General features: G+C 40.4%; 1 protein-coding gene across 11 annotated transcripts; it reads left to right on the forward strand.

The window, feature by feature from the left end:
- Positions 1-5,761: 5,761 nt before the first annotated feature.
- Positions 5,762-117,345, forward strand: ARHGAP12 (Rho GTPase activating protein 12). 11 transcript variants are annotated; one of them, XM_082385390.1, is made up of 20 exons: positions 5,762-5,944; positions 23,185-23,223; positions 24,853-25,607; positions 69,919-70,182; positions 75,937-76,077; positions 77,156-77,236; positions 83,475-83,600; positions 86,877-86,951; positions 87,281-87,295; positions 93,889-93,950; positions 98,024-98,105; positions 103,875-103,976; positions 106,481-106,579; positions 109,357-109,459; positions 111,011-111,127; positions 112,918-113,016; positions 114,339-114,416; positions 114,516-114,650; positions 114,880-114,982; positions 115,821-117,345. In XM_082385390.1, exons 3-20 carry the CDS (start codon positions 24,930-24,932, stop codon positions 115,993-115,995), a joined length of 2,535 nt encoding a protein of 844 aa, XP_082241516.1. In that variant the 5' UTR covers positions 5,762-5,944; positions 23,185-23,223; positions 24,853-24,929; the 3' UTR covers positions 115,996-117,345. The 11 variants fall into 11 exon arrangements, with proteins under 11 accessions (XP_082241516.1, XP_082241521.1, XP_082241520.1 ...); XM_082385395.1 differs by lacking the exon at positions 83,475-83,600; XM_082385393.1 differs by lacking the exon at positions 87,281-87,295 and having other exon boundaries at positions 5,763-5,944.
- Positions 117,346-144,179: the final 26,834 nt, after the last annotated feature.

Consider the following 144,179-nt stretch of genomic DNA (forward strand, 5'->3'; position numbering starts at 1 on the left):
TTGGAATCCTTCTAATTTCAATGGCACAACATATTACCAATGGCCTGTTATATTTGTTTTTGTCTTTTTTTTTTTTTGGCTGTCCCACACGGCTTGAGAGATCCCAGTTCCCCGACCAGGAACTGAACCCAGGAGTGAAAGCCCAGAATCCTAACCACTAGGCCACCAGGGAACTCCCAGGCCTGTTATATTTCTAAACTGTTCCTGGTTAGGAAAACAACCAAATGTATCAGCCAGAATCCTATCAGGAAAAGGTCCAGCTAAATGAATTTAATGGAAGCAGATTCAACATGGAACTATTTCTAGAGATGGGGGCAGGGATAAGGGAACTGATAAGCGGGTGGTGAGGCCTGCAGACATTAGTACAGCCAGGAGCCCTTCCTGGGCCTGGGACTCTAGGTGGAGGAGGAAAGACCAGTGTTCCAGAGCCTGGAGAGAACAGGAACCATGACAGAAAGGCTTCCTAAGGGAACTGCATTTGTGGAGGTGAGCAGCTACCTTTCCAGCAGAACCTTCCAGGCAGGGAGTAGAGAGGAATGAATACCCTGACCTTTCTCTCTTTCCACCCTCTATCCTGTGTCAGTGCCTTCCAGCCAAGAGCCACGGGGCAAGGGAGCCTGGTTGTGATGCAATTCCAAGGGATTAGCCTCCAGGACATAAAGCAGGACAGAGAAGGGTGGAGAATGCATCTGGGGATGGTGGTTGGGATGGAGAATAACCAGCCTATTGAACTCAGAATTTTGGATCAAGTAAAAGTTTTGTGCATGAACTCTGTTCCACCTTAGCGCTAACTCACCATTTTTTTTTTTTTTTCTTATTTTTTGGTTCTCAGCTATTTGGATAGTCTATATTGCCAAGATATCTGATTTGTAGTTGATCTGACTTACAGTTTTGTAGTCATATCATCACATTTGGATTGATGCTGGGAAACAAAACGGTTATACTTTATGTAGCAATAAAGATGACAATGTGCATTTTAATATTCTAATATTTTTAATATAATTCTGACTGCACAAAAACATTAATTTCTTTTTCTTGATATTTCTTTTTAAAAAATTTCTATTTTATATTGGAGTAAGTTGATTTAGAATGTTGTGTTAGGGCTTCCCTGGTGGCGCAGTGGTTAAGAATCCGCCTGCCAATGCAGGGGACACGGGTTCGAGCCCTGGTCTGGGAAGATCCCACATGCCGCGGAGCAACTAAGCCCGTGCGCCACAACTACTGAGCCTGCGCTCTAGAGCCCGAGAGCCACAACTACTGAGCCTGCGTGCTGCAACTACTGAAACCCGCGTGCCTAGAGCCCATGCTCTGCAACGAGAAGCCACCGCAGTGAGAAGCCCGCGCACCGCAACGAAGAGTAGCCCCCGCTCGCCGCAACTAGAGAAAGCCCGCTCGCAGCAACTAAGACCCAACGCAGCCACAAATAAATTAAAAAAAAAAAAAAAAAGAATGTTGTGTTAGTTTCAGGTGTACAGCAAAGTGATTCAGTTATACATATACCTATATTGATTCTTTTTCAGATTCTTTTCCCATATAGGTTATTCCAGAGTATTGGTAGAGTTCCCTATGCTATATAGTAGGTCCTCAAACAAATATCATAGACGATTATAAGGGTGAATTGGAAGTACAAAGGCTGCAAGCAATGCAAATGTCACAGGCTCAACTAAAAGTGGCCAAGGCCCCTGCTATTGTGGGGCTGGAGGGCACATCCAGGATCTTCAGGAAAATACGATTGTGATGGCCAGCTCCACGCGCACATATGTTTTGAAAATCCCACAAAATCAAGTATGTATTTGAGCTTAGGGCTGCTCAGTTTTATTTGAAAATGAAAGAGAGGTTATTCTTTCCAGCTCCCAGAATTTCGCTAGTGGGATTAACCTCCAGCTGCCTGCAGGCTGGATTCAGCACCCTGGATGAATTGCCTTCTTTCCTATCTCACTTCCTCACTGCCAATACTGGTGCTTGCATCACCTCCCAAATAATCTTGCACTTTAATCTCTGCCTCTAGGTCAGCTTCTGGAGGAGCCCAAATTAAGAAAGAGGTATACTTTCATCTCCTGCGTAAATCTGTAAAGGTGTGTCTTCCACGACTTTATAACAAATTATTCTTTTACTAAGAGTTGAAAAACCTCTACAGAACTTCAGTTTTATCATTTACTGACCACCTGCCAAATGTCAGGTGGCACCAAAAGGGCTAGGTGTTTTATCTCATTTAATCCTCCCAGCTGCCCTGATATACCAATCATATGGAGTTTAGTAAAGTGATTTGTTTGGGTATTTTATCTACTGTACCAAATTACATAAATTTACATAAAGTTTTATCTGCAAATTTACTTATCACCAGTTACTTGCTAGAACCACCAGTACAATGTTGACTGGAAGTGGTGAAAGCAGATATCCTTCCCTCATTCCCAAAGTTAGGGAAGTAGTTTTAGTTTTAAGTCAAGAAATATTGGGACTTCCCTGGTGGCGCAGTGGTTAAGAATCTGCCTGCCAATTCAGGGGACACAGGTTTGAGCCCTGGTCCGGGAAGATCCCACATGCCACGGAGCAACTAAGCCCGCTACTTAGTACTACTGAAGCCCGTGCACCTAGAGCCCGTGCTCCCCAACAAGAGAAGCCACTGCAATGAGAAGCCTGTGCACCACAACGAAGAGTAGCCCCTGCTCGCCACAACTAGAGAAAGCCCGCACACAGCAATGAAGACCCAACGCAGCCAAAAAAAAAAAAGAAATATTTCTATCTTAGCTATGTTTCATATTGAAACATTGCACTACTGTCTAGCTGTGGCAAATATTAAAGGTTGTTCATGCATTTAAAGTGGCTTAAATAATGATTTTTTTTTAAGTTTCCATGGAGTTAAACTTTCTTTTTTTAACTTTCTTTTTTCATCTCTGTGACCTGTGGGAACAGGAGGCAGTTGACATTACAAAGTGGGTGAGTGAACAGATACACACAGAAACACGTGCCTTCGGTGTTTTTTCTCGACCTTAATTAGGAGATGAACAAATGGTCCATACAATTCTAATTTTATTGTTTAAGACAGAGGGTCCAAGTCGTTAAAACTTAAGGCCCCACTTTAAGAAAAATAAAGCACTCTTGAAAATGTACCCATATTTGATACGATGCATACTAAGCCTCAAACTGAATATAGTGACTGGATCTTAAATTATTATAGTAAAGAACAGATATTTGAACTTAATGAAAATAACTCAATTTTTAAAAAAGTTTACCTGGTACGTGTAATAATTTACCTGATATTCTTATTCTAACCAGGTAAACTTTGATAAAATAGATGAAGCCTGAATGTTTTAATAACAAAGATACTGGAAAATTTTTAAATTAAACATTTTAATTTGTTTGAATAGATAAATCCTTCTCACGGTTTGAATATCAAAAAGTTTAAATATGAATACAGTGAAAAGTCCTACCTATGCCTTCCATCCACAGATTTCTCATACCTCAACAGTTCCTTTGTCTCAGTTTAATGCATATACAAGCCAATACATTATTCTGTTCCATTTTTCTGCTTTTTTCATTGAACAAAAAAATCTTGGAGAGCTTAATATTAAAACATATTAACAGCTACATAGTGTTCAAATGGATGGATATATCATAATTCAACTAGTGTCTTGTTGATGGATATATTTAGGTTGTTCCCAATCATTTGCTACTCTCAGTGAAGGATAAGGAGTACCTTATCATTTCTCATGTGTGGAACTACATCTGTGGGCTAGATCCCTAGAAGTGAAACTGGAGGTTCAGAGTAGGCGTGCATTTGTAATTTTGATAGATGCTGCCAAATTCCTGTTTCTCTATATTTTAGCCGAAGTAGTGATGCCAGATATAATTTTATGCTTTTTTTCATTTCATTCAGAAATGCACAGTGAAAAGTGGGTTACCTATTAAAGAATAAGGAAGCAAGACAAGTTTATGTGGCAATTAACAGAGTACATTTTCACTCAAAGATACATTCAACAGAAATTTATTGTGCATCTACCGCAGGCCAAGTGCTTTTAGGCTTTTGGACACACGTATCTAAACAAATCAAACTCAAACCTCTGCCTTTGTGGAGCTTACATCTTGGAACTCTAGGCTACTTCTTAAGAAGCGAGTTAAATGTCAATATCCTGAAAATGATCCGTTGCGATCCTGAGCATTGGCGCCAGACATACACTACCAGTGTGATTTAAAAACTAACTAGAGGCAATGTTGCATACGATTTCATAGCTTTCCATCAGGTCCTTTTAAACAACACACTTGGGCGAGAGCTCGTTTTATCTGACTCCATCTGCTGTTGGTAGTGATCGGCATGCTGTGGGCATTGTGGTAGCATCTGAGATTAGGTTGTGAAATAGGAAGCGGGGTTACAGGCAGATCAGCAAGGATGTGCAAACTGTTTAGTTCTATCTTTAGCTGAAACCAAGGGTGCCCAACTCAGGCTTGGGGCGTAGGGAAGATAAGGTTATCAGCACCTTCCCATCAGGGCACAGTTTCCTTGCTGTCTGTCCCTGTTTTGGTTCTACAAAGAGATCACAAGGGATTTTATGGAAAACAGTGTCAGAATCATACAGCAGCAATACTGTGTCTGCTGAACAAGGGCGTGGAAAAGGTTACTTGTTAGAAACTGAGGGAGACAGAAAAGACCATTGATGCCAAGGAAAGGGGGTATCGAGTGTATTGGCAGAGATAGTATGGTCTCAGGCTTATGTATCTTTTCTTTCTAAAAGGAGAATATCGTTCAACTTTAGACCCCCATTAGATCCAGATCCAATGGCATCTTCAAGCATGAGGTGAAGAATAGAAAAGAGCCAGTTCCAGAGAGTGGCTCTTGAATCACAGCCTGGCCTTTTTTCTGGTATTATTAAAATTTCATCCCAGCCATAATAGATACGATCAACAACTGGTTACTAATGAATGGTTTCTGCAGTCCTAATACACATCAGTTAGTTTTCTCAGTCGGTGAATCTTAGAGTTTAGAAGGAGACTTCGGACTTGTCAACATGCTCCTTTGACAGCTGAAGCGAGAAGGGTGAAGTGACAATGGCAGAAGCCAGGTCTCTCTCGATTCTCAGGCCAGCACAACTCCCGCCCCCGGATCCCCACGGGAAACCTTTTCACGCCTCTGACTTCCGGAGTCTGTGCTGCCATCCTGCAAGCGCTGCAAGCTGGGGTGACTTCGGGCAATGACACCGTGGCCCCCCCGGGGCCTGCACACTGCAGGCCGGTGGACGGCGGGGCGCGGGGTGAGCGGTCAGGCCGCCCTGGCGCCGCCCGCCCGCCCGCGGAGTGTGCGCTATGGCCCCGCACTCTGCCCGGGTGGTCCTGGCGAAGGACAGCTTCGCAAGGACCGGGTCAGGGATCAGGGCCTCCAGAGTTGCGTTCCGTCCCGCTGAGGTCGCGTGCGGACTTTTCCCGAGCCTCCCCGCGGGATTTCCGGGCGCGGGAACGGCTGACCGACGCCGGCAGCGCTCCCAGCGGGCCGAGGAACGGGGCAGCCCCTCCTTCCCTGGGCCCCGCTTCCGCCACGCCGCGCTCGGGCCGTCTCCCGTGCGCCCGTCCCACGTTTTCCCCACGAGCGCTTCCTCGGCGTCTCCCACTACGTGTTTACAAGGCGCCGCCGCCCCCTCCGCCGGCAGCTCCGCGCGCCCGCCGCGCCCCTCCCTCGGCCTCCCCTCCCCCTCCCGGCTCCGCGCCGCCGGTCCGTCACGTGGCCGAGCCCCGCCCCCGTCACGTGTCCCCGCCCCGCCCCGCCCCCGCGCCGGCGCGCTCCGACGTGCCCTGGAACTCTGTCTCCCGGGGAGGGCAGCTTGCGGGGACGCGCCGGCCGCGGCCGCCGCCGAGTGAGCGCCCTTCGGGCTCGCCTGGGTGCCCCGCCGCCGCCGCCGTCGCCGCCGAGCCGGGCCAGGAGGGAGCCGCCCCCCGCGAGGCCGCCGGGCCCTCGGTGAGGGGGGGGGGGCGGGCCGCGGGCGGAGGGCAGGTCGGGGAGGCGCTGCACAAAGGCGCCCGGGGCCGGGGCTGCGGGGACGGGGGAGGCGTGTGCGGGCGCGCAGTGGCGCCGGGGTGCGAGAGGTGCGGCCATGGGCGCGGCCGGCGGGGTCGGGGTGCGGGGCGGGCGCGGGGCCGGGGGCCGCTGCCGGCCGGTCGGCTGACGGGGGCGAAGGCGTTTAAATGGCTGGAAGTTGCGGCTCCTCTGCCCCCTGGGTGTCCTGACTTCCTGTGAGAGGGCAGTGATCGCCGCCCCGCCCCGCCCCCAGGAAGGAGGGTGTTGGGTTGTGTGTGTGTGTGCGTGTGCGTGTGCGTGTGCGTGTGTAAAAGGCCGGCGGTGCCGCCCTCCTTCCTGGCCTCCCGCCGCCGCCGTGCCCGCTCCGCCAGCGCTGCGGGGGCTGCAACCTCCCTCCCCCGGGAGCCGACCGGGGCCTCCCCTCGAGGGCTGTTGACCTCAGCGCTGGGCACGCGGGGCCCTGCAGCCCTCAGAGGTGCCCCGCCCCTGCTCGGTGGGCTCTTGCTCCTTTCCAGCCCTTCTGCGAGGAATCTCCTCCGGGTCCTTGAGTTTAAAGAATGCTGTGCACTGTCCTCGGGGGTGGTGGGTTGTCTTCTAAGCATGACTGCCTTTGACGTGTTGCGGCTGAACGTACCGTAGACCCTTTGAGACGAAAAGGCCACAGGGTCATCAGCCCTGAGAAGGGCACGGCCTCCTGGCGTTCTCGAGGCGTGTGATGTTTTCCTTCTGACTGCAGCCGCAGTTTTCAATGCACTTGCGAAGGCGAAAACAAAAATGTTCAGAGCGTGGCTTTATGAAAGTTCTGATGTCTTTCCAAGTAGAGTGTGTGTTGTCGGTAGAGCCTGTAAACACTCGTGTTGCCTTATGGTTAATCATGACGCGAGGAGGTAGACTTTATTGAGCAATTACGCACATGCTCCTAAGGGGAGGTGACGTAGAGAGGAACGAGCTTTTAATGAGGAGTCGCTCGGGTTCAGATTCTGCCCCCCGCGTCTAAAGGCGAGACCTTGGAAGACCCTTCAGTGTTACAGTGAAAGGTGGTTAAAACAAGTGTCCAGCTCCTAGCCACGCCTCTTTCCCGCTTAAACGCTGGGAAACGGAGGCCTGCAGGTGTATGTTGGTCCATATCCAGTGTTCTTTCCTGATCCGCAGGAGGGTGCGTTACAGGATGGGGCATCTTTGTCTATCTTTTGGTCCCAGTAGACAGTCTGGCTGCTGGTTCCAGTATTTTCTCTTTCTTTTTCTCTCTGTTTTAAAAATGCCTTGGAAATGTTTCACAGCAGGTATTTGGGAGCCCAGAGTAGTGAGCCGGGCTCTGAAGACTTGACCCTGAGTGGGGCACCCCGAAGAGCCAGAGAAGCTGGGCATGTAGGTGTGACCCGTGGTTGCAGGTAGTAGCTCTGCTGCTCAGGGGGGGCTCTCTCTCTGGGGAAAAATGAGTTAAATACAGTCTAATGTACCAGATTACGTGTGCATGCCCCAGTACTGGCTGATAGGTTTCTATTTATACTTGATCAACGACAGACGTTGGAGAAGATTGCTAACTCATTGATTCTTTTTTAAAATTAATTAATTAATTAAGTTTTGGCTGCGTTGGGTCTTCATTGCTGCACGTGGGCTTTCTCTAGTTGCGGCGAGCGGGGACTACTCTTCGTTGCGGTGCGCGGGCTTCTCATTGTGGTGGCTTCTCTTGCTGTGGAGCTCGGGCTTTAGGCGCTCGGGCTTCAGTAGTTGCAGCACACAGGCTCAGTAGTTGTGGCTCGCGAGCTCTAGAACGCAGGCTCAGTAGTTGTGCCGCATGGGCTTAGTTGCTCTGCGGCATGTGGGCTCTTCCAAGACCAGGGCTCGAACCGGTGTCCCCTGCATTGGCAGGCGGATTCTTAACCCCTGCACCACCAGGGAAGTCCCTCATTGATTCTTAATATGATGCCCTTTATAGAATAGTTGTCCATATATAGTCAATATTTTATATACCTTTAGATTTTTCAAATTACTGCACTAGTTGTTGTGAGGCACAAGTGAAAATATGTAAACGCTGCAGAAAAACAGCGTATTATTTGTAGTCAGTCATTTGGCTTTTCTTTCATTAATTAGAAAGTATCTGCTGAGTGGTTTTTTTAATAGGTTGACAGAAAATGGGTTTTACGAATGTAAGTTCTTTAAGTAATGCAGTTGACATTTCTGAGCACAAAAGGATAATAAACAGTTTAAATTAATTCAAACAGTGAATGTGGTGATGTGTAAAATTACTAAGTGGTAGTACTGATTTTTGTTTATCTGAGAAAATTGGTACTAGGAAAAAGCAGCTAAAGGTAAATCTGCCTAAAATGGGCATTACAGTTTTATAATAGTGGGAGAGAAAAGTGAAATTAAACGTTTATTTTATCTTATACTTAACAGTTTTAGTCGTAATTGCAAATACGCGCTGCTTTGTAGAATGAATCAGATGTGAGGGCAGGATGGTACCACACAGCATCATTGTGCTTCAAATCATGCTTTTCAAGTCATTCTCTTTTGAGGAACCCATTGGGCCACTATCTTTGTGTTTTCTTCAATTGTTGACTGTTCTAATTGTGCCACATCCTCATCTGTGGATGGCTTTGCAGTGATTCAGCCATTTTCTTATTTTATTGACTCAATATTTTGCAGTTTCAGTTTGCAGTTGAGCGGCTTTTCATTTGAACTGAACTGCCGGACACTGATGTCTCTAAGCGCCCTTCCCCTGTTGACAATCTAGTCCTTCTCAGATTTCTCTGTGCACGGGAATTACCTGAACTTCTCACGAGCCCCAGGTGATACCGATGCTGCCCGGACTTCAGACTGCTGCTGTCCAGTAGAAATGTAATGCCAGCCACCTGTGTAATTCTCAAGTTTTTAGTACTCACAAGATAGGTAGAGTTAAAAAGAAACCATGAAATAAATTTCATTATCATTTTTGTCTACAAGACGTCTTCAAAATCCCGTATGTATTTGACACTTGCAGCACGTCTCAGTTTCGATTAGCCATACTTCACATGCTCAGTAACCACGTTTGCCTACTGTGTTGAACAGCACGGTTCTGGAGTCTAGAATCCAGATCAGTGCTGTTCTAAGTGTGTGTGCAGATTGGCCCTATCAGCAACCCTTGGGAACTTGTTAGAAATGTACATTTTAGGGCCCCCCCCCCTCCGCAAACCTACTCTCATTAGAATATCTGGAGTTTCAGTAACTTGCAGCATATGACTACAAAATGTGTATGTGATGTTTTGGATGGGATCCCAGAACAGAAAAAGTTCATTAGGGAAAAACTAAGGAATATGGACATTATTAGGTATCAGTATTTGTTCATTGAATAGGACGAATGTACCATACTAATGTAAGATGTTTGTAGTAGGGGAAACGGTGTACAGGGTATATGGGAACTCTGTTGTATCTTTGCAGTAATTCTGTAAATCTAAAGCTCATCTAAAAGAGTGTTTTTTTTTTAAAGAAGCTCTCCAGGTGATGCTGTCTTTCACTAAAAGTGAGAAGCAGTGATCTAGATCGCTAATATGACCTGCCTGCAGTTTGGGTGGGCAGGATGGAGGCTACTGTTAGGTCTCGTAGGGTAATAATGGTATTTTTTTTTTTTTGGGGGGGGCCACGCCTCATGGCTTCGGGGATCCTAGTTCCCTGATCAGGGATCGAACCTAGGCCCCCTGCAGTGGAAGCTCAGAGTCCTAACCACCGGACCTCCAGGGAATTCCCAATAATAGTATTTTTGTAATAAGAGCCAAAACTTACAAAACACTTAGCATGTGCTAGGGATTATACCAAGTACTTTACACATATTTACTCATTTAACTCTCCCAATATGTGATATGTACCATTAGTTAGCTCCTTTTTTACAAATGGAAAAAATACTGAGGCTCAGAGAGGTTAGGTGACTTGTCTTAGGTCACACAGCTAGCAAGAGGCAGAAACAGGGACGTTTGAGGAGGGACTAATTTAAAAGCACTCAGTTCATTTGTGAGTGTTTTCCTTCTCTACAAGTTTTGCTTCTCTGAGTAAACATTGATTAATGTGGATGTTCTGTATCATGCCTTGTAGTTTACAAAGTACTGTGTTCTCTTTCCATTTTCACAAGGATCTTTTGAGGTTTGTGTTGTCTCTTTTGTTTTACAGATAGTTCAGGTGCTGAGGGCCTGAGAGCTAATACATGGCAAATCCTGATTTAAATTTCAGTCCTCCGACCCTGAGTTCTCTGTTCCTTTACCACAGGAGAATTCAGAATACATTTAGAAGTTAGAGTGATATCTTTAAAGTTAGTTGAAAATTACCTGTATTTTGCTGTATATTACTGGTTTGTTTAAAAAATAATCAGTTTTGAGTTAAAATATACATACAGTAAAATAAAACACTCAACAATAAAATGGGGTGAACTGCGGGTACATACAAAGACATGAATGAATCTCAGAAGCAATGTTCTAGGTGAAACAAGCCAGACATGAAAGGCTACATACTGTATGTATATATGCTTTTGTCTCCATTTGGCTTCCTTGAGTAAGCTGTGATTAATGTGATGCTTTTTATCACGCTTTATAATTTACTAAGTACTTTTTCATGTTTTCTCTACCCATTTTCACAGGGATCTTCTGAAGTTTGTATTGTTTCCTGTTTTACAGATGAGTGTATCACAGTTAGTTTAGGCGTTCACCAGTTGCTAGGCCTCTGGGTCATTTCCAATTTCTGGCTGTTATGAATAAAGCTGTTATGGATGTTCATGTAAGGCCTTTTCAAGGATTTATGGTTTCATTTTTCTTGGGTAAATACCTAGAAGAGGAATTGTGAGATCATATGTTAAATGTATGTTTAACTTTATAAGAAATTGCCCAAATGCTTTCCAGAGTAGCTGCACCACTCTGCATTACCACCAGCAGTGAATGAGAATTCCAGTTGCTGGTATCCTTACCCTACAAAATATCCTTTGTATGTATGTAAAGCCATTCTAAATATATATAAAGTTGCTCTGCGGCATGTGGGATCTTCCCCGACCAGGGCTCGAACTCGTGTCCCCTGCATAAAGCCATTGCATTACAAGGGTTTTGTCTTAACAGCTTTATTGAGGTATAATTGCTGTAAAATAAACTGGACCTATTTTAAGTGCGTAGTTTGATGAGTTTGGACATATGAATAGCTATGCCTCTAAAATCATCACCATTATCAGGATAGCAAACATATTCATCACTCACCTCCCAATTTCTTTGAGCCCAAAGGTAATTTGTTGCCCTTGTTCCCTGGTAACTATTGATCTGCTTTCTGTCACTATGTATTACTTTGCATTTTCTCGAATTTTATGTAGTTGGAATCATACAGTACGCACTCTTTCTTGTCTGGATTTTTTTCACTCAGCAAAATTTTTTTTTTAACATCTTTATTGGAGTATAATTGCTTTACAATGGTGTGTTAGTTTCTGCTTTATAACAAAGTGAATCAGCTATACATATACATATATCCCCATATCTCCTCCCTCTTGCGTCTCCCTCCCACCCTCCCTATTGCACCCCTCCAGGTGGTCACAGAGCACCGATCTGATCTCCCTGTGCTATGCAGCTGCCTCTCACTAGCTATCTATTTTACATTTGGTAGTGTATATATGTCCGTGCCACTCTCTCACTTCGTCCCAGCTTACCCTTCCCCCTCCCCATGTCAAGTCCATCTTCTACATCTGCGTCTCTACTCCTGTCCTGCCCCTAGATTCTTCATAACCATTTTTTTCCTTTTTTTTAGATTCCATATATATGTGTTAGCATACGGTATTTGTTTTTCTCTTTCTGACTTACTTCCACTCAGTTATTTTGAGATTCATCCAGTTTGTTGTGTATATCAGTAGTTCTTTTTATTGCTGAGTGATATCCTATTGTGTGGATATTACACAATTAGTTTATCCGGTCGCCTGTTCGTGGACATTGGATTGTTTCCAATTAGGGACTATTACAAATAAAGCCACTGTGAACATTCACATACAGGTCTTTGTGGGGACATGTGTTTTCATTTTCTTTGGTGACTACCTAGGAGTAGAATCCCTGGGTCATATGGTAGATGTATATTATCAAGCTTTCAAGAATCTGCCCAACTTTTCCCAAAGTGGTTGTACCATTTTAAATCCCCACCAGCAGTATTTGAGAGTTCTGGTTGCTCCACAGTCTCAGAAATACTGGTATCGTCAGTCTTTTAATTTTAGTCATTCTAGTAGATGTGTGGTGTTATTTCTTTGTGTTTTTAATTTGCATTTCCCTAACAACTAAAGATGTTGAGCATCTTTTCATGGGCTTATTTACCATCTATAGATCTTCCTTGGGTATGAACACTTGTCCGTTCCTATCTTTTTGCCCTTTTTAATTGGGTCATTTGTCTTCTTAATGGCTTGTACAGTTATTATATATTCTAGATATGAGTTCTTTGTTGGACATAAGTTTGTATCTGAGACATTTGTGTGTTTTCATGAGAGATATTGGTCTGTAGTTTTTCTTTTTTATAACGTCTTTGTCTGGTTTTGGTTTGAGAATAATGCTGGCTTCATAGAATGAGTTGGGATGTTTTCCCTCCGTTTCAATTTTCTTTAAGAGGTTTGTAGAATTGGTATTATCTTCCTTACATTTTGTAAAATTCACCAGTGGAGCCATCTTGGCCAGCAGTTTTCTTTGTGGGAAGATTTTTAAAGACGGATTCAATTTATTTAATAAATATAGGACTATTTAGGTTATCTGTTTCTTCTTAAGCAAGCTTTGGTAATTTGCCAAAGGAATTTATCTGGTTCACTAAGTTGTTGAACTTACCAGCATAAAGCTGTTCATAATGTTCTCTTACCTTCCTTTCAGTGTCTTTAGGATATGTAGTTATATCTCCTGTCTCATTCCCGATACTGGTAATTTGTGTTTCTTCTCTTTCGTTCTTGATCACTTTGGCGAGAGGATTGTCAGTGTTACTGATCCTTTTGAAGAACCACCTTCTGGTTTCATTGATTCCCTCTAACATTTTCTGTCTTCTCTTTTACAGCTTTCTGCTCTGACCTTTATCATGTCTTTTTTTCTGCTTGCTTTGGGTTTAACTCTCTTTATCTAGTTTCTTAGAATGCAAGTTTACATCACTGATTTGAGACCTTTTTCTTTTCCAATTATGGGCATTTAGTATATAAATTTTCTCTAAGCACTACTATAGCTGCATCCCGCAAATTTTGAACTGTCACCTTTTCGTTTTCATCCGGTTCAAATTTCCTGTTTGATTTCTTCTTTGACCTCTGAGGTATTTAGAAGTATGTTGTTTAAATTCCAACAACAAATTTGTGGGTTTTAAGATATCTTTTTATTAATTTATAATGTAATTCAATTGTCAGAGAACATTCTTCATATTATTTCAGTCTTTTTAGATTTATTGAGATTTGTTTCATGGCCCAGAATATAATCAACAAAAAATGTATGCTTAGGGACTTCCCTGGTGGTCCAGTGGTTAAGACTCCATGCTCCCAATGCAGGGGGCATGGGTTCGATCCCTGGTCCGGGAATGAAGATCCCACATGCCACACGGCGTGGCCAAAAAAAAAGAAAACAAAAAAGAGAGAGAAAGAGAGAAAATGTATGTTTCTAAGAAACTACTGAACTGCCTGCCTGTACCATTTAGCGTTCCCACTAGCACTGAATGTGTGTCCAGTTGTTGGTATCCTGGTCAGCACTTGATATTGTCTTTGTTTTTTAAAAATAACTTTATTATAGTTGCTGGGTAGTGATATCTTGTTTTGGTTTTAGTTTGCATTATAGGATATTTAACGGTTTGTAAAATAATTTAAATGGAATAAAACTTAATAGTCATGGAATTTTGTGGGTTTTTTTTTTTTTCCCCCAGTAGAGGACAGAAACCTCTAAGGGATTGGTAGCAGTAGTAGTTCATCATTGTCTGTGTGCCACAGAAGTGCTACTTTTCAGTTTCCTAAAAGGTTGAATGTTTATTTGCCTTTTAATATTTACTTTGAAAGAGGATTTGTAAAAGCTATATGAGGATTTTAGTGATTTTTATGGTTTTGGGATAGACAGGTATAAGGTGATTTAAACTGCATTCTCCATTTTACATTTCCACCAGCGATGCATAAGAATTCCAGTTTCTCCACATTCTCACCAACACTTGTTATTTCTGTTGTTATTTTTACAGTAGCCACCCTAATGGGTATGGAGTGGTGTATCATTGTGTTTTTTTGTTTTGTTTTTATAAATTTATTTATTTTATTTTTGGCTGCTTTGGGTCTTCGTTGCTGCGTGCGGGCTTTCTCTAGTTGTGGCGAGCGGGGGCTACTCTTCGTTGCCGTGTGCGGGCTTCTCATTGCGGTGGCTTCTCTTGTTGTGGAGCACAGACTCTAGGCGCGCAGGCTTCAGTAGTTGTGGCACGTGGGCTCAGTAGTTGTGGCTCGCGGGCTCTAGAGCACAGACTCAGTAGTTGTGGCGCATGGACTAAGTTGCTCCAAGACATGTGGGATCTTCCTGGACGAGGGCTCGAACCTGTGTCCCCTGCATTGGCAGGTGGATTCTTATTTTTAAATTTATTTTATTTATTTATTTTTGGCTGTTGGGTCTTCGTTGTGGTGCACGGGCTTCTCATGTTGTGGAACACGGGCTCTAGGCGCGCGGGCTCAGTAGTTGTGGCATGCAGGCTCAGTAGTTGTGGCTTGTGGGCTCTAGAGCACAGGCTCAGTAGTTGTGGCACACGGGCTTAGTTACTCCGCGGCATGTGGGATCTTCCTGGACTAGGGCTCGAACCCGTGTCCCCTGCACTGGCAGGCGGATTCTTAACCCCTGGGCCACCAGGGAAGTCCCTGGCAGGCGGATGCTTAACCACTGCGCCACCAGGGAAGGCCCTATCATTGTGGTTTTGATTTGCATTTGATTTGCTTATTGGCCATTTGTGTATCTTCCTTGGAAAAATGTCTATTCAAGTCCTTTGCCTACCTGACTGTCCTTATCACAATTTAATTTGAAGTAGATTGGCATAATTTAAGCATTATAATGAGTACTTTTTTCTTTTTTTAAGTAAGTTGCTGATGTCTGACTAGAACTTTGCAGTGACCAGACCATAATAATCACTGTACTTGTAGCTGTATTTGTCTTTGTTTTGTGGACTATATGTTTTTTTAAAGCATGGGATTAGGTAAACATTTGAAAGTGGTTGAATGTAAATAGTCATCTCCGAGATTGAGACGGTAGTGTGTACAGTTTTAGAGGAATATCTGAATGGGTTGGGGTGGTGGTTAATGCTTGGGTAGCCAGTGGAGTTGTGAAGTGAATGGAGTTTCTCTTCTAAAGTGAATTGTTAGAGGATTGGAAATCCTATTAAACTTCTTAAAGACCAAGATTATGATTTTCTCCTTAATACGTAACAACTTGTATAATGATGTGGACTGAGAGCCTGGGCATGGGGTTGTTACAACAAGCAGGATGGGCGAGATGCCACAGAGGCAAGAGGAAAATTATGTGAACTGTAAATGTGTTAATTTCTTTCTTCTGGGTTTTTTTTTTTTAGCTGATTATTTTATTTTAGTTATTTGTTTTTTTGGCTGGGCCACACGGCTTGCAGGATCTCAGTTCCCTGACCAGGGACTGAACCCAGGCCCCGGCAGTGAAAGCTGGCAATCCGAACCAGTAGACCACCAGGGAAATCCCTTAGCTGATTATTTTAGAAAGTTCTTAGTGAGAAATTAAAATATGGGACTCAGGTGATGTGGATATAGGAGGAAGAATCCATTGACTCGAGTGCATGTAGCAGGGAGTAAAGAGCTGAAGAATGTAGAGGCTGAATGATGATCATAGAAGGCTGGTTTTAAAGGTTGATGTGGCGCTATTGTTGGTATAGGTAGCTTTTGATGACACAGAATATGAAGGAAAGGGAAGTTTAACCTATTGGTTCAAGAAGAAGTTCTTTTTGTTCCTCAGACTTTTTACTGATTATGCGTTTTTTACCTTTAGGCTATCTTCTTGGTATCCTGCATCATCACATTAAAACTCTTAGTGTGTGCAAATGAATCCGAGGGGTTTAAAAGCCAGTTTAATAGTCTTTGGTCTGAAGGACTTGATCAGGGCTGTTTTCCTAAAGTACTGAATTTGTGAAATTTTTTGGAATACAGTACGCTCCTCACTTTCTGCCCAGTGTCAGTTGGGTCAGTAGTTACATTTCCATATATAAGAAGAGATCATTTTAGGATGATTTTGAAGCTGTAACAACCGGTGATAATGGAGAACTCCTAATAACCTCTTAAATAATTGTAATTTGTATTTTGATGAGAAAAGCAGTGTGTAAAAGTAAAGAACAAAAGACATGTAATTTTGTTTAACTTATTTAAAGGTGGGACAGCATAATGTAAGATATGTTAATAGGAATATCAAATATGCATGATACCACTTTTAATTTGAGTTACGGTTTAAGGAGACAGTTGTCCGATGATAGGAAGCGTTTAAATCAAGTACGTAAAAACCAGGTGGGGAGAATGTGTCACTGCAGGCTCCAGGCTCACCTTGTGTATTTCCTGCCCCAGTCCCTGAATCAGTCATTTCTCCAGAGAGCCTCGGTTCCTTTATTCGGAGAGTATGGCAGTAGACACCAAATCGGGCTGCTCGGTGTGCTTCTTGCTGCCAGGGGGTCATTTTTACTGACAGCAAGGATCTGTGTATGGTGTACTGAGCAGTGTATAGACATATACCTGTAATACTTCTTCTTTTTTTTTTTAATATTTATTTATTTTATTTATGGCTGTGTTGGGTCTTCGTTTCTGTGCGAGGGCTTTCTTCAGTTGTGGCGAGCGGGGGCCACTCTTCATCGCGGTGCGCGGGCCTCTCACTGTCACGGCCTCTCTCGTTGCGGAGCACAGGCTCCAGATGCGCAGGCTCAGTAGTTGTGGCTCACGGGCCTAGTGTCTCCGCGGCATGTGGGATCTTCCCAGACCAGGGCTCGAACCCGTGTCCCCTGCATTGGCAGGCAGATTCTCAACCGCTGCGCCACCAGGGAAGCCCTGTAATACTTCTTTATGTAATCATCTGTATCTGTGGTAAGCTAAAAGTGAGTTCATATTTCTGTCTCCAAGTCTAATGTGTTATCCCAGGACCATTCTAGCCTTCTCCCTTTGCATGTCTATAAATTCATATTCCAACATTGGGAAACTTGGTGCCCACATCTGCATTCTGTGTACTTAATTCTTCAAATCCAGTGTGTATACATGTAGCAGTATCAGGATTTTTAATTTATACCCACATGGGAAATGTATTTTATGTGTTAGAACACAGTACTTATGTGCAGTTCCTTTATCTGTGTTCTTATAAACCTCACTTATTTCCAGAATGAGTGAGGTCAGCCTCTCCCTCCATCCCCTCTCCATTCAGTGAGGTCGTTCCATGTATGTGTAATACCGTTAGACTATCTTGTCACATCTGCTTTCCATCCTGGGATTCCCCCGACCTCCTAAATGATTGTTTAGAATTTGCAAACATTGAAGTTCATGCTTGTGTTGTAAAGATTAATGGGTTTTGACAAGGGCATAATGTCATGTGTCCACCATCGCAGTATCATACAAAATAGTTTATTGACCTAAAAGAATCCTCTGTGCTTCATCTATGGAATCCCCCCCACTTCGTCCTAACCCCAGCAATCACTGTCTCTATGGTTTTGACTTTTCCAGAATGTCATATAATATAATCATTCCGTATGTGGCTTTTTCAGGCTATGTTTTTTTCTTTCACTTAGCAAAATATATCTAAAATTCATTTCTGTCTTTTCGTAGCTCAATAGCTCTTTTCTTTTTATCACTGAATAGTATTGTAAGTCTGGCTGTCTCACAGTTTTATCCTTTCTCCTATTGAAGGACATCTTGGTTGCTTCCAGTTTTGTGCAGTTATTAAGCTGCTCTGAACATTTGCATGCAGGACTTTTTGTGGAAATAAGATTTCAACTCATTTGGGTAAATACCTAGGAGTGTGATTGCTAGATTGTATGGTTAAGACAACATTCAGCTTTGTATCAATAGAAACTGTTAAACTGTCTTCCAAAGTGGCTGAATCATTTTGCATCCCCATCAGCAGTGAATGAAAGTTCCTGTTGCTGTATACCCTCATCAGCATTTGGTGGTGGCAGTTTTTTTGGATTTTAGCCATTCTAATAGTTGTACAGTGGTATCTCATTGTTTTAATTTGCAATTCCCTAATGACATAATGTTGAGCATTTTTTCATGTGCTTATTTGTCACCTGCATATATTCTTTCATGATGTCTCTTTTCAGATCATTTTCCATTAAAGAATTTGGTTCTTTTGAGTTTTAAGAGTTCTTTCTATATTTTGGATAAAAGTCTTTCATCAGATTTGTATTTTACAAATATTTTCTCCTTGTTTGTGGTTTGTGTTTTCATTCTCTCAGCACTACCTTTCACAGAGCAGAAGTTTTTAATTTTAATAAAGTCCTATTTAATTTTTTCTTTCCTGGATTATGCATTTAGTTGTATATCTAAAGACTCACATTGTCAAACCCAAGGTCATATTTCTTCCTTTTTAAATTGGAATATTTTCTTCACTCTTGTAACAATCCAAGAAAAATTTCTTACGTCCACCTCATTTCTTTCTTTCTTTCTTAAAATAATTAATTAATTAATTAATTAATTAATTTTTGGCTGTGTTGGGTCTTCATTGCTGTGCACGGGCTTCCTCTAGTTGCAGTGAGCAGGGACTACTCTTCATTGCGGTGCTTGGGCTTCTCATTGCGGTGGCTTCTCTTGTTGCAAAGCATGGGCTCTAGAGTGCAGGTCAGTAGTTGTGGCACGTCGGTTCAGTAGTTGTGGCACGTGGGCTCAGTAGTTGTGGCTCGCGGGTTCTAGAGCGCAGACTCAGTAGTTGTGGCGCACAGGCTTAGTTCCTCTGTGGCATGTGGCATCTTCCTGGGCCAGGGATCAAACCTGTGTCCCCTGCATTAGCAGGCAGATTCTTAACCACTGCGCCACCAGGGAAGTCCCTACCTCATTTCTAAGAAAGACTTGATGGCACAAATCTTTCTGAAATACCCCATGCAAATATCATTTTTATTAAAATATGCTTGCTCTTCCAAGTACTTCTTTTGTTGTTTCCTCATTTTTGTTTCATATTTCAATCTGGTTTTGAATTTCCTTTACCAGTTTATGCTTGGCTGAGTTTTCTGCTGCTTTCCACTTACCTGATTATTTCCTGTATCCTTTCTGCTGTTCCTATTTTTGCTATTTCTTTATGACCAGAATAGTTTATAATAGCAAAGAGTATATTTTGCTTCTCTTCTTTAGGCCTAAAGATATATCTTACATTCTATACGTTTGTATTCTTAGAAAACAGGGATCATGCCTTAAGAAAAAAACCTTAGGTGCCCTATCATGGCCTATGATTTCTTGTTAAGTATACAATCTACAAAATTATTTCGTGGAATAATTTCTTATTGTGGAACTTATGCTGGAGTTGTTTTTAACTTTTTTGTTGTGCTCATTAAGTTTAATTGATTTCTTTAGTAGAGGGTTGTTTAAGGAGTGTTAATTTTAAACAAGTACTTTTAAAGCTACTGGAGGACTTGGTGTCAAGAATCGGTGCTTAAATTGTGGTATTTTTAAGTGGGTTAATACGTGTGTGAGGCTATATTAGCATTTTGTTGTTCATGGTGTTAGAATTGCTAAATATGTTGTACATGTATGTATCAGACTTAAATTGTAAGGTCATTAATTATGGATACATTTATCCCAGTCCTCTTAAGACTTTGTTGACTTGTTTACTTTTTGATGTACCTGGTAAGGATCTCATGCTGTGAGATGTAGTTGATTAAAGCAGATGTCCTGGGGGAGGAAGATAACATTTGCTGGCTGTGTAATTTGTGCTAGGAAAGAAAATGAGAAAAATTAGTAGACAGAAAGGAGGAGGCCATTAGGTATTAAAATAGCCTGGTAGAAATGAATCTGACTTTGGAGGGGGGGAAAGAAGTAAAAGCTGTAAAAAGTTGTGTGTCTCTGGGTGTGTCTGTTCTTGTTGAAGCTTGAGGAAGAGGACCACTGGTAAGAGGCTTTTCACGCCTCAAAGAAAAGCAGTGGTTGTTACCTAATAGTAGATGCGCAAAAACTCTATCCTGGTGGTTGGGTACTTGGGTACTTAGTTGTGCGTGTGTGATGAAAAAGGGTGGAGGAGTGTGGTGATAAGTATAGAATATATTTCAGTTGGAGGAGTGTTGTGCTCAGAGGGCGTTGTAGTTGAATAAGATTCTAACCGAAATACTTGAGAGGTTAAGATAGCAGGATAAACAGTGCTCAACCTAATCTAAAGAGAAGAATCCACAGTGGGGGGAGGGATAAATTAGGAGTTTGGGATTAACATACACACACTACTCTGTATAAAATAGAAAATCAAGGGACTTCCCTGGTGGCGCAGTGGTTAGGAATCCACCTGCCAATGCAGGGGACATGGGTTCAAGCCCTGGTCTGGGAAGATCCCACATGCTGTGGAGTAACTAAGCCCGTGCGCCACAACTACTGAGCCAGCTCTCTAGAGCTCGCGAGCCACAACTACTGAGTGTGCGTGACACAACTACTGAGCCCGTGCACCTAGAGCCCATACTCCGCAACAAGAGAAGCCACCGCAGTGAGAAGCCCGAGCACCGCAACGAAGAGGAGCATCCGCTCACCACAACTAGAGAAAGCCCGTGCGCAGCAATGGAAGACCCAACACAGCCAAAAAATAAATAAACAAAATAAAATTAAAATTAAAAATAAAAGAGATCACTCTTAATTAAAAAAAAAGATAATCAACAAGGACCTATTGTATAGTACAGGGAACTATATACTCAATATTATGTAATAACCTATAAGGGAAAAGAATCTGAAAAAGAATATATATATAGGGCTTCCCTGGTGGTGCAGTGGTTGAGAATCTGCCTGCCAATGCAGGGAACACGGGTTCGAGCCCTGGTCTGGGAAGATCCCACATGCCGCGGAGCAACTAGGCCCGTGAGCCACAACTACTGAGCCTGCGCTCTAGAGCCCACGAGCCACAACTACTGAGCCTGTGCGTCTGGAGCTTGTGCTCCGCAACAAGAGAGGCCGCGACAGTGAGAGACCCGCGCACTGCGATGAAGAGTGGCCCCCGCTCGCCGCAACTAGAGAAAGCCCACGCACAGAAACGAAAACCCAACACAGCCAAAAATAAATAAATAAATAAAATTTAAAAAAAAAAGAAAAAAAAATATATAACTGAAGTGCTGTGCTGTATAGCTGAAACTTACATGATATTGTAAATCAACTATACTTCAATAAAAAACTTAAAAAAAAAAAAAGAATCCACAGTTTGGGGAATAGACGAAGAAACAAACCAAAATTAAAACCACGAACAGGGCTTCCCTGGTGGCACAGTGGTTAAGAATCCGCCTGCCAATGCAGGGGACACGGGTTCGAGCCCTGGTCCGGGAAGATCCCACATGCCGTGGAACAACTAAGCCCGTGCGCCACAACTACTGAAGCCCACGCACCTAGAGCCCATGCTCTGCCACAAGAGAAGCCACCGCAATGAGAAGCCCGCGCACCGCAAAGAAGAGCAGCCCCCACTCGCCACAACTAGAGAAAGCCCGCGCGCAGCAACGAAAACCCAACGCAGCCAAAAATAAATAAATAAAATGAATAAATTTATAAAAAAAAAAACAAAACCCACAAACATTTGTTTTAATACAGCTTATGTTTTTAAATAAAAATAGGTAGCATATGTTATTCACATACATGCAGATAAATTTCCCTTAGATCCAAGTTTTTAGAGCTACCCCATAATTATTTTAATTTTATTTGAATCTGTAGTTTATAATAGGGCTTTTCTCTTCATATTTATTTTTTTCTCACTTTTCCTAGACCTTGGATTGTGATACATAATTCCTGCTGCGTGACTTTCTAGAAGTTTATTATTTCAGTCGTCTCGGGCTTCCCAGTTCGTCTCCCACCCCCATCCCCGTATTAACTAGAAACCTGTTCTCAGCTCCTGCTACCCCTGTGCTCACTCTTGCTCATGTCGTCTGCCTTGTAGCAACTGCCTGTTCTATCTGGATGTCTTTCGACTGCTTCTCCGTCTTTCTTGTCCTCCCACTTCTCATTTCCTTTACAGTACTGACAACTTTAGTTTGGGTGTCCCATGTTGAGCGTGGTGAAACTGATTTACCGTTTTCCCCGGCTGCTCTTCCTCCTTACCTCTGCAGTCGGTGGGGAAGGTGTGGTCATGGAGGGCGGCCGGGCGTGGACGCCTCTAGCCTGGGCTGCACCCCACCCCAGGGCCCCTCCCCTGCTACCAGGAAACCATGCGGTTTACTCCTTATTCTTCATACTTGCCTTTTCTCCATTCCTGCGGATCAGTGTCTGAGCCGCTGTGGTACACCTGAGCTCCTGTAGCCTTCTGTGTATTCCCTGACTTGTTTCAGTGTCTTCAAAGATGTTTCGTAAGTTATTTTATTACTTCCTGGAAAGTAAAAGAAAAAAACGTCACCTGAGGATAAGTATTTCAATGTGGAACTTTGAAAAGTTGTAGTGAATCCTTTTATGTAGGTAAAAGGATTAAAGTTCGTAGTGACTAATGCCCTGGTAATGCGTGAAAATAAAGGCTGATTGCTTTGAAGCTTAGAATTTCTATTTACTGTGTCGGGAAAGACCAGGCCGATTGGGCAGGGTCGGGGTAGATTTTGGATATGGTTAAGTTTTAGGTACCTGTTAGGACACTGAGTGGATTTGGTTGTTGTGTGTCAGTAGTCGCCTTTAATCTAGAAGAATCTCTCTCTTTCATTTTTCATGAAATTGAGTTTTTGAAGAGTTCAGGTATGTTTCTCATAGAATGTCTCACATTCTGGGTTTGTATTTTACTAACGATTTTACAAAAGTTGTTTCTCATGTTATTAGAAGTTTGAAAAGATATTTCTGTCAGGATAAAAACTAAGGGCGAAAATGAAGTTGAAACGATGTGGAAATGAAGTAGGAGGGGCAGTGGTAAAGTGTAGTTTGTTTGGAGGGCGGTGCTGGACACAGTCGTGATATGTAAAATTGTACTGTGTTCCTTACAGCTGTTGTAAAAAAAGTTATGCTTCTAAAACCACGAGCAACATTGCATTCTTAGCTTTCTTTAAGCAATCCTGGTTAAAGTTAATGAACTTTATTATTTTTTTTTCTATAGGTTTAAATGTAAGACTGGCTGTTTAGTTCTCCTTCTAAGGTAAGTTTTTTATTTTTATTATTTTTTTTGAAACAACATTACTGTATTAAATTAATTATTCAAGTAGGTTGTCTAGAAAGTAAATTTTAGTTGCTGAAATTGTATGCCTAACTAGTTATCACCTGGGCTTTGTCTGTTTCAGAGGATGTTGTCCCCAGGGGCGTGGTGGTTACTGCACATATAGTGTAAATAGTGTGCTGAGGAAAACTGGGAGGCTATGCGACCTTGTGGGAACATTTCTGGTACATCTCACTAGTCAGAGTTACTCTGGTTTGCCCGAGGATCCTGGAGTGCTGGGTTGAGCGTGTTTTCCTAGGCCTGCTGTAACAAAGTGCTACCAGCTGGGTGACCTAAAAACTACAGAAACTTATTCTCTCACTCTTCTGGAGCCAGAGGTCCTCTGTGCTCCCTCTGAAGGCTCTAGGGGAGAATCCTTCCTTGCCCATTCCAGTTTCTGGCGGTTGCTGGCATTCCTTGACTTGTAGCTGCTTCACTCCCCATTTCTGCCTCTGCCGGGTCTTATTCCCCTCTGTGTGTCTCCTCTCCTTGTCTCCAAGGATTTTGGGCCCACCCTAATCAATGTGAACTCATCTCAGATTGATTGCATCTGCCAAGACCCTAGTTCCAAGTACGGTCACATTCACAGGTCCTGTGTTAGGACTTAGACATACCTTTTTGGGGAACACAGTTCATCCCACAGTAGTTGGGACTCGACTTGAATTGTAGCAAAATCGAGATGCTGTGATCATTCTGAAGCTTGAATGCTGTGTTTTATGAGGTACTAAAATATTTGGAATTGTAAAAGTGAATCCTAGGTTTCTCAAGCCATTTTAGGGCTATTTCTAGTAGACTTTGCATGTGTGTGTGTGTGTGTGTGTGTGTGTGTGTGTGTGTGTGTAAAATTTACAAATAAAAAGACTGGTTATTTGCTGGGATTTGTGGGATTCAGCTTAACGAGGATGTGGTCATCCTGGGGTGGATGTAAGAGGAAACAAAAGTAAACTAGCAGTTTCTTTTCTCTCTGTGTATTTTGCCTAAAAGTAACAATGCTGCTTTTTAATCAGTTTATATTAGAAAATGAAACATATATTTGGATAACTTTTTTTTAAAGCTCACTAATGCACTTGATCATTTTAGAAAATAAAGAATGCAGGGTCAGTGAATGAAATTCAGGGTCATTAAAATTCAGCCTTAGCTTCAAAGAGGGTTTTTGATAAGGCATACAGTGAACCTAGAGCAATGCCTGGCCTTGGTAAATGCCTAATATGTATTAGTTATTGTTAGTGAGCCTTTCTAAGAAAGTGAAGGAGGTTTGAGGTAGTCATGAAAGGAAGGAAAGTTCTTCCCACCTCTTATTTTTGATAGTCGGACGTCTGGTTGGTTAGCGTATTTACCCTTCCAGTCACTGGTTCAGTTTTGGTCATAAACGACTGAAAAATGTAGATTACAATTAGAATGAGAGCGTTTGTAATGCAGGACCATACGTACAATATTAGACACATGTTTAATTTCTGGGTTTGAGATTTGAAGGTAATGTTCTTTATTCTGTGATGCTTGTGAATGAATATTAAAAATCCAGACTATGTTAACTTTTTTCTTCATTCTCTTCTTTCATTTAAATAAAAATAGCCGTATTGGTCCAACAAGCCACAGAGCCATAATGTGGCAAAGCATCCTTTTTGAGAGGTGAATATTACGGAACGAAGATGGCTGACAGAGGCGGGAAGATTGTTCCAGGGCAGGTGTGTATTGAAGTGGAGTATGATTACGAATACAAAGTGAAGGACAGAAAGGTCGTGATAAAGCAAGGGGAGCGGTACATCCTGGTGAAGAAGACCAACGATGACTGGTGGCAGGTCAAGCTGGACGAGAACTCCAAAGCATTTTATGTGCCTGCCCAGTACGTGAGGGAGGTCGGCCGCAGAGCCCTGATGCCGCCTGTGAAACAGGCAGCGGGGCTGCCGAATCATTCTGTGAAAACGACGCAGAGCCTCCACCTTCACAGGTCAACAGAAAATGTGAACAAATTGCCCGAGCTTTCAAGTTTTGGAAAGCCATCGCCGCCTGTTCAAGGAACAGGTCTTATTCGTGATGCCAATCAGAATTTTGGACCCAGTTATATTCCAGGTCAGACTGCCAACCTCAGCCTGGACCTGACCCATAATCATGGAAAGTTCAACAGTGACTCACATTCTCCCAAAGTTTCTGGGCAGAATAGGACACGGTTATTTGGTCCCTTTCCTGGTCCGGAGTTCTTGGACGTAGAGAAAGCTGGCTTCTCCCAGGAACAGTCTTGTGATTCAGCAGGAGAAGGCTCGGAACGGATACGTCAGGATTCGGAGTCCGGTGATGAGCTTAGCAGCAGCTCCACTGAGCAGACGAGGGTAAGACTGAAAGTGGGTGATGGAGCACTTGTGCCACCTTCATAACCATTTAATTATAGGTGTTACTATTGTTTTTAATTTACTTTATTGAAGTATAGTTGATTTACAGTGTTGGGTTAGTTTCTGGTGTGCAGCAAAGTGAATCAGTCATATATATATATATACACACACACCTTCTTATATTCTTTTCCATTACGGTTTATTATAGATACTGACTGTAGGCTCCCAGTGCTATACAGTAGGACCTTGTTGTTTATCCATTCTTAATTATAGGTTTTATTTTAATTAAAATCTTTGTAAGACTTAGGAATTGTTTGTTTTGCCTTATGTTTTCAGAGTACGTGGGTTTATCCCAACTGAGAGAGACAGAGAATATGTGAAATAACTTGTGGGATGATGGAGCTTCACTTTAGGGTTTCTCTGATTCTTCTTGTTCCTTTATAGGACTAGAACTTCCAGAAGTGTGGACACTTTTCTTCCCCCTCTCTATTGATTACCCATTATGTGGAAAGGATTTACTTAGTTTATCCAGGGATGATATTTCTTTTACTGGAAAAAGTATGTTTTCTAGCTGCACTCATTTTGATTTGTTTTCACTAAGTCTTCAGGCAATAATGGATATAAGAGGAAAAATGTCACAGGAATATTAACTACTAATACTAACTCTTGTTCTTTGAAACTTGTTTATTAACCTTGAATATTAAATATATATATATATATCAAGAGAGAGAATGCACACACCTTTATCTCTGTTCATGCACTTTTGTGTCTTAAGTGTCTTGCATTGAATATTAGCCTTGAAAAAATTTTGCATCTGTGGTTTGATATCCACCCCCCCCTTACCTAACTTTATTTTGAGATGACTTTGTGTCAGTTTGTCAAGTAAAGTGAACTAATTTTAAAAGCACATGCATGAAACTGAAACTTGAATGTGTTTAGAAAAGTTTAATTACTAGTGAATTTGATAAGTTTGGGCCTAAAGCTCTGTTGTAAGATTTATTCATCAAATTAAGTCAGTGAGGCTGCTCTTAAGGTGTGGTCTGATTGTAATGGAACTAGTATGTTCTTTTTCTTTTATAGGTTTTAATTTTTCCTGTGACATTTTGAATGGAGATAGGAAAAAGGGAAGGTTCTCTAGAAAAACTTCTGATGCTTCAGATCAAGGCAGTTACTGTCAGTTTATCATCATTCGTCTTAGTCTTTTCTTCAGTCCTTACGTGATACTTTGACGTAGAATATTTCTTTCATGTGTCCTGGAATTTTTCTGTGTGTGGCTCCTTGTGTATTAGTTGGACTTGGGGAAGACCTGTGTTTTCTCTTCCATGTGGCCATCACCACTGTTTCACACCTGAATTTACGCTTCATGTGTAGGTCCACTAGCAGCCCTGTGTTCTCTTCATTGTGCTCGTTTTAAATGCACTACGTGGAAGGTCGAGGCTCCTAACCTCTCCTGGACTGTTTGGAAATCCTGTTCTATTTCTCTAGCCAGACCTCGTCCTAGCTCTTCGTGGCAGCTGTTTCAAACCTTTTCCGTTTTATTCAGTTCTCTGGTTCACCTGCTTTTCCCTGCTATCTTAGCAGATAGTCTTGCCTCCTGTTTCACGGCAGAAGTGAAAACTGGGGTGGGAACTGCTTCTGCTTGGGGAGGATGTATGCACAGCAGTTAATCGAGCTGTCTTTAGATTTGAATCCGGGTCCATGTCACTTACCGGCTGAGTGATAATTGGGGCCAATTACTTAACTTCTGTGTGTCTCAGTTTCCTCCTCTTGACATGGGGATCACAAGTGGGTTCCTGTATACCTAGCACGCTTACAACTGTGCCTGGCACTTAAGCAAGTAGAGTAGGTATCTACTGCTGCTTAATAAATCACTCCCAGATCTCCTGGCTTAAAAGAGTAAACATTTATTATGTCACAGTTTCTGTGGGTCAGTCATTCAGAAGCAGCTTAGTTGGTGGTTTTAAAGGCTTAGGGTCTCTCACGGGGTTGGCGTCTTACGAAGGCTTGGCCGGGCCGGAGCAGCTGCCTCTAGGATGGTCACTCGCGTGGTGCTGTTTGGGCCTCTTTGCAGAAGCTTGAATGTTGTGACTAGCTTCCCCCGAGACACAGCCATCCAAGAGGGAACAGGGTGGACGCTGCGTTGTCCTTTACGCCCCGATGTTGGAAGTTGCACCCTGTCGTGTCTCAGCGATCACACAGCTCAGCCCTGCTCTGTGTGGAGGATACAGCGCAGAGTGTGAATATCCGGCTACGGGACATTGAGGGTCACCTCGGGGCGGGCTATCGCAGGACGCATTCAGCACACAGAGCTGCCATTACTGTTGTCGTCGTTTCTGTTACAGTTATTCCCGCCATGAAACCTACAGGTGCACCAGTGTCATGGGTGATCTCCCCCAGTACAGGCAGTGCAGGCGGGGCATCTTCTATCAACGAGCGGTCTCTTCATATTTGCTTTTCCCTCTTTCTCACAAACCTTTTGCTAAACATTGCGCAGCGTTGGGCTCATATGGCTTTAGACTCATTATTTACCAAGTTTTTTCCTTCAGGATGTACATTTGCTCATGTTTTCCTGTTTCAGTAAAGCTCTTCAGCAATACCTTCCCCTCCGAGTATCACCTTATCACTCTTTACTGGCAACTTCTGGAAAGAGTTGCACGTATTTGCTTCTTTGTGTTTGCTCACTTCCTGCTCATTCCTTAACCTGGTCTCATATGGCTTCACCACCCCACCTAAACAGCTTCTGCTAAAAGCTGCCCACGGTTTGTTTCATTGTTGATAAATGTACAGACAGTTAAAAAAAAGTTTTATACATAATCACGTCATGATTACAGTGAACAAGATTAATAATCAAAAGGCAACTTAAAATAATTTTTCATTGAGGCATAGCCTGTAATCACGTGTGTAAATTGTCCTGATCTTAAATGTGCGGCTTGATGGATTTGTGCTTAGGTACAGCCATGAGCCCCTTCCCACTCGGTATCTACACCCTCCCCGCCGTGTCTCTGCTAGGAGATTTTCATTCTTCTGACATGTTAGTACTGATCAGTCTCCTTTAATTAAACTTTCATTTTGAGATGATTGTAGCTTCGTAAGCAGTGGTAGGAAACCATAGTGAGGGGTCCCCTGGGCCCTCTGTCCATTTGCCTCCGTTGTAACGTCTTGCCAGACTGGACTGTAGTATCACAGTCAGGGTGTTGACGTTGGTACAGGCGAGGTGCTGGGCATTTCCATCAACACGGGGACCCCTTATGTTGCCCTCTGAATGGCCACACCCGCTCCCCTCCCACCCCCAACGCCGCTTAACCGCTCGCCACCACTAATCTGTTCTCCATTTTTATAATATTGTCATTTCAGGAATGTTATATAAATGGACTCACAGCCTATGTAACTTTCTGGGGTTGGCTTTTTAAAAAAAAATTTATTTATTTATTTATTTATTTGGCTGCGTCAGGTCTTTGTTACGGCACGCGGGATCTTTGTTGCAGTGTGCGGGCTCTTTGCGGCACGTGGGCTTCTCTCTAGTTGTGGCTCGCAAGCTCAGTAGTTGCGATGCATGGGCTCTCTAGTTGTGGCGCGTGGGCTCATTAGTTGTGGCGTGCGGGCTTAGTCGCCCTGCAGCATGTGGGATCTTAGTTCCCCAGCCAGGGATCGAACCTGCGTTGGAAGGTGGATTCTTAACCGCTGGACCACCAGGGAAGTCCCCGGGGTTGGCTTTTATCGTTCCACATAACTCTCTGGAGATTGATCTAGGGTGTTGCGTGTATCAGTGTTTGTTCTTTTTGTTGCTGACTAGTGTTCTATGGTACGGATGCACCGTACTTAAAAATAATTCACCCACTGAAGAATGTCTGAGTTTCCGGTTTTTGGCTATTGCAAACAAAGCCGCTACGCATAAACATTACTGCACAGGTCTCTGTGTGAACGTACCTTTTTTATTTCTGTGGCATAAATGCCCATGTGTATGATTGCTGTTTCACTTTTCAAGAAAATTAAACAGCAGTTACATGGCAGTTGCACGTTTAATTTTTCAAGAAACTGCCAAGCTGTTTTCCAGAGTGGCTGTACATTTGCATTTGTATCAGCAGTGCTTGTGGTCCAGGTTCTCTGCATGCTCACCAGCATTTGGTGTTGTCACTTTTTTATTTTAGCCATTCTGATAGGTGTGTAGTAATTGCTCCTGATTTTACTTTCCATTTCCCTAATGGCTAGTGATGTTGAACATCTTTTATGTGCTTATTTGCCATCAGTAGCTCCTTCTCATTGAAATGTCTCGTCAAGGCTTTTGCCCATTTTTAATTAGACTTTTGTACTGTTGAGTTTGGAGAGTTTCAAAATTATTTTATTTTATTTTTTTACTTTTTATTTTATTTTTTTAATCTTTATTGGAGTGTAATTGCTTTACAATGTTGTGTTAGTTTCTGCTGTACAACAAAACGAATCAGCTATATGTATACATATATCCCCATATCCCCTCCCTCTTGAGCCTCCCTCCCACCCCACCCTCCCTATCCCACCCCACTAGGTTGTCACAAAGCATCAAGCTGATGAGAGAGTCTTTTTTTAGTATAGTCTAGATACTAGTCTTTTGTCAGATATATAATTTGCAAATATTTTCTCCCAATGTCTTTTTGTCCTCTTAACAGTGTCTCTTGCAGAGCAAAAGTTTTTAATTTTGATAAAGTCCAATTTATTAATTTTCCCTTTTATGGATCAGGCTTTTGTGTCAAGTCTAAGAACTCACTATATCGCTCTATTAGTCAGGGTTCTCCAGGGAAACAAGCAGTAAGACGTGTGTGTGTGTGTGTTTGTGTGTATGGAGAGAGATTTATTTTAAGGAATTGGCTTATGTGGTTATACAAGTTGGCAAGTCCAACACCTGCAGGGTGGGATGGTAGGCCAGAGACCCAGGGGAGAGCCAGTGTTGAAGTTCAGATCTGAAGTTTGTCTGCTGGCAGAATTTATTCTTGCATGGGAGGTCAGTCTTCTGTTGTCTGTGGGCCTTCAACTGACTGGATGAGGCCACCCACTCTGTTGGGGGGGGGGCAACCTGATTTATTCAAAGTCCACCAGTTTAAATGTTAATTGCATCCAAAACACCCTCACAGAAACATCTGGAATAATGCTTCACCAAATATCTGGCCCAGCTGAGTTGACACACAAAATTAACCATCACAGTAGATTTAGATTCTAAATATTTCCCTCAAGTTGTTTTTTCCCCTAAAAGTTTATAGTTTTACATTTGAATCTGTGATCCATTTTGAGTTTAATTTTTGTATGAGGTTAAATCAAGGTTCATTTTTTTTGGCCTGTGGGTATCAGATTACTACAGTACTGTTTGTTGGAAAGCTATCTTTCCTCCAATAAATTGCTTTTACACTTTTGTCCAGAATCAGCTGGCCACACTTGTATGGGTCTGTTTCTGGGCCATCTCTTCTGTTTCACTCAGAGACATGTATGTCCCTCCTCTAATACCACACAGGCTTGATTACTCTAGCTATATAATAGTCTTGAAATTGAGTAGACTGATTCCTCCTACTTTCTTCTTTTTCCAAGATATTTTTGCTATTGTAGGCCGAAGAGGGGGAGAAGGTCTTTGCAGATATGATTAAGGTAAGGATTTTGAGATGAGGACATTATCCTGGACCCTACATGCAACCACAGATGTCCATAGAGAGGCAGAGAGGTACCACACAGAGGGAAGGTGTGAAGATGGAGCAGAGGGAGGTGTGAAGATGCCAGCTGGGATTCTAATAGGGATCATCTGTAGGTTGGTTTGGAGAGTAATGCCGTCTTAACAGTATTAACATTTCTTGCAGGCAGGTCTGGTAGTGCTGAATTCTCTCAGTTTTGTTTGTTCAGGAAAGTGCTTCACTTTGATGCATGATTTCTTTAGATACAGAGTTCTTGTTGGTGATTTTTTTCTTTCAACACTTGAAATATTTTACCCACTCTTTTCTTGTTTGCATGGTTTCCAGTGAGCAGTAACTCTTATTCTTGTTCTTAGTAGTTCAGTGTTTTTGCCTCTGGCTTCTTTCAAGATTTTCTCTTCATCTTTGGTTTTCTGCAGTTTGTGTGCGTTTTTTTGTATTTTGGTATTTGTGTAAGTTTTTGGTGTTTATCCTGCTTTCAGTTTGGGAAATTTCTGTTGACGTACCTTCAAGCTCATTGATTCTTTTCCCAGCTGTGTCCAGTCTACTGATCATCACATCAAAGGCATTTTCTCTTTTCTGTTGCAGTGTTTTAATTTGTGGCATTTCTTTTTGATTCTGTCTTAGATTTTCCATCCCTCTGCTTGCATTACTCATTTGTTCTTGTATGGTGCCTACTTTTTCCTTTACAGCCCTTAAAATATTAATAATAGTTATTTTAAATTCCGCCTGATAATTCCAACATCTGTGCCATATCTGAGTTTGATGCTACCTTTATCTCTTTAGATGGTTTTTTTTCTTGCCTTTTGCCATGCTTCGTAGTTTTTGTTGAGAGCCAGACATGTTTTATTGGGTAATAGGAATGGAAGTAAATAGGCCTCTAGTGTGCAGTGTTATGTTCAACGGGCTAGAAATTGGACTGTGTTTAAGGTTTGATGTAGTTGTAGGTACCAGACAGAGGCTTTAACTTCTTCAAGTACCCATGTTTTTGGCCTTCTCCGAGAGTTCCTCATTAGTGCCTGGCCCCCCAGTACATCTCCCTGCTGCCTACCTGGCCGGGACGGGGGGCGGCGACAATGCCTCATTCCTTGGCCCACATGCCCTCCACCGACATGCTGGTAAGAGGATGGCCTCCTTGCCGCTCGGCGGTGGTGCAGGTTCTGAATCTCCCGTAAGCGCCCTCTGTGTGTATGTACGTAGGTGGGAGGGGTCTTGTGACTGTCTGGCGGTGACCGCCCTGGTTGCTGCCTCCGTCTTCGCTGACACCACCCTGGCGGGGGTCTTGGGGTGCCTGTTACAGCCCTGCTTGCCGCCGCTGGTGGTCTGTGGGTGGAATCGGTGGTTTGTCCTGTGGCATTTGGCTGGACTAGAGCGGTAATATCCAAAACCTTTCAGTCTTGCTGGTCTTCCCCTTTTCTGGTTCTTCTGCTAGATGTAGAGCAGGGATTTGTTGGGGCTTTTTTGGTCTGTGCCTGTTGGTGTTTCTGGGTTGCTGACTTCCCTCTTTTTTTTTTTTTTTAATATTTATTATATTTTGGCTGCGCCTGTTTTTAGTTGCGGTGTGCAGACTTCTTAGTTGTGGCGTGTGGACTTCTTAGTTGCGGCGTGCAGACTTCTTAGTTGCGGCCTGTGGACTCTTAGTTGCAGCATGCATGCGGGATCTACTTCCCCGACCAGGGATCGAACTTGGGCCTCCTGCATTGGGAGTGCAGAGTCTTACCCACTGGACCACCAGGGAAGTCCCTGACTTCCCTCTTCAAACCTGAGGTGTATGAAGCCACAAGTAAACCCAGGGAATTCACCAGCATGTTGTTCATTGGGTCGTGAGGTCACAGTTGGTTTACCTTCTCTCTGCCTTTCAGAGTCGTCTTCTCTTTGTTTTATATATTATGTTTTTATTTATACCTGGTGTGAGGAATAGGGTAAAGTACATTTCGTCCTTTTTCCCAGAACTGGAAGTGATTGGTAAGTTTTTAATGGTAGTTTTTAAGTACTCATTGTCTTGACCTCCTAACAGTCTTGGTTAGAGGATGGCCTCTTTGCCACTTGGCAGTGGTGAACGTTCTCTGGGGGATCCTCTCATCACAAGCTTCCATCATGCCCTGTCCTTTTCCTTTGCTGTACTCATCACACTTATGATTGTTTTCTTTCTTCTCACTAGTCAGTCTGTGGTCTCCAAGGCCGAGCTATCTACCGTGTCTTGTTCATCTCTGTCTGTCCGGTGCCTAGCATAGTACCCTGGTGCATAGCAGATGTGCTAAATGCTTCTGTAATGATGACCAGTGTTTAGCCACAAATACATGGAAGGGGAGGCCTAGGTTAATGTCCCATCAAAGATGCATGTTTCTGCTTGAAAAACAGCCATCCAGCAGTGCTATGACCTTTGACACAGCATAGGCTTTATGAAGAATGTTATTAGAGAGGTGAAGTTGGGGGTAGAAAACTGTAATGTGATAGAGAGATTCCAAAATTTGAGTAAAAAAAAAATCATAAAATTCAGTCTCCCCCACCCCCCCTTAAATTGGATACATCATATGCAGGGTCTTCAACAGAGCAAGTTTTTATGTCATTTCAAAGTTTATACTAATGGTTGATACGAAGATGAAACTGAAAAATCAGTGTTAGTTCCGAGCTCCAAACCCTAGAACAGCCTTAAAAATTATATGCTTTGCTCCTGATGCCCTATTTTTCTCTCATGACCTCATTAATATTCCTTTAATATGTGTGTCTTACCAGCCTTGAGTATCAAGTTTCCTGGTTCCCTGTAGTTAGAAAGTGAGGTCTAAAGCTGGAAAGTCAAGATGGTAGACCTTCGTCTGTGAGGCTGACAGGATGCCAGAAGAAGTGATGACTTCAGGAAGAAGGCCAAAATACTGTAAAGCTGAGAATCATGTTATTTTAAAAATATAATATGAATGTTTATGATGACTATGAATCTAGAAATGTTTATGTTCTATACTAGCTTTTTTATGTTGGCAGATATATTTATAGAAAGACTTTCTTCATTGACAGTGCTAAACTAATGTATTTCTGGCATTTGCAATCTAATATTAAATTCATCTGGAAAATTTTTTATATGGAACAATTCATCAGCATTTCTAGGTGTTGTACACGAGGTTCACAAAATCAATTCTGTAATTTGTTATAGATTGAAGCTTTGTTTCTAATTGAAAAATATTTAAATATTTGTTTTTAGTCTTTATTCCCATATTATGTGGACTGTTAATACAGATGGTTATTGTATTTAAAAATACAGATTTTAATTATACAATCATACATATATCTGTGTATTTACAAAGTAAGAATCGTACCGTATGTGCAGTTTCACCATACGGAGTATTTTCAAAATATCTATTATGCAAACAGAATATTTATTAAACAAAGAAGAATGCTGAGAGGTGTAATTTTTCAGGCTAATTGGATTTTCTGGTTAATTCAGGATTAGGTATAAAAGGTTTCAGTGTTTGTTAGAGATTTTCCTAAATCTGTTTCCACAAAGATGGTGCTGAATGTGAAAACAGACGTAAATTAGCTTTGTATAGCGGCAGCTAATAATGTCCCCTTTCGTCCAAATCCTGGCTCGCTGTTGGTAGACCTTTTTGTGAAGCCCTCCCCTGCCCTGCTGCTGGGACCCGTGGAGTCATTACGTAGCTTCCTTAAAATTCTCTGAAATGCTGCTTTGTCACCTGCTCAGACTCGGCACAACTTCCTGTTTAATTTCTTTGTTGCTTAGAGCAGCTCCCAAATTAGGAATTTTAGGAGATTTGGGTGCTGATAGCTTATACTATATAATGGCTTGAATAAGTTTTAGTGAATTTGTCTGAAAACCTGATCTTCAACATTTATATCATGATTTTCTTTGGTAAAGTATGGATGAAGTTCAGTGTCTTATTTCAAAGCGGTTGGAATTGTCTCTTGAGTACTGGTATTGTTTATTTTACTTTTTTTGTTGTTGTTGTTGTCTTTTGTGATTTGCTCTCAAAGTATGTCTCTCTCTTTTTTTTCAATAAATTTATTTATTTGTTTATATTTATTTTTGGCTGCATTGGGTCTTCGTTGCTGCACCCGGGCTTTCTTTAGTTACGTCGAGCGGGGGTTACTCTTCCTTGTGGTGCGCAGGCTTCTCACTGCGGTGGCTTCTCTTGTTGCAGAACACGGGCTCTAGGTGCACGGGCTTCAGTAGTTGTAGCACAGGGCTCAGTAGTTGTGGCACGTGGGCTCAGTAGGTGTGGCTCGCGGGCTCTAGAGCGCAGGCTCAGTAGTTGTGGCGCACAGGCTTAGTTGCTCTGCGGCATGTGGGATCTTCCTGGATCAGGGCTCAAACCCGTGTCCCCTGCATTAGCAGCCGGATTCTTAACCATTGTGCCACCAGGGAAACCTTATTTTACTTTTTAAATTTAGGGCAATGTGGTGTCTGAACTTGAGTTAGGACAGATGTGGCTTTTAAGATTTGGGATCTGCTGCTGTGTAGCTGTATGTCCGTGGGCAAGTCCCCTAATCTCTGAGCCTCAGTTTTCTTACCTCTAAAAATGAACTGAGAATTGTTGTTATATTCAATGAAATACTGTGTGTGGAACTCCTTGTGTATCTGGCACAAAGGGAAGCCCCAAGCATGATACTAGTTCTATTCTCTCCAAGTCTTATAGTTGCTGGCAGTCTTAGAGATTAGAATGCCCAGACACAGTATGTTTAAGGGTTTCACTGCTCTTTCAGAACCCTTAGTTTTCTAAAACTTGATGTTTTAAGTTAGTATATATACTAAACATCACTAAAATCTTTCTTAGACCTTGAATCATAGGAGATGAACATTTTCAGTGGTTCCTGGATTTTTAAACAATTTTCAAAATTATTTTTAAATGTTTTTATAAAGTAGAAAGCTGTACCTTTACTTATTTGAGTGCGAAGGTGAACTTTGTATTCCTTTTGATAATAATTATTAGTAGAATTGGTGGTATATTTTTTTGCACAGAAACTGGAGTGATTAATATCTCTACCTAATTTCAGAAAGGCGATCTCATGGGTGGCAGATCTACTTAATCAAAGCAACTGGCAGGTATATTTAGTGGCTTTGCTTTAGAAGGCTGGCCAGCTAAATTACTGTCGGATTCTGGGTTTTCTATATCCCCCTGCCCAGAATGCATAATCTAGTATTAACAGTACTTGACTCTTGAAAAATTAGTTAAACAGTTGACTGTTTTGAGACAACCAAGATAGGTGTATCTGGTGACTTAATCTTTAGAAAATAAAAGGGAAAAAGCTGGTAAACTGCAACTGACATTACATTTAAGTAACTAAAATAAATAATAAATAAAAGACTCAATATAAGAATAGATGTACATGAAATCGAACATATTTATAGTAAGCCCTTAATAATCTCTGCCTGTGTTGAACAGGAAATGTATTAATGTGAAATCTGCAGGTGGAATAATAAAATAGTTTTTCTCTCTCCCCTCGTTAATCTTTTTTTTATTCTTTAAACTTACCTTAGCAAGTAGTAATTGATTGGCATTTTAGTCCCATTCCAGTTCTTGGACTGTCCTTTGCTTGAGCATATAAAGTACTAAAGGGGTGGTGGGAAGTAAAGAAAAGGGTTCTGATGATCTGCAGAAGTGGTCATCATCGCCACATATGGAGAGTTGTTTGTATTAAGATTGAATCTTATTTCAGTAATATTTTAATTCGTGACATCCCTGGGAGTGACGAGATCTGCAGTGCTTTTTTGGGTGGTTTTGTTAGTTTGACTTTTTCCTATATAATCAGCTGTAAATAAAGACAGCCATATTTAGGCAAACTTATGAAGTTTTTCAACTACAGTGTCCTTTAGCTTTCCTTTCTTTGTATTTTCCTCCTCTGAATAGCATTTGGGGAACTCCATGTTCTATTTCTGCTTTCTAGGATCATCTTCTTGTCAAGTCTTTCTACTAAATCAAAACAGGAAAGAATAAAGTTTTTTTGATTTTATTTGATTGACTACATACATATTTATAAAGTCACAGGATTTATATGAAAAATGCAGTTTGATGAAAAATGCAATCAGAATTTGGTGAAAAATGCAAACTCCTCTCTCAAGAAATGCACATTTACATCAAATTTTGCTCTAATTTCAAGGTATCCAGAAACCCAGGTTCTTAAAGTGAAAGTTTTGGGCAAAGTAATTATGGAGTGAAAATTGATGAATCCTCTTTAAGGAAATTTAGGCATAAATGTCTTAATTAGATGGAAATTTGGGAGAGGAGCTAGATCTGCTTGAGATGACATTTGGGTCAAACCTGAAGGCAAATTTAATTGAGATCTCTTAGGATGACTGCTCTTACTCTCTTCGGCATGCCTTCTATTCTCCATGAGAAGAACACCTTGTTCCAACTGCTGGCGGTCTTTTCTCAGAAACTCTTGATATTAGAAAGTAAATGCTTTATCATCTATCATTAACTTCCTTCTGGAATAAAGAGACTGCTTTAATTTAGCATCGATCTGTTTATCGGCTCCTTCCTCTTTGGTTGGTTGTGACCTTTCCGAGGACCTAGTGAAAGCCGTGGACCATCTTTTGAAGAAAATGCCTGCGTGTATATTCATGCGTCTGGTACCACTGGTTCACAGTCCACAGGAAACTCTTTACGTCCACCTCCCTTTCACCTTTTTCCTGACCCTTTTCTCGCCTTTGCCTTTTCTGAGACAAGTTGGTCTCTTCTTTACCTTTCTTATGAACTTTACCTGTCCTTCTGCCTCATGATCCTAGATGCACTTGGCTTTATTTTACCCTTTTCCGCTTTAATTCCTGTCTGTTAGTCAGAACTTAGTGGTAGAAACCCAACTGTGCCTAGTTTAGGCAAAAGGGAGTTTACTGGCTCATGTAACCAAACTAGAGGAAGGGTTTATTCATGTAGGCATTAGGGGTGATTGGAACTAAGGCCTTCTCACTGTCAGGATTCCTTTTATCCTTTCTCTCTTACCTCTGATTCCCCTTCCATGACTCTGTCATTCTTCCAAACAGACTTCTTCCACATGGCTGTAGACAAGTTGCTGGCAAGTGCTAGGGTCACATCCTTAGTTTTTCTATTAGAGCATCTATTTTTCCTCCCTTAGTTCTAATTCAGAAAATCTTGGAGAAAGAATTGGCTTGGCTTGGGTTATGCTTATGCTTATGACCAGGGACATGGTTGGACCATACCCAAACTGCGTAGTTGGAATTTGAGGAGAAGCAGTTCCCCCTCAGAAGTGGCAGACGTGCTGTTCCCAGAATAAGGGAGAGGTGCCAGGCAGGCATATAATAGTTGTCGACCATGTCTTCTTCTTCTGAGGTCTTCCCAGTTCACACCCATTCTGTGCCAGGTCAGTTGTCAAGTGCCATGAAGGCCAGGGGAAGAGCTGGCCAGGACAGAGTTATCAGACTGATTCTAGCTCAGCGTAGGAAGAGCAAAGTAATATTCCCTTTGTGCATGTCCTACTCTCTTCAGATTGTAGTCTTTAAAGCCAAAGATTGTATCCTACCCATTTCTGCCAGCAAACTTCTGACAACAAATAATATAGTAAAGAATCTGTATAGTGAAGGCAATACTGATTTTAAAAAAAGCAACTTAATATGCTTAACATGATATGTCTACAGTTGATAAGAGGTGAACTTGTGATGGTTAATTTTAAGAGTCAGCTTGGCTGGACCATGGTGTCCAGATACTTGGTCAAACATTATTCTGGATGTTTCTGTGAAGGTGTTTTTTGGATGAGATTAACATGTAAATTGGTGGACTTTGAGTAAAGCATGTTGTCCTCCATTATGTGGGTTGGCCTCATCCAATCGGTTGAAGGCCTTAATAGAACAGAGAATAGAACCTCCCCTTGGTAAGAAGGAATTCTGCCACCAGACCACCCTTGAGCTCGAACTGCTATGTTTCCCTTGGTCTCCAGCCTGCCAGACTGCTCTGTAGATTTTGGACTTGCCAAGCCTTCACCCTTGCATGAGCCAATTCCTTAAAGTAAATCTTTTTCTATGTCTGTCTATCTGTCTGTCTGTCTGTCTGCCTGTCTATACACATCTTCCTGTATCTGTTTCTCTGGAGAGCCCTAATATACAGGTTACAGCCGCTGACTGCGCCACGCTTTTATCATCACAGTCAGATCCAGAAGAAAGACCTGAAGTGCGTACGCGAAATCCTTTGCAGGGACAGCTCGAGCGCCTTAGCGTAATCAGGTCCTGTGCTCGTCTCCGGACCACTTCCTCTGGTAGGCGGGCTGAGCACTCGGATGCGTCAGCACTGTCTTGTTGCCAGCCCGTCACAAAGAAGGCGTGAGGTGCGCAGGGCAGTGTGATTGGCCGTACCATCAGAACCACATCCTTCGGGGGAGGGCAGATACCCGAAGAAAGGCCGGCGGTGGTGCTCGTACCTGAAAAGAGGGCCTGCTAGGCGGTCAAAGCAATGCATGTTCACATGGCACAAGTATTTGCTACACGTTGGAATATATCTATCTTTTGGAATATGGAATGAGTGTATTCTTTATGTTTTAGAATTCTTGGATACTGTGTGACATCAATTGCATATAAATTTCTTCACTTCTGTAGACCAGTTCTGATGGACTTTAATGCATGAATTTTCCAGTTTGTGATTTTAAGTCTTAGACATGTTTAAAGATTAAAGTCACAGTGTCAGTTGACTTGAGATACTGGAAATTTCTCTCTGTCTCTTTAGATGTATGTATGCATGCATGTATGTATGTGCGTTTGTATGTGCGTGTATGTGTGTATGAGTGTATGTATGTGCACACATGTGTGTACATATGTATGCGTGTATGAATGAGTATGTATGTGCACACATGTGTGTACATATGTATGCGTGTATGTATGTGTGTATGTGGGTATGTGTATGTATGTGTGTATGTGCGTATGCATGTGTGTGTATGTGTGGGTATGTATGTATACACACATACATAATTTTAGTATGATTGTAGTAGAGTAGCAGTAGAAAAAGATGGTTGGAAAGATGACATAATTTTAAGAGTCATTTAAAAATGTGTTCATTAAAAATGTTAAAATGTTCTGTGTTTTCACCCTGTTTTCTTAGTAGGAAAGAATTTGCTAATCTAGGTGACATATCAACAAAAACAACAGATGTGGAAACATTTTTGCATTTTTGTTGAGAAAAATCTCATCTGTATGCATAGAATATCTTTAGCAACTGCTTCAGTAAATGCCAGACAGATGGTTTAAACTCAGGATGACTCCTTGAACAATTTTATCACAACAATTATTTTGAAGCGTGTTATAACAACACTCGAGCTCACATTTCTGGAGAATCATGAATGTAACTTGGTACATTAAAGGGAGAGGGAAAGGGCTAGGCTTCTAAACCAGAGAAATTTGTGTCTCAGAGCCTTTCTACAAGATGCTTGACTTCTGAAGCCCTCTTTCTGTAACCTATGGTTGAATACTACCTGTCTGTTTTTCTGTCTCATAGAGAGGAATTCAGTAACTTAAAAGTGGTTGGAAGGTAGGTGAGTGACAACTTGGTTACAGAAGAGAAATAGAAAAATGAAGAACTAGAGGGGATTCATTAATATTAATATTACAGTGAGAGGCAGGATGACGGAAGGAACTAACCATGGTTAGTTGAGCACCTTTCCTGTGTCAGGCACTAGAATAGATGCTTCCGTGTGTGGCTGCCTCCCAGCTGCTTTGTAAGGCAGGTAGGGGTAACTTTCCTTTTACATTGAAGAAACTGGCGTATTCTCAGTTTATGAAGTCAGGGGAGTATTTATACCTTTAAAAATACTTAAAAATAATTATATCAAAATTCTGACCTTGTTTGATTTTTTTTTAATATTTATTTATTTGGTTGCACTGAGTCTTAGTTGTGGCAGGCGTGGGCTCCTTAGTTGCCGTACGTGGGCTCCTTAGTTGCAGCTCACAGGCTCCTTAGTTGCAGCTCACAGGCTCCTTAGTTGCGGCATGTGAACTCTTAGTTGCAGCATGCATGTGGGATCTAGTTCCCCAACCAGGGTTTGAACCCAGGCCCCCTGCATTGGGAGCATGGAGTCTTTAACCACTGGGCCACCAGGGAAGTCCCCTAACCTTGTTTGATTGAGTTGTGAGTTTAACCAGTTACTTTTTTAATGGAACACCAGTTTGACTTGAAAGAATGACTGACAGACTGCTTATTCATAGCAGGGCATTTGTTAGACATTTTCTCAAAAATGAACAAAGTAAGGCCATTGCTTTAAAAAAAAATTGATTTTTGTTGCAAATGATAAAAATCAAGCTTTCAAGTGAAAATTAGAATCTTGAAAACTTGTATCTGCCGCCGTGAGCTTATAGTTTTTCAACCTCGAGACTTTCCTGATGAAAGCAGTGGTGATGTTAAAGATTTTGTATTTGTTTTTTTGTTTTTGATACCGTGTAATGGAATGTTCCAACATTTGGAAAATAAGATAAGCCTAACTCAGTGAATTAATATTTTTCAAATGACCAATGCATGATGGATACAAGAGTCATTCAGAGGCAAGATAGACCAATGGATTTTAATGTGACAAAGTACAAATCGTTAATTGATGTGATTTTAGATTCCCCATTGCAACTAATCTTTAAGAAACTGCTACTCATTGAGTTTTGGAGGATGTTAAAGAATGTCCACAATTATCTGAAAAGCTTATTAAAATAATTCTCCTTTTATTGTCTGCATGTCTGTATAAGACCATTTTTTCTATATGTGCTTCAGCCAGAACAACATATTGCAAGAGGTTTAATGTGGAAGCAGGTGTGAGAATCCAGGTAATGAGGAGATTTGAAACTGCGAGACAGTGCTGTTTTCCTCACTGATGTTTTTGGGGGAGGCTATCATTATTTTTCTAAATACATATTCATATTAACGTGCAATAGGTTTATTATTTTTAAATAAATTTAACAAATAATTTAAAAATTTCCTAGTTTTAACTTCTAATGGTAAATATCAATAGATATGATATTGAACAGGAACAAAAGCTCTTTTGTATCCCAGGTAATTTTTTAAGAGGGTAAAGGGGCTCCGGGATCAAAAAGTTTGAGAATGCTATTTTGGTGAAAGGGTCTGCATTTAGCTAAGGGAAAGCAGTATCTGACTGAGGCCTCACAAGATTCTTCTCCTTAGAATCTAATGCCTTTATTTATAGGTTCAGGGTGTATGTTAGTGGTTTAGGGTTTGATGATGATAAAATTTTTTGGTAAAATGTTTTAAAATTTGGCCAGAGACATTTTGGCTGAACTCTATTTCAGTTAGAGAGATGAATTCTTTGTTAAAATCTAGTATCAGTTAATTTGGTAGACATATAGTCAGTGGTCTTTTTTTTTTTTTTAATTTAATTAATTTATTTTTGGCTGTGTTGGGTCTGTTGATGCGCACGGGCTTTCTTTAGTTGTGGCGAGCGGGGGCTACTCTTGATTGCGGTGTGTGGGCTTCTCATTGTGGTGACTTCTCTTGTTGTGGAGCACGGGCTCTAGGCACGCGGTCTTCATTAGTTGTGGCACGCAGGCTCAGTAGTTGTGGCTTGCGGGCTCTAGAGCACAGGCTCAATAGTTGTGGCGCACGGGCATAGTTGCTCTGTGGCATGTGGGACCTTCCTGGACCAGGGCTCGAACCCGTGTCCCCTGCATTGGCAGGCGGATTCTTAACCACTGCGCCACCAGGGAAGCCCATAGTCAGTGGTCTTTTAACAATACATAGAATTAAATTTAATTTTTTTGCTGTAAGCATATGTGCAGTGTTATGAACTATAGTAATATTAAAATGTTGGAAATTTCCTGCATTAGAAATTGTTCATACTTACATATAAAATTATATATAGTTTACATGAAGTCCCATCCCCACAGGGAGGGCACAGCAGGAGCACACTGAGTTTCAAGACCTGAAAACCCTGACCATGCAAAAATAGAAATGCCAAGAAGTGAAAGACGTGTGTCTCTAGTAAGGATGGAAAAGAGGAAGATTTCCCGCAGTCAGACCGTTTTAAATATTTTTTTGTGCTGAAGTTAGAAAATGGAAAGCTTATCAAAGGGGCTGGGTTGGGGGGAAGTCTGCCTTCTGAATCTGTTCTTCCTTAGGCAGAGTGAGAGACGGCTCAGTCAGTGCTGGGACTGTTTCTCAGTCCTTTCCTATAACATGAATTAACACCATTTCTCTTCTTTTATCTGTTTAGCTTGTTGAACTAAAATTTGAAGCACGTTCAGGCAAGGAGATAATTAATATGAGTCTTAGGGAGTAAATAAATAGGTAGCTTTTAATGCACTGAAACCTCAGTTTTTCTGGGGCATAGAAATTTTTGCCTAATTGAATATCCAGTATCTATGTTTCATTCAGCACCTATTAAAGGTTTTCTATGTGCTAGAAGAGATGCCACGTCTAGTCTGGTTTCTGCCTTTAAGGAGCTCATAGTTTAGTGTATTTCACTCTGCTCTCCAGAAATAGTAAAACTAGTGTATGAAAGATTATTGAACCTTCCTTCAAAGAATCAGACGTTTGTAGTCATCGTTATTATTACTCTTAGTTGTCTGTATAGTACATAGTATATTTGTTAGTTCATAGTGTCTCCAGGGCATACTCAGTGTTACTTCTGTAGGAAAAAAAATAATTGTACTGTCAGGTGTCATTTGGCTAATTCTGCTAAAGTGAAAATGTTGAAAAATTCCAGGTAACAGTTTTGGTTAGATAGGCTCTAATTACTATAATTTTTTTTTAATGTGTATGTTTACTTTTCTTTTTGTCTGATTAAAAAAAAATACATCTAAACCAAAACACTTGTTTCTCCTACTCTGTGATCTCTTTATCTCTGTGTTCATTATTCTGACATTCACTTAAAATCCTATGGATGTGGACTTACTTTGGTGACTCTACCCTCTGAATTTTACATATCATTCTTGGCCTCTTATTGAGAGCCCAGAGCATATGTCTGGCCTTCTTTATCTCTTTTTTTTTTAAATATAAATTTATTTATTTTTTTGGTTGCGTTGGGTCTTCGTTGCTGCATGCGGGCTTTCTCTAGTTGCAGCGAGCAGGGGCTACTCTTTGTTGCGGTGCGCGGGCTTGTCATTGCGGTGGCTTCTCTTGTTGCAGAGCACGGGCTCTAGGCACACGGGCTTCAGTAGTTGTGGCTTGCAGGCTCAGTAGTTGTGGCTCACAGGCTCTAGAGCGAGGGCTCAGTAGTTGTGGCTCATGGGCTCTAGAGCGCAGGCTCAGTGGCACACAGGCTTAGTTGCTCCGCAGCATGTGGGAATCTTCCTGGACCAGAGCTCGAACCCGTGTCCCCTGCGTTGGCAGGCGGATTCTTAACCACTGTGCCACCAGGGAAGTCCCATGGCCTTTTTTATCTTTTTGTCTAATAGCTTCTCCACAGATGAAGACCAGAGTTGTGTTAGTTAGAATCTCATAAGTACCCAAGCATGTAATCTAGTGGAAGGTTGTCAGTGGGGGGAGTTCAGCCTCCCTGTCTCTTTGGGAAACTAGTTGAGTTGGGGGCAGGTGTCCCATCCCTGGCTTTGGGAGAGCAGACAGGTGTGGCACCTGTAGGCAGAAATGTATGTGAAGGTCATTTAAAAGAAAAAATGGTGGGTGTGTCTTGGCAGTTATTTTATAGTTCCCAAGTGATTGTGATTTTTTTTGTTACTTCAGCATACTGAAGAGCCATGAAATGAATCTTGAGAATTCTCTTTTCACTTAAAATTACCTAGTGTCCCATATTTACAGGTGCTCAGTGACTTGGGGTATTGAATCAAGGAATCTGTTTCCTAGTGAAACACACTTCCGCACTGTTAATCATCCTGCTTTTATTTTGCATTGCACACTTAGCTGGAGAGCTGGCAGCATTTTGAGCTTGGAATTTTGGTAGTGTCGTGGTGAGGCAGCCGTACTTACCAAACCAAAAGTCACAACATTTGTTCTGATGAGCGTAAGTGAGAATGTACTTCTGGGGACGAGTGGGAGGTAGTATTTGAAATCTGAACTGCGTCAAATGGTTGCCATGCTCATGGAGAGGAGAGCATTATTTATTTAGGTAAGTATTTATTGCTTACTTTTGCGTGACAGGCATGATTTAGAAATTATAGACCAGTATTCTCAAATCTTTCACTGGAAGATAGGCAAAATGAAATTAAAGTGGAATAACTTAGCACTTAATATTTCTTGTTAGTGTTTTTCTGTGTGTAACTTTAGGGAGAGAGAATGTGCCAGTTGTTAAATTTGAAAATATTTTACACTGTGGTAATAAGAGTATTTATTAAACACAGCTGTAAGATATGATTACTGTCACTTGTACTTGGTAGGGACAGTATAGGTAGTGAGTAATAGCGTGGACTTTGAAATCAAACAGACCTAGTTTTAAATCTTGGTTCAACAACTCCCTTGTGAGGAGGGAGGAATCATGGGTGCTGAGGACATTAATGACATGAGAGAGTCAAGTGCCTCGAACAGAGTATATGCTTAGTAAATATTCATTGCTATGTAGTATTTTTTTTATTGCTAAAGTAAAATTTTATTTAAAAAAAGACAGTTCTAAACTCTGTGGGTTTCTATTTGAGACCGTTCAAAAGAGATTTTCTAACTTCCAAGGACACAAGCAAAAAGTTTTAAGAAATGCATAGTTGGCACATTGGGTTAGAATCAGTTTATCTGGGTGTGTGCTTTATGTATTTTGTATACTATATTGGGCCTCTTGTAACATACCTGTGGGCCCAGGGCATTTATTCCCGTTTCTCAGCCTATAGGGATAATGTTACTCTCTTAGGCAGGTTTTTTTTTTTTTACCATGACATTGGTCACTAGATTTATATATTATATTTGATAATCCTTTGTCAGTTTTAATGTCCTTATGGAAAGCTGACGTGATATAGTTTTGGGGGGAAAGCCTGTGATGTAAAGTCTGGGAAATACACTTTACTGCTTTGAGCCTTGCTTCTCATTCCTGAGTTGCAGAGCCTCTCAAGGGCAGGGATTTGTCTGTTACCTTTTTCTATCCTGTCGATCAGGATGTATTGAACATTTCTTGAATGAGTAAGTGAATGAAGGAGAGCATAAAAGCCTCTAGTTAAATCAAAAGACATTAAAGAGTATGACTTCTCAGTTCTGTTTCTTAATTAACATACGTGTTGTCAAACAGAAATCTTACTTTATTCACTGGCACAAGTCCTTTTCTTGTTTTTCCAATTTAGCCTATAATGTACTTCCAAAGAAGACATGAATTTTTGTGTGGTTTTACTTTTTATAGCTCATAACTAATAACTCTTTCTAAGAATTCAATATTATATTTATAACTTTCATAAAAGTTTCTCCCATTAATCAAGTATAGAGGCAGCACAGTATAAGAGAGGCAGAGAGTCAGGTTGGCTGGGTTCAAAGTTCAGATTGATCACTTTCTAGTTGTCCAAACCTGGACAAGTACCCAAACTTTTCTGGAACTGTTTCCCCATCTGTAAAATGGGACTAATAGTAGTACCTATGTCATAGGGTTTTTATGAAGATTAGTTGGATTTATATAAGTTCTTAGAATAGTGCCTGGTCCACAAATATACTGTTAAGTGTTTTCTATATTTATGTGTAGGTGTACTCTTACTACTTTGATCTCAAACATACCCATAGAGCTATATGTTTTTGACATTTTAATTAAAAATAGAAGAAAAATAGCACAAGCCTATTTTAATTATGTAGGAAATAAAGTTTACTTAGTAAGTGAATGGATGAATGTATAAGTCATAGAAGTATAATTATCTATCTGATCAAAATATTAAAGGTAGAACTTAATTACTAGGGTTATTTGATGTAGATAGTTACATGTGTATCTACATTTGGTTCTTTTCTATGAAGTGATGTCAGGCTCCGTTTTCTGGATAAGCATTTTTCTGAGACCATAAGTCAGGATATTTGAAGATAGAATCTGCAGTGTCTTCCCTGTGTTTCAGAGAGGTTTGGACACATCAAATGAAACAGTAGTTTTTTTCTTCTCTTCCAGTTGTAGCGAGATGCAGTTGACATACAGCGCTGTGTACGTTTCTGTACAGCATGATGATTTGACTTATACACATAATGAAGTGATGACCACAGTAGGTTTAGTGAACATCCATCACCTCATGTAGGTACAACATTAAAAAAAAGAAAACAAAAAGAGTTTGATGAGAACTCTTAGGACTCACTCTCTTAACTTTCATAGGTAACATACGGCAGCATTAATTATATTAACCATGCTGTTCATTGCATCCCTTGTACTTGTTTATCTTAGAGCTGGAAGTTTGTGCCTTTTGACCCCCTCCACCCGGTTCCCCCTCCCCTCACAGCACCCTCTTCCCGCCTCTGGTGACCACAAATCTGATCTCTTTTCCTGTGAGTTTGTTTTTTGGAGTATAATTGACCTACAACACTATGTTAGTTCCCGGTGCACAACATAGCGACTTGATATTTCTATACATTACAAAATGGTCACCACTAGGGGCTTCCCTGGTGGCGCAGTGGTTAAGAAGTCGCCTGCCAATGCAGGGGTCACAGGTTCGAGCCCTGGTCCGGGAAGATCCCACATGCCGCGGAGCAACTAAGCCCGTGCGCCACAACTACTGAGCCTGCGCGCCACAACTACTGAGCCCACGTGCTACAACTACTGAAGGCCGTGCTCCGCAACAAGAGAAGCCACTGCAGTGAGAAGCCCGCTCGCCGCAACTAGAGAAAGCCCGCATGCAGCAACGAAGACCCAACGCAGCCAAAAAAAAAAAAAAGTAATTAATTTAAAAAAAATGATCACCACTAAACAATAGTTTTTTTTTTTTAAATAAATTTATGTATTTATTTATTTATTTTTGGCTGTGTTGGGTCTTCGTTTCTGTGCGAGGGCTATCTCCAGTTGCGGCAAGCGGGGGCCACTCTTCATCGCGGTGCGCGGGCCTCTCACCATCACGGCCTCTCGTTGCGGAGCACAGGCTCCAGACGCGCAGGCTCAGCAGTTGTGGCTCACGGGCCCAGTCGCTCCGCGGCATGTGGGATCTTCCCGGACCAGGGCTCGAACCCGTGTCCCCTGCACTGGCAGGCAGATTCTCAACCACTGCGCCACCAGGGAAGCCCTAAACAATAGTTTTTTAATACCCACTGTGAACTATCGGCTCTAATAGAACTGTTAGATTTTTTTCATATATATTTGTTAAATATTTTAATCATTTTTTATTTAGAAAGGAAAACACTGATGGAAAAGAATAAAATAAAACAAAAACCATAACTTTAGATTTAATGGAATAATTAAATAATTCGCATTCACTAAATATTTGTTGAGCACCAGCTGTGTACCTTGTATCGTGCGAGGTTCTGGGGATTTGACAGTGAGCACAGAGCATATCTTTTAATAGAGCCCTACTTTATGAATGCATACAGGATATCTATGTAGAACAGTGGATCATTTCTGTTGCTTACCTATTATCTCCCATAAGAAAATTTTAATTGGACATTCCCTGACCGCCAGGGGTTGTTAAAAGTACCTGCAGAGAATTGCCGGAAACCTTGTAGAAGCGTGTAGGCGCCGTTACTGTAACTGTGGAGGAGCTGTGTAGGAGATTCTAGTACGGCTCTGGTAGTGCAGGTGGCGGCGATTTTAGTTAAGGAATACATTTGATATAAAAACTGCCAGCCTAGTGTCAGTCTCTTAGTCTATATTGGCTTTTTTTAAAACTGGAGCCGGACGTGAGCGTGTTAGGTGCTTTGTGGGGATGCAGGTAATTAGTAGGGTAAGGCAATGAACTACGTAATACAAGATCAGAGGTCAGAGGAGAGATACATGGGGAAGGATAAGTTAAATAAGTTAAATAATAAAGTTTAGCAAGAAAGCTAGAGATTCTGCACTTAATTTTTGTGACTATTTGACTTAGGCTAGGTCTAATAAAGTTATATTTTTTAAATAAAATTTTCCTTTTTTAAAGGAAACCACTGAAATTCTCTGTGATAAGTGTTTATTTCCGTAGTTAAGGAAGAGGAAATTTCTTATCTTTGAAATAGGTATTAAAACTAACATGTGAATTAAGAAAATCAGTTGAAACTCACTGTTAACATGGAAGTGACACTTGTATGTAGCTGAAGATTGCACTTTCTGTCCGTCCTTTCTGAGGTTTCTAGAGAAGGAGAATGTCAAGGTTGAAGGAATCTAAAGTTTGTAATTATTTGAAGTAATTACTTTGGAAGAATGCAGCACAATGCATATCCATCTAATTTTTGTGTGCTTGGTTTTAATAAAATCTAGCTTAACTTGAGGAGGGCATTTTCACAGGAGTTGGCAAACTTTCTCTGTAAAGAACCAGAGAGCAAATATTGTAGGTTTTGTGAGCTATGTGGTCTCAGTCACAAGTATTCAGTTCTGCCATTGTGGCATAAAGCAGCCAGAGACAGTGGGAACAAAGGAGCATGGCTGTGCTTCCGGCAAGCTTCATTTACACAAACAGGCAACAGGCTGCATTTGGACCGTATCTTGCCTGTCCCTTTACTATAAATAGGGAGATGCCGCAGTATTTTTTTTCCATTTTCATAGTTTTACCTTATTTTAAAAAGTATAAAATTCAGTAAAATACTCAAATACAAGACTGCAGAAACATTGCTATACAGAGAAATCTAAGGCTTCTGAAACAGAATTGTTGCCATTATTTGCTCAAAAAGTTCATCAGCTGGTATAAGACAGTTCAAATTTTATATATGAAAGGAAGCTTAGGAGTTTGATTTTGAAAATATGGAAGTGCAAGATGTTTAAAAGTTAAAAATTCTAAGCAAAAGGTCACAGCCTGCACCTATTATGATTACAGCTTCATTGGAGACATCAATAGGTTATACTTGAGTAGTTTTATGGAGGCTTTTTTTTTTTTTTCCTTTTTAATTCTAGTCTCTATTTTCCGTTTTTTTATAAAAGGAAGATAGATTTCTTCTTTGCCTTTTATATCTGTATTTTATAATTAAAATCTAACATTTTGTGCAGCTTATTAATGCATCACTTTTCTAGCCAGCAAAGTATGGTTTCAAAATTTTATCAGTTATCTGCAAAATATCTCCCTTGAGTATGTCAGGTTTTCCTTTACTTGATTTATTATGCTTACTGTAGAAAAGCATTGAGAAAGACCCATGTCATGTGGATGTTATTGCTAAATATTCAAGTAATGTAACATATACATAGAGATTAAAACTTTTTGTTTTTATAGAAAAACCATCTATTTTACGTTTTAGTTAAAGTAATTTTTCTCATTGACAGTTTTGTTACTATAATTTAAATGAGTTTATGGAGAAAAACAATCAGTTTATTCTTCACTTACAATAACTTAATCGCCAGCTGTTAAAGAACACGTGACATAATCAAGTGGGGAGGAATGTGACCTTTTTATCTTTTTAGCTACAGCTTTAAAGATTTAAATAGGAATTAATAAATCTCAGTGTTCCTATAAAAACTAAATATGCTGTAATTAGAAAAATGGTATGGATACTCTTAAAATAGTTACTTGCTCTGACACATACGTATCATAGATTTTATGTTAGTGCATTCACCAAAATAGAACGTGGAGCCTGAAAACTGTGATAACCAGACTTGTTCCTTCCTGTGGCCAGCCTTTTCTTCTCTTAAAAGGAACCAGGCGTCTCTATGCCACTTTCAGTATGTCTCATTCTGAAGAACAACAGTATCCCAAAAGGACAAACTAGGCAAGAAGTTAATAAAGAATTTAGGTCTCTGCCGCAGTTGTTCTCTAGAGACTTCTGAACCCTGAATGAAAACCTTTTTATTTCTCCTGTGAATGTTCAGATACCTGATAAAAAGGAACAAACATATAAATAACTGATTTGGGGGACTTCCCTGGTGGCCCAGTGGGTAAGGCTCTGCGCTTCCACTGCAGGGGGGGCACAGGTTTGATCCCTGGTCGGGGAGCTAAGATCCCACATGCCTTATGGCCAAAAAACCAAAGCATAAAACAGAAGCGATATTGTAACAAATTCAATAAAGACTTTAAAAATGGTCCACATCAAAAAAATCTTAAAAAAAAAAAAGCTGATTGGAAACAGAGGGAGCCACCGTGTCTCAAGTGAGCCTTGGAACAGGGTAGAGTAATTGTGAGTCTTAGATGAGGATTGGGGTTAATTTGACTTATGGGAAACATGTCTTTTGTATTTAGGAATCTTTTCTGAAAATTCTGAACTGAGAGCTAGCTGTGATGAAGAAGAGAGGTTGGAAGGGGCTCTAAAAGGAGACCAAGGATCTTGGAAAACAAACTGCAGCTTTGACTAGCTTAACTCTCCGTTGACCTGGAGTACATTTGTTAAGTGGATTTTGTTTCCTGCATGTTAAAATATAAGTAGAATGTTTTATATTTTTCTCCCTGGGAATGGGGCTATATGAGGAGGTCAAGAGGAGCAAAAACAAATTGCTTTTAAACTTATAGCTGCTGATTGATTTTCCCGCCTCTTTTGGATTAATGGTCTTCAGTGTGTGTAAGATGTTGGGAAGCGGAAAACATGTAAAGCATCAGTGTTATTTTTAGGTAATGACCTCTAAAGGTAATGGTAAGCCTTACTTAAGCAGTTTCAAGAGAAAAGGGCTCTGGGTATAAATCTATCAGTCAGGGTTCTCCAGAGAAACAGAACCCACAGGGTATATGTAGATAACATATCAGAGCATATTTATTACAGGAATCAGCCCATGCTGTTCGGGAGGCTGAGAAGTCCCACAGTCCGCTGTATGCGAGCTGGAGAACAGGAGAGCCAGTAGCGTAATTCAGTCCAAGTCAGACACCCTGAGACCTGGGGCGGGGTGGGGGGAGGGGTATGTCTCGTGGTCCAAGGCCCAAGAACCTGGAGAGCCATCATCCTGGGGCAGGAGCCGTGGATGTCTCATCTCAAGCTGAGAGTGAATTTGCTCTTCCTCTGCCTTTCTGTTTTGTTGAGGCCCTGAACTGCTGGATGATGCCCACCCCCACTGGTGAGGACAGTCTTCTTGACGCAGTCTGCTGATGCAAATGCTAATCTCTTCTGGAGACACCCTTACAGACACACCCAGAAGTAATGTTTTACTGTCTATCTGGGCATCCCCTTAGCCCAGTCAAATTGACACATCCAGTCAATCATCACAATACCCAAAGGAATTGAAAGCAGGAACTACAACAGATATTTGTATATCTATATTCATAGTATTATTCATGATAGCCAAAAGGTGGAAGCAACCCAAGTTCCATCAGCAGATGCATAGAAAAAATTTTGGGTGTACATACATACAATACGATGTTATTCAGCCTTAAAAAGAAGTAAATTCTGACATATGCTACAGCATGGGTGAATCTTGAGGATGTTATGATAACTGAAATAAGCCAGTTACAAAAGGACAAGTATTGTGTGATTCCACTTATATGAGGCACCTAGAGTAGTCAGATTCATAGAAACAGAAAGTGGAATGTTGGTTGCCACTGGCTGGGGTAGAGGGGGATGGAGAGTATTGTGTAATGGGTACAGAGTTTCAGTTTTGCAAGATGAAAAAAGTTCTGGAGATGGATGGTATTGATGGTTCTAAAGAAAGAAGGGCTGGGAATGATTACCCAATGTCTAGACAGGTCTCAGCTTGTGAAACTTTAAGATGAACGGCTCAAAGAGGTGCTAGACTTTTGATCACTGTCATTATAGAACAATCCCATTCTACCTACCCTGCTTTATCCATTAGCTACTTGGAGAACTTGCTAAAGGGAACGCTATTCTCATTGTGGCTTATTATGAGGATCATAATTCTAAGTTCAGTGACTACATTTTTGGCTTAGAATGAACCCAAAATATCGATGACCATGAACAAGCCCTTCCTCCTTGCCTGCTCTAGACTTTCTGGGTAAACTTGAAGTTTTGAGTATTGACATCCATGGATATCATAAATGTTCTTGCCTTTGTAGCTTAGGCTATAGAACTTCCTAAAGGTCATTCCAGAATTGTTTTGTGGGTTTAAAACTAATGGCCTTTTTTTTCCCACAAATTTTTAATCTTCAAAATAAATGTGCTCCTTGAAGAATAAATTAGAAAATACAGGACTTCCCTGGTGGCGCAGTGGTTAAGAATCCGCCTGCCAATGCAGGGGACACGGGTTCGAGCCCTGGTCTGGGAAGATCCCACATCCACGGAGCAACTAAGCCTGTGCACCACAACTACTGAGCCTGCGCTCTAGAGCCCACGAGCCACAACTACTGAGCCCGTGAGCCACAACTACTGAGCCCATGTGCCTAGAGCCCGTGCTCCACAACAAGAGAAGCCACTGCAATGAGACGCCCGCGCACCGCAGTGAAGAGTAGCCCCCGCTCGCAGCAAGTAGGGAAAGCCCGCGTGCAGCAACGAAGACCCAACACAGCCAAAAATAAATAAATAAATAAATTTTTAAAAAGAGAAAGAAAATACAGATAAACAAAAACAAAACAAAACCAGCCATAATTCCATGAAATAAATTGCAAAATCTTACGTAGTGTGTGTGTGTGTGTTGTTTTTTTAAAAATAAATTTATTTATTTATTTATTTTGTTTTTGGCTGTGTTGGGTCCTCGTTGCTGCGCGGGCTTTCTTTTAGTTGTGGTGAGCAGGGGCTACTCTTCTTCGTGGTCCGTGGGCTTCGCATTGCGGTGGCTTCTCTTGTTGCGGAGCACAGGCTCTCGGTGCGCAGGCTTCAGTAGCTGTGGCTCGCAGGCTCAGTAGCTGTGGCTTGCGGGCTCTAGAGCGCAGGCTCAGTAGTTGTGGTGCACGGACTTAGTTGCTCCACAGCATGTGAGATCTTCCCGGACCAGGGCTCGAACCCGTGACCCCTGCATTGGCAGGCGAATTCTTAACCATTGTGCCACCAGGGAAGCCCCTTACGTAGTGTTTTGATCTTCTTTCATGCATGTATGTATGTGTGTGAAAGTATACACATATTTTTATATGTATAGATTCATACTATATGTATTTTAATACGTATTTTGAATATTTTTTAAGGAATTCAGGGCTTAAGTATTTCTTGCTGGGCAATCGAAATGATGGTAAATCATCAATTTTTTATTCACTTTGTATACTTAGACCTTCTTTCAGTATAGCTTTAAGGAAGTAATGATTTAAAACATAACTAACACTCAGTTTGGAATTAATATAATAATAGATTATCCAAGGAGTTGTATTACAGTGTTCTCATGCAGACTTGTTAATGAATTAGGACATGTGGTAAGTTAGAAACCCATTTATTTAGTTGTATTATTCGAAATAACAATTTATAAATTACTTTCCTTAGATAATGAAAGTTTTTCAAAATATTTTATTTCCAGAATCTTATTTTTGAAAAGCAAAAAGGAATAGTCATTTGTCAGAAAATTAGAGGAAAGATAGTATGTCAGCCCTTTAAATGTATCCCATATTACTATGGATTAATTTTGTACCTTTTTGAAATTATTATATTTTTTGCTGTTGCCAGATGCCTCAGCTTCTAAGCTTAGATTTGTACATGTAGTACATGCTTTCAATAATTAAACACAGATGAATTATTTTTCCTTTGTAATTGTACCATAAACTTTTACCCTCTAGAAATTTCAGCAACAGGGTATTCTTTAGTCATCCCCTGGGTGCTGATCCTAGAGTTACCATTCAAGTTCCCAGGGAGGGAGATTTGTAACAATGAATGGCAGTGCACCAGGCCATTGCACTGTTGCTTCATCAGCATAAAATAGTAACTAAGTCTTGTTATCTCAGCATTATGTCCTGCTGAGGAATTTTGTTTGCTTAACTGACCAAGGACAAGCAACTCTGGATGAATACTTTTAACACAGATTAATAATGAGGTTTCATCAATAAATATTAGTATCTAGCCGCTATCCCCTTTACCTTTCTACTTTAAAACATACTCTGGACTGGGAAAGCAGTTACTGGGAAAACAGAAATCATCAGAGTCTGAGTCAGGGCTTGAGAAGGGATCTTCAGTTCTAGACTTTGAGAGCATATGATGATTAAGACGTGGTCTTGCTCTGAACTCTTCAGGGACCTACAGTTTACTGGGAGGCAGAAGAACAGCAAGTAATTACTGTGGGGTGTGCTGGGAACAGTTAGTACAGGTGAATACGAAGTGCTGCCAGTTGGCCCTATTTGATCTAGCGGCCACTGGCCAAGTGTGGTAATCGAACACTTTGAATGTGGCTAGTGAGGCTGAGGAACTGAATTTATTTTATTTATTTATGTATTTATTATTATTATTTTTTTTAGAAATTCACGTTCTTTTATTTATTTATTTATTTATTTATGACTGTGTTGAGTCTTCGTTTCTGTGCGAGGGCTTTCTCTAGTTGCGGCAAGTGGGGACCACTCTTCATCGCGGTGCGCGGGCCTCTCACCATCGCGGCCTCCCTTGTTGTGGAGCACAGGCTCCAGACACGCAGGCTCAGTAATTGTGGCTCACGGGCCCAGTTGCTCCGTGGCATGTGGGATCTTCCCAGACCAGGGCTCGAACCCGTGTCCCCTGCATTGGCAGGCAGATTCTCAACCACTGTGCCACCAGGGAAGCCCAATTTATTTTATTTTATTTCAGTTACTCCAAGTTAAAATTTTAAAACTCATACTTGATTCATTTATGGGAAAACTTTTAAGACTGTTTGGAATCATTTGAGTCTGTGAATCTAGTTTTCAACTGTAAATTTTACGAAATCTGTATACAGATCAAGTATTTTTGATGAAAGTTTAGGATCTGAATTGAGATATGCTATGAAATACATGCTGGATTTTGAGGACTTAGTCCAGAAAAAATAAAATATCTCAATAATTTTGATATTCATTATACAGTAAAATGCTAATATTTTGAATATTGGGTTGAATGAATATTAGAATTCATTTCACCTCTTTATTTTTACCTTTTTAATGTGGTCATTGGAAGATTTTAAACCACCTAGCTCATGTGATATTTGTGTTAGTGCTGCCCTAGAGGCACAGGAAATCTACAAATTCTGCCCTTGAGGAATAGAGGTCCATCTCAAAGAGAAAGTGACCTTTGAACCAACTCGTTATGGTTTATATGTGGTTCACGGGTTGGTGGTTGGGGACAGTATATTGTAGATAGAGGGATAATGATTTGAAGGTGTAACAAGGGAAAATAGCATGACATTAATAGAATTGTGAGTAACATGGCAGTTTTAGACAAAGAATGTAAAAACAGTCGCAATAAAAGGCAGAAAAGATTGTTTGGGACTGAAGTTTTTAGGAGCCTTCAATTCTCTGCTGTGATATTTGAACTTCCGCAGTCAATGAAATATTCATTGATGTTTTTGAAGTGGGTGAGTAACGAGATCAGATTTGTTTTTGGAGAATAACTCTTGGGACTGGAGGATCAGTTCGAGAAGGTGGAGAAATGGGACTTGTCCTCACTTATTCACCGCCTCGATTAAGGCGGTTGTCTTGGGATAGGAGAGGAAGGAATTCAAGACAGAGTAGGGGGAAGAGTTAGTAGAAGCTCACTGGGGTAAAGAGAAGAGACACAGGGTGACTTTGAGATCTCCCCCTGAGGAGCTCGCGATGCCGCTGTTCGAACTGATGAGGATACTAGGGTAGTGTGTTATGGACAGAGGCTGAGGCCGAGGAGGTGATGAGTCTGAGCGTCCGGAGGATGCATGCCAGTAGGTCTTTCACAACACGTCTGCTGTTCAGGGGAGGGAGGTGGGTGTTTGAGAGAGAGTTTGATTTTTTCGAAGCAATGGAGTCAGTTGAGATTTCCCAGGGAGACTGTAAACACAGGAGTAGGAAATTAACTTTAGTGCATGGATTTCATGATAGCTTCTTTAGTTCTATAAAGTAATTTTCCTTTAAGAACATCCTGAGTGTTTACCGTGCGCGAGTGCTGTGCTTGGCGCCAAAGACGAAGCGAGAAACCAGGCAGAGGTTTCTGCCAGAAAGGCGATCGAGCTCCAGAGGGAAAGGCCGGCAGTCCATGTGGGATGACACTGCAGTGTCGTAAGTCCCACGACAAGCTGCAGGGTAGTTAGGCCCAGGAAGGGCCCACGTGAGGACAACAGAAGCTGACACTGGAGAGGTGTGGGCTTGATCTCCAAGGGGAAATTTGTCACTTGTCCCTTTTTGGCAGATCTTTTACTTATGATAAACCTCCCAACTGTACGCACACCCCCTCACGACTATGTATGTGTTGGGCCCCAGGACCCTGGGCTCTTCGCTGTGGTGTCTGTCAGCTGCTGTCTACCCACCCTGTAGGTCCAGAGTCTTGAACCACAGTGATTTCTGTTGATGGCGTGGCCTGGTTGCTCTGTTGGCAGCGGTTACGGCAGGTTTGGTGGCACAGGAATGACTCCAGTGTGTTTGTGTGGTTCCCAGAGCATCCGTCAGGCCTCCGTGCTTTCCCGCCTGGGACCTGCCTTGTTTATGTCTGTCGGGGAGGAGGCATAAGTGACGGACCTGTGATGATGTGAAGGGCTCCTTCAGGTTGTTGGCCACGGTCCGCGGAGCAGGGGGAGGACAGAAGCCAGGTGGAATGGGAGCCCTTAGTAGCTGAATGTAAGACAGCAAGCCCCGGAGGAGTTGGGCAGCCTTGGGTTGCAATAACTAGAAAACCAGTAAGAAAAAGAATTTATTTACCATGAAAATAGTATCTGTGAAAGCTTTTCACAGCATTGAATTCACTTAGCTACCAGTTATGTTTCATTATTGAAAGACTGCGTTTCATTTCCTTGTGTTATGTCAGCTTAAACACCTAAGACCGTGAGTGTTCTTGGAGGGTCCTCACCACTTCTCGGCGTCCCTGGCTTCCTCCTGCTTTCCTTAAAGATGCAGTTAAACCTGCCGGGAGCCTTTTCCCGACCACCCCATCTCACCCTCTTCTCTCTGTTAAGTGCTGCTTCTCTGTATAACTCTCAGCTCCTGCCCCTGGAGTCGTGTTCTGCCTGTCTCTTCCTCTTTGCTAGGCTGCTGGCCCTGAGGGACAGGGACTGTCTCATGTTCATCTCCCACCGGGCTCATAATTAGTTCTTAAATGATAGCTAAATAAGTGAGTTGCAGAAAATATCAGAATACTGTACAGAGCTTGAAATCTCAGTGCAGCCATGCTTTAAGATATGAACACTTCAACTTGCAAGTGTTTGTATTTAAAAATTATTAAACAAAGGGTAATATATTTCCCTCCTCCCCCTAAAATTTGACTTTAAGTGAGAATATTGTCTTTTGGAAAGTTGCATTTTCCAGTTTAAAGTTGATGTGCAGGGCTTCCCTGGTGGCGCAGTGGCTAAGAATCCGCCTGCCAACGCAGGGGACACGGGTTTGAGCCCTGACCCGGGAAGATCCCACATGCTGCGGAGCAACTAAGCCCGTGCGCTACAACTACTGAGCCTGCGCTCTAGAGCCCATGAGCCACAACTACTGAGCCTGCACGCCACAACTACTGAGCCCGCGCGCCTAGAGCCCGTGCTCTGCAACAAGAGAAGCCACCGCAGTGAGAAGCCCACACACCGCAATGAAGAGTAGCCCCCGCTCGCCGCAACTAGAGAGAAGCCCACATGCAGCAACGAAGACCCAACGCAGCCTAAAATAAATAAATTTTTAAAATAAATAAATAAATAAAGTTGATGTGCAATTTTCAGTTGTGAAACTAAAACAAATTTCAGTCCTATTTTAACTGAATATTGGCTTGTTGACCATATTTTTTCTTTTTGTCCTCATTCTGTTAACTGACCCAGTGTTATTATAATTAGCAATTATGGTAAAGCAGAGTTTAAGCAGGTAAATTACCAAAGGCACATAAATGTCTTTTTTCCACATGAATTAAAATAGAGTTTAAAAAGTAATTAGAATTCCATTTTGGAGTTTGATACTTTGGTATATGTTTTTTTCCCATAAATCTAAATCTAAAGGTATGGTTATAGGCTGCAGGGACTGATTATTCTGTAACATAAATTACTGATTATTCAGTAATATAGATATAATTTGGCATTTATGGTAAGGTAGATATAATACTTAAGTATTAGTACAGAGTAGCATATGCTAATTAAGAAACAAGAAGTGTAGCTAATATGTATTCTCCTGTTCTCTGAAGTTTATTTTAGAAACAATGACTGAATGTCAAAAGTAAAGAGGGCCAAATCTCAGTATTTTTGGTATTAAAGTAAGAATTCAGGTACAATCGAAGTTTAAAGTTACCTTCTTTATATATGGCTCCCCAGTTGTTCCTTTCTGTGGGTAGTGGGAAGACTATTTTCGTCTGCATATAGATAGAAGTGGAACAGGCCAGGTCTTTTTTTAAATATTAAATTGGGTCATGTGCAGAGGTACAGGTCCCAGTTCAGTTGTTAATTAATGACAAATATGACCCATAAAATTAACTTTGTTTCTGTGTTCTCCTTTTAAAGATGTTTTTTTTGGTATGAAAAATCCACTTATTTTTGTTGCTGACAGTTAATGAACAAGGCTCTTCGTTCAGTTTAAGTGTGTAATACTTAAGTCTTATAAATATTTGAGAACTAATTTTTATTTGATTCATGTATTGGAAGTACTTCTTGTTGCTTATTCTTTTAAGACTTCTTCCTTTGAATTATCTGCAGAGTAAGAAGCTGGTGGTATGGACTTAAGAATTGTCTTTAAGTTTTTTATGTTTTTTTATAATACAAGTATATTGGACCAGGGGCCCGGTTTGCCCTAAGTCCATTCAGAAAGATTGAGTATCTTCTGAATAATAGTATACATAAAGATCACATAGGGTACTTAAAAATACAGATTCTTGACTCCCACCCCCATTACTCTCCACCCCCAGTAACAAGACTTTTAATCAGCACCCCTAGAGGAGTCTGCTATGGATGATCCACTGACCATCCCGTAAGAAACACTAGTTTGTATAGTGTTAATACTATTGCTGTCACTTTATGAGTCCAGTAGACTAGACGAATGCCCCAGATTCTTGTCCTAATCAAACTCTACGGGTAATAATTCTCATTGTGATGAAATTGGGTAATAAAGCACATAGAAAAAAATATAATTGCATTATGCAGAGAAAACTGATTTTTTTAATTTTTGGCCATGCCGAGTGGCTTTGGGGATCTTAGTTCCCCGACCAGGGATTGAACCCGAGCTCTCAGTAGTGAAAACGCCAAGTCCTAACTCCTGGACCACCAGGGAATTCCCGAGAGAACTGATTTAAAAATTTTTAAATTTTAATTAAAAAATTTTTTCTTCCAGTTTTAATGAGATATAATTGCCATACAGCACTGTGTAAGTTTAAGGTGTACATTATAATGATTTGCTTTACATACATCATGAGGTGATTATCTCAGTAAGTTTAGTGAACATCCATCTTCTCATATAGATACAAAATTTAAAAATAGAAAAAAATTTTCTTTTTGGGATGAGAACTCTTAGAATTGACTTTCTTAACAACTTTCATATATAACAGACAGCAACATTAATTACATTTATCATGCTGTACATTGCACTCCTAGTACTTCTTTATCTTATATACCTTTTGATCACCTTCATCCAAGAACCACCTCTGGCAACCACAAATCTGATCTCTTTTTTAATGAGTTTATTTGTTTTTGAAGTATAATTGACCTACAACACTATGTTAGGTCCTGTTACACAACATAGTGACTCAGTATTTCTGTCTTCTCTTCCCTTGTGTGACTTCCTGACTATCTTTATTGCTGTGTTTGGATTTCTTTCTCTTTTTTGTGTGTATCTATTATAGATTTTCGGTTTGTGGTTACCACGAGGTTTATATCTATCTATCTATCTACCTATCTATCTATCTATCTATCTATCTATGATTATTTTAAGTTGCTGATCTCTTAAGTTCCAACGCATTTTAACAACCCTGCATTTTTACTTCCCTCCCCCCCCAGGTTTACTGTTTTTGACATCGTATTTTACACCTTTTCGTTTTTTGTATCACTTAATTACTTACTGTGGATAAGATGATTTTACTACTTTTGTCTTTTAACCTTCCTACTAGCTTTATATATGGTTGATTTACTACCTTTACTGTGTATTTGCCTTTACCTTTCATAATCTTTGTGTTTCTAGTTGTGGCCTTTTTCTCTTAGAGAAGTCCGTTTAACATTTCTTGTAAAGCTGGTTTGGTGGTGCTGAACTCTTAGCTTTTGCTTGTCTGTGAAACTTTTGATCTCTCCATTAGATCTGAGTGAAAACCTTGCCAGGTACTCATAATGTTTTAGCTTGTTTTTCTTCACACTTTAACATTTTAAGTTGGAAGTTCGATGCACTTTTATATTTTGCTTTTCTCATTAACCTCAATTTTTTTTTTATCATGTTAAGAAACCGTTAACATTTCATTGCTTTTATAGTATTGCCTTATATATTAGATCATTATTTACTTAACTATTCTTCTGTTGTTGGATGTTTAGATTGTTGCTAATTTCTTTCTGATAAATAACATTGGAATGAACATCTTTGTGGGAAAATTTTTTTTTATGTATACAATTTTTCTCTCCCCTTTCCCCTACAAATATTTTTAAAAGCTTTTGAAACATACTGTCAAACTGTTTTCCAAAAGGGTTCATCTAGTTAAAGTTACCAGCAGTAAACTAGAGTTAACATTCATCTTCACCAGCATTGTGTTCATTTAAAAAAAACCCATAGTTTTGGTTCACTAGACAAAATGGTATATAATTATGTAAACATCCTTTGTTGTGGTTAATACATGTTTTGGATGTATGTAAAAATAAGTTTGATATTTTATACTAAGTATTTTTTCTACCAAGAGTTTAAGTTTTCAAGAGTTCTTGAAGAAACTTGTTAGTGATCAATCAGTGGTCATTCCCTTGAATTTTTCTCAGTGGTTTGAGTAGTTGATAATTAACAGGCACAGTGTCTTTTTGCCACAGATCAGAATATTAAAAATACTGGGTCCTTTTCTGTTCTCTTTCTGCACATTTTGGAAATTGAAGGTTTAAGCTGATCGTAAGTTTGGAGTTAATTTATTAAGAAAACAAAGTTCTTATTTCTACTAGAAGCTGTTTGTAACAGCAAATAAGCAACATTTCAAATGAACATCTGTCCAAAAATTTAGTGGTAAGAGCGTGAAATATTAAAGTTTTACCATTCATCCACCATCAGTAAACCTCTTCTTTTTTTTAAAATTAATTAATTTATTTTTGGCTGTGTTGGGTCTTTGTTGCTGTGTGCGGGCTTTCTCTAGTTGCAGCGAGCAGGGGCTACTCTTCGTTGCGGTGCGTGGGCTTCTCATTGCGGTGGCTTCTCTTGTTGCGGAGCACGGGCTCTAGGCACACGGGCTTAGTAGTTGTGGCTCATGGGCTCTAGAGTGCATGTGGCTCGCGGGCTTAGCTGCTCCGCGGCATGTGGGATCTTCCTGGACCAGGGCTCGAACCCGTGTCTCCGGCATTGGCAGGCGGATTCTTAACCACTGCACCACCAGGGGAGCCCCCTCATGTCTTCTTAACTCCTGAATCTAGTGGTTGTTTCACGGCTCTCGTATTGAAGTCTTCAGAGTGAAACAAGTTCCCCTTCTTTTGAAATTTTCCTTCTCCTTGACTTTTAAATACCATCTTTTCCTGTCAGGCTGTCTACTTCTGACTTTCTGTTTCCTTTAGTGGATCCTCTTACTTTGCTTAGTACCTTAATTATATTAATTGCATCAGTGGTTGTAGTAACACCGCCAGAGGTCACGGTGCCAGACCGCAGGCTAACTTCATGCCTGTGTCCTCACTTTACCTCGTAACGCGGCTGCGTGGTGCTCCCCGGGGCCTGTCCCCTCTCCCTCTGTGCGCTCTCTTACGGTCTGGCCCCACCAGTGTGCTGATGGCCTTTTGTTTTTCGCGCTGATTCTGTACTGAGCTCCCCATCTGGGTACCTGGCAGTCTGAGCGTTTCCACCTGGGCTTGAAAAGGAGTTCCAGCCTACCACAGTCTAAGTGGAGCTCCTCTGTGTTCCTCTCTTCATCCTGCTCTTCATCTCGACATTACTTAACCCAGGGTTAAACACACGCACACCAAAAAACATGCTTCACGTAAACAGACGTACAATCTGCATGCTAACATAACTTGCTAATTGTTTCTTGCACCTGGCCCTGCTTCTCTATTCCTACTCCTCTTGCCCTGTTGCCTCTCTCGTCTCCTGTCTGTACCGACCTCCTAACTGACCGCTGCCTCTAATTGTGTTCGCCTACAATCTGCAGCATCTCAAGCTTTTGACTCAGAATGCACCCCCTGGCTTTCCGTCTCCCGCTATTCTCTACGTGCTGCTGGGTAACGCCTGCCGCTGAGCGTGACACACAAACTCTCCTTGTTCCGGCATTCGCTGCTCTTTACATCTTTCCCGTGCCTCTCCTCTCACCTGCCCTCTGAGCCGGCATCCTTCCCTGAGTGCACCGTGCTTTTTTTTCAGACGTTTCTTCTTCTGCCCCCTGTGTCCCCTGCTTTGACCTGGCTAATTCTGATGTATTCATTTCTGAGGCTCATTCCCTTGGTTCCAGGTCTCTTTGATTTTGCTCCTACACTGTCCCATGTGTAGCTCTAGCATGAGGTCTGTTATGCATTTAAATGACCTTTGTTTCACGTTCTTTTACTACATTATGAGGTCCTGGAAGACAAGACTAATTTTTAATCGTATTTGTAACCTTAGCACCGCTGCGTGTTTGACGCTTAGTCCACTTTTAGTCCTGTCTTAAATGGTGACACAGTTGTCCATCCTTGTTCCCAAGCTAGAAATGTGGATGATTCCTAGTTTCCTCTCTTTATCACGTGTAACCATTTCCAGGTCCTTCAGTTTTGCTTTTACTTGGGTATATATGTTTGCATTCTTTTCTTCACTTGTTTGTTCATTCAACAAATTTCCTTCAGTGCTCCTGTACGCAAGGCTGTGAACTAACTATACTGTGTGCCAAACATTGCATTGAATTTATAGAATTTATAGATTAATTTTTTGAGAAGGAACACATTTACAAAATTAAGGAACAACAGTTTATCTAGAAGTACTCCTCATTTTTTTTTTAAGCTTATATTTTTTAAAGCTTTTTGTTAAGCTTATTAACTGTGTTTTAACAATTCTTAGTGTGAATGAGATTTTTAAAATTCTGTTACAGTTTCTAACTTGTCATTGCTCATGTATCAGAAACTGATTTTAAATGATCTTTTTATCTGGCCAACTTATTAAACTTCTTAGTAGTTTTCATGGACTTAGGTTTTCAAATATTCATTATGTCAGTGACAAATATCAGGGTTGTTTTCCTACTGGGTATTTATGAGTTAACTCATTTTTCATGTCTCAGTACATTTCATATCTTAGTATTGTACATTTGTTGAATAAAAGCCATGGTACTTGGCATGCTGGGATTTTTCTTCTTTTGGCTGTGCTGCGTGGCTTTCAGGATCTTAGTTCCCTGACCAGGGATTGAACCCAGGCCCCCTGCAGTGGAAGCGCCAAGTCCTAACCACTGGACTGCCAGGGAACTCCCCCTGGAATTATTCTTGACTTTAATGAAAATGCTTCTCTCAGTGTCTTGCTGAGTATGATGTTTATTTTGAATAATAATTTAAAAAATCAAATTAAGGAGGCATCACCTGTTCCTCACTTGCTAAGAGTTTTATCCTGAATCCATGTTGAATTTTATCAATAGCTTTGTTGGTGTCTGTGGAGATGATCAAGTTAATCTGTTAATGTAAAGAATTACAGTAAGAGATTCCAGAAGACAGACTCCCTTAATATTTCTGCTTTTTCCTGATTTATTTAATGCAGTGCTAGATTTGAGTGCTAATGTTTTATTTAGTATATTTTCATTTATATTTATAAGTGAGATTGGTTTGTACTTTTCTTTCATTTAATTTTCTGCTTTTGTTTCAGAATTATGCTAGCCTTATAAACTTTGTTAAGGCATTTCAGTTTTTTTAAATTGGGGAAAACTGTTTAAATTTGAATTGTTTAAACAACAGGAATGAGTTATTTCTTAAAGCTGTAGTACAATGTGTCTCTAACATTGTTTAGAAAGTTGCTGTTTCTTGGCGTCTTTATTTCCCCAAGTCTAGTGAAGTATCAGGAGCAAAGAACTTTAACACTTGTTGAATTTTCTAGATAAGGTCCTGGGAAATGATTTACTATATAGAATTGCTTGTTATATTAACAGAGTTGGTTTTAGTCAGAGAAGCACTGTTATCCAGCTAAGTCATCAGGATCTGGAATTAGTCTGGAAGAGAAACACATGGAAATCTGTCTTCATGGATAGACTTTCTTCATAGAAAAATGCTCTTTGGTGTTAGTCTAAATTCAAAGCTAACATTTATAGGAAAATGGTCTAATTTGTATCACTGAGTACAATATTTGCATAATTACCATGTTTAAAAAGACCAAAGGTAACCGTTTTATAAATGTATTCAGGTGTTGGGTTAGTTTTACTATTTTCTTTCATTTTTATTTTTCTATTTTTGGCTGCGTTGAGTCTTTGTTGCTGCACGCGGGCTTCCTCTAGTTGCAGCAAGCGGGGGCTACTCTTCGTTGCAGTGCACGGGCTTCTCACTGCAGTGGCTTCTCTTGTTGCGGAGCACGGGCTCTAGGCGCACGGGCTTCAGTAGTTGTGGCTCGTGGGCTCAGTAGTTGTGGCTCACGGGCTCTAGAGCGCAGGCTCAGTAGTTGTGGCGCACAGGCTTAGTTGCTCCGCAGCATATGGGATCTTCCTGGACCAAGGCTCGAACCCGTGTCCCCTGCATTGGCAGGCAGATTCTTAACCACTGAGCCACCAGGGAAGTCCCTACTGTTTTCTTTTGTAAAGCTTATTCTGTAATTTAGATTCATTATAATTAATTTATAGGCAAATAATATTTTAGAAGTTAAAGTACCTTAATTTCAGTAAAACTGATTCAGTGTATCCATCCACATTTCCCTTTTATAAAATTTTTATTAGAGTCTAGTTGATTTACAGTGTTGTGTTAGTTTCTGCTGTACAGCAAAGTGACTCAGTTATACATTTACATATATCCACTCTTTAATTTTAGATTCTTTTCCCTTATAGGTCATTACAGAGTATTGAGTAGAGTTCCCTATGCTATGCAATAGGTTCTTATTAGTTATCTATTTTATATCTAGTAGTGTGTCTATGTCAATCCCAGTCTCTCAATTAATCCCTCCCTCCCCCTTCCCCCTTGGTAACCAAAAGTTTGCTTTCTACATCTTTGACTCCATTTCGGTTTTGTAAATAAGTTTATTTGTACCATTTTTTTAGATTACACATATAAGCAATATCATATGATATTTGTCTTTCTCTGACTTACTTCACTCAGTACGGCAATCTCTAGGGCCATCCATGTCACTGCAGGTGGCATTATTTCATTCTTTTTCATGGCTGAGTGATATTCCATTGTGTATATGTACCACATCTTCTTTATCCATTCCTCTGCTGAATTTAGGTTGTTTCCATGTCTTGGCTATTGTGAATAGTGCTGCTGTGAACATAGAGGTGCATGTATCTTTTTGAATTATAGTTTTGTCTGGGTATATGCGCAGGAGTGGGATTGCTGGGTCATATGGTTACTCTATTTTTAGCTTTTTAAGGAACCTCCATACTGTTCTCTATAGTGGCTGAACCAGTTCACATTCCCACCAACAGTGTAGGAGGGTTCCCTTTTCTCCACACCCTCTCCAGCATTTATTGTTTGTAGATTTTTTGATGATGGCCCACATTTCCCTTTTTTTTTTTTAAACATCTTTTTTGAAGTATAATTGCTTTACAATGGTGTGTTAGTTTCTGCTTTATAACAATGTGAATTAGTTATACATGTACATATGTTCCCATATCTCTTCCCTCTTGCATCTCCCTCCCTCCCACCCTCCCCATCCCACCCCTCTAGGTGGTCACAAAGCACCGAGCTGATCTCCCTGTGCTATGCGGCTGCTTCCCACTAGCTATCTATTTTACATTTGGTAGTGTATATATGTCCATGACACTCTCTCACCCTGTCACATCTCACCCCTCCCCCTCCCCATATCCTCAAGTCCATTCTCTAGTAGGTCTGTGTCTTTATTCCCATCTTGCCACTAGGTTCTTCATGGCTTTTTTTTTTTTTTTCCTTAGATTCCATATATATGTGTTAGCATACTGTATTTGTTTTTCTCTTTCTGACTTACTTCACTCTGTATGACAGACTCTAACTCCATCCACCTCATTACAAATACCTCCATTTCATTTCTTTTTATGGCTGAGTAATATTCCATTGTATATATGTGCCACATCTTCTTTATCCATTCATCTGTCGATGGACATTTAGGTTGCTTCCATGTCCTGGCTATTGTAAATAGAGCTGCAATGAACATTTTGGTACATGACTCTTTTTGAACTATGGTTTTCTCAGGGTATATGCCCAGTAGTGGGATTGCTGGGTCGTATGCTAGTTCTATTTGTAGTTTTTTAAGGAACCTCCATACTGTTCTCCATAGTGGCTGTATCAATTTACATTCCCACCAACAGTGCAAGAGTGTTCGCTTTCCTCCACACCCTCTCCAGCATTTATTGTTTCTAGATTTTTTGATGCTGGCCATTCTGACCGGTGTGAGATGATATCTCAGTGTAGTTTTGATTTGCATTTCTCTAATGATTAATGATGTTGAGCATTCTTTCATGTGTCTGTTGGCAATCTGTATATCTTCTTTGGAGAAATGTCTATTTAGGTCTTCTGCCCATTTTTGGATTGGGTTGTTTGTTTTTTTGTTATTGAGCTGCATGAGCTGCTTGTAAATTTTGGAGATTAATCCTTTGTCAGTTGCTTCATTTGCAAATATTTTCTCCCATTCTGAGGGTTGTCTTTTGGTCTTGTTTATGGTTTCCTTTGCTGTGCAAAAGCTTTTAAGTTTCATGAGGTCCCATTTGTTTATTTGTGTTTTTATTTCCATTTCTCTAGGAGCTGGGTCAAAAAGGATCTTGCTGTGATTTATGTCATACAGCGTTCTGCCTATGTTTTCCTCTAAGAGTTTGATAGTGTCTGGCCTTACACTTAGGTCTTTAATCCATTTTGAGTTTATTTTTGTGTATGGTGTCAGGGAGTGTTCTAATTTCATACTTTTACATGTACCTGTCCAATTTTCCCAGCACCACTTATTGAAGAGGCTGTCTTTTCTCCACTGTATATGCTTGCCTCCTTTATCAAAGATAAGGTGACCATATGTGCGTGGGTTTATCTCTGGGCATTCTATCTTCCCTTTTTTAATTCAGTGTTTTCAAGTGTTCATAAAACGGTGTATTATAGAAGTAATTGAACATCTGAATAATTCTAGGACTAATATGGCAAAGGTTCTCAACCAGGGGCAGTTTGTCCCCATGAGACATTTGGCAGTGTCTGGAGACTCTAATTGTCACAGTGAGGGGAAGCCACTGTCATCTAGTGGGTGGCGGCTGGAGATGCTAGTGAACATTCTACAATGCCCAGGATAGCCTCCCGCAAAAAGAATGATCTCTTCCGAAATGTTAGTGGTGCTGAGGTTGAGAAACCCTCTTGTAAAAGGAAAGATGTACACACAGATACAAACACACAGTATTAAAAAGGCGTACTTTTTCTTTCCGTAGTTATAATTCTAACTTACTGCGGTTTACAGTGTCCTTCTGCAAAGTGTATGAAGAGTGTTCTGCTCTTGACTGACATCTAGTGAGACATTTAAAAATAAAAAGTAAAACTGAAGGTTGAGACTGAATAAGCATGTAAATCAGAGTTACTACTAATTGTTTTTCCAGTCTTAGGAAATTCACAAATAAGTAGACTAGGAAGAGAGGAAAGATTTGTTTATGGCTACTGAGAAATTATAGCTGAGAAGTAGTATATGGTAAATTCTTAAATGCAGTATCTCCTTTGTCTTTTACTTATATTCTTGATTTAATATTAGAGCTTAGGATATGAAATCTTTCTTTTGACAGTTTTCTGAATAAATGCTGAGTTACCCATATGTAAGCTTTTTATATTTTAAAAATTGCCTAAAATCATAGAATTTTAGAGCCTATGGGGACCTACGTGGTTTAATCCAGTTTCTTCACTTACAGAGATTAAATAGTTCAGTTTCAGAGAGATGAAGTGATCTTTTCCGTTGTCTTACAACTTGTTAGGCCAGATCTTGAACTGGAACCCACAGCTCCTGACTTCTAGTCGAGTATTCTTTCAGGGTGAGGGGAAGTAATTAAGCACACTTTAAAAAAAAAAAAAATTTAATTAATTAATTTATTTATTTTTGGCTGCGTTGGGTCTTCGTTGCTGCGCACGGGCTTTCTCTCGTTGCGGCGAGCGGGGGCTACTCTTCGTTGTGGTGCACGGGCTTCTCATTGCGGTGGCTTCTCTTGTTGCGGAGCCCGGGCTCTAGGCCTGCAGGCTTCAGTAGTTGTGGCTCATGGGCTCAGTAGTTGTGGCTCGTGGGCTCTAGGGCGCAGGCTCAGTAGTTGTGGCGCACGGGCTTAGTTGCTCTGCGGCCTGTGGGATCCTCCCAGACCAGGGCTTGAACCCGTGTCCCCTGCATTGGCAGGCAGATTCTCAACCACTGCGCCACCAGGGAAGCCCAAGCACACTTTGGATTCTCTTTAAAGCTTATGTTTTTTTCAAACTATGAATATTAAAACTGTTAAATTCTTATTTCCTTAAAAAGAATATATACACCTGTATATATGTTTTAAAATGAATTAGTATTTATGTTTATAAATCTCATGTTTAATTATAAGCGTTATGCCAGTTTAAACATGGATATTTCACATTTTTCACAGGCGACAACACCTCCAAATCAAGGGCGGCCAGATTCTCCTGTCTACGCTAACCTGCAAGAACTGAAAATATCCCAGTCGGCTCCCCCCCCGATCCCTGGAAGCCCAGCAGTTCAGATTAATGGAGAATGGGAAACTCATAAAGATAGTTCAGGGCGTTGTTATTACTATAACAGAGGAACACAGGAAAGAACTTGGAAACCCCCTCGTTGGACTCGAGATACAAACATAAGCAAAGGAGATTCCCAGAGTCCAGGAGATCAAGAGGTATGAGGAGTTAGGGGGTCAACCAGTGAGTTACCAAGCTTTTTCTCTTCTTGTTCCTCAAAGAAGTGAATAGGTTTGCTTCTAACCCTTGAAATCTCTAAGATACTAAATCTTTTTCCCACGTTTTATTATATTACTGCTTGTTGCTTCCTAATCTCTAACTAGTGGACAGCGGCTAGCCTTGTAGCATGCTTACTAGTTCCAGAATTAACTGGGTTAATGTTGCCTAGAGCCAGTAGTTTCCTTCATGCGCTAGAAGATACTAATTCAATCATTGTTATTGCCCAAGGAGTGACATCTTTTAGAAAAAGGAGAGAAGATATGTGATATGATTTAGCCAAACAAATAAAAACAAAGTTATTTAATTGACACTTTTCTTTATGGTTTGGTGGGGCTAGCAAGATACTTGTCAGTTTTTGTTAGAGATACAAGATCACTTTTTATTTCTATGTAGGGGAAATAAGTGTAATTCCTTTGCTGTGAACGGACCACCCTCGAAGTCTGACAGTTCACTCTGTATCGTTATTTTCTCTAACACGTGTCCATGCTGTCTCCCCACCTGCCTTGGTCTCACCCCCCTCCCACCTCTCAGAGGGTGGTGCGGTGAATTGGTCAGCGGGGTTTTGAGAAACACTTATCTCCGAGGCCTGGAGAGAGTCCTTGGGACTGTTCAGATGTGCAGGAGAAGCTTGGGCAGGGTGGATAGAGTGGAGTTGAATCCTGCTGTTTGGTAGACGGCGGCCCCCGCACCCGCACAGGACACCTGCTCTTAGAGAGAGCGGCTGGCTTGCACAGTAAGAACAGAACTCCAGTTAGGTAGGAGCTGGAGAAGTCAGGTAACACATCCTGTATCTAGCAGAATCTGAAAGCTTCTTATAGTTAATGACCCCTCGTCTTATCCCGTTTTTCAGTTGTATATTTATAGCTTTGCTTTGGTGGTAACTTGCACTTTTAGTGTTCAGGAATGAGGTGGAGGATAGTGAGAAATTGTTCATGTGTTACTATAATAGGAAAATGTTAGGAAAGTTATTTGAATTTGTGTGTCCAGAAAGATTTGAAAATAAGTTGTCCTGTGTATCAAAGTAAAATCTTATAATTTGGAAAATTTAGGGTAAGGGCCAAATTGTAGAATAATTTAAAGAGATTTGAAGTATACATGGGAACTTTAACAACCCTTCTTAGCTTTCTGTTTCAGTGACTAGATGGGAGTGATTAGTATGTCAGAGTCTGAGCTCACACCACTCACTCTCTGCAGGTATTGTGTAAAATAGGTATTTCCAGAGTGGCTGGAGCATATCTTCCAGTAACTTCTTGAGAAAGGTTGTGCATGGGAGGCAACACTGAGACTTTGTGTGTGAAGAAGTCTGTATTCTGCCCTCCTATTTAATCGATAGTTGGCCTGAGTGAAGAAGTCTAGGTTGGAAATCATTTTTTCTCACAGTTGTAAGGCATCTTGAACTTGACCTTACGGCGATCTCAGTTGGCTGCGTGTGGGGTGTCTCCAGGGTTGGAACCATTCGGTCTTCCCTTTCAGGCTGACCCGTCTCTGCAGAAGTCTTCACGCCTGGACAGTAAGGGCCGCCTGGGTCTTGGTACCCGGCGTTTAGTTTGCACGTAGTTCCTTAGTCTCCCCGCTTTCTGTTTGGTACCTGCGTCCCAGCCGTGCCTGTTGTCTTCCAACTCAGCATCCCTCTTGAGAGGGAGTAAAACCCTACACTTGGGCTGGAATGAGGGAGGGGTGCACACCTAGTGGCCAGGCATGAGGAAGGGGAGTCTGGCGATTTCAGCCCTCAGTTCAGTACCCGCGGTTCCAGGAGGACCTAATACTGTCAGTTCCTGGGCCATTTGAAGATTTCGCTCCGCAGACCTGTTGGATTTCATCTTCCCTCCCCGGCGCCCACCCCCTCTACCAGTTTAGATTCTGCTTTCTTTGCGGATAATTTAGGTGTTTGTTCCTCTGCTTCTCAGCCTCCAGAGTTTTGTGGCTGTTGTGTCTCCTTGTGTTCTCCCTGTTCTTGACGGTTCGGGTCTTTCTAGGCTTGTTTCGATACTTTTATTTTAGTAGGGTTTGAGAGGGGGCAGGTGCTCGCCCTCTCGTCCGAACTCAGAAGCTTGTCATTTCAGTGGTTGCCCTAGAACAGTGGTTCTCACGTGGGGCAGTGTTGTCTCCGGGGGGACCTAGGCAACGTCTGGGGATATTTTGGGTTGTCACAACTCAGCGAGGGCTACTGGCATCTCGTGGGTAGAGGCCAGAGAAGCTGTTGAGCATCCTGTGATTCACAAGACAGCTCCCACCACGAGGAACAATCTGGCCCTAACTGTCCACGGTGCTGCTGATGAGAAACGCCGCCTTAGAAGTTGTAACTGGCGTACTTATCAAAGTCTGTGGTTAATCAGCATCTTCTTGCTCCTTGAAACCGTACAAGAACTATACGTGCAGTGGTGCTATTGTTGTTTATTTTATTTCTATTTTTTAGCTCCCTTACTACTTGTTCTACATGGTGACTCTTAAAATTTATCCTCATACGTACCACTTTCTTTTTTCACATTTCTTAGGCAAATTAGGTTATCTTGGATAACTTTATACTGTCTTAAGTACCTACTTTTAAATTTCCTTAGTGAGCCTCTGTTAGTGATAGAATCTTAGTTTTCATTTGCCTGCAAATTTATTTTTCATCCTTATTTTTCAAGAATATCTTTGCCTGGTACACAGTTCTAAGCTGATTGCTTTTTATTTTTCCCTTGTTCGTTGAAGACTTTTTTCTCATGTTTTCTGGCTTCCATTGTTGATGTGGAAGATTCAACTTGTAGGTCTCTTCTTGCGGGTGGCTTTGAGGATCTCGTGTCTGTAATTTCACTATGATGTGATTAGGTGAAGTTATCTTTTTTATTTCCTTCCGGGGCTTTGTTGGGAATCCCAAATTTGAGGCGTTCCATCTTTGATTAGTTCTGGAAAAACTCTTAGGCGTTGTCTATATACAGCTCCTGTCCCATTTTCTCTTTCCTCTTGTTTTGGGACTTTGATTAGATGAACGATTAATTTGCTTACTCCGTTTATCATGTCTCTTGATTTCCCTTATACTTTAACATTTTATTGCTGTGTCTCTCTCTGCTTGTTCCCAGTCATTTCCAAGTCAAGCTCCTGTTTACTGTTTTTCTCTTCATCATGTATGTTTGTTTGATATTAAACCAACCCTTGAATTTAAAAAATGTGTTATTTTTAATTTGTTTGGGGGAGCTTCCCCATCTTATTATTTTGAGAAGTTTGAAACATACAAAAAAAGAAAGAATAGTATAGTGAGCTGCCAGGTACCCTTCATCTGGATTTACAAGTTGTTAACACTTTACCACATTTGCCTTATTACTTTCTCCCTCCTTTTACCCTTCTAACTCTGCAGTAATTTTTTTTTTCTGAATCATTTGGACCAGACAACATAATATTTTATTCTCTAAGTATAGGGACTTTTTCCAGCAAAATCTTTGTGTGTGTGTGTGAAAAATACATTATCACACCCAAGAAATTTAATATTAATATATTATTTAATACAAAGGTAATGTTCGTGTTTCCCACTTGTCAACTCATACCCTTTATAGTTTTTTCCTGCAGTGAAGGACCCAGTGAAGGATCATATATTGCATTCATTTGTCATATCTTTCTTAAGTCTTGTTTTCTACTTTATGTTTGATAATTTCAGTATATAGTCTTTAAGAGTCTGAATATGCTGTTTTTCTACTGACTCTCACTCATGGTGTTTGTTTTACATCGTGTGTGTGTGTGTTTTAATGTGAGATTATAGTTGTTGGAAATTCATATATAGCAAGTTTAATGCTAGGGTTGAAAGTTTGTTCCTTCAGAGAGGATTTGCTTTTGTTTCTGCCAGGTACCTGAGGAAACTAGTATGCTGTGGACATTTGAAACTAAATTTTCAGTTTGCGTTTTCACAGGCCACCTAAGGTAGTAGTAATTTTGGATTGCATGAAGAGTGGCTTGTTGCGTCCTCCCCCAGTTTCCCCTGATTAGTCCTGTGATTTTCCTAGCATGGAATAAAGGGCCAAGATTTGTTTCTGGTTCACCCCATAAACTGCAGGTATAATTCTTTGGGGTCCCTTTTCTTTATTGTGGGACTCACTGCCTTAGGTTGTTCCGAGTCCTGTTCCCCAGCACTTCTGCATGGCCTTGAAAACTAATGTTCTAGTTCAGGATTTGGCAAATGCCTTCAAGGAGGAAGCTGCTTTTTTATTCTACTTACCTTTCTGGATTCTTCTTCTTCTTTTTTTAAAATAAACTTATTTATTTATTTATTTATTTGTCTACGTTGGGTCTTCTTTGCCGCACGCGGGCTTTCTCTAGTTGCGGGGAGCAGGGGCTACTCTTCGTTGCGGTTGCACGGGCTTCTCATTGCAGTGGCTTCTCTTGTTGTGGAGCATGGGCTCTAGGCACGCGGGCTTCAGTAGTTGTGGCTCGTGGGCTCTAGAGCACAGGCTCAGTAGTTGTGGCGCATGGGCTCAGTTGTTCCACGGCATGTGGGATCCTCCCAGACCAGGGATCGAACCCGTGTCCCCTGCATTGGCAGGCGGATTCTTAACCACTGCACCACCAGGGAAGCCCTCCTTCTTTTTTTTTTGATGGTTGAATAATATTTTCCTGTACAGATTGCCTTCTTTTATTCTGTTTCTAAAAGATTTTATTGTACCTCTCCTATATGAGCTTACATTTTAAGTAGTCTCAATTAAATTAAAATAAATCCTGATTTTTGAGTTAGGTGTTTCATTTTTTAAAAACATTACTGTTACAAAACATATATAGCTCACTCTACACAAGGCTTCTGTTAAGTTGTCTATGTCAGTTTTTGTGAACATATTACTAACGTTAGGATGTTTACGTATGTTACCTCTACAGCATTGAGAATCTACACATCTTAGTGTTTCAGACCAAATTATGGTAGAAAATCCAGTCTGATTGAGTAGATTTAATTGTAGAAGCTATTTTACCTGAACGTGACCCTGGAAGGGTCATTTGCACATTAGAGTTAGCCTAGTAAATATTACATACTGAATTTTTAAATCTTTCTGTATTGTGTTTGTATTTTCTCAATATTATTTTTTCTTCTTTCAAAGTGTAGTTTTGAATAGTTTTAAGAAGCATTTGGTTGAGTGAGTTAAGAAAACTTGACAGTAAATTAGAACATAAAATAGAGTGTTACAAAGCTAGTGTCTTTTCTCCCCCCGTCTCCATCCCACACGCTTTAAAAAAATAGTTCAAGATATATTTATTGAGCACTTTTTGCGGGGCATTTGGCTAGGAACTTGCAATAAATAGGTGAGAAGTTTCAAGAATCTCAGTCTAATGAAGTGCCCTCACCTCCTGCTTTGCTTACACATAGATGTGTGTACACACACACACATGCACCCCTGTCATTTTTTAACCTGATTTCAGTTCAAAAGCAGCATTAAATAGAAGGCAGCATTTTATCTCTCAGTCTGAAAGCATTGTCCTCAATTTCATTCTAGTAAATTTTTCTAGGCTTGCATTAATGCGATAAAATAACTTACTAATTTCACCTTACCACTTACAGTGTACCATTAGAAAGACTAAACAATTTGTTTTGAAAACTAAATATTTAAATATATTCGAGATATATTAGTATGTATAGCCAAATAAAGTCAATTGCTTAGATTTTCAACTGCTGCATACACATATATATATATATATGTTCAAAGAAGAAAACTCCTTATGTTTCTGACTATTGATAGCTTCTTTCATCGGAAGAAAACTACCACAGCATGTGTTACAGCCAGTCAGATAGTCAGTATGGTTCTCCTCCAAGGGGTTGGTCAGAAGAGTTGGATGAACGTGGGCACACCTTGTATACCAGTGACTGTACTAATGAAAAGGTACTTTCTTTTTCTCTCATCTAGTTTTCTTGGCAGATTCCTCTCATAAAATCATTGTGTACTGCAGCTTTAGTAGTATTTTTAAAACTCATGAAAATATTTTCTTGTAATTCTGTAATCATGTCAACTGACAATATGAAAACTCAGTGTAACTACTTATTCATGGTTTTAAACTACTTCCAGTTTACAGTAATGTTTGTGGTGTCAACCTGTTTAAGACAGACCCTTTGAAGAGTAGACCCGTTGAGTGTCAGTCTGCTTACACTTCTTCAGTAAACATATTTCTTTGTGTTTTTCTTGGGGAATAGTGTTTTGGGAATAGTTTTCTCAACATGCTGTTATGACATACCACCTCACTTCCTACACTCCTTTTTCTTTTGTAACCAAGTTACATAAAACAAAAACCATGAATCTAGTATTTTATGATTAATTAACTAGTTTGAGAATGCATGTTGAAATTTTATGTGTTTATCATCAGAGAAGGTAACGGGTTGTTGTGCTAATTTAAAGAATAAGACCCTTGGGAATAAATGGAGATATGCTTTTTTTTTTTTTTTAATTAATTATTTTTGGCTACATTGGGTCTTCCTTGCTGTGCGGGCTTTCTCTAGTTGCGGTGAGCGCGGACTACTCTGTGTTGCGGTGCGCGGGCTTCTCATTGCGGTGGCTTCTCTTGTTGCGGAGCCCAGGCTCTAGGCGTGCGGGCTTCAGTAGTTGTGACACATGGGCTCAGTAGTTGTGGCACATGGGCTCTAGAGCGCAGACTCAGTAAGTTGTGGTGTGCAGGCTTAGTTGCTCCACAGCATGTGGGATCTTCCTGGACCAGGGCTTGAACCCGTGTACCCTGCATTGGCAGGCAGACTCCTAACCACTGCACCACCAGGGAAGTCCCTAGTTTACTTATTTTTAACAAACTTAAAATGCAAGTCTATTAGTATAGGTTTGTTATATTTCTTTTGCAGTGGTCTTGAGCAAGTAGAATAAAATTCATAAGACTGTCATCTAATATCTCTGGTTGTATAGGCTTAAACTCAATTTTATGTACATTTAAAACATAACACCTGTTTTGTCTTTATAGTGGCTCAAGCATGTTGACGATCAAGGTAGACAATATTACTACAGTGCAGATGGATCTCGGTCAGAATGGGAGTTGCCAAAGGTAATAAACATTAACACTGGATTTCTGTTTAGAAATAGTAGATGAAATAATATCTGAAAATGGTTACAGCAGATTCACTTTTAAATTTTTATTCAACGTCTAAAAAGCAGCAAGACTAGTTTTTTCAGAATTCATCGAGAATCCTTTGGCTAAATTTTTCTAAGATGTGCATTATCTTATAGCTATATAATACTGATAATCCCTATTTAAAGATTCTTTTGGTTTAACTTGAAATCAGTTTTTCATTGTTCCTGGATACAGTGTCCCCTTCAGTGCCAATAATGCCAATAGTTCCCTTGAATGTATTGCGTTTTCTACATGAAGTTGGTCTTATATTTATTTTTTTAAAGAAAGAAAAGCAACTCAGTATTCAAGTTTATTCTTGTATGTAGATGTGTGTTGTAATTGAGTCAGTCATCAGCAGCTTGTGGCAATGAGATCTAGGGTCTCACTGGCTCTCTCTAGCTAAGTGCACCAGGGCTGAGTTTATCTAAAGCAGGAGGTTTCATAGTGGTCATATACTTATCACTACTAGTATTCAGATAATTTTAAGTGAAATCTGAGCAAACATTTAAAGTTTAATTGGTACATTATTTTAATGTTTTGGAAGACAAGTGTAAGTAGACATATCTGTAGTGTCAATTACCAGATAGACTTTAGTTTTCTTTGTCCTGGAGTAAGTCAGTTTAAAGAAAAATATTATTAGTATAAAGATACATGGATATAGAAAAAAAATCATTGAAACATAAAGTGCAGTGGATAGTGTAAACTATAGACAGAGGGACAGGAAGGTAACGAATATTAAAGCATGGTTAGGAGAAGTGGAAGATGGGTGGAAAGTTTCCTATATTCCTATATCAGGAATTCTAGAAGAAGAAAATGGAGGAAATGGTAGAGAAATAGTATTGGAAAGTATAATTTCTGGGAATTTTCTAAAACTAAAGGAAGGCATGCATTTTTAACTGGAAAATACGCCCTCAATACGGACCAGAAGAGAGAAAAATAAATACACGTGTTGACAGATTTTACTGGATCTATGGAAGTTCAGTAGAGGAGACAATCTTAAAAGCCATCAAAGGGTAGACAGCCAAATTACCTGTGGTGTCAGATTGCAGCATTGGACCCATTCCTTACCCACTCCTGTATCTGTGCTGTCTGCTGTGTACCTTTGTAGTGGCCTCCCGCTGTGGATGGGGCATATTGTCCTGCTGTTACCATGACTGAATCCAGTCTAGTCATGTGACTTGCTTTCACTGGTGGGACATGAGCAAATGTGTCACAAACATGGTATTGAAATGGACTTGTGCGCCAGGGCTTGCTCTTCGGCTTCTGCCACTGCCATGAGAGGAATGCACCAGGCTAGCCTCCTGGACCCAGAAGGAGTAAATACATTTTAAGAAAATCAACAGAGCCTCAGAGATCTGTGGGAAAATACAGAAGATCTAACATTCATTTCATCAGAAATCAAGAAAAAGTGGAGAAAGAGTGTGAGGCTGAAAAATATATGCAGAAACAATGTTTGAAAACACCCAAATGTGGCAAAAGACAAATCAACAGATTCAAGAAGCTGAATAAATACTAAACAGGATAAACTCAAAGAAATCCACATCCAGATGCATTGTAATCAAATTTCTGAAAATTAAAGACTTCCCTTTTTCCTCCTCCAAAAAAAAATCTTGAAAGCAGCTCAATGAAACAACACAGTACCTGTAGGGTAATAATGATTTGAATGGCAGTGGATGTCTTATCAGAAACCATGAAGCCAGAAGGAAGTGGTGTAACATTTTACAAATGCTTAAAAAAAAACCTGTCAAGCCATAATTGTACGTCCAGCAAAAATATCCTTCAGGAATGAGGGTGAAATGAAGACATTTTCAGATGAAAGTAAACTAAGAGATATATTACTAGCAGTCTTGTTCTCAAAGAATTGCTATAGGAAGTCCTTAAAACAGAAGAGAAATGATAAATGAAGATAACTTGGAACATTAAGAATGAAGAAAGTACAATGGGAAGGGTGACTATCTGAGGAGAGTTTTGTCCTGAGTTTTAAAAATTATGTTTGACCTTTAAAACAAAAATTATAACATTTCTGAAGAAGTATTCATTGTAGGCGGAGATGATATTTAAAACAACTATATCATAAAGAGGGGAGAGTAGTGTGATTTAATTGTTGGTAAGGTTTCCACATTTCACTTGAAATAGTAAAATGCTGATACTGGTAGACTGTGAGAAATTAAGTATGTACATTGTAATCCCTAGAGCAAGCACTAAAACTGTAACAAGAGATAGACTCAAGAAACTATAGGTAAATTAAACTGTAATAGTAAAAACTCCTCAGGGTAGTCCACAGGAAGGCAGGAAGGGAGAAACAGGAATGATAAACAGAACAGAAAACAAATAAAATAGACTTAAATCCTAACATATAAATAATTACATTAAATGTAAATGGTTTAAACACAGCTGTTAAAAGATTCTCAGAAATGACAAAAAACCATGACCCAACTATATGTTTCTACAAAAAGATCACTTCACATGTAATGATATATTACATCATGCTAAAGGTTATTTATCATATAATCAACAGTAAATCTCATACTTCATCGTGCGATTACAGAAGATTTGCCAATAGAGTTAGGACCTAGACTATAACTTTCCCATCAGTGTTTCTATTCAACAATAAAATAAGAAAAAAAAATGAATTGAAAGATTCAGTTGTTCTTTTGATTATTAGAAAATCAGGAGATTCGGCAAACTGAAGAGTGATGATATTAAAATCAACCTAAAAACTACCCATGTCTCTAATAAAAAGTCAATTTGAAAATGTGATAGGAATAAAGATCTTTTTTACATTAGAAGCAGCAGCAACACTAAGAAGAGTCATAACTAAGAATACGCCTGTAGAAGGTTTGTAAGATCTTAATGAAGAAAATTTCAGAGCAGAATTGAGGGACATAAAAGTTGACCTGAAATGGTGCAATACACCATTATGACCTTGGGTTGGGACACTTAATTTTATAAATGTCCCCATTGATCTGTAAATTCACTGTATTTCCATTTCCTGTTGCCGTCCCTACCTTTTTTTTTTTTTTTTTTTTTTTTGAACTGATGCTAAATTTTATTTGCAAACAAAGGTCTATGAAGAACCAAAATATTCCTGAGTAGGGAGAATCTGGGGGCAGGGATGGGGTTCCTGCTGTAGTGATTAAGTTGTGGGCACATGTGTAGAGAAATAGACAAGCAGAACAGAATAGGAATCTCAGATGTGGCATCACAAATCAACAGATAAAGCATGAGCTGTGCAATAAATGTTGTGAAGATTATTGGTTATTCACATGAAGAAATGAAATAAACATAGATCTTGACTTCCTACCTAGTAATTAATTCCAGGTAGATGACAGTTGTCAACATAATAAGCAAAACTTTAATGGCTAAAGAATGATATGTCAAAGAATATCTTTGACTTCAGAATGGGAAGGATTTCTTAAACAAGACTGTATAAGGAAAAATTATAAAGGGAAAGATGGACAGATATAACTACATAAAATTCAACAGAGCACCTTTTGATACAAAAGATACCATACACAAAAGGCAAGAGATGAGCTTCAGACTCGGAAAAGCTACATTCAACTCACATAGCTTACGAAGCCTTAGAAGCCTAAATATATAAAGAGCCTCCTGGTTCTTTCTGTACACACTAGTGAGAGAGAGAACCCAGTCAAAAATAGGCAAAATATATGACTAAGCAATACAGAGAAGGGGAGATTCATGAAATAAGTATTTGAAAAGATGTTCAAATTTATAAGTAATCAGAGAATGAAAAAGAGGTAACATTTCACTCTTCTAATAGAATTTTACAAATTTGTGCACATGTACATACATTTATTTTATATACACAAATGCATATAAGTTCAACAGTACCAAGTAGGGCAGTCCAAAGTATTATGTTCTGCTGGTAGAAGTGTAATTAGTACCACCACCTCAGACATGTCCATTTATAACAGAATGGTTAAATCGTGGTATCTGCGTATAATGTAGTGTTACATAGAAGTGAAACACAAATGAGTTAGAGCTGCATACTCACCAATATGGACGCAGTTTTTTTTGTTTTTTTGTTTTAATAAAAACGTATTGAGTGAAAACGCAAGTCGAAGATTGATGCATGTGATATGATTCCATTTATATAAAATCTAAAAGCTTACAGGTACTGTGTATTTATAGATACATACATATGTACTAAAGTGTAAAGCGTGTGAGAATGGTGAGCACGGAACTATATGGTACTGTCGGGGAGGGAGGGAGAGGAATGGAATCTGGAAGACGTCTTCAGAGGACTCTAATATTTTTTTTCTTTAAAATAAAAAGGTACCTGTTTTATGTTAGATGTGCTGAAGCTTGTGGTGGGTTTTTATTATAGTCGCTGTTCTTTTGTATGTTTGAAATAATTCAAAGAAAATCGCAATTAAAATTCTTAAAAGAGAAAAGGTGTTCTAAAAAGATTTCTAAAATGTTGTTTTAGCCATCTTGTTTAACTAGACGTGTGTGTGTGTGTGTGTGTGTGTGTGTGTGTGTGTATTTTAGCTGTGGTGTCATCTTATTTTTCTTTTCTCTGATTATGTGACACTTTATTTTTGTCTTCTGTCTACACTAGATTTTTATATGACGTTTTATTGGTGGTTTATTTGCTTTTATGAACATACTGTTGCCTAATAAAATTACCAGCACCTTTTAAATTGTGAATATTACCCCGTTTAATTTTACATTATTTTTTTTGCCCCTTGGAAAGGATTTCTAAACAACTGTAGTTATAAAGCTCAACAGCTAGGGTAGGTATCCATTGAAGTTCATACACAAGCTTACACGCAACTACACATTTTAATTATTGCTAACGATGATTGTCTGGAAGGAGCTCTGCTTAATAACTCGGTCTCTTTTCATTTAGCGATTTACGGTGCAGAATTTTTTGGGGGGAAGCCTTTAAGCTTTGCCTTTTGTTCATTCTAGAAATGATCCCTTTGTGAACTTCTGTGACAAATTTTAAGATGGCAGTTTGTTAAGCAACAATGAAGGAAAAACATATACCCATATGTGATTGCCTGGCTTTGGCAAATTTTTAATGTAAAAAACAAAGTAACAGCTTTGGAAACAGTTTGGGGGACCTGTCTGGACTCATTTTGGAAAGTGAAAAAATGGCATATTATGGAGAAAGATGTTGGAAGGTTTTTAAATATTAAAAACAATATAAATAATAATATATTACTGAGATTTAGTAGTATAACTAACATATAATAAAACATAATTTCACTGAAATTACGAGTCATTAAAATTTAAGATTTACTGGGCTTTTTAGAGAAGTAGATATTAGGTATCCTTTGGTTTCAGGAGAAGAATGTACCCCTTAAAAAGTAGATGAATTTTCTTTTGTCATTTTATTATAATTTATTATTTGTAATTTATTAAAACTGCCTGTATAAAACAGCATAACTCTTAAACCTCACATTTCTCAAATGTTTATGCCTGGTGGTCTACTTGACATTTCAGACACTCACAAGACCTAATACCTTATTGATAATGTGTTCTTAATTTTATATTTCATTTTCAGTTGGTAGTTATTACTTGTCCTTTGTACACAACTGATATGTTCAGGATTGGTGTTTGGAACTAGTACCATCTCCACCTTTTGACTTGGTTATGTTTTACCACTTCAGAGAAACAGATAATAGTGTGTTTGGCCTATATATGGAAAGTAAAAGTAAAAACAAAAACTCCTTTAAATGCGAGAATACTGTTGTATATGAAAGCATCATTAAAAAAACCTGAACCACAAATTGAATTCATGTGGATTTTCGAAGTAGAAGGAACCTTATAAAATTAATTTGTCCAATGACCTCGTTTTATAAATTATAACTACTACTATTTATTGAGAACCTATCAGGGCTACATCTGGCACTTTTTATACTGTTTAATCCTTAGAACCCTATTTCTATTATATCTGTTTTATAGTTGATGAAACTTAGCCTTGTGGAGATTAAGTGTTTTGCCAAAGATAACATTAACTTGGTCTCTCCAGTACCCAAATCTCTGATCTTCTTGATTGTGTCACAGTGCTGGTCAAAGATGAGAAAACTCAGGTTAGTGTCACATGGTGAATTTTGCCTAACACCATGTGTCACTTGGAGCCAGCATGTTTAGATTCCACTTTTGTTTCTGTTATTTATGAGGTATAATTTGTTTTCTTTAGTATAATGCCTCATCTCAGCAGCAAAGAGAAATTATTAAAAGTAGGAGTCTGGACAGGCGGCTGCAAGAACCAATAGTGTTAACAAAGTGGAGACATAGCGCCATTGTGCTGGACACCAATGACAAGGTAGGACCGTCTGAGAAAATCTGCTGCGGACTTTGCCAAGTTCTTTATTCTGTATTTTCTCCTCGGCTGAATCTCATACCTTGGTGATGACTGTTTTATTGTATGTCATATCAGTTTGTCCCCAAGTGGGGTTTGGTTTTGAAGTTTTTTGATTTTTGCACAATGGACTGACTTACATGTGGCATAACGATGTGTTTCGTGATACATTTGGGCCTAGTAGGTGACAGGTGTTTTTTCATCATCTCTTTTTAAAGTCACATATCCATTATTGTTTGTCTTCAATCTCTAGGAGGTTTAATGGTAAAGACGTTTAACTAACTTTCCCATCCCAGGGAAGATTGGAACCCTGCTCCTCCTGTTTCCCTAAGTGCTCTTTGCACAAGTGCTTCTGAGAAGTCATGTTCTCTGTTTCAAATAGGGAATGCATTTTGATGCAAACATGAGATTGGAAAAGCCATGAAGTTTTGAATTTCCCTGTGAGTTACATCTTTACATTGTGGCTTCATTTTGTGGATAGAATAGGAAATTAGTACGAATTTGTAGAACAGCAGACATACTAATGTTAAAATCTGAGGGTGGTGGCAACACCCTAAAGCTAAAATATTTGTCGCTGGGGACTCTCTGTTATTTTACCACCAGGCTGCTCCTTTGACATGATTAATAGGTTTCCTGCACTTTTAGGTAGTTAGTGAAAACAGGATGAACTCTCCTGAGGCATATTTCTCTGTGTTTGTGTACTTTCAGTTTTAAATTCCTTTCTAAATTATCTCAGTCAGTCAGACAGGTACTTCGAATTTCTACTTGTAAGGATGTTATGTGGTTGAATGTAGGGGGCATATTAAAGGAATGAAATTTTGGAGTCTGTCTATTGAAGAATGCTTGAAAATATTGGGCTGGCCAAAAAGTTCATTCAGGTTTTTCATAAGCACTTGTGGGAAAACCCGAACGAACTTTTTGGCCAACCCAATATACTAGCATTGAGGTTAACTTGTGTAGGTAAGAGTCCTAGAGATTTTAATAGAAAAATTCATTTAACTCCAAGAACCAGATTACAGTTCAGTGTATACAGAAAGCGCCTACTGTATGTAATGAAAGCTCTAGTGCAAAAGCCGTTGTTGAGCCAACTCTACTGCCTCTTCGTACTAGAACAAAAAGGATGGTTATTTTAGTGATGTAGACTTAAAATTCGTTACTCCCTTACAGTCTTTCTTGAGATTCATTTTCAGTCTATTGTTAGAATAACCTGCATGAAGTTCTTATTATATATCCTTTTCCATCTAATTGTTTCAGCCTGTGATAACATGATTTTCTTGAGACCAGAGCTCTTCTTATTTTTGGTAGACATGTCTTCCCCCGCCACTTTTGTAAATGGAGTCATAGATAGCTACTTCACCAAGTAAACTCTTCTATTTATCATCACACAGTATACACGTTTTTAAGATTTGAGATTGTAAAAGAGAGACTATACCAGAACAAACTAGCTGACTAATGTATGATAATGGGTGAAATGCGTATAACTTGAAAGGTAATCAGAGAAACCTAATACTATGTAGCGAATGTCGTTATGATGATATGGGTTCTAATTCAGTTGCCAGACAACCTTGGTGGAGCTAGGTGTGTCTGTGTGTGTGTGTGTGCGTGTGTGTGTGTGTGTGTGTGTGTGTGTGTGTGTGTGTGTATGGATACATCTGTTTGTTTCTGCCTATGTATGATTTTTACTAAAACCTGCTGCTTGTAGACATTTAAGATGTACTTATATATGCATATACATTTATAAGTATACATAAATAAATGTGTAAATGTAAAATTGTTCGTTTATAATAATTATAATTGTTGTGTTTACATTATTACTCCATTTGCTATGGTTTTCATTTCTGTAGGACTGATGCCATGAAAAATAAGTTATAATTACCATTCATTTTATTCAGTTACTTATTTTCTAGTTTATGGGTCATCAAATCTTTCCTCTTTTTCTCAGAGTGTTTTCATATTAGACACCTTTAGAAGTCAAGAAATTGAAAAGTAAAACATCTGAAGCTGTTAGAAAAAATACTTAAATGAGGCTAAACTGATATTTGGACATTAAATGTAGTTAATTTTTATAAAGATATACTTGATAATGATTTTAATGTTTTCTCCATTTAGTGTAGGTCTTGGATTTTAAGGTTGTTACCTTCAAGGATTTTCCCTGTACAGTTTCACTGCTACCTGGTTTCTGTATTTACGAATTGTACAGGATATAAACCTGAAGACTTTTTTTCTAAGTGAATGGATTTTATTAATGGTTTTTTGTATTGTGATTTAGTACAAATTCCCAGGCTTATCAACAGTGCGTTATCCAGTTTCATAAGTATAGTAAAGTAGATGATACAGATGTGAAGATGAATGTCCAAGTAAATTATTTGGTTTTATAGGAAAAATAATAATAGACATTGGCATATGATTTTCCTAATTCTCTTTACCTGAAATTATTCAAAGCTTCTAGGAGAACAGAGAAAAATAGAGCTTGGCTGTTGGTACCAAAAAATGTTTTTTTCAGTCTTATCCTCCATGAATAGTTTTACAAATATCTGAGGTAGAAATCACATACCGTGTTTTAATATTGACAAAGCAGAATTGCTTTAAAAATGCACATTATTGGTTTGTTCTTATTATATATTCTTGTAGGCTTAGACATTAAAATATTTCTTTTTTTTTCCTGGTGAGTTATTAATCTGTAAATCTGAGGTTTCTTCTTTGCATTTTAAACAATCTTGCTTATTTCTAATAATTGGAAAGTTCGCTATAAATTACATTAAATATTAAGAGCAATTTAATTTAATTTCTTAATACAAGTTCTCATTCTGGCAGTTGCCAAGTAGTTCCTGTGACTATTCCTTGCCTAATCCTACCAGGATTCATACCAAGAGCACGTTAGTATGGTGACTGTTACATTTTTATCCGTAAGTGTTCAGATTTTACTTATTTTAAATATGGTTAATTTAAGCTCATGCAACATCATGATTTTAAGGCAACATGCATCATTTCTTTTGAGTAATTACGTATGCGGTATTTAAATTTACTGTAATTGGTATAAAATATGCCATATTTCATAAACTTTATGACATCTGTAGTTTTCACATCTGTACCATATTAGTTTCATAGCTGAATATAGAAGGGAAATAACTAGGAAAAAATTTTTCTTAGCCTCCGTTATTAAGCTTTCCCACTGTGAGTAGAGGGAGAAATATAATTATATGAAATAGAGTAACATTTTTCATTACTTATTTCTTGTAGGAATCTCCAACTGCCTCAAAACCCTGCTATCCTGAAAATGAGTCTTCTCCCTCTTCACCAAAGAACCAAGATACAGTTAGTATGATAGCAGCATATAGATAATATAGTCCAATTATTTCAATCAATTTCAGTAAATTAATTTTCTCTAAGTGTAATGTTTAAAAATATCTCTTGGGCTTCTATTAAATTTCATTGGTCTTTCAAAAAATAATCAGATAATAGGTTTAAATTAAAAGTCAGATTTTATTGATTTAAAAATTCCCCCTTTTATGCAAAATATGGTATCTTCGTGATCAACTTGTATACCATATTTGTAAGCAGTGAATTTATGTTTGGCTTTTAAACATAAATATAAAAATCCCTGGAGAATACTGTCAAATTACACTTTACCCTTCCTTCCTCAGGCCAGCAGTCCAAAGGTAAGAATCATTTCCCTCCTTCTTAACGAGCTTAGATGCCTTTTTTTCCCCGCTCAGCTGTCAAGTGCATTGCCCAGCCTAGGCCAGGTAATATTGGTGATACAGTGACTTCTCTTTAGTTATTCATTCATTCATTCATTTATTTATTTGCTGCGTTGGGTCTTCATTGCTGTGTGCAGGCTTTCTCTAGTTGTGGTGAGCGGGGGCTACTCTTCGTTGCGGTGCGCGGGCTTCTCGTTGCGGTGGCTTCTCGTTGTGGAGCACAGGTTCTAGGTGCTTGGGCTTCAGTAGTTGTGGCGCACGGGCTTAGTTGCTCTGCAGCATGTGGGATCTTCCCGGACCAGGCCTCGAGCCCGTGTGCCCTGCATTGGCAGGCGGATTCTTAACCACTGCGCCACCAGGGAAGCCCTTCTCTTTAGTCGTAGCTTTGGAGGAATTCTCCTTGGTCTCGGTGTTTGCAGCTTCCCCCGTCCCCAGGTCTTCCCTGTGACTTGCTCCTCCTGCTCGTCCCCTCCAGTGGCTCTCCTTTCCGTTTAGCAGGAGGACTCAACTTTGTGACGAGGTCTGCAGCACGGCGCCTGTCCCAGGTCCTCGTCCCCCCTCCTTGCCCCCCCTTGCGTGTTCTCCTGCAGCCCCGCTGCTCTCCTCTCTGCAAAGGAGCCTGTTCTTCAGCTCCAGGCCCTTCACGCCCTGAAACCCGTCTCCCCCCACGTCTTTGCCTGGTCAACTTCTGGTCATTCCTTAGAGCTTGGTTCAGACTCGGAATTTTCCTCAGATCCTCTAGATTTGGTCAGGTTTCCCAGTGATACTCTTAATAACATTTAATTATATGTTATTTGATTCCATAAAATCGAGTAACTCTTCTCATTTCCTATTTCTTGAAGGAACTTCCAACCCTCAGTTAATGTCTTCCCCACTAGACAAGGGAAAGACTCCTTAGAGCAGGGCCAGAGTAACCCCAGCGCCATAGAGCAGCTGTTCCGTGGAGTTCTGCCGAAATGAAGAAATGAAACTTTTAAAGCTTTCCAGAAGACAAACTTTTATTGTTACTTCCTTAATTTTAAGAAACTATAGTAGACTCTTGGTTATTAGGATACTTCTGATTTTCTACAGGCACAGGTTTTTCACAGATGCTCTTTTCTCCATCCCCTGAGCAAATCAGGTCTTCTGGTTCCCATCATGTGTTGTCCAGCGGTCCTGCTGACATCGCTCGGGCGGGTTCCCTGCCCACCATGGTCCTCAGCCTCTCTGCACCTACACTTAATCTTGTGCTGACCAGTGGGTGACCCCTTAGGGCCTGCCCACGCTCACCTCGGCATAATAACAGCTCTTCTTTTTCTCTGAGCTCTCAAGTCACTGATGGCATTAATGGTGTGAAAGTTACCTCGTGTGCCCCTCAGCTCTCTGCTAAGGGTTTAAACTCTGAAGGGACTCAGAGAGAGAGGGGCTACTTTCTAATGGTTTTTGTCTTTTGCATTATTTAACACAGTCCTGGGTGCATGAACATTAAATAAAGATCAAAGTGAACATGATTTTAGTGGTTTTGTCAGGATTTCCTGTGTGAATGTAAGGTGCTATTACCGCAGTATTCTTAATCTATCCATCCATCTAGAAAAGAAGCAGAAACCCTTTTTAACTTATTTTAAATATGGGTAATACGTAACTTCTGAGAACACCTTTTATAAATTATTTACATTTTGGTAAAAGGGAATTTCTCGGTAATCCTGGAAACATGAGTTTATAAGTGTTCGCATGGGAGTTACAAAGGACGGTTTGCAAGTTATTTCCCCGGGCAGTTACCCCTTCCTCAAGAGCTTGCCAGTCACCTGACCGCCCCGGACTCAGGGTCCCCTCTCATGGCCACGGCCGGGAACTGCGTCAGCAGGATTGCGTTTCGTTCTTCATTCGCCTTCAGGTGGAAGACAGGAGCAGCTCTGTTAATGTTGCCGATGCAGCTCTGTCTCGCTGTAAGTGTGCAGCGTCCTCCCCCCCAAGCCCCGGTCTGGCCCCCCAGGCTTCTGCTCCCCGGAGCCCCTTCTTTCCTCCTGCAGCCTCTGCCCCCTCTCCTCTACGTGCCCTGTTTGAACGGAGTCTTTTGCCTGCCTTTCCCACTCTTGCCCAGTTAATACAAGCAGATGTTTTTCTTTAGTTCTTTGTGAGTTAAAATCTGGTTGGTGTAAAGCCTTAGTGGTAAGAAAAAGAAACTGACATTGTAATCAGTGTTCGTTACCTGATGGCATCTTTCAATCTCTGCAGATTGCCTATTGACCTCTTGAATCTCTCTTTTTTTATTAAAACCGTATTGAAATATGACTAACGTACTACACCGTTCACCCGTTTGAAGTATACAGTTCAGTGGTTTCTAGTATGTTCGGATAAGTGCACCCATCAGGACAGTCATTTTAGACCATCTTTATCACTTCGAAAAGAAGTACTCGTTGCTGTCACCCCTCTACTTCCACATCCCATCAAGCCTTAAGCAGCCAGTAATGTGCTTTCTATCTCACGAGATGTGCCTCTTCTGGACACTTCACATGAGTAGAGTCATAGAATACATGGTCTTGTTTGACAGGCTTTGTTCACTCAGCATAGGATGTTTTCATTCAGTCTCCTCTAATCAAACCAGATTAAAATTTCATCCCTTAATATAAATTTTAAACATGTTCATTTTTTCTTGTTGTATTTCCAGTTTTCAAATGCATTGTTATTTTTCATAGTCACTTCAAGTCCTTTTTTGAAATAGGTAGTGTATACATTTTTTTTAAATTGATATTTCTCTAAAATCTGACTGCAACATGGATTAAACAGGATTTTGTAGGCTGATCTGAGAACCTCATTCTATTTGTCCCAATGTGCCTATGAGGATATGCGTTTTAAAGTTCTCATTTACTGAATACTGAATACAATTTTAAGTGTATAATTTGGAAACTTGAGCTTTTGACCTTGTGTTTCCAATTATGGTATTAAAATGCTTTACTCACTTTGGAGAAAAGGACATTTCAACATGTTCGTTACGAAAAGGGTTTAGTGGACAAATAGGCTAATTTTTTTCATTGAATATTACTATTCTAAAGCCTTTTTTAAAAACATGATTTAAACAAATTTTTATAACACTGGTTCTTTAAACATTTTTTTTTAATTGAGGTGAAATTCACATAACATAAAATTAGCCATTAACCACTTTAAAGTATATAGTTCAGTGGCTTTAGTGTATTTACAATGTGTGTAGCTGTCACTCCTGCCCAGTTTCAGGACACTTTCATCACCTCAGAGGGAGACCCCTACCATTAAAGAGTCATTGCACCTTTCCCCACCTCTTCTCCCCTCCCCATGGCAACCTCTAGTTTGAAGGTCTGTATGGATTTACCTGCTCTGGAAGTTTTATCACACTGGTTCTTTTTCAACATTATATCACAGGGCAAGGTTACTCACTCTGTATAGAAAGAATCTTTTTATTACATGATTATAACATGATTAACTGAAGGTAAAGATTTTAATGGGAGGTATTGACTTTGATATATAATAATTATTAGCCAAAATTGGGAAATGCTTATCTTACTAAATGAATGTAAAATCAATTAGAAATTCTGGAGCCTGCAAAGTGATTATGAACCTGTGGAAGTTTTCCCAGATTACTCAATAGAACTGACATTTTATTGTTTTCTTGCCTTAATTAGGATAGGACAATCTTACTACAATATTTTTGGTTAAAATTTAACTATATTTTGCCAGTTCATATTAAAACATTCCTGCTTATTTTCAACACGAAGTTTCCTTTGGAGTATCGACATATTTAGACTAAGAAATATTCATGTGTGAGTATGGGCAGTTTTTACAGGACGTAACAAGGTATTTTTATGAAGTTATTTTAGTAAGCTACACAAAAACATTGGATGACTTTGAATCATATTAAGTAGAGAAAAGTATACCCAACAGTATGAAATAATAATCTGCCTAAATTTCCCCCTGAAATCTACACCTGTATAGCCAAACCTATATCTGCCTGCTTGTCACTTTTATGTCCAATTCAGAACTTCAGTGTTTAAGAGTTAAAGCTTTATTTTCTCCATCACTGACCTTCTCTTACATTTCTTGGTAGTGTGATGGCACGGCTGCTTTGTTGCTTAATTACTTCAGCAAACACGTGTTGAGCCCCGGCACCGTGCTCGCCGCTGTGCTGGGTGCTGTCATACATGGTGAGCACAGCAGATGTGGTCCCAACGCAAAGCCTGGCAGCAGGTGGCGAATAAATAATATGTAATTGTGCTTTGCATTAGGTGCGACGAAGGAAACAAACTGGGGGCCGTCGTCACTCACTGGAGGGCGGAGGAGCTCCTACCGGAGGGGTCGGGGGCGGCTTCTCTAAAGATTGTCGTCACAGCTGAGGGCCCCCAGCTACCCAGCTGCTCAGGCTGGGAGTCTCCCCGATCTTGCCTCTTACCTCCCGTCCCGTCTCGTCCCTGTCAGTTCTGTCTTCCGATTCGCTCTCACGTGTGGCCTCTCTTCACCCTCTCACGGCCTCTCCCTGGGCCAGGCCGCCAGCACCTCTTGCATTGATAGGAATTATCAGAATAGCGTTCCGGTGGCTCTGCGTCACCTGCTCCTGCCTCACTCTTTCCACTGCCCCCTCTCTCTTGCTGCTGTTCCCCTGCACCACGTACGCTGAGGGAACTTAAGCCTCGTAGAGATGATGCCCTTCCAGCGTCTGTGCCTTTACCCGTCTGTCGTTTCTGTCTGGCCGACTCCTGTTCCTCACTCCTGGCTCAGGGTCTCCGGGAAGCTTCTCTTCCTCCCTACTCCCCTCTCAGGTGGAGTTAAGGATGCCTTCCTCAGAGCACTTCTCACACCGCGTGGTCATGGTCATTGCATTGGTACATTTTGGACGTGGCACATTGTGTTCTTATTTTATGTTCACGTTAGAGTGCTTACTACTTAGAGCATTAGTGCTTGGGTCTTGATCCCTGTGAGAACTTCATGAGAGCTCTGGGCCTTTCCCTTGATTGATGCGTGTACATGCACGATTATGTGCAGTGTTGGTCCATCCACGACCCAGGTAAGAATCCCTGATCCAGAGTGTCTCCTTCCCCTTTAGGCTTTGGCCGTCTGTCACTGCTGCTGTCCCTTGCATTTTTCTTCCTGTTTGGATGCTGGTATTTCCTTCCTGTCTCGGCTGTTTTACCCTGCATAGTTCCAGCTTTGGTGTTGTTTAATAGGCTTATTCCCACCTCCGCCCTTCCAGCGCCTGTGCTCCCAGATTAATGTGACTTAGTTCCTGGATCGTTGAAAGGTTTTCTTTCCCTCCCTGCTTCTGATGGTAAATTGGGAAAGTTCTTACGTAACATCCTGTGCATACTTATCACCGTGTCATTGATGTTTTTATTGAGAGGCAACAGAGAGCTCTTATGAAACGTATCAGGCTTCCATATCTAAGGAGATCCAACCTAAGCTTTGTGAAAAAATTATAGTAATATGGATATTTCCCAAGTTCCCAGTATAACAAAAGTGAATAGCATAATAGTTTGTCAGCTTTGTCTATAGATGTGAGTTATTATCAGACCAGGCGAAACTTTCAAACATTATCTTTTAGACATTAGTGAGAAAATAATGCTATGTTTATCTCTCATACAAGAAAGAATTTTTTTTCTAATTAAAGTACATTGAGAAAATAGCTGAGGTAAATAGTTAGAAATAAATTCTGAATGGAGAATATTTTTTCCTGTATGTGTGTGTATTGTGTGTGTGTGTTTTAATTGAAGTAAAATTGACTGCTTTGTCGTTCTCATACAGTGCTCACTAATGGATGATTGCTGTGGGCACAAACTCATTTTGATTAAGTTCATTTGACTGTAGAAGGTTAGAGCGATGAGAAAGTGCTTCTTCACTTCCACCTGGAAGAATTTTAAGATAACATTTAACTTGAGCACAGTGACTTTTGCCTTCCTAGGGTTTGATGATAAAGCTGTGTCGCTGTTTTTTACATCAGCTGACTAATAGGTCTAGTTCGTCCAGAGCCCAATTTGCCATCTGATAATGTGTTTAATGAGGTACATATCGAATTCTTTATGCCACATCGAGGCCAGTTCTATGCACAGTGCCGCTTACTTTTAAGTGATTTATTAAATACAGTCACTGCATTTGTTCTACCTACTTGTTTTCACATTCTGATAAAGTAGCTTAGTATCTTAAATAATTTTCAGACTATACTGTTGTAAAATGACAGCAAAGTAAACAGTTCCTTTTTTGTGGTATTTATAGCATCGTATCACTTGCTTTGAACAGGAAGTCATAAATCATTTTTCCAGTGCTGACTGGTAGCATTCATATGGAAATTTAATTTGATTTCACCTTATGGCTGCTATTGCTTGAGAAGACCAAGTGTTTAATTACAAAAATAACTGAAAAAAACTTTACAGACATATTAAGAAATTATATTCTTAAGGTAGTCTAGAACGAACCCTGTTACACACTGACTGATCTTTTCTTTTAAGCTAATATTTAGAATACCAGATCATTTTGATTCAGTCCTATGTAAGAATTTGGACCTCACTGTACGAATGATCTATAAGCAGTAATACCTCTGTTCCATATCATAGGGTCAAGAGAAATATGGATTATTAAATGTAACAAAAATTACTGAAAATGGGAAAAAGGTTCGGTAAGTACACAGATCATTAATGTTCTCACATGTTTCATCTGATTGATATAAATAAAAACTGAATATAATTATATTCTAGTAGAAGTGATTAACAGGTTCAAAGAATTTCAAATGTATTTTCTAATATCATGTATATAAGATTGTCAGGAAGTAGAGGAAAATTTTTCTTTGCCTTGACGTATTTCTTAAGGTAAGATTAAATTCAGAGGTGATAAGGCAGAGGATTCTGAGCAGGCATTAGCTTTATTAAAATTTTTTTTCAATAAGTAATAAATGCACATGACAAAATACAAACGTACACAAAACATGTAGTCAAAAGTCAGTCACCAGCCATCAGTTTCCCTCCCCAGAGGTAACCAGTTATGTCTAGTGAGATGTACTGTCTTCCTCCAGAGATAGAAAATAGATCTATTTATATGTGCATAGATTAAATTTTTTTTAACACAATCTTTTAACAGTTTATCTTGGAGATTGTGCTATTTCATTGCATGTACAGCTGGCACATAGTTTTTAACTGCTGCATAGTTGTATGTTGTATGGTTGCATCATAGTTTATTTAACTGTTATTTGTTTGAAAGTATGTAAATATACCTGTCTATTGGTAGACATTTAGGATGTTTCCATTTTTTGCTATTACAAACAGTATTACCCTCCGTGTCTTGCACAGCTCATTTTGCAAGTATGTAGATATGCCTGTAGAACATATTTTATGAAAGTGGAATTGCTAGGCCATATGCAGTTGGTCATTTTCATACAATTCCAAATTGTGCCCTAAGGCCCTCAGTCAGTTCCAACCTCAGGAGCCTTGGATTTCTCCATGCCTTTGCCCATTCAGTGTGTTGTCAAACTCTTTGATCTTTGCTAATAGAGATTTGAGAGAAAATGGTATTTTTATTTGTGTTTCTTTTTAGTGGGGTAGAGTACCACAAGCCATTTATATTTCTTTTTTGTTGTTGTTGTTGAATTATCAGTTTATACCCTTTGTCTCTTATTCTGTTGGGTTGTTGGGTTTTTTTGGTTAATAAATTAAGGAAATTAACTCTTTGTAAGATAAGTTGCATTTTCCCCAGTTTTAAAAAACTGCTGAAATGCTATGGTTTTATAGCCAAAGTGAGATCAGTCTGTTGTTTAAGAAAGAGTTTAAAATTTACATGTAGTTGAGTTTTTAAGATTTGCTTTAATTGAACTGTCTTTGTCAGATTTTGGTACTTGGAAGTTTTTCTTTTAAGTGCTTTGAAATAGTTTTACAAATACTGCAATTATCTGTTCCTGAAGCTGTTCCTTGGTAGAAGTCATGTGAATTGGATCTTTTTTTCTTTTCTCCCTTTTGGGCGTATGTAGTGCAGATAGGTCTTTGGCCACTTTCCCTGTTTTCATTGTTGTCATTTTTCCTGTGATAATTAGTTTTTTAGATTTTCTACTTATTTTGGAATACTTTTTGGAATACTTTTCCTAGGAATATCATCCATTTCATTATATTCAAATTTATTTATATAGAGCTGAGCACAGTGGTGTTTTAATTTCCTGTATTTTAGTGTTTATCAAACATTTTGCTCTGAGGACCTCTTTAAACTCTTAAAAATTATTGGTTAGTGCAAAGAACTTTTGTCTATATAGTTTATCTAGAATTATTTACTGTTAAGAAATTAAAACTGAGAAATTTTAAGAATCTCTATTAACTCTTTTAAAACTAATAACCTGTTACATGTTAACATGAATAACATCTTTTATGAAGAAAACCCCCTGTATTTTCTAATGCAGAAAACTTCCATGAGAAGCGTGGCATTGTTTTATGTTTTCAGAAATCTTTACTATTTGGCTTAATGGAAGACACCTGGATTCTCATCTCTGCTTGCAGTCAGTCTGTTGCGACATATTATTTTGGTTGAAGTATATAAAGAAAATGCTCCTTTACATAGATAAAGTTGGAAAAGGGAGGAATATTTTAATAGCCTTCTCAGATAATTGTGCGTATTTTTCTGCTACACCAAAAACGCCAAAAATGTTAGTTGCAATGAAGATTCTGAAAAACTATCCTTGAATTTTCAGTACTCAGTTACGCTAAAATCCATGGGTCTGTGTTGCATTGTGAATGAATCTTTACCTATACATAATTTTGTAGCATCTTGTAGGTCATTTGGAAAATACTGGTTTACTAAGTTTGCCCATTTTTCAAATGTTGGCACGTTTTATTTTATAATATCAAAGAATCATAAATCAGTAATATCATCATCAAAGTCAGTAAGTTTTGGAATATTGTCAACCTCACAGTGGCAGATGTGCCAAGTTTTCCAAAATTCTGCTTTCTGTTTGAAAGCTTTAATTTGTTACTGTGAACATATACTATCATTTATTTTCCTTGAAATGAAAGGCTCACTTCATTTATTTTTGAGATAATGTCTACCTGCCAAGTAGTCAAGTCTAAATAATCACAGTGTATCCGTCAGTTGTTTGTTCAGGAAAAAATTGGTTCCATGAAAAAGGTATGACTAATTCTACCTGCAACTCAATATTTGGATACTGTCATTCATTCAGTATCCAAATATTCAATATTTGTTCTGAGATATACATTCTACAGTTTTGATTTTGAAAATTAAACTCAAAAAGTTTATTTAAAGTGGAAATACATACATATATATTTTTAAAGTGGGAATATATTTTAGCATTTTTCAGCATAGAGAAGTTAGATATTATCTAAAGAAATATAAGATTGAATATAAAATAAATTTACCAATGAAAATAAATCCTTCCAAAATATCTTGAGATCCACACAAAACAAAATAATAAAATAAAATGAAAATATAATAAAATGATGACAGAACAGGTACCAAACATATGTGTCATATCAGTATAAATAATGTAAATGCACTATATTCATCCGTTGAAAGAAAAAGGTGCTCAGACTGAAACACAAAGCAAAACCCAATTCAATATTACATACAAAAGAGACATCTGAAAAATGATTCAGAAAAGTTAAAACAAATAACAAGGCATATCAAAGGCATAAAAAGTAAAGCAGGAATAGGGATCTTAATAGCAGACAGGTTCAACTCAGGGGGAAGGCACTGAGCATCTTTAAAACGATAAAGCACTGTGGATCAATCCACAGTGAAGATCTCATCATTAGAAATAGCCATTCACTGAGTAAGTAGTGTTAATGACCATAAGCAAAACAACAAGAAATAAAAGGAAAAATAGAGACTCAGTAGGAGTAAACTTTATTTCGCTTTTCAAGTTCAAGTGGACATAAAATAATCAAGTAGGTCTAATTGGTAGATATTAAATTCTACATTCTGAATATGGAGAATAAACCTTTTGAGTGCCTATAAAGTTTTCACAAAACTGGCCATATGTTTGGCTGTAAGGTGAGCCTTAATAAATTCCTGTGGAAGATACATTTGACGTTCATTTTAGCCTGCCAGCAGTTATATTGCCTTATAAGGTAAACACTGGTTACCTCTGGAGAGAGGGTTGAAGGAGAAGAAATGGGGCCTTTTTCTGTATACATTTCTATGTTCAGAGTTTTGATGGAGTATGTGTGTTGATTTTGTAATTTAGGGAAGATTTTTTAAAAGCCTCATTTTAGTAATAGTAACCTTAGTTATCAACCAGCATGTAGTTTATACGATCTACCGCTTACCTGGTGTAGCCTTATTAGGGGAAGGAAGATAACTAAGAGATATGAAACAATCTGTATCTACAGAGAATGAGGTAAGATGAGCATGCTTGTCGAATTTTGAACTGTGAATAAGAATTCTTGCCAAATGCAGTGTTCAGTCCGTGTGACTCTAAATTAGTGCCCTTAATCACAGATGTGCTGGATCACCCCCAGTGCACATAGTTAGGTGTGTAGTTATTCTGATAACTTACATCTCTCATTGACTTCATTTGTTTTGGGGCCGTTAAATGATTGTAATTTCCATTAGAATTATATCCCCAATAAAAACAATTAGAATGTCAGTATGACTGTAAATTGTGGACGACATTGATAACAGCTACGTAGGTTTTAAGTTTTTAAATTTGGTGGGAAAAACTGGATATGGAGCTTTAATTGGCCATCTTTATCATTACAGAAAGAACTGGTTGTCTTCTTGGGCCGTGTTGCAGGGTTCATCTTTACTGTTTACCAAAACTCAAGGAAGTAGCACAAGTTGGGTAAGTATTTCTTTTCTTTGGAGGCTTTCTACATTTAAATTATGTGGATGGTGTTGCACCTGAACTTCACGAAGTATTCCAGAGTCCTCCTAGCTACCGCTAGCTTGCAAATAAGAGTAAATGAGGTTTTCTTAGTTAAAGATGCATTTTGACTCACAAGAGAAAGAAAAGGGCTACTTAGAAAAGTCTGACTCATATTGTTAAAACCAACCAATTATATTTTATGCATCGAACTGAAAGGTGGCCTTACTACTTGGGCATTAGAGAACAGATATATTTCTTGGTTTGTTTTCAGGATGTCAAAGCTTTCCTGTGTTTGTGACTTGGCTCTTTCAGATATTTAGTCAGAAAATAAGCAGTCATGTGACAAGCCCCACCTTGAATTGTGATCTGACCCTTGGAGACTAGTCAGGTTTCCATGTCTATATATGATATCAGCCAGCTTTGAGAAGAAAAAGAAATGTCACCATTACTTGTGGGACTTTGAAGCTTTTCGTATATTTGAGTGTTTACTATCGTTACTCCTTGGTTATTTGTAATACAAATACCAAAAATTATAATTTGTGACATATCATAATAGCTAACATTTTTTGAATGCTGAAAATGTATTAGGTCCTGTTCTAAGTGTAGAGGATGGTATATATATTATCCTCTTAACTCTGGGAGAGTGCTGTTTATCATTCCCTCTTACCCTGTTGGAGATGAGAAAACAGTTCAGTGCCTCGCTCAAGGTCTTACAGCTACTAAGTGACAGATCTGGGTACCATTTTGGCTCCAGAGTCCATGCTCTGGGTATTTCCAAAAAGGTTTTAAAATGAAATTAGTCTAATGTTTTTAGTCTGCTTTATATCCTGCCTTAACCAATATTTCTTACAATTACGGAGTTGATTTAAAATTAACAGGACCTATTGACGTTACGTTTGATAAAAGAGAAATCCATTTGTAAAATTCAAGCAAATTTTAGTCATCCACATTTACAGTGCAACCGTGTAACATTGTTCTGACCCAGGACTGCCACAAAGCATATTAGTCCTCTAATACTCTGATATGGCAACCCCAAAAATCTGCTGGATTGAGCACGAACGTGAACTTTCTGGAATGTTTCCTCCCTTTTGCTTGACTGATGCTTTGGTTTGCTCTCTGGTCAGCCAGTACAGTGGAACTGACCTGTGATAGGCTTTCCACATTAAAAGACTGAAATTTTTGTTTGACTTGTCTTAAAGTAAATTGATAATTATTTCTCCTTTTTCCCCTGAGGTGAAGCATATGGTACTTTTTTGTTTATATTAATGCATTTCTAGAAGAAGATGCAGTTAAATTTCTTCTTCCTACTCGTGGCTCAACTTTTATTTGAAACTGAGTGAAGTGAATGAAAGAAAAGGAATGGAGAAGCAATTAGAGATTAAAATAATAAAAAAAGTTCCTGAAGAAAGCTGGATAATGGTCATTTGTTTGATAATTACTGACCCCTAAATATTGAAGGTTGTGGTATATACAGATAAAGCAAGTACATAGATCATTTTGGTAAGTGAGGCATCATTGAGGTAGGCAGATAATGTATGTGATTTAAAGAAAATGAAATTTAAAAAAAAAATTTGAAGATGTTAAGTGAATACCCTGGCACAGAACCATTAGTACAGGCTGGTTGCATTTTATGAAGGTCTCTTGAAGACCTTACATAACTCAGAACTCATAATTAAAACTAATGCCGACAGAGGGTGTGGGGTATTTCTGTTTATCAGCTAAAGTTGTGTTATTGCATTACCAGAAGCGTAGCTTAAAATTCACTGAGCTAGCTAATTTTGAAATTGGAGAATTCTTAATGGAGTTTTAACTTTAGAGATTTACTCTTTGAATTTTTGCCCTTAAATGAAATTTTATTAATATGTTGTTAATAATACAGTACATTACGGTAATCATTTCAGGTTGGTATAATTAAATAAAATATAGTCATATATTCATATATGACTCATATAGTCATAAATATACGGTGTTTTATAGTCTTAAAAACTAAACAGATATGATAAAATGCTTGTTTATACAGTCAATTCTTAATTTTTATTTTATGGCTAATTAAAAAATCTCAAACTGCCTTGCTTTTTCTTCCCATATGTAATACATATTAAGAGAATGAAAACTAATTTAAGTGGCCTAAGTAAAAGCTAGTAAGATTATTCAAATAAAAAGTGTGTAAGTATGTGTAATATATTTTGGCATATACAACACTCATGAATATTAAAAATTGATGAAATATGCAAGATGCTTCTTAATTAACTCTGTAATTAGGATTGTTCAAAAAGGGTTTGAAAGAATCCTAGCTTTGTTTCCATGCTTGGTCACCAGCTAGATCTTTCGTAGGTAAAATGTTATCCTGTTTATACAGTGAAATCACACCTAACCTGAGGCTAACACATAAGCTCAAAAGACAAAAATCACCTATAGTGAAAATTTCCCTTGAGTGTCTCTCAGGAAGATGCTGTGAGAAGTTAGTCTCTCGCAGAGCCAGTTTTTTCCTTTGATGTTAGAAGAGATTGCTCTTCCTTCAGTTGGGTTCAGATGGTTTGTTCCGGGGCCATGCTGGAGAAGTATGGTTCTTTACAGATTAGTTTCACACCTGGTGCAAAAACCTATACCGAGATCCACTGGAAGAAATAGCCAGTTCAGATCTTACAGTCGACTCCAGGGCATATACTCATCGATGGGATGCTGGGCAAAATCATCCGTACTGTTTGAAGCTCTGTGGTTAGAAAACCATTCATGCTTTGTGTTTATTTTTGGTTGCATGGGTAGTAAAAACTGAGTAAATGAAATGTGCATATGCCACATGCAGCTCCACTCTAAGATAATTTTACACCAATGCTGTATCATCCAGAATCCAGCGAGCCTTTCCTTCTCCTTGGGATAGGTAGACGTCACTTGTTTTCCGGAAAATATTAGTTATCTCCCGGGTTGTTATATCAGTAACTTAGATTTTACTTGCCCTTTTCTTACTTCCTTCACCTCATTTGTTCAGCAGACGTAAAAGCCTGCTCTGTTCTGGGCCTGGCGTTAGGCTTGGGGGTTCAGAAGTGAGTAACGTGACCCCCGTCTTCAGAGCTTACACTGTAACAGGGGGACCAGCACGTGCACAGTCACAAGACGACACGACATACACTGTGTTCCTTGCAGATTTAAATACTCATATTCCTTGAGTATTTCAAAAGTCACTCCACAGATATTGGTAGTTGTTCAAATTCATTTACACGATGCTTTCAAATTTCTAAAAGTAGTGGCTTCTTTGGACCAGATAATACTTTGTTGTGGGGACTATCTTATGCGTTGGGGAGTTCAGCAGGTAACGGCAGCACCCCACCTCCAACTGAAAGCGTCTCCAGACATTGCCAGACGTCCCCGAGTGGCAGAATCGCCTCTGGTTGAGATGCACTGTCCTAGAGGAAGGGGAGGGCAAGCTGGGTGGCAGGGCCTCTCCCGAGAGAGGACGCAGACAGGGACCAGAGGACAAGGCCCGCAGGCCACAGGAGGGGCTCAGGGACTCCTCTCCATTCCCCCAAGGCTTCCATTGTGAGTATACGGGAGAACAAGTTAGCTTAAAGTAAGTTGTATGAAGCATTCATCTTAAAAATAAAACGTGAATTTATAGAATAAATTCAGAAGTCAGAAAATACTCTGAGATAAATTCTAGGGCCTTTGAAAAATATTTTGGAGGTGCAGCTTGGCCTGTGTTACCTGCTTACAGAGTCCTGTTTTTGTCCTCGCTGGTTCCGTTATGGTTTTCTCTTGTACGTCACTTTGCCATTGTGCACTGTAATGACATCGTCATTTTCTTCCCTTTTCCCATCAAGTCATTCTGCCGGCAGGGCTCAGTCTCTGAGCTCCTGCTCTCGCTGCTTTCTTCCTGGACAAACTCTGTCAGCCGCCGGCCTGCTGTCGCATATGTAAAATCTGCTCCTGTGTCCGCTGTCACTGTATGTGTTCTTGTCGCATGTCCTTTGCCACGGTAGTGCTGTTTTCTTTGCCATGAATGCATTGGAGCGATGATTACAGTAGAGAAAAGCGGGACTAGCTTTTGAGGAATAATGGATAACAAACCCAAAATTTTGCCAACCACATTGAAGCATTTTTATAGCATTCCATGTCATGTGATTGTGTTGGCATTTATATTTGGTTGCTATAACTTATTTGGTTGGCTACTTATAGCTTACCTTATAGCTAACTATCTACAGAGCATGTCATGATGACAAATTAAGTTGATTTCTATCATTTTGTTAAATGTGTCCATTTAAGTTTTGTGACGTTTGAGATATATCAAATTTGCTCAGAAAGTTATCTGTACCCATCATAGCTTTATGATTAATTACATGTCTTTTGAATGACAGAAGGTACTAAGGAAGGCAAAGGCTTTGTAGAATTGTTGAAATTTTAGTTGTGAATTTTATTATGATACCACTAATAAAATTCCATGAAATACCCTAAATTTTGTTTTGATTCCACTAATAAATTTCATATACTATCCTAAGTTTTGTTTCGTTATAACAAGTATATTATTTAAGTCCACACTGAAAAGATGAAGTAAGCGGGAACAGATGAAATCAAACCATTTATTAAATGTGAAACTACGAAGTAGTCATTAATGTTATGAATAGCGGTAAGTTACCACAAGATGGGGGGGGGGTAAGATCCATTTCCAATGACAAACATAATTTGAAAATATTTTAGCAAATGAAATTTCCTGTAACAAATCTTTATGACCTTAAAGATTACAATTCATCAGCCCTTAAAGATTTTAAAACCCCCAAACCCTACACTAACATAGGAATGCTATTTTCTGTTCTCAGTTAACAGACTAAACAGAAATTTAAGTTATGATGGCAAGATACAGAGTAGGTCTATATTTAACATAAATGTTCTGATATTTTCAAATCTTTTCCTTATCTGGTTAACAAAATATAATAGCTAAGTGCGGCTTCTTCTCAAACCACCCATGTCAGCTGTTTTCCTCTTCTGTTCACGGTTCCTCATTAAATTGCTGAGGCTTTAGAGCACGTGGCTCTAGTTTTTATTTCTAGCAAAGGCTGAATAGAAGAACATGGGGCTTAGGATTTTGCTTTTACGAGTTATTGTTAGTTGTCGACAACATAAATAGTTGATAAGAAAATAACCCTTGAAAGCACAAAAATCAGGTTTAGAGAATATTTATTAGGTGGAAAAGAACTTGGTTTTCTGTCAGATATTATTTATACGTATATAAGAATATTGCCTTTGGAACACATCATTTTACCTAGTCATAGATAGGTTAGAATAAATTCCAAAAAATAGAATTGCTAAGCCAAAGGATACGTGTGTTTATAAATTTGTAAATATAGTATGAGCAATTTTTCTTCTCTAGGAGTTCCAATCTATATCCTACTTGCACACGAGGGCCTATTACTCTGTAGCCTCACCAATGCAGTTTTTCATCGAACTTTTTTTGTTGTTTTTGCGCTAATGGGTGAAAAAAGATTTTACTATGGCTTTATTTTGTATTTTTCTTATAATGATGGAGGTTGAGCCATTTTGTTTCCTTTTCTATGAACTATATATAATCATGTCTTACATTTTTCAATTTCAATTTAAAGTAGAAATTGTTATTTTATAATACAAAAAGAGAAGAGGAATTTGAGGTGACCACCTTTTTGATTTATTGTTAATATAAAATTGGCCTTATTCTTTTTGGATACACACATGTACATGAATATAACATAAAGGTTTTTCCTTTTTTCTAAAACGAAGTTTGGGAGTAATCAGTCCAAACCAGAGTTCACGGTGGACCTTAAGGGGGCGACGATTGAGATGGCTTCAAAGGATAAATCCAGCAAAAAGAATGTATTTGAGGTAATAAATTATTCTCTAAGTATAATCCACATTCTTGACCATAGTAATTTCATGTTCTGTTTTGAGTTATTTCGGGAAATGGTCTTTCAGTGTGACTAGTTAAGGCAAAGTTAGTCATTAAGTTACTTTGTATCATAATTTAAGGAAAAAAGCTGGTGTAAAGATCTGGCTTCATTTGCATAAGTCATTGGATCTCAGATGATGTATTACAAGCCTTTGTTCCACAAGTCGTGCCTTTCCCCAGCAACAATAAAAGGGTGTGGTTCCCTTTGCCTACCAACTCTAATATTAAAGAGCAAATTAAAACCTTCCTATTTGTCATTAAAAGCCAGCTGCGGTAATACATGATCCTGTATCAGTTACTTATTGCTGCCTAACAGACCATCCCAAAACTTAGTAGCCTGAGGAAAGAACCGTTTTGTTTGTTTGGTTTGGCCTGTGCGGAGGTGAATGGTTCTGCTGATCTCACCCCGGACCGATCACCCGGCTTCAGTCATCCTGTGGCTTGACTGGGGCTGACAGTCTAGTTCCCACCTCCAGGGTTGGTGCCAGCTGTTGGCTGGGCTCCTTCTCACCATCTCTCCTCCTCAAGGAGGTGACCCCAGGCTTCTTCACATGTCAGGGTTCCAGGCGGGCCAGAGTGGGAGCCGCGAGGCTTCTTGGGGCCCGGATGTGAGAGTGAAACAGCAGTGTGTTCCGTGGCCTAAAGCAGGTCTCGGGGTTGCCGAGGATTCACGGCCCCCCGCTGGTGGAGGGGCGGCAACACTGCACAGGGCTGCGTAGGCGGAGAGCAGAGGGCGCTCGGCCCGTCTTTGCAGAGAATCTCTCCTGTCTCAGGTCTTTCCTGCCTGTCGTCCAGGCAGATTAGAAGAGTTGATACTTCCCGAGTGGAACCCGGGTTTTCACTCCTGATGAACCTGCCTTTAATACCAACGGCTGCTGGTCTCTCCTTGTCCAATGTTCCCTCTCTTCCAAGACCCACAAGAAACGTTACCACAGCACAGATGCTGCTGCTTTATGCTTTTAACATAGCACTTGTTCTCATGCACCTGGAGCTTTAACGTAGCACTTGTTCTCATGCACCTGGAGCTTTCATCATCTGTACATAGCACTTGTTCTCATGCACCTGGAGCTTTAACATAGCACTTGTTCTCATGCACCTGGAGCTTTAACATAGCACTTGTTCTCATGCACCTGGAGCTTTAACATAGCACTTGTTCTCATGCACCTGGAGCTTTCATCATCTGTACATAGCACTTGTTCTCATGCACCTGGAGCTTTCGTCATCTGTAAATTATTCCCCCGCTACGTTATTAAAAAATTTTCTTTTCGAGCAAAGAGACTGCATGTTTTTCCTTATTTTTATAAAGTGAGAACCTCTAACAGAGTACCTTGGCCCACTCTGTAGAAGAAATGCAGGAAAGGAAGTCACTGTTACCTGAGATAGCCTTGTTTCATTCCAGAATGAAGAAGGTCCCACGGTCAATTAAATTTGGGAAATAGTGTATATTTTATTCCTCTGTTACGAGGTCACAGTGCGCCCTGGAATAGCAAAACCCTGAGAGGTCTCGAAGGATAGAATCTTGTTTAGCTCTTTTCAATCCAGCATTTCCCAAATTAACATCACATAATGAGTTCTTGATTTTTTTTGAGGAATGCCTTTTAAAACGTTACTTCAGGAGCTGTTTGAGGAATATATCTCAGAATGTTGTTTGGGAAACATTGCCATATGTTCCTCTAGGAAAAAAGAAAATCAGACACTTACCAAACAGAAAATAGAAGGAATGATTTCTATAAATACCTCAAAATTCTTCCTCAGTCAGGTGTGAGAAACTTTGAGCCCAGGAGATCATACATAAATGGGTTATTGCGTTCATATAGAATCATATATAGTGTCCTTACTTTAGTTAGTTCTTGATTTGACAATTTAGTGATGTTTCTGTCCAAAAGGGTTGTGACATTTATTGTCTGTGCCCTCTCTTTGTACCAAGTCATTATAATTTCCTCTTATATAGTCAATATTGAAAGTCTAACTCTTATATATTCTCTTTCTACATATATTTTTTTAGCCAGAGAGAGAAATTCTCAAATTTATGTTAAAATTTTATAGATTTTATTTCTTAACAAATTATGTTTCAATTCTCATTTAAAATGCACAGCGTAGATACTTCAACTTATTTTTTAATGATAAAGTATTCTAGATTCCAGCAAGTTTTATGTTGTTTGTGTGACGGAGTTTGGGATCCTAAATTATTAGATTTTCATTGAGAATTTACTGTGAGAAAAACGTCATGTTTTGTAAAATAATCCGGCTGGTATTCTTTTATACTAAAATAAAAGATAATTCCATCACTGTGGAGTACTGTAACCTTTCCACTATTAATATAACATATGGCATCCAATCTTCTGGTGGTTTTGTAGACTTTGAATTAAATGTATTTATTTACTTCATTGAAAGCACTAACCATACTTTTTTTTTTTTTTTTTCCTTCTTATCTCTAAAGCTGAAAACCCGTCAAGGAACAGAACTGCTGATTCAGTCTGATAACGATGCTGTTATTAATGAGTGGTTTAAAGTTCTCAGTAGCACTGTCAGTAATCAGGTATGTGTTTGACTCAGGTAAGTTTTTTTTTTTTGACTTTAGAGCTGTTTTTCTTTTCCTTTTTTTTTTTTGGCTTTCTAACTGGTTATTATATATCTAGTTTCCAATTTATATTTGAAAAAATACTTTTAAAAAATACATATTTTGACAGAGGTAGGAAAGACAGTGATTAGTTTAGCAATTCCCAGGGGCTGATGAGTGACTTAACATTGTCATTTATAGGATTTTGCCACCAGTAGATTTCACATAACTTTCACATGAGGCATTGGTTCAAAAAAAAAAAATAGCTCAGGAGGTAGGGACAGTCTAACTGTGCCTAGTACGTAGTATTTATTCATGGAGCGAATGCTTTGGAAATCATCCTATTTGGTGGAAACAGGTCCTGAGCAAAATGGTGAGATGCATGAAGCTGTCGTCTTGTCATTCATACTTTTTCTTTCCTAGTGACCTTTCTACTCAGAGTACCCCATGTTCCTGGAAAACTTCTCATGTGTATTACAACCAAAAAGAACCTCACATTTATATTCTGAAGCTGTGTTTGTAAGAGCAGTAATAAACAACTAGAAGCTGTACTTTCTTAGACTGTACTCTTACCCCCTCACCATATGGGGACATGGTTCCTGATTAAGGATCATGTATCAGTGACAGAAGTGAAATGAAAGTGAATACTTACGGGAGTATGTGATACAGGTTTTAAACTAAATGGAGACAAAAAAAGTTGGGGAATCACTGGCTTTAGTAGAGATGGAGATGTCTTTCAGAGACTTTATAGGTGATGCTTCATTATTCATAAGGTTTGTGATTGTACCAAGGTGTTCTCCTTCTGTGGGTCTCAGTTTTTCTACTTAAAAAAAATAGAGAGATTGCACTGGATTGTCTGCAAGTATCCTTTTAAGCTCCAAAATTTTATGATTCACCCAGTTCAAATCACCCAGATTTGGAATCTGACTATTCTTTAACTCTTCCGCCTCCAACTTTTACCTCTTCTAGCAAATTATTTACCCATCTAGATGTGAATTCTTCCTTTGCAATTTGCAATATTGTGTGATATTTCTGAACCTTGTCCCTTTCTTTCCATTTATTCCTGAAACCATGGACAGGCCTTTAAATGTTGATATTAAGAGTAACCTCCTAAACAGTTTTCCTTATTTCATCTCATCCCCCACCAATGCATTGTTAATGCCACTACTGTATGAAACTTCCTAACGTCACTTTTATAATCCTCCCCTGCACAGAAACCTTACGTGACTCCTATTAGAATTCAACAACCTGAGCCCAGTCTGTCTTCTCAAATGTACCTTCTACTCTACCCAGGACGGGCTTGCAGGTCTAGTCACTGCGATGTGCTCGCTACCCCTTGAAAGCAAGGGTGCCTGCGTCCATCTCACACACGTGTGAGTGCCTTACGCACTGGGGTATAGCAGCGTGCAACCGGATGCTGCACCTTTATGCATGGAGCTTGCAGTCAAAGACAAGATTATGGAGGACAGACAACTGAACAGTTAATATAATGAACATATAAAAACTCTGACTAAGTAGGGGCTAATCTAGTGTAGGGATCAAGGGAGGCCTTGCAGAGAAAGTGGCTTTTTAAATTAAGGCCTAAGGGTTCAGGGAATAAGCCAACTGAAAAGAGAGGAACATATAATTGACTCTAAAAATTTTACATGTATACTGTTTACAAAGTGGCAAAAGATACTGAGGGCAAAGAGATGGGCAAGATTACAAAACTTTATTAAGAGACATTGACAAAAACTTAAATGAGACGTATATCATGTTCATGGATTAAAAGATTCAATTATGTAAAGATATAATATTCTTCCAAGTGACTTATAAATTTGTAGGTTTGAGATTTTGGAATCTCATTCAAAATCCCAGTAGGTTTTCTGGTGGAACTTGACAAACTTATTCTAAAATTCATATAGAAATGCAAAGGGCTAAGAATATGCAAGACTTCTTTGAAGAAGACTTGCTGTAGCATATGTCAGGACCTTATAAAGCTGTGTATCCATAATGGGATAGATATACAGACCTGTGGAACAGAATAAAGAGCCTGGAGACAGACCCACGTACCTTTGGACACTCTGTGCCAGGTAGAGCATGTGCTGGGTCAGCTGGATGTCCGAGAAGAATTGGAGCCTTTCCTTACACTGTGCACAAAAATAAACTCTGGGTGGAGAAAGGACCTCAGAGTAAAAGGCAGAGCAGTGTTTTTAGCTTTGAGAATTCAGTCCGCTTTTTAACTTGTAAAAGTGACCGTAGTTAGGCTGTAAATGAGTTCTAGGATTTCTTTCAATTCCTGATATCCGTAGGTCTGTGAGTAATGAGTAATGTCAATTAACAATTGACACAAAGTGCAATTTTAAAAGATTGTTGGTGTGAAGCAGTTAAGGTACCATTGCTAGTTAGCTTTATCTGTCCTATTATCAACAATGTAGCATCGTCCTGTTCTATCACCACAGATTATAGCCCAACCTTTTAACTGTTACTACTTGTCACCTGATCAAAATGAGGCAAGATAGCATCACCATCAGTACAAGCGCATTATCCTTGTGAATTATCAGTAATTTTTTCTTTATCGAAATTCAGAGTTAATGCCATCAATGGGGGTGGGGAGAAGAGTATTTTTAAAGATTTATCAAATATCTAAATCATATATCCTGTATACTAATTGGTTCCCTAAAATCATTTGGAAGAGTTGATTACTGATCATTCTGAGAATTACATCTAAAGTAATAGCAAAAGTAATATGTGTTTGGAAAATCTCTAACCAACAGACAGTAGAACCCGATGAAGCGATTGAGGAGGATATACCAGATTCACCAGGAATAGAAAAGCACGATAAAGAAAAGGACCATAAGGATCTGAAGAAATTGCGTTGTAAGTTTTCTTTCCCTGTGTTGCTAGTGGTTTGAGTGAGCTTATTCTCTTAGCAAAGGTTTAGAGTAAATATATAAAAGCTGAGTGGACTCTCCAGTGTCACAAGACTTCTGAGATTCAGGAGTTGCAGCCTCACTGGTTCAGTGTTCTCTCTCCTCATTAACTCATCATCATTTTTCAGCCTAATCGTATGCACCCCGATGGCATCATATTAATTTTAAGAGATTATGATACCCTTTCAAGAGAAAAAAATGCGCACAACGGAATGCGCTTATGTTGAGGTCTCTAGGAAGCTGAACTTTATTGATTGGAAAGTATATGATTACTGTTTAAGGTCCTAGATAGACCCTTAGACGTTAAGAAGCCAGAAGTCACGGGACATGTGCCTGTGGTACGTACGGAACTGTGCTCCCTATTGGGTGCCGGGCAGGCGTCTCCAGACCGGGCTATGTCTGCGCGTTTAATCTGCAGACCACATGTTATGTGTGCAGGACCAGAAACACCAGCAGTTGTAAGGATTTCATTTTCTTTCCTTTTTTTTTTTTTTTTTTTTGGCCACTCCATGCTGCATGCGGGATCTTAGATGGAACCCGTGCCCCCTGCAGTGGAAACACGGAGTCCTAACCACGGGACCACCAGGGAATTCCCAAGGATTGCATTTTCTAACACAGGCCTCTTGTGAATTATGTGCTTTAAATAGGCCATTACCCGTGACTTGAACCTGCTTAAATCTATTTTAACAAATCCACATTTAACTGAGAAATTTTTGGTCTTCACATTAACTGAATGATTAGAACATCAGTTCTCCTTTTTTTCTCCCACATTCTTAAGAAGTTTAGGCCTATTACTGACACTGTCACTGTATAAACCACGCGTAAACCACGAAACTTTTATTGTTTTAATTCTTTACTAATATATTGTTTGTGCTCTCAACTTTCTTCAAATATGGTTATTTTCAAGAAATTTACTTTCTGGATTTTTATTATTGTAACCCAAAGAGAAATCAGGACTGCAGGCAATGTGGAAATCCAGGTGGTCCCATCCTTAGCTCGGAGTAGAGATAATTATGATGAGTCTTAGCTTGAAGTACAAATAATTGTGATGGTTATGTATACATATATATCCCCTGACTCCTAGTTCAGTGAGGATGGGGAAGGGTAGGGATTTTGTTTATGTTTTATGGGTTGGCTACTTTATTTTTTGCTGGTCATTTTACCGTCTAAACCTGATGGAGAGTCCAAGACTATATCATTTGTGAAATAATGAATATAAATTAGAATGACTTAAAATGTCTTGGCACATATACTAAAGAAGGCACAGTTTGCGTTCAGTGTTTAGTGATAAAAATGAAATGTTTCATTTGGTTTGTCACTTTGAAATTGTGTTAGTTTTTGATTCTTCATGTGTTACTCTTAAACCATATTAAAGTTAGAAAAACAATTTATATACGGTGATTTTTTATATATGAGATTAATACGTTTTGAGTACTAGGTGGAAAAATTTTCATCAAAAAAGTATTTTATAAAATGCTTAATATCTATCTGTCTTAAGCCACGAAAGTATCTAGCATAGATTCTTCAGAACAGAAAAAAACCAAGAAAAACTTAAAGAAGTTTCTTACACGACGCCCTACTTTGCAAGCTGTTCGTGAAAAAGGTTATATTAAAGGTAGGTAGAAGTGATGTTTATAATAATGAACTTTGGCCCAAATCGGAAATAAGTATTTTACATTAAAAGCTGAAAATTTTCCAAACGGCAAAAATGTCTCATTCTTTATTCATAAAGTTATCAGGTTCAGTGATTAAAATACATTTGAGTAATTAAAATTGATATTTTAATGCACATGAAGAGTTTATTTTAACTAAAGCATCGAACAGACATAAATACCAAATTAGCTTTTTAGAAACCCTGTACCAGAGGAGCTACATGGATGTGATGGGATGGCGTGGCAGATTTTCAGAATGACAGATTTTTAGTTTTGAGATGCACAGATCAGAAGAAATTTCAAATAAATAATCACTAGCTGTAGAAAGAAAGAAAAAATAATGTACAATTTTATTCTTGATTGTTTGCCTTCAGTTCTCATTTAAGGTAATTTTAACATTAGGATAAAGTGTTTTTTTCTAACTAATTTTTACGTTTTATTTTCATGTATAAGAACCATAATGTACTAACAGAATTTTTTCTTAATAGGAAAGTATTCTTTAAAATCACATATACTTGTATATACCTTTAGTTTTTACAAGCATGTTTAATTCCAAAGATAAAATTTTCTAACACATGACTCAAAACAGAGACATTTGTTCATAATAAAAATATAGGAAAAGGTAACATAATTTATACCATATATGTTAGAGCTGTCTTTGGTTATGAAGTTTCTAACAAAGACCATTGCAGAAACATCTGTTATGCAAAGCATCTAGATTAAAATACACAAATGAGTTTCATTAAAAAGCTATTTAAAACTTCTAGGAAGAGTCCAGCTAATTAAGTGATTCAAATTAGCGACCTTAAAGAGTTAAGGGTAGACAGGTACCCCCAGATAATGCATGTGAATTTAGCACATTGAGCTTTAGAACCTCAAAAAAAAGCCTGACAAATAAATGAATAGAAACTGCGGCTCATTGTTCGTCAGACCTTTTCAATGAGAAATATAAACGGTTGCCGCTTTCTGGTGGTGTTCATCCACTTCAAATACTGTATTTTATTTGTTTTCCTGAATATTTAGCACTCATGTGGAATTTCAAAACTGTTGGGTTGAAAGATTACTAGAGCGGACTTTGATATATTTTGTGAAATCAGATGTTGGCACACGATGGGCATGTGTTGTTTTTTTTTTAGATTTAATTTATTTTTTTATATAGCAGATTCTTATTAGTTATCCGTTTTATACATATTAGTGTATATATATCCATCCCAATCTGATGGGCATGTTTTAATAGTTTAAAAAATATTTGAGTATTTGCTAAGTGGTGGACTTGAACCTCAGTGCTGGGAATACCTGTTGGCATTCAAGAATTAGAGGGTCCCTGCCCGCATGAAACTTCTATAAAGATGAGAGACAGACAAGGTAATTCGGAATAATGGTGACTTACGTGAAGAATCTGACACAGTGATAAAACAGAGAGTGACGGGAACTGGGCTGCCTTAGGATGGTCAGAGGGTTCCTAAAAGGAGGTGACATTTTAGCTGAGACCAGGAGTGGTGAGAAGGAGCTCCGTCTGGGGGAAGGTTGATCTCTGCACAGGAGGAGAAGGTAAGAAGGGAGCCCGGCAGGAATGAAGGAGGGTGTTCTCGGAGCTTGGAGTCGGAAGAGCTAGGCGAGTGCAGGTCAGACAGGCGTGCGTTGTGGTGAAAGTGTCTTCTTGCAGGGGTATCTTCTGTTGCACTGTGCATCATTTAGCCATTTTGTGAACTAAAGTTTAGCAAGGTGACTCATTTCTTGAAATCTCTTTCAGATCAGGTATTTGGAGCCAATCTTGCTAATCTGTGTCAGAGAGAGAATGGCACAGTGCCAAAATTTGTGAAGTTGTGCATTGAACATGTTGAACAATATGGTAAGAAAATGAATTTTTTTTTTTTAAAGTTAAGCACACAACCCATTGTTTTGCCAGCAAAGTCCCTAGGATTTTTATGATTTTGAGTGTTGCAACCAAAAGTTCTTTATAGTCATAAGTTGTCAAGAAAAGCATCTTTTTTGCAAAAAAACTTATTTTTTTGGTATTGTTTCAAATTAAGACCTTTGCAGTCATCTATTGCATGTTCAGTACTTAGGGTTGATTCAGCATATGGTATTCCTTGAAGCCATTGGGAGTTGGCATTGGCTTAAAATGGACGTGGTGATTGTGAAACTGTGTTTATTAAGAAATGATCCAGCAGTGTAAGAGACAGGAGGAGAGAGTGTTTGCTTACTAAGGGGAAGTTTCTTCTGTTTATAATAAAAATGAGATGACATTCCCAAACTGCTAAATCAACTCTAAAGTGTGCAAATGGACAAATCCTCTTTATGTCATTTCCTGTACTTCTGAAGACTTAAACTAATTTCTGTTTTGGTTAATTTTAACATGTTTATAATATTTATACTAGCTTTTAAAGTAACAGTATCTTGACTGCAGTCCCATTAACTTATATCAGTATATCATCAGAAATATCTCGTGTAATTAAAATATTTGCATAAAATGTAATTTCTGCTAGTCACAGATCTCTGACTCTCAGCCTGACAATAGAGATGCCATGCTACTTGGCTTTACTAGAAGTTAAATGAGTAGCACATTAGATAATGTTAAGTGTGTGCATCATTATCATTTACTGAATATATGAATTTTTGGGCTTCATTGTGTGAATTTCAAATGATTCTATTTCACATATAAAAGAAATTAATAACTGTATCAAATTATCAGTTGTTATAGAACCATTATTTTAGTTGCTGGCTTGTATTAAGTTTATTTATTATAAGCACTTAATATGAGAAGCACTTTGATTCAGAGAGCACCTTAATATGTACATTTACACTCTCAAATGACGTGCAAAGAAACGGGTGGGCTGATTTTATCTACTGGCTTCCTTTACTTCTTGAATTATCTTCAGGTGTTTGCCGAAGTTTATCTTAAATTGCTAGTATTTCAAGTTTGAGATGATTTCCTTGAGATGGTGATCCACAGTCTACATGATAAAGTAGATTTGTTGCTGTTTACCAGACAATTTAGAGTGAATCTCCACCCCTCTCTCTCTGCCAAGCATCTATAAAAAGCCATTTAGAGGAAAAGAGTAATTTTATTTTAGGCTAATGTTAATAAATAAGAATTCTAAAACATGAAAGCATCTTTAGAAGAAGACAACAAGAACTTTAAACATAAAATTATTGTTATTTGTCTCTTAGGGTTGGATGTTGATGGGATTTATAGAGTTAGTGGCAACCTCGCAGTGATCCAGAAGCTGAGGTTTACAGTCAATCATGGTAAGATCATATATTGTTACATACAGAATAAATAACTCATGACTGTTAGAATTGGTTTAAAATAATTTCAAAAACTTTCCCGTTCCTACTGTTTTCCAGATGAGAAATTGGACTTGAAGGATAGTAAATGGGAAGATATTCATGTCATCACTGGAGCACTGAAAATGTTTTTTCGAGAATTACCAGAACCTCTCTTTACATTTAATCATTTTAATGATTTTGTTAATGCAATTAGTAAGTATGTAATTAATGCCACTCAGTTTTTTCCCTAGATGTTGAAAACCCTCTGTAGCTGCTACAACACTGTTTGATATTTTAAACAAGTTTTTTCAAAGGATTGTTTTACTCCAGAAATTTTAAATGTAACCACCAGGTGTCACTGTGTATTACCAAATACCAGGTTCCAAAATAATGTCACTGCTTTCAGTTTCATGCAAAATCTCCAGTCATTGTCTTTTTTCAGAACAAGAACCAAGACAGCGTGTCTCTGCTGTGAAGGATCTAATCAAACAGTTGCCAAAGCCAAATCAGGACACAATGCAGACTCTGTTTAGACATCTCAAAAGGTAAGAGTCTCACCACAAAAGAGAAGGAGTAATTAGGGGGAAAAAGAAGGTCGGAGGAGTGCACAGGTATGAGATGCGGTGCAGGCCCCCCGGGGCCGGGGCCGGGGCCACGCAGACCTAGGTTCAGAGCCCGGCTGTGCTGTCTGCTGTCTTTGTAACATGAGAAAGGTGACTTCTCTGAGCCCCAGTTCCTCGTAGGTAAAATGGTTTGGTATAAAGAATACCTTGAAGTAGATTTCATATGTGAAGCATTTATATAATGCCTAGCAAGTAGTAAGTGTTCAGAAATTGTTGCTAAAAGTTAATTATGATGAAGATGAGATTGGTTAAGTGAGGAATATTCAGTTACCTTGAAGTCAAGGTAATTAGGTCTAAGTTACTACATAGTCACTCTGAAACTTCTGATAGAAAGAACACGGGATTACTGAAATAAGTGATCACAGTATGAGAGATTTTTTTTAAAAATAGCATAAAATGAGTAAAATTCAAAGTTTAATCTCTGTGCCCTAATGATATTTTCCCCCTGTCACCCTAGCAGAGGAATCATTGTTCCCTGAATTGTAATAGGTATTCAAGTCTATGTCTTATTTTTAAAACTAAGCTGAAATATCACACATTTAAAGTTTGTGAGAATACGTATACCTTTCAGCTGTGTTTATGCAAAAGAAAGCTTTACATGCTATTCAGACTGAATTCTGTTTGGTTAAATAGTTTATACATACCTTAGGAAAATGAGCATTATTTCTCTTTTCTAAATGCAAGCTGTTCATAATACTCTTTGAAGAATTTCCCCTATTTTAAAATTTTCTCTTTTAACAATTTTTCTTTTTCCTCTTAGAGTTATAGAAAATGGAGAAAAAAACAGAATGACGTATCAGAGTATAGCAATTGTGTTTGGTCCTACTCTGTTAAAGCCAGAGAAGGAGACTGGCAACATAGCAGTTCATACCGTCTACCAGAATCAGATTGTAGAGTTAATTCTTCTCGAGATAAATTCCATCTTCGGACGCTGACTCTTACTGAAGACAACCTGTGGAATAGAAGCCGGATTTCATCAGATTCCAAGTCCTTATACCTGATGTATTTTGTGTGTGGACCAAGCAGTGACTCTTTGATTTTGCACTTTTCTGAGGGATCAGAAGGGAATGGGAGAGTCCAGATGTGTGATAGGCCCTCATATTTGCTGCTTTGTTGCAAGTTGATAGAACTGTGTGTACGTTTGAATTAATTTTATCCTGAATGTTTGCATTTCATACTCTGAATTTCAGTAAAAAGCAAAACTTGCGATTCTAACCAGTCATATACACTGGATAATTTGGTAAGAATACTACATTTTTTCTCCTCAAACTGGATAACGTAGAATTTCTTCTCATGATTCAATAGGTTCATCACTCAATAGAACAATACTTAATATCAGCTATTTTGAAAACGCTCCTGGGCATTTAAAACAAAATGAAGTATAGCTGTTTTGAAACCTGTGTATTTTCTGGGGGGGGTTTCTGCATGCAGTGGCAGTCTGATTGCTAGGACCCATTATAACCCAGATGCGATCCCTTGATGAAGGCTTGCTGTCTTTACGGAGTAGCACAGCAGCATACTAATAGTACTTAAAACACTGTGATATACTGGAGTTTAATTTAGCATAAGCCAGTTCAGGGTATTTTGGGGCTGTCTGTGCTACACTGACTTGTAGCTAACAATCCTAATCTACCTGGTGCCATACTGAGTTCTTGGTATGACCCTGTGGAAACCAACGTTATTTGATGTAAATACAGGCTAAAGACTCACTGTCCTTTAGCTTATGTATATAATTGTGTTATATAGTCTCAGAGTACATTCTAACCTCTCATTTCTAATCACGATATTGGTAATTCTCCGTGAATATTAGGTTTCCTCCAGAAATAGGCCGTTATTTGAGAAAGTTAACTGTGTGCACTTTTAGATTTTAATTACATTTACAGGCAAATCACTGTAATGCAAATGGTACTGGAACAATGCTGAATAGACTTGCTAAATGGTAAATGCACTACAAGAGGAACCCTTTAGATTATTTAATATGTACAGAATACATTAGAAAAAATTTATTACAGAATTCTAACTCTGCAGTACGAATAGTGGAAACCCATATGTAAATTAGAGGGATGTCAGATTGAAAATGACATTGCTAAATTTGAGAATTTCTTTTTACATTACTATTGTAGATTGGTTTGTATAATAAAACAGGGTTTGGAAGGTTTTGTTACAGAGAGCATGGTCTGCTGAAGATTTTTTAAAATGTATTTTTCTAGATTAACTGCTGTATATGAAATGTCTAATCTGAATAAAGAAAACTATAAGAGGTTTAGAGATTTTTCCATTGGAAATGTGCATTTTGGTTTTTAATTTTGTTTCGTTTTTGCATTTACTGGCACACTCTTATAATACCTCATTTAAAAAAAAATCAACTGAATCCAGTACTTCCTGTGGCAAATGTTTTCTTCATTTCACACCTTTTGTGCTCCCTGCCATGCCCGTGCCTCTGCCACCCACCCCACCCCTCCCCTCCCCCCTCCCCTCCCACCCCTCCCCACCCCCTCCCCTCCCACCCCTCCCCTCCCCCCTCCCCTCCCCTCCCCCCTCCCCTCCCACCCCTCCCCACCCCCTCCCCTCCCACCCCTCCTCACCCCCTCCCCTCCCACCCCACCCTTCCCCCTCCCCTCCCACCCCATCCCTCCCCCTCCCCTCCCACCCCTTGCCTCCCCTCCCACCCCTCCCACCCCTCCCCTCCCACCCCACCCCTCCCCTCTCCTCCCACCCCTCCCACCCCTCCCCTCCCCTCCCACTCCTCCCCACCCTTCCCCTCCCCTCCCACGCCTCCCCTCCCCTCGCCTCCCCTCCCACCCCCTCCCACCCCTCCCACCCATCCCATCCCCTCCCACCCCCTCCCACCCCTCCCACCCATCCCATCCCCTCCCACCCCCTCCCTCCCCTCCCACCCCTCCCATCCCTTCCTCTCCCCTCCCATCCCCTCAAATCCCCTCCCATCACCTCCCGTCGTCGCCTCCCATCACCTCCCACCCCCTCCATTCTTTATTTCTTCATCAGTATTTGAAAGTGAATGATTTGTAGCCAAGACACTTTTTCTTAGGGTTGCATCTGTAATTTACGATTACTTTTCTTGGGGACAAATATTTTTTGTATGACCTGCGTAAAAACCTCTCACCTGAGTTTTGTGGTGAAAATGTTGTTTGTTGTTGTGATCTTGTTAAATTGATAACAAACCAAGCTACTTGACAGCAATGGGAAAGCATTGTTTTGGGTAGGGAGAAAAAGCTCCCAAATGAGAATGTTTATATTTGCCTAAAGATGTCCTTAACAATATACAGTATGCTTTAGGCCTGGCCTATATAGTGATTGTATGCCAGGAAAACAATTAGACTCAAATCAGTGATGTTCTTTCTCTTGGTAGTTATGACATATCAAAGATTAAAATTGTCCTGTGTTTCTTGTTTCAAAGTACACCTGTGTGTATGTGAAGTCTTAAATGTTTTAATAGTCCACAGCTAATCAGCTTATTGTAATATTGTATGTATAATGAGATCAATGTCTTGTGTTTTCATCCTTTGTGAATTAAAAATTCTCACTTGTTTTCTTGTCATAACAAAACCAGTAATATTTTTCTGTCTTGACAGCTTGATTTTTAGTAGAAAATATATTAAAGGCTGAAATAAATTGTCAGTGGAATTTCATTTACTAATGGGCTTTCCTTCAGAATGTCATTAAAAAAAGTAGTTGGAAATTGAAAGGAAAAAGTATATTCAATATGTTATTATAATCCAATAGAAGGAAAATACTTATTATTTAAATCTTACACCAGTAAGAAATTTTACCTTTTACTCTAGAAAAATTATGAAATATTTCTGGGAAAAAGATGTTACCTTTTAGATAGAGGCAAATCTATAGATTTTTTTTTTTTCTTATGTGAAAAGTACAGATGGAATAATTCAGCCAAACTTTGGGCCTAGGCAGTTGTGTTATATACACGTATGCACATATATGTGTATGTAAATGTGTGTGTGTACGTGTCATTGCTTACATACAAATGAAAACTCATCAATAATAATCATGGCAGATACCTGGAGACCTTTGTACTATTTTAGTTTTATCCTGTGATTCTTTGTAAGCCTGTAATAATAGATATTAAGATAGCAGTGAGAGGAAATTTTTCCTAGTTCGTGGGAGAGGCTTCTAATTAAATGTTTAAAGTAAACATGCAGTTTCCCATGACACTGATTGCTCCAACATCTTTGAGCATTTAAAATATATATATATACAGAGGAACCTACAACATGTCATTTTAGTAAAAAATAAGAATAGTCAAATGGGTGTCATCCTCTCACTGATCTTAAAAAGTCAACTGCTCAAATACTGCATCTATATAGAGTTGAAAATGGCAGAAAATAAGATTTTATTGAGTTTACGGGTCTCTGAACTCCAGCCGTCAGCTCTAATGATTCCCTTTTATAGAAAGCACGCCTCTAGTTTGAGACAGGGGTGTCTTAATTAGCGAGTTCAGCCTGTATGTTACGGTCCTGGAGGTGGGGCGTCATTTCTGTTTTTGTTTTTTTTTTAAACAGTATTCCTATATAACTAATACAGTCGTGTTAAATGCAACTTTAGTTTGAAACCAAAAGGAAGAAAAAAAAGGCAAAGGGGCTGCAAAACCACATCAGCAGCCTTACAATGATAGTGATTAGACACTGTTGGAAATTCACAAGCCGTGAACCCAGGCCGGGCAGAGTCAGACTTCGCCTTCTAGAGAAGGGGGAGGTTCAGAATGCTAATGAGACGTTCCGTAACTACTGAAGGCCGGGAGTTCTCCCGAAGAATCTCAATTAGCCTTCTCAAGTGAAGTTTTGTGGACCAGTGCTGGCTGTAAATGTATTCAGCTGCTTTGAGCTTTTACAAATTAGCCTTATGTGAATATGGCACTTAAATGAACTCTTTCATTTCCCTCATTGCTTCCCTTCTCCCACAGGAAAAAAAAAAGAAAAAAGCACTTCCATGGTCCTCATAAACAGAGCACTTCCAGGACAAGGTAACTGTTTAACAAATCACTACAATACGAATTTAAAGAAGTTTGGTTTCTTACTTTCTCTCATCCCCCTGCCGCTCCCTCTGTTTTACTTGCTCTCTCCACGTTTTCAGAAGAGCAGTCTTTGGTAAAGGTTTTAACCGACAGCCAGATCTTCTAGGTGGTTCTAATCCTTGTGGCTGGCACTGCAGGTAGCACTGAAACTTGTAAATTGTCGTGAACCTTGTAACGTTCATGGAACCTACTGACACCAGAGTGACGGCGCCGTGGAAGCTCTTATCAACAGAGCCCTTGCGGAGGTAGAAGTCAAAACAGCTGTCTGGTCAGGGGTCATGACTAGTGCGGGTTCTGCATGACCTTTAGGGCCTCCTTCTCCTGGGCATTTTGAGAGATTGTTTATATATGTAGTCAAGAGAAATGGGTATCTTGACAGTCACGTAAAACTGAGTCTCACTGATGGATAAAGCAGGCCAGAACCATAGGGACTCTCACACTCACAGTCTTATGTTACGGAGGCCCAGGGTGCACGTGAGTGCCTACAGCCTGATGGCTGGTTAGCGGCTCAGAAGCCTGAGGGATCTTGATTAGTTACGTTATTTCTACTTAAAGTTTGTGACAGGGACTTCCCTGGCGGTCCAGTGGTTAAGACTCCACGCTTCTACCACAGGGGGCTCGGGTTCAATCCCTGATCCCTGGTTGGGGAACTAAGATCCCACATGCTACACAGCGTGGCCAAAAAAAAAAAAAACGTTTGTGATGAATTTAAGTAAAGCATATTGTGGCATGTTCACATAATATCATTTGAGGAGGAAATGTAGCTTGTCTACCTATTGTGGACATCTGTTTTCAAGCTAAATTTTTATTTATGGGGCGTGTTGAAACTTCTATTTTCTTTCTTTTATATGTTGTGTACATCTCTTATGATCTGGAGGTGGCCTGTCTCAGCAGTTGCTGTTTGCCTTGGACAGTCAGATGTGTGCCTACTCAGACAGGCCATATTGGGGCTTGCTGAGGCCCTTGTGTCCACAGTGTCCAGGTTTCCTGGAGAGGGTGGACTTAAAGAGGAATCAAAGGCCTCTACAGAAGCCAGTACAGCTGCGTTATAAAGGGGGACAATAGCTAAAGATACCAATAGCTTTAGTTCTGACTATGAGGTTCCCTGAATTCAACGCCTTACGTTGGGAACCAGATCAGATGTGGTGTTTCTGACACCTGGCTGCATCTTATGACGGCCCTGTCTTCCGGCCTGTTACGTTAGCCAGATTGATTGCCTGAGCACTGCCAGTACCAGCAGCTCAGCCTTCTTACCATCTTACCACACTCGGAAGCTGCTGGAGCATATTCAGTTGGCATCAGTGTTTCCACAAAGCCAGCATCATACAATATGAAAGTGCTGTTTTAAATAACAGGTAGTACTGCAACATCCCCCACTGAAGAGAGTTTAATATAAACAACCTGCTAAGATCGCATTTATTCATTCAACAAATTCAGTGACGTTGTGTTAGGTGTTTACGCGTAGTGTTAACCTCTGGGGATGTAGTGGTAAGCAAAACAGAAGCACAGAGTCTTAACCACTGGACCACCAGGAAAGTCCCATGTTTCTAGTTTTGAGATTGGTATTATGACAACTGGTATATATTTAGTTCTGACATAAACCCTTATGGAGTGGGTGAATTGAAATGGTCAGTCTCAGTAGTTTTATTATAAATGTGCCTTCCCAGTCAGCTACTAGTGGCCAGGCCAGGTTGCTGAGATTGAACTAAGATTTATTGCTACGTGATTGGGTATGAGTTGAGAATGACATAATCCTTGAGTACTTGTGGAGTTGAAGTTAGGCAAGTTTGTCAAATAAATACAGGAGATGTCAAAGGCTTTGATGAAGCATCGTTTCAATGGATGAGGCCTGGTTTTAAACAGCAGATGGATTATCGTGGCATGAAGCAATAAAACGTGAAGTGGGACATTCTCAACTAAAATGTCAGGAAAAGCATTTAACAACATTGTTAGTGGTCACACAAGTAATCCACATCATACCTCCTGTACGAAAATTAATATATGGAAAGGATTCCGGGGAGGTAGTGGTGATGGCATAGTTTTTCAATTCCCATGTTAAAACAACAGCAAGATGACATTGACAGCAAAGCTAGGTAACAAGATATCTTCACAACCCCCAAAATACGAGCAGCTGGGGATAAAGCACCACCAGCTGCAAGATCTGGAAGGGTACAGTATTTGAAAGAGGCAGTAGGGTAGCATCTGATAAACCTGAGGGCAGGAGAACCACAGTATAACCACCAGCACTGAAGGGGCTGAGTCACTGTCACCCCAGGAATTCTCAAAACTAACTTGCCAGAGATCCCTTCCAGGACAAGGCCTCACACTGAAGAAAAGTTGCTGGGCATAGAATCAAAATTGCGTGGGTTAGGGACAGTAGATAAAGGAGGTTGTCTAGTTCAAGGTGGGCAGGGGAAGTAGAGCCAGGAAGTCCCAGGAATCAAGCTGCCATACTTTTTAACACAACGCAGAAACAACACAAGAATGAATCTGTGAAGTTAACAAAGCTTTCCTGACTCCTTAGTCCATAAGTTCAGGAGAATTAATTTTACATGAAAATGAGCAAAATAATAACATCAAGGCCAAATCCCATATGAAATTATAAGGAAAAAGAATAAGCAGAATAACACCCCTATGGAAAATGGGAGCATTCCAGAAACACGTGCCCATAAAAGAAAACTGTATTTTTTTATTGCAAAATGAGCTTTTAAAGAAATAGTATAAGACATGAAAGAACAACATCAAATCAGAATTATAAGATGACAACTCAGGAAAGAATTAGAAATAAAATATTTTAGGATCATAAGTAGAAACATAAGACCAGATAAATAAAACAGATAATGCCTTAAAAGAAATAGAAGGTGTAAAAGTTTTTTAAATAAAAAATGAAAGACTTAAAGATTTTTAAAAGATTAAAAAGTGACACTGAAGATAGGTAAAGAAGGTCAAACATAGTACCAGTAGGAGTTCATAAGAAAACCAAGGCAAGAAAAAGACATTAAAAATATTTTAGAAGTACTTCCCTGAAATAAGAAATTATGTATTGAAAGAGCACATCAGATAACTAATATTGACCAAAAATAACCATCAGCAAGATGTACTCTAGTGAAATTACTGGACTGTAAGGAGGAAATTACTAGATTATTAGAATTTTCAACCATACTATTTTATACCAGATGCAGGTGGAGCAATGTGTTTAAGATTCTCAAGAAAAGAAAGTCAAGGATTTCCTATCTAACAAAACGGACTTTGAAATATAAAAGGCACAAATTGTTATCAGCATTTAAGAATTCAAGAAAGGCTCTTCTCATGATCCCATCTTTAAGAATCGATTACAGAAGTTTACAGACTACAGATTACAGAGTTTCAGGCTACCAAAATGTCTTGGAGACATCTGCATAAGGACTGGTGGTTGAATATTAAATATTTAGTTACTTATAATAGAAATAAGACTAAATGAGGGCCAACAGGGAGGATAGATAGTCCTTAATGACTACATACACCCTTCCAAATGAAGATTTAGTACCATTGTTACGATGAATGGGGAGGACATATGCAAAAATTCAAAAATATTTTTAGTAATTGTATTGGTGGTATTATTCTGGTTGGTGTATGTGTAACAGGAGACTAAACAAATGAACACTTCTGGAATATCCTAATTCTGTCATCCCCTGGGTCCCTGAGAATCAAGGTTCTCCAGCTGAGAACAACTGGAAAACCTGGTAACATTTTAAATCAACGTTATTGAGGTACAATTTACATACAATAAAATATGCCCATTTAAGTGTATAGTTTGATTAGTGACAAACGTACTCACCTGTGTAAACCACTGGCACAAACAAGACAAAGACCATTTCCATCACCCCCAGAAGTTCCAAGGGCCCATTTTGGCCAATATCTATTCTCCAGACCTGGTCCCAAGCAAATACCGATGGGCTTTTCTATAACTATAGATTAGATTTGACTCTGCTAGAGGTTCATATAAATATAACCATTATGCAGTTACTCTTTTCTGTCCAACGTCTTTGATTCACTGTAACGTTTTGTGATTCACCCAAGTGTTTGTCTTTTTATTGCTGCGTGGTATTCCATTGTGTCTGTTGCATTTGTTTATACATTCATCTCAATATTTATTTCGTGGGGAGAGGGAATTTATTGGGAAAGAGGCCCAAGGAGTGATAAAATGTGCCATATTTTGATAGATGTGGGTTGTATATTTGTCAAAGTTCATCAAACTATTCACTTAAGATCTTCACATTTCCCTGCATGTAAATTATGCCACAATAAAAAAAGGGGGGAAATGTGTTTAAAACTTTTAAAAGAAGCTTAGCCTCACTGTGGGACCAGAACATCCAGAACATCTAAGTCACAATTTTTCATACACAGTGTTTGGCATTCAATTTAAAAAACAAGACAAAACAAAACAAAAAAAAAGCAGAGAATAAAAGCAATAATTGACCAAAAATCAGTAGAAAAAATAGACAATAGAAATAGTTACACGTGAGTTCCAAATATTGGAATTGTCCTATTTTACAAAAGCTGTGATTAGTATGTTTAAGACATTGAATGAAAAGATAGAGAATTTCAGCAAAGAACTAGAAATTATAAGACTCAAATGGAAATTCCGGGACTGAAAAATATAGTAGCTGAATTTAAGAACTCTATAGATGAGCTTATAGATTAGACACAGCTAAAGAGAGACTTGTACCAGAAGATATCTCAACAGATAATATCCAGACTGAAACCTGGAGAGACAAAAGGATAGAAAATAAAGAACATAAGGGTTATATGGGAAATGGTGAAAAAAATTTAACATCCATGTAGCAGGGGTTCCAAGAAAGGTGAGAGAGGATATGGTAGAAGCACTATTTGAAGAGAGAATGGCTGGGAATTTTCCAAAGTAGATTGAAAATCGACAAACCATAGATGGAGGGAGCTCTCTAAACACACAGGATAAATACAAAAAAAACCCCACATCATTGTAGGGATATCATAGGGAAAGTGCCAAACAATAGAGACAAAAGAAAAACAACGTTACCTTCAAATAAGCAATAATAAAATTGGCTACTGACTTCTCAACAAAAATAGTAAAATACTGAAAGTAAACTGCCAATCTGGAATTCTCTACCTGCGTTATTGTGATTTGTAAGAAATATATATTTGGTCATTCAGATATATTTTGGTCATATATATTCAAATATATATAAAAAATTTTTTTCTGTATGTGTTTAGTATTTGTCTGCAATTCCTGGCTCACAGATCCCAAAACACTTGGAATTTCCTGAGATCCTGAGAGGTAAGAGCAGTGGGAGCATCTTTTGTTATAATATTTGGTCTCTTGTCCTCAGTTCCTGGAAATATCAAAGCCATAAAAGTGAAATGTCTCCCCCTCCTTTGCTGGTCTTCTTTTGATTCTAGTAGTTTTCAATATTTCACTTCTCTTACTGTAACTTAGCTATATATTCTTTTACTATTTTTTTATGATTAACAAAATAGACAAAGAAATCTGTCATAGGCGAAGAAATAATCTCCCTAATATTTAAAGAGCTCTTAGAAATTAAGAAGTAAAAGACCAATAATCCAGGAGAAAAATGAACAAAAGAAGAAAGAGAAGAGCAACCATGAAAGTAATAAGCGATTCAGGCAAGAATCGTCAGTGGATGCTGAACTAGCGAGTGGAGGGTGAATGAGATATGAGGTGTATTCCTCCCTCTTCTTTCAATCATACCCCGCACTGCAAGTGCTGTGTGATCTGTAGACTCTAGCCCTCACTACAGCGTTATTATTATCATTACTACTATTACTCCTCCTCCCCCTCCTCTTCCTTCCCTTCTTTTTAAAAATTTTTAAAATTATTTTTTTATAAATTTATTTATTTAGTTAGTTTTGGCTGCATTGGGTCTTTGTTGCTGTGCGTGGGCTTTCTCTAGTTGTGGCGAGCGGGGGCTACTCTTCGTTGTGGTGCGCGGGCTTCTCATTGCAGTGGCTTCTCTTGTTGCGGAGCACAGGCTCCAGGCGTGTAGGCTTCAGTAGTTGTGGCACTGAAGCCTCAGTAGTTGCAGTGTGCAGGCTCAGTAGTTGTGGCTTGCGGGTTCTAGAGCGCAGTCTCAGTAGTTGTGGCGCATGGGCTTAGTTGCTCCGCGGCATTTGGGATCTTCCCGGACCAGAGCTTGAACCCGTGTCCCCTTCCTTGGCAGACGGATTCTTAACCACTGCGCCACCAGGGAAGTCCTCCTTCCCTTCTTATATCAACCCTCAGTGTCTCTGTGGTAGAAGGAGCTAGGATTGACCTTATTAAGCCTTGGAAACTGCCTTTTACCCTCTTTTGGCATTGACGTTCTTGAAATTACTATCTTTCCGCTTCTAAGAAGACACTATCTTGAAACTGAAGGTTTTCTCGGATTCTCAGCTGCTTTGTTTGGCAACTGGTTATAAGGGATACAATGGTAAAATTAGGAACATTGAAATGACATTTGAAGTGTAAGGAATCTACATTTTTTCAAAGTTGTATTCCACTATTTTTTTTCAAAACAGAGCATTGGGAAGAAAAATTTCCCCATATGACAGGAATATTTGTGTGTGAGGCTAATCTCAAACAATTTACCTGTTTTTGAAAACTCAATTTCTGAAAAGTCTGATAGGCAGGTGTAGCTGTTAAGACTCTTTTCATCATTTTTGGATGAATTTATACCTGGGCTTAGGGCACCAGAGCATGTGTGACATTTATTAATATATCTCATATTGATGTAAGATTTTCAGTAACTTTGTCATATGTTGCTTTGAGTTGGGGTAACCAACACAGAATTGTCAACTCACTTAAAAAATGACTACATTTTGCGTGACATTCGAAAAGGAAGGAGAAAAACATTTTTCATTTAGTGGCTGCGGAAGTTATTTGTGTGGAGAATGCCCTATTTCCCTGCATTTCACCTAAACGGAGTGATAAATCCGCATGGTTTTCCAGCTGTCACAGTGATCATCAACAAAAGGCACACGGTCCCTTTGTCCAAGCAGCTGAGTCTGCTTGAAACTTTAATAGTACTATTTTATTAGCCACACTGCTTCAAGTTTTTCTCTTAGAGAACAGTTATATTTTATTGAGAATAATTGTGCTGCCAGGTAATGGAAAATAAACACTAAACACTGATACTATCATGCTCTTGACTTGTCTAATTTTCCTGGTTCATAATGCATTGGTGGCTAGACTGATGAAATCAAACCATTAATGGTAAATTACCTGTCAGACTGATTTGTCTACTCTGTTCATTATCTTTGGTGAAAATACGGCTGAGGGTGTGTGTGGTGTTTTAATTTCCTTGTGCTTGAGGTAGGAGTTGGAAATGTCTCTTTGCAGAAAGTAAACTTAGTATGTGTATATTTAAAATAAAATATCTACCCACTCATAACCTACATAGATGTCCAAAATATAATCATCAGGCACTTACTGTTTGGACTTGTTCTTGTTTATAGTAATTAATCTTAGGGTCCTAGAAAACAATAGTGGAAACTCTTCTGGTTGTCACTCTTTAAAAAAAAAATTAAAAAAATTTTTTTTCTGGTTGTCACTTGTTACCCCTGAGACGCACTGACTTCTGCTCCTTGGGTGATGGACATTGAAAAAAACTTTGCCATAAACACAGGAAGGCCTTCCAAAGAACAAAATGGAAACTGTAAACTGATTCCAAAGTGGACGAAGTGCGGTTCTATTCAAAAACTAAGGAAACAGGACTTTTGGATCTGGAGACAATGGCAAAAATTTAAAGCTGGTTTTTGTCTTAGGTTGAAAAATCACTTTTAAAAAACCTTTTGTAAGTTGAAAAAGAACTTCCTTTGGTGTCACCGTCTCCTCGCACGATCTTTTAGACACTCAAGGGCTGCTTGAACACGCCTGTGAGTGGAGGGCAGGGTGAGTGATCGTGAACTGAAGCAGATCTGGGGTGACCTGAGGCCGGTGGCCCCCTTCACCAAAGTCAGGGAGATGCTCTGCAGACCTGGGTTTCCCCAGGAGATCTGGGTTCTTGCCCAGCTGCCCTTATACTGGGGCATGCTGTGCTCTGGTGACTCTAAACTTCCAGTGAATTTGGGAAGGACATGGAAAGCAGAGACCCTCTGGCGTTCCCTCCTTGATTCCAGCCAGCCAGTCAGTTCCAGAGCAGCTCTGGGGGAGGGGGAGCTTGGAGAAGACCCTGAGGCTGGAGGTCAGGAGAGTGCAGGCACTGGGATCAGAGAGACCTGAGTTCCAATCCCACATTTCTCAGCTGGAGTCAAAGCAAATTTCTTGAACTTGTAAGGACTTCAATTTCTTCATGTGTAGAATTCAGACAATCACACCTTCTTTGCAGTTTTTAAGACAAGGATTAAATGAGAAAATGTCTTGGAAGCACCTTGCATAGTGTCTGGTTTACAGTAAGTGCCTAATCAGTGTTAATCACAGAGCAAAATATATTACTCCAGCTGCAATCCTGTAATAAAACTTACATTTTTCATATATTGGGTTTTATTTGGTCCTTATAAGAACCCCGGGAATTGTGGTGTTTAACAGACATCCTTGCAGTTTAAGATGACACTTTTAAAATAAAATTGTCTCCTAATGATAACTTGAGCCCTGCCATTCCATGGAGAACCAGCAGGACCTGTAGGGTCTTATTTGCAGTTGACATTTTCTAGTGTAATTTTGTTCCTGTTTATTTTTCGATTTTTCTTTTTGTTTCACTGGAGAGGAAAGATGACACTCAGTTTTAAATGTTAAAAGAGTACAAGTTGCTTTGCTACAGTAAAACTAAATGTGTACACACAAAAATAAGTCATGTTATTCCATTATACAAGAAGGGAAACCAAATTTCAGAAAGATCAGTGGCTGACGAAGGTCACAAGACAAGTGGCAAAGTTGGGACAAACCCCAAGTCTTCTGAGCTATTTGTTCAAAAACAATTTTGAGTCCATCCAATGTGTTAGACCCTGGAATTATGATGAATATTACCAGATATATTTCCTGCTGTCAGGGTGTTTATAGTCTAGTGAGGGATAGAGATATTAATCAAATCATCCCACTAATAAAAGTATAATTCAGAACTGATTTAAGCGCTCTGAAAGCAAGGAACCAGGTTTATAAAAGTGTATTTACGAAGGGGTTTAGGCTTGGGGTCAGAGCAAGCTTCCCTGAGGAAATGCCTTTGGGGCTGAGGTCAAAAGGATGAGTAGGGTGGCAGAGCTGGTGGCAGAGAGAATGTCCAGCCCACGTGGGGGCCAGGGCAAGAGAGCAGGGGGCTCCCAGCAAACGGGAGGAAGCAGAGCTGTGACGGGAGAGGGAGAGGGGGCAGAGGGGGTGTGGAGGGGTGATGGGGAGGCCGTCACGCTGGCGGCGTGGTGGGCGTGGCTGCTAGCATCCCTTGACCTGTACCTGCCCAGCAGGCCCATCTGGGACCCCCTGACATGCATGCTTGGCTCGAGTTTCCCTGTGAATCTAGGCTGCAAATTCAGTCTAGGGCCAGCGGCCAGGCCTGGGTCGTCCGCTTTCCTTGCTAGCTGCCAAGGCCACTGTCACATGGGCCCCGTGGTGAGTGTGCTTCGCGGGGGGTGGGGGGGGGTGGAGAATGGGTGCAGCCCCGGGGCAGGCCTCCCTGCGGGAAGGGTCTTCTGCTGGGCGCCCTATCACGGTGTGTGTGTGGGAGGCAGGCTTTGGTTTCTGTTTCTTTGCCCCAAGGGGCTGTTAAAGCTAAAACCCGTCAGTTTGCCCATTTTAGCAACAGCCGTTAGGGTAAAAGCAGCCGAGATGCTTGGAAATCTGACTCCCTGCAGGAGTCTGAAGTCCACCTGACGCTCTTGCCCGCTGCCCCGCTCCCAGCCTGTGGACGCCTGCAGCAACCTGGGCGTGATGTGGGTTTTTTTCCGCTGCAGAGTTAAGTAACTGAAGATTTTTTTTTTAATTGTGGTAAAATAGACATAAAATGGACCATTTTAACCATTTTAAGTGTACAATTCAGTGGCATTAAGTATATACACAATTTTGTGCAACCGTTACCACTATCCAGTTCCAGAACTTCTTCATCATCCCAAATAGAAACTCTGTCCCCATTAAACAATAACTCCCCATTCCCCCTCCCCCAGCCCCTAGTAACCCCTCACCCACTTTCTGTATGACTTTGACTACTCTAGGTGCCTAGTATAAGTGGAATTGTACAATACTTGTCCTTTTTTAACTGGCTTATTTCATTTATCATAACCTCCTCGAGATTCATCCATATTGTAACGTGTCAGAATTTACTTCCTTTTTTATGGCTGAATAATACTCCATTGTATATACACTATCTGTTGTTTATCCATTCATCCATCGATGGACACTTGGATTGTTTCCACCTTTGGCTGTTGTGCATAATGCTGCTATAAACACAAGTGTACAGGTGTCTGAGTCCCTGCTTTCAATTCTTTTAGGTATATGCCTAGGAGTGGAATTCCCGGGTCATATAGTAATTCTGTGTTAACGTTTTGAGGATCTGATCGTGTATTTTTTTCATTGAAGTAGAGTTGATTTACAATATTGTGTTACTTTCAGGTGTACAGCAGAGTGATTTCGTTATACATATATATGTATACATCTATAGTCTTTTTTTCAATTCTTTTCCATTATAGGTTATTACAAGATATTGAACGTAGTTCCCTGTGCTATACAGTAGGTCCTGTTGGTTATCTATTTTATATATGGTAGTTTGCATCTGTTAATCCCATACTCCCAATTTATCCCTCCTCCCTCCCCTTTGGTAACTGTAAGTTTGTTTTCTATGTCTGTGAGTCTGTTTCTGTTTTGTAAATAAGTCCATTTGTACTACTTTCTTAGATTCCACATATAAGTGATAATCATATGATATTTGTCTTTCTTCACTTAGTATGATAATCTCTTGGTCTATCCATGTTGCTGCAAATGGCATTATTTCATTCTTGTTTATGGCTGAGTAGTATTCCATTGTATATATGCACCACATCCTCTTCATCCATTCATCTGTTGATGGACACTTAGGTTGCTTCCATGTCTTCACTATTGTAAATCGAATCATATATTTCTTGAAGTCAGTTTTTTTTTTTTTTTCTTGAAGTCAGTTTTTCTGACATGAACTTCATGCCCTGGGCTCCTCCTAGCACAGCTCCTCAAGGCTGATCCTCTCTGCAACAGTGTCCTGCCTGTGTGGTCCTGTAACACCTACACTGGCCCTGTGACCACACAGACTTAGGTGCATCTCCTGGGGTTTCCAGCAGGGCGAGGTCTGTGTCTGCTGGACACGGTGCCTGGCAAGCTGAATGAATTCTCTTTGATGGCTATTTTATGCTCTCCCTTTCAAGGGTTGTGGCTTTGGAACGTGGCCTCTGAGAACTGTTTCCCCGTCAACTAGACTTAGTGCAGACACAGCCTGATCTGAGTGCTCCGAGCTCAGCCCTGCCCTGACTCTGGCCCTAAGGACACGGCAGCCTTGGGTCTGCCCTGGCTTCTAAGGGTGTGTGGGCAGAGGGTGCAGCAGGGTGCCGCGAACTGAGGCGAGCCGGTGCTGGGCACCACTCGCTGGCCGGGGCTGGGAGCTCGGCTGGCCTGGCCCTCTGGGCTCAATGCTCCTCCAGGCTCCTGGGAGCACAAGGGCTTGTGCCATCCCTCCAGAGGCCAGATCTGGAAACAATGGACCAGTCTTCTCTTTATTCCCCTTAGGGGTTTTCCCCATTTAAAAAAAGATGGTAAAGTTCACAGAACATAAAAGCTACCATTTTAACCCTTCAGTGTCCAGCTCCGTGGTGTTAGTGCACTCGCAGTGTTGTGCAACTTTCCCATCCGTTTTGGACAGATCTGTATCTGTGCTCAATAGAGGTTTTGCCTTTCTAAATGCTAAAGGGTTTCACGTGAAGGAGGCAGAGTGCCTCCCATAGTGTGTGGCTCACTGGGCTGGTGAAGAGAGCGTGTGGGCCACAGAATGGGCAGCGCCCTTTCCCTGGGCTCCTGTCACCCAGTCCTGCCTCTCCTCCCCGCCCCCCACTTTGTTTGCACAGTATTGGAAGTCGATGTTCACCTCCTAAGGCTTCAGCATCTTTGAGAAGCTGCAGGAACAGTGCTGCTCTGTGAATAGTAGTGATTAATTCCCGCTTTTGTCTGCAGGAGGTGGTGAGGGTTAGTTGAGCCATGGCAAAACTGAAGAGCTGGAGCTGAAGGCTTTCTTGTTTTTACCAAACAATCACTATTTTAAGCTATAAACCCGTTAGCTTTTATTTCAGTGTCATTGTTTCAGAGCACAAGTGTCATTTCAGAAATGAAGCGGCCACAAAGCAGAGCCTTGTTGCCTCGGGCACTGGGAAGGCCACTGAGGCGCCTGGGTCCTGCTCTCAGCTTCATCCTTAACCTTGGGCACATCCGTGACATCTCTGCAGCTCAGGTCTCCTCTTCTGCAAAACGCAGGAAGAAGGCTCAGTGCCTGCTGGGGTCTCTCCGCGCTCCGAGGTGCTGGGACCATCTTCGTTCCCACCATCAGGGGGAATCTCGGCCCAGTTGTGGACTCAGAACTGGAGGAGCTGGAAGGGTCAGAAGGGACTAATCCTGAGCCCATTTTGTAGATGAGTTCATTGTGGTTCTCGGGGAGAAGTGCCTTTTAGCCGCGGCAGATGCAGAAGCAGAAGCAAGCGCCCCGGAGGGAACAAGCACACCTTCTCCTGGCAGCTGCAGGACTGTCTGCACCAGGTTGGGCAGCCCTGGGCCCAAGCTGGCTGCCCTAGGGGTTCTGTTACCACACCGAACTTGGGTCCACTTTCCCTCGGCACAGCAAAGCCAACTTACTGACACCGGGTTGGGGTGAAGGAAGGAATAGTGTGTATTGCAGGCATCAGACAAGGAGCATGGGCAGCTCATGATCAAAAGATCCAAACTCCCTGATGATTTTCAGGGGAGCGTTGTTAAAGGCCACGTTTGGGGGCAGGGCTGCAGGATGCATGACTGTCTTCTGATTGGTTAGTGGTGAGGTAACAGGGCGATGCTGCAGGAATCTCAGTCGTCAGCCGGTTCCAACCAGTCTGGGGTCTAGTGCTTGTGGTCAGCGCCCTCCCCCTGGGGGCAGGGTGTCCCTAGTTCCTGAAGAACGACTAAACGGTGCCGACCCGACTGTTGCCCACATCCCTGGAGGAGGAACTAGGACCCTGTTTTGTTTCTTTTTGGCTGCGCTGCGTGACACACAGGATCTTAGTTCCCTGACCAGGGACTGAACCCGTGCCCCCTGCAGTGGAAGCGCGGAGTCCTAACCACTGGACCGCCAGGGAATTCCAAACTAGAACTCCGTTTTATCCCTGAACCATTGTCATTACTTTTCTTTTTTTTTTTTTAATTTATTTATTTTATTTGTTTATTTTCGGCTGCGTTGGGTGTTCGTTGCTGCACATGGGCCTTCTCTCATTGTGGCGAGCGGGGGCTACTCTTCGTCGCGGTGCGTGGGCTTCTCATTGCGGTGGCTTCTCTTGTTGCAGAGCGTGGGCTCTAGGCACGTGGGCTTCAGTAGTTGTGGTGCACGGGCTTAGCTGTTCTGGGGAAGACGTGGGATCTTCCCCGACCAGGGCTTGAACCCATATCCCCTGCATTGGCGGGCAGATTCTTAACCACTATGCCACCAGGGAAATCCCTGTCATTACTTTTCTTGTTTAACTGCTTTTCTTTTTTTTCTGTGCATTCCCTCACTTCCCTAATTAGTAACTGCTTACATCTGCTCTTTGGAACTCAGGGAAGGCCTAGGAGACTACAGCCTTTTTCTACAAACAAGAAACGGAGAAGCAGAGGGGCTTTTGTAGCCAGGAGGGCCCCAAGGGCTCCTGCTTGTTTTCAATCCCCCCTTTCCTTTGACACTCCTCAATCTTGAAGGGAGCTGGTGTAGGACAAGAAAGGGAATAAAGTTTTGGATAGAGAGGGTAATCATGAACTCGGCAGAGGAACTCGGTTTTAGGGGGACTCGGTTTCAGTTCAGAGCCCTGGGATTCTCCCAGGGGCCCAGGACTGGAGACTGGGGACCCCTGAAGTTCTTGCTCCAGCTCTGCCCTCAGGGCCCTGTTCTCAGTGTTGGAGGACAGCCACTGACCCCTTCTTCCTTTTTCCCCCGTCTTTTCTTAGGCAGGAAGCCTGTTTGGGCCCCAGGCTTGCAGGAGCCTTCCCAAGACCTAGGCCTGATGTGGATTTATGGGGACACGGCCCCCCTGTGTGTGCTGGGCGGCATCCCTTCACGGGATCTGTCACCTTCCCTAACCGCCACACATCTGGGGCCAGAGCAGCTGCCTTCTGTGCCTTTGTCTCTGCTCTCGCCCGCCCCACAGCAGTGGTCCCTCTCCTCCCGCCTGCCCGGAATGAGAGCTCACGGCCCTGCCTACCAAGTGCTCGCGGTACACACAGTTTACGAGAGTGACGGTAAGCAAGTGTCCTTTGTAAACAGAGAGTCGTGGGTGGTAGCATTAGCTCTTAAACATCATAATCAACTCTCCTGGTGGCCTCTTAAATTTGTGTGAGGCTTTTCTTCTCCTCCATAAATAGGAGGAGGCCCAGAGCTGGTGAGAGTCGGGAGCACGTGTGTGGCCTTTGGAACCTCAAACTAAAGTGCAATCCCCGACTCAGGCTGCTGAGAATCTGGGTCCCCCTCAACACACACTTGGACGTGCACTCACAGACACACACATGCACACACACACTGCCACACACTCACACTCACAGATGCATACATGAACAACACATTCACATATGCACACACACGCACACACACACATTCACATATGCACACACACATGCACACACCCACACATGCACACCCACACACGCACACACCCACACACGCACACACCGACACATGCACACACCCACACATGCACACACATTCACATATGCACACACGCACACACACGCACACACTCACACCTGCACACACATGCACACCCCACATTCACATATGCACACACATGCACACACATGCACACACACGCACACACTCACACCTGCACACACACGCACACCCCCACATTCACATATGCACACACACATGCACACACATGCACACACACACTGCCACACACTCACACTCACAGATGCATACATGAACACACACATTCACATATGCACACACATGCACACACACATTCACATATGCACACACATGCACACACATTCACATGCGCACACACACATGCACACACCCACACATGCACACACACTCACACATGCACACATCCACACATGCACACACACATTCACACACGCACGCACACGCACACACACCTGCACACACATGCACACCCCACATTCACATATGCACACACACATGCACACCCACACACATGCACACACTCACACATGCACACACCCACACATGCACACACACATTCACATATGCACACACATGCACACACACGCACACACACGCACACACTCACACCCACATTCACATATGCACACACACATGCACACACATTCACATGCGCACACACACATGCACACACGCACACATGCACACACGCACACTCCCTCGCGTGTGTCTCGGTGGGCTGAGCTGGGGGCCCAGGAAGCTGGTGCGTCGGCCACGTGGGCTCATGGCAGACCCAGTTGTATTTCCCCGCATCCTGGGCCCCCTCCTTCTGTCAAATCTCAGAGAAGATCAGGTGTGGACTGGGAAGGCCTAGTCTGGGACTTTGGTGCTCGCAGCCCCACCTGGGTCTGGGTGGGGAGTGAAGTCCCACCAGGGGGAGGGGGTGTCTCTGAGAGCCGTGTGCCCAGCTGTTGCCCCCGGTGGCCTCGTGCCACACCGGCCGATCTGCCCCGTCCTCGGTGGGTGCCAGAGTGTACCTTGGGACAGAGTTCACGACAGACACCCCCGCGACCTGCCTGCCGACTGGTCAGAACTCCAGCCGCGCTGTCTCAGAAATGGACTGCAGGGTCCCCAGACACACACGGGCTCGCAGGTCCAGCTTCCCACTTCTGGGCTGTGAGGCGACGGGCAATTTATTTATCCAACTTCCCTGAGCCTGTTTCCTCATCTGTAAACGTGAAGATGAAAGAGCCCACCTGCCCCGGGCTATTGATGGGATTAAAAGGCAGCACGTGTGTAAAGGGCCTGCCGTCTGGGGCTCAATGCACTGCAGGTGCAGTCAATAACATCTTCAATTCCTCGTCTCTCTGGGCGGAGGCTTTGCCCCGCGAGCAGGCTGCCGGGCCCAGCGCTGGTTTCCGCAGCGGGCCGTTGGAGCCTCAGCTTTTAGGTGAGAGTCTGAGAGGCAGGAAGCCCAGGCCTTGGGGCGGGGGGTGGCAACCCAGGGCCCCCGGCTCACCCGCTTCGTCTCCCCGTCCCCACGCTCCAGTGGGCGCGGGGTCTGAAGCCACCGGGATGGGCGGTGAGTCCCGGGTCACCCCAGGGATGTGCGCTGGGCCCCTGCCAGCCCTGGAAGGCCTCCCAACGCAGAGGTCAGGACGGAGGGCGGGGGCTCGCACCGGCCGCTCCAGGTCAGCCTGGGCGGGAGGCCGGTGTGGAGGGGAGGCCGGCGGGACCGAAGGGCTGAGCAGGCCCGGGGGGAGCAGGGAGTGTGGCACCGCAGCCCTGGACCACCGGCCTAATGTTCCCCAGGTGCTGGCGCCTCATGTCTGCGTCGCTTGTGAAGACCGACTCTCTCCTGACCCAGCGCCCAAACCACGTTGTCGGACATGCGAGGCCAGGACGTGAAGTCTGGTGAGGTCCCCTTGGAAGAACCGTGTTAGAATAACACAGGTCGTTGCTGAGACCAAGCTGACAGGCAGTCTACCGCCGGGGACAGGGCGGGAAGCTGGGAAGCGGGCCGCGGCCCTGTGCTCCCCCTCCACCGGCACCTGGTACCCGGCGGGCTTCGCGCAGCTCCTGGCTCACCTGCCGCCCCCGTAAAGCCGAGTCCTGACTGCAGCCCCCCACCTCCCACCCCCCAAGCACAGAAGCACAGCTCTGCGGCTGTGTCCGCTCCCTCATTTCCAGGAGGACGTGGGCAACCCCGCACCCACTTACCCCGAGGGGCAGGCAGACACAGGTGGTGACAGCGTGAAGCATTTGCTGCCTGCCGTGTATGTGAATAGATGTCGCGTGTGTGTATACACTTTTTTCGTTTTCTTTTAAAATTTATTTTATTTTTATTTATTTGTTTTATGCCAGTGTGTCATTTTCACTGGCCCATTTCTGAACGTCATGGCCAGTAAAGTGGATTCCTTGGTCGCTATGGATGTCCCAGGGGTCCTATATGTCATGCACAGCTGTTCTAGATCCTGAATAGTGGTTTTTTTGCATTGCTCGACAACTCGAGTAGGCCTTTTATAATGTCTTCCACCAGTTACAATGCTTTGTGGGCTGCATGTAGCTGCAGTTCCATCACACTGCATTGCTGCTCTGCCCCCTTCCACAGCCGGGAACAGAAGCCCAAGGGTAGTCTTATTAGTTTGCCATTGCCACAGGCCTGAACCAAACCCTTCTGGGTAACTGGCCATGTCCAATTCACAAGCCTGTCCCTGAGTTAATGTCCCTAAAGCCTGTGTCTGTAGTTGTTTAGGGTTGGTGGGTTAGGGGTACGCTTGTCCTTCGTAGGTAATTCAGGTCCTTGCGTTCTGTCTGGATTCACCAGCCAACCCCTTGCAGTCACATGAGCCACGAGGATGGGGCTGCTACTTTTAAACTGGAAAGAAACTGAGTTTAACAGGATATCATCAATATTATATAGTTGATTTACAATGTTGTGCTCATTTCTGGTATATAGCAAAGTGATTCAGTTATATATTGATATATATATATTCTTTTTATATTCTATTATTGTTTATTACAAGATATTGAATATATCACTAGTTCCCTGTGCTGTACAGTAGGACCTTGTTGTTTATCTCTATATAATACTTGGCATCTGCTCATCCCAAACTCCCAATCCATCCCTCCCCCACCCCCCTCCCCCTTGGCAACCACAACTCCGTTCTCTATGTCTGTGAGTCAGTTTCTCTTTCATAGGTAAGTTCATTTGTGTCACATTTTAGATTCCATATATAAGTGATATCATATGGTCTTTGTCTTTCTCTTTCTGACTTACTTCACTTCGTATGATTATCTCTAGGTCCATCCATGTTGCTGCAAATGGCATTATTGCATTCTTTTTTATGGCTGAGTAGTATTCCATTGTATATATGTACCACATCTTCTTTATCCATTCATATGTCGATAGACATTTAGGTTGTTTCCATGTCCTGGCTATTGTGAATAGTGCTGCTATGAACATAGGGGCGCATGGATCTTTTCTAATTATAGTTTTGTCTGAATATATGCCCAGGAGTGGGATTGCTAGATCATATGGTAGCTCTACTTTTAGTTTTTTGAGGAACTCCATACTGTTCTCCATAGTGGCTGCACCAATTTACATTCCCACCAACAGTGCAAGAGGGTTCCCTTTTCTCCACACCCTCTCCAGCATTTGTTATTTGTAGACTTTTTAATGATGGCCATTCTGACTGGTGTGAGGTGGTACCTCATTGCAGTTTTGATTTGCATTTCTCTAATAATTAACAACGCTGAGCATCTTGTCATTGGCCATCTGTATGTCTTCTTTGGAGAACTTTGTCTATTTAGGTCTTCTGCCTATCCTTTTGAGTGGGTTGTATTTTGTTACTGAGTTGTATTAGCTGTTTGTATATTTTGAAAATTAAGCCCTGTTGGTTGCATCATTTGCAAATATTTTCTCCCAGTCCATAGGTTGTCTTTTTGTTTTGTTTATGGTTTTCTTTGCTGTGCAAAAGCTTACAGTTTGATTAGGTCCCATTTGTTTATTTTTGCTTTTATTTCTATTGCCTTGGGAGACTGACCTAAGAAGACATTGGTATGATGTATGTCGGAGAATGTTTTGCCTGTGTTCTAGGAGTTCTACGGTGTCATGTCTAATATTTAAATCTTTAAGCCATTTTTAGTTTATTTTTGTGCATGGTATGAGGGTGTGTTCTAACTTCATTGATTTACGTGTGGCTATCTAGCTTTCCCAACACCACTTGCTGAAAAATGTCTTTTCTCCATTGTATATTCTTGTCTCCTTTGTCAAAAATTAATTGATCTCAGTTGTGTGGGTTTATATCTGGGCTCTCTGTTGTGTTCTATTGATCCATATTCTGTGTTTATGCCAATACCATGCTGTTTTGATTACTGTGGTTTTGTAGTATGGTCTGAAGTCTGGAAGGGTTATGCCTCCAGCTTTGTTCCCTTTCCTCAGGATTGCTTTGGCAATTCTGGTTTTTTATGGTTCCTAAAATATAAATTTTAGGATTATTTGTTCCAGTTCTGTGAAAAATGACATGGGTAATTTGATAGGGATCACATTAAATCTGTAGATTGCTTTGGGTGGTATGGCCATTTTAGCAATGTTAATTCTTCCAGTCCAAGAGCATGGGATATCTTTCCATTTCTTTGAATCATCTGGAATTACACTTTTATATACAAAATAAAATTATTGTGTATATCCTGTTTTTGAACCTGATCTTTTCCATTTAGCATATTGTGACTCTGTTCCTGTATCTTTGTATATAGTCTTCTATAACATAATTTTTAAAAACTGCAAAGTATTCCCTTGTGGTCTCCAAAGTGAGGCACATGCAAGATAATCCCCTGGGGTGAGGGAAGAAAATATTGCAACTTCCTCTGCTATTTATTTTTATCCCCAAATAAGCTGATGTCTGGACTCACCATGGTGCTGCATGCAGTCTGTGAGCCTGATGGTACCCATGGTCCTGGGGGAGGCTGGTCGGGGTGGGGAACCCCACAACTTTCTTTGCTTTTAGTAAACTGCAATTTACTGCTGTTTATGATTTTTGGTTAGAGAGATTTCCCGATCATACTCTTTTAACTAATAACCATCACAAAATGGCTGAAAAAGCTTCCTGCAAAGAAAATGTAGAAAGTGAGAGGAAAACAAGAAAATAACAGAATAGGTTCTTCAGTGTCTGGTATGAGCTTGTCATAGTTCTTGTTAGATGTAAGAACACCACGAATATAAACAGACCTGGAAACAAGTCAGCCTCAAATGTATTAACGTTTTGAGAGAATAATGGATATATTAGCCATTCCGTTTGAAATGGCCTTACCCTAAGTGTACCTTGAGAGCTAATAAGAATATCACCATAAGCAGGACATTTAAAAAAAAAAGGCATTGAGAATATAACGATAAATTTCAACATTTTCCACCGATGTTTAAAGACATGAAATATTTCCGAACTTATACGTTTTGACTCAACTACTAATAATAAATGTTTAGAAGCTTAAAAGCCACATACCAGGGTAAAACTGGCCAAAATAACACGTGGGGAAAATGTGGGGATGAACTTAAATGTAGTTTTTGCCAGAAAATACTACCGGGTGATGCATAGAAAGCAGTTGCTGAGTATTTGGAGAAACAAGTATTAGAACACACAGCACAGTGTGGAAGTTTGGCTCTAGAGGTGGATGAAATCACACACGTTTTCAACATGATTCGGTTACAGCATTTGCTGAGTTATGTTTCAAAAACAAAACACATGAAGTATGTTTTTGTAAGCCACTACAAGAAGGATAACTGAAGGATATATATTCTCAATATTAAATAATGTTTGCAATAATGGTTAAAAACAGCAACAACAAATGTTGTTCTTATACATAGGTATAAGAGGAGATAGAAAATAGAGTGCCCGCTTTTTTTAAAAAATTTATTTATTTAATTTATTTATTTTTGGCTGCATTGGGTCTTTGTTGCTGTGCGTGGGCTTTCTCTAGTTACGGCGAGCAGGGGCTACTCTTTGTTGCGGTGCACGGGCTTCTCGTTGTGGTGGGTTCTCTTGTTGCGGAGCACAGGCTCTAGGCGCGTGGGCTTCAGTAGTTGTGGCAGGCGGGCTCAGTAGTTGTGGCTCACGAGCTCTAGAGCGCAGGCTCAGTAGTTGTGACGCACTGGCTTAGTTGCTCCGCAGCATGTGGGATCTTCCTGGACCAGGGCTCGAACCCATGTCCCCTGCATTGGCAGGCGGATTCTTAACCACTGCGCCACCAGGGAAGTCCTAGAGCGCCCTCTTGAGCCACAAGGTTCTTGAACTTCAACAGATAGACGTAGACACATAGATAGTAGTCTAGCAAGTGGGGAACAGCACTGTCCTTGGACCTGGGCTGTCATGGTTCAAATTCCAGGGCTGCTGCTTGCTCGCTGTGAGACAGCAAGTTACTTGACCTCTCTGGGCCTCAGGTTCCTCACCTGTAAAATGGGGATAATAATTATATCTACATGAGGGGTAGTTGCAAAAGTTAAAGTGAGTTAATATATATAAAGCGCTTAAGCTATGCCTGACCCATAGTAAGTGCTCCACAAATATCAGCTGATAATTTACACCATGCTTGAAATTTATTTACAAACAAACTACTGTAGCAAGGAATTTGAAACTCGAGTACAAAATTCTATGCTGAATATCAGTCACATGGCTCCATTTATAAAATGAAGCTTTAAACATATAGTAGAATCTTTATAATATTTTTTAAGGACATAGGGAATGAGCAAAAAAGTCTTTTATGTACACAAAGTTTGGATGTGTATCATGTAGCAAAACATGTATCATGTATCATGATAACATGTATCATGTTACTTAAAAGAGCTAATAAATACAGGAATTTGGTGGCTTCTCATATTATGTCATTTAAGTTTCAAAACAAATACATGGGATCTGTCCCTTCAAGTTATGGTGACATTTTAACAATGAAAAATAAAATAATGCTTTTTGAGAGAAGTAGTGAGTGCATTTTGATTTCCAATGTTATGTGATTTTATTGCTGGGAAAAAATGCAGTTATGTATAAATACTCTCATATTTGCTCAGTTTAAAATTTGGAAACAGAAATTTCTAACTTATTTAAAGATTTTCCCATGAAATTTTTCGTGTTTTGGATGCATTTGTTAAAAGTATTAAAAATGTAGGATGGACTAATTGACATCATAGAAGTGGAAAATTTACTTAGCCCAATTCCAGAACAAATCTCTGTATGCTTAGTTTATGAGAATGAAAAATTAACTTGATTTATTGTGTGCCCAATTATGCCTTTCTCCTATTTGTATCTGCCTTCATAAAAGATTATTTTCAATTATGGCAGCTTTATAACCAGGCAGAGAAATATATTGAACTTTCAACAGTTGCATCACAAAGTGGTAATTACTATTTAAAGAAATAATTGAGCATGTCCAAAATCACTTGCTCTCTCAAAGCCTAAATATTGCTGTGGTATTAATGAATAAAATAAAAATTAAAGTATTGCTTAAAATGCCCATATTGTATGTTTTTAAATGCCATAACATTTTTAGTACCACAGTACCCATACACAACTTATTATAAATAAATACACATTTATTTATCAGGATGTGTTCTCAAAAATTATGATTGCTAGGGGTCTGTAACTGTTGACTCAAAGTAGAAGAGACCATTCAATCCCCTATGATTGGGCACGTAGGTTGTTTCCCATTTTTTCTGTTTGCCACATTCCTGGCTTATTTTCTGGGGATGGATTCCTAGAACTGGAAATGCTTATTCAGAGAGCCTATCCATTTTAAGGGAGTAGTTTATATTTATTTATTCATCACAAATTGCCTGCAGAGACGTAGGAAATCCACAATATCTATGTGCTCACAGGCATCCAGGAGAGTGTTTCTCCCCAGCCCTGGGTTTGTCTTCATGTGATCTTATCTGCCTGTTGGAGGAGAGGACGGTGGTCTGTCTCAGGCAGTCGTGGAGCCCAGGGGCCCCAGAGAAGGCAGTTCTGGGCAGGGAGCCTGGGTGACCTCAGACAGCGGCCACCAAGAGCATCATTTGCCTCAGGCCCTTCCTCTCTGCCAGGATGAGCTTGCTGGGGACTTAGCGGTCCAGCTCCAGGTGGTCAGGGGGGCGGGTGCAGGATGGTGCGGGGACGCGGTCACCTCCCTCAGAGGCGGGAGTGGGATCAGCCAGTGAGGTGCTGTTTCTGGAAACTGTCTGTGGGATGATGATTGTTTACACGCTGCGGTGTCCAGGGATCACATGCAGGGGGAAAGAAGCCTCCTGCACTCAGACCATGTGGAAAGCATTTCTGCCTCACAGGAGAACAAAAGCAACCTTGCCGAGTACTTGGGGCCCGGGCTGGCTGGCTGGCTGGCTGTCTGTCTGTCTGTCTGTCTGTCTGTCTGTCTCCCTCCCCCTCCCTCCCCCTCTCCCTCTCCCTGTCTTTTTGCTAACAGAGCAGAGTGGGACTTCCCACCAGAATCCAAAAAGGCAGATTTCGCAAGCGGGGTGGCCTCACAGCAAAGTGCTGGCATTTTCTTCTCCGTTTCCGGGTAGCCTAAGTCGGCACATTGCTCCACGTCAAGCTTGTTTCTCCCTCTGGAGGCCCAGACCCCACGAAGGAACAGCCGATCCGACACAGGATTCCCACCAACGTATTGAAAGCGGCTCCTGGTGGAAGGTGTCAGCCTCACACGTGGCAGGCGCCTGGTGGCCTGGACCCCCTGCGCAGCGGCAGCCTGGGCAGTGGGGGTCGGTGACGCGGTCAGGGAGCCTTTGGCACCGACCCTCGGCACTCTGGCACCCACCTGTGTGCAGGGAGGGTCCTTGGGGATCCGAGGACCAGCCCTGAGGTTGGGATGGGGGTGGATTCTGCTTCCACCTTGTCTCTGGCCCCACGGGGAGCCCTGACCTGGGGTCTCAGCAGTCACACCCCCTCCTTCCTTCCTGGGCTCTCCTAACCCCGCTGCGGCTAGAGGGGGCATCTAGGGATGTGGAAAGCCTGGGCTCCCAGAGCGGGGTGGATGCAGTTGTGGGGTCTGAAGAGAAGGCGATCTATCTGCCCTCTAGGCGCAAAGCACCTGGGGAGATTCTGACGCTTGCTTCAGGCCATTTACGTAGCCTGTCTCCAGGCGGCCAAAGAGCCTGGAAGGCAGACTGAGCGCTGTCCCAGAATAAGCAGGCGGCGCTTAAGAGGTGAGATCAATCTCTCCGCTGGCGCTCTTGATCCATCCCTCCTCCCCGGGGGCCCTTCCCTAGCTACCTCCAGCGCGCCCTCATTCTCTC

The sequence above is a fragment of the Balaenoptera borealis genome (genome assembly GCF_965194805.1).
Source record: "Balaenoptera borealis genome assembly, chromosome: 3".
Classification (NCBI taxonomy): domain Eukaryota; kingdom Metazoa; phylum Chordata; class Mammalia; order Artiodactyla; family Balaenopteridae; genus Balaenoptera; species Balaenoptera borealis.

Coding starts and splice junctions, on each gene's coding strand:
- ARHGAP12 (XM_082385390.1), top strand. CDS start 24,930: ATGGCTGACAGAGGCGGGAAGATTGTTCCAGGGCAGGTGTGTATTGAA. Junction 70,183..75,936: donor AGAGTCCAGGAGATCAAGAG/GTATGAGGAGTT, acceptor GACTATTGATAG/CTTCTTTCATCGGAAGAAAA. Junction 111,128..112,917: donor TGAAAAAGGTTATATTAAAG/GTAGGTAGAAGT, acceptor AATCTCTTTCAG/ATCAGGTATTTGGAGCCAAT.